Here is a 144179-nt window from a genome sequence, read left to right as displayed (position 1 = left end):
TCAATAATTTGTTATTCATTTATTCATACACATTTTTTCAGTTATAACAATGATAGCTAGGGCCCTCACTAGAAGAAGCAAATGTTTGTCTCATGAGGGTCCCAACAATACATATGTATAATACATGAAAGGAAATGCAAAACAACTTTGCACTATCAATTTTACGCCAAATACTGTGTGCTTTTATCTTGTTATGATTCAAGGCCCAGTGGAAAGCAGTGGTTTTACTTATCTTGTCCCTAATGGACCACCCTCATAAAATATTGTTGAAATAAATAAAAAAATTAATCTGGGATTCCCTCTTTAAGATAAAATGATAAATGTTTTCAAATTTGTTTTCTAGCATAAACAATTGTTGTGGAAAGTTCTGGGCTTGTTTGCGATGGTTTGATAATTGGAAGCGTGGCGGCCTGTACATTGTTCTCTCTATTGTTATATGGATACATCCTGGAACTAATTACATTTGTGGTAAGATTTTGATTTTAATTTGTAAAGATGAATTCCTTAGATACAATTATTAAAAAATGAAATGGAAATTTAGTAATAATAATAATAATGCATTCAACAGTATTAGACATGGCATTTCTGTATCAAATCAGTTTTTAGATAATATCTCTTTTAAATATAATTATATTATTGAAATTAATTTTTTTACTATGTCTTTTAATTACTGTACACATTTTGTAATTTGATGTTTTGTAAAAAAATATATTATTTTTGTGTCATAATTGATTGTAAAAACAAGTAAACTTCTGACTGTAAGTAATACAATAAAATAAATGCAATCTACAATTAAAACAATAATTTTTTACATTTTATTTTTTTCTTTAAGTTTTACGAATTTTTTGAAAAACTTCCTCCCTATAGCAAACCTAATTTGATATATTATTTTGCTTTGTTTTGCTTCAAAAGGATCTTTAGTTTTATCCCTGGGAATCTTGTACAGCGTTCACACACTGTACGAAAGCACAGTGAAGGAAATAGAATCACAACGAGAGGAATACCAATCACTTGAAAACATTTGACCTGCATTTTTCCTAATATTTCTTCCACAAAAAATCTAGACATTTTTAAATTAATTTTTTTCTCTTTTCTTAATCTGCACTTTCTTACTTCAATATAAAGTTTTTTTATTTAATAGTTTTTTAGTAATTGATATTTCTATGTTACAATTTGTTTACAAAATATTTCATATTGTCCGACTAATTTATACGAAATTTATTAATTAAAATTAACAAAGAAGATTCTGTATTATCATATATGCTAATTTAAACCAAGGATTATTGTTTAGTTATGAGCGAGTGCCAATTAAGTAAAAAATGCCTAGGCTCATAGAATATCCTAAGCCTGATCTGTTGGCCGGTGGGAAGGGGTGTGGAGGCTTTATTGTGGGACTGAGATAGTTTAACATACAAGCCTATCACATTCAGTACATTTTAAATACAGTATGCTTCCTAAAATAACCATGCCTGACCTGGTCCCATTATGATGGGCTGAGGTAGTGTACAGTATGCACCCTATACTGTAGGTAGTCAGTCATTCAAATAGTATTTTATTGGATGGCTGCTAAGGTAGCATTTTTATTCACAAAGAGTGAGTTAGTCTATATATATTTGAATGAAATAAAAAGCTCTCTCTTAAACACAGTAAATCTTGTGAATCTAAATACTAGAAATCTGTATACAAATCCTGTATGTTCTAATTTGCTTATTCGATGCAGTTATATCAAAGTTTAAATAACAAACCATCTGCTTACAATTTTCAACAATGGTAATCAATATCCTATTGTTATTCAACTAGTTTCACTATTTGATGTACAACAATCATTATCTAATAATGCAGTTTTAATAAATGCCACTTTTTTATATTTTTATTCATTTTTATAGTACTTATTTAAAAACAAAAATCTTTTACATGATCATGTTTTTATATTTTTTAGTGATAGAAAAAAATACTATTATAATAATTAATTATTATTAATTATATACAGTATATGCCTACGGTATGCATTTGTAATTAAAAGAAATTATTGACTGCAATATACAGTAATTAAAATGTATTAATAATGAAATATTATTTATTTTTATTTAAATAAAAATTGTAATTCCATGTTAAAAAGCTTGATCTATCAGTACTGTACTTGCTGTACAGAATGTTAATTAGTTTAGTTTTGTTTCACATAATGTTTTCAACTAAACTACTCCTGGTTATTTTTAAACCATTTCCTGTAGCAACAGAAACAAGCATTAAAAAAAAAAAATAATACTTGAAAATAGTTTGATTATTTTTTATTATAAAAGTTAAAAAACAGATTGAATTTTGATCATCTTGCTTGTGCTTAAATTATTTTATAAATCGTGACTGACAGTAATACTTTCTAATTTAATAGCAATCTCCTTAAGCAACTTTTTTACTGATTACTACACAAGAAAATGATTTTCTTATAGATTTTTTCTTGAGTGAAAAAATGTTTTTTTACATTTAATTTATGCATTGGCTATAAAAACACTGCATGGTTGGTATTGTGATACAAAATACCAACAGCTCTGTCTGTACTATCAAACTAGTTTGAAAAAAAAAGTGTGATGTGCACAAATATGGTAATGATATGCTTAAATATGGTAGTGATATGTGACATCATCATGTCCATATATGGGCACATCACACTTTTTTGTCACATAAAGTTTGATAGTTTAGACAGAGCTTTAATCTTTAAAATATCTGACAAATGTTCATTAATCAATCTGTTTATAATGGTGCATAGTAGCCACTGCATTTAACTTTCATCATTTTCATAATGCATGTTATTTTTTCTTCTCTCTTTCATATTTCATTGCATGGCTTCTTTCTACATTTTATTGGTGATGGGTTTGTTTCCCTACAATTTTAATCTGACCTGCTACAAAATGGAATACTCTTGCTGTTCTGTTCAAATAATAGGTATGTCAATTTGTTTATGTGTACATATATCTTAAACTCTACACTATCAAACTAGTTTGATAAAAACAAAGTGTGATGTGCCCAAATATAGTAGTAGTGATATATCCAAATATGGTAGTGATATGACATCATCATGTCTATATATGGGCCCATCACATTTTTTGTCACATAAAGTTTGATAGTGTAGACTGAGCATATTGGAATGAAAAATAAAAGTAAAATATATTGTCTATTTAAAAGTTGAACTTGATAATAAAAAATTTAGTAAATATTGTACTGTACTTTTACAGGCAATATTTTCATAAATTAAAATATAGCTGCAAATTATTACTATTCTATTATGCAATATCTAATCAACCTTGCCCTAACTATCGGGCATCTGGGGCTAATTTCTGACACTGATTTGGTATTCTGTTTAGTACTCTTAATATTTAATTTTCTACCTTTTTAAAATTAACAAACATTCTTCAGTCCATATGTATATCACTTCATTTGGATTCTTGAAATCTATATTATTTTATTCTTGCATTCTGTAAATAGATGATTAATGATAAAACTAAAAACTTGAAAGATAAGACCTACAATACTATATGTTTGTTACCAATTATTATTAGTACAGTAGAAAGTAGGTTATCTTTATTTAAAGAATTTATTAAGTTTTGCAATATCTTTTTTATTTTGAAAAAGTGTAAACATTTTATATAGTATAGTGTAAATGATATAAGATATTGCTATTTTATTTTGACAACAGCTATTATGATCGATATTCTGGGCGTGATGTATATCGCACGGACATTAAAGGGTCGAGATCCCAAACCAAAAGCCGAAAAGAATAAAGAAGAGTTCCATGATGTGACAGCAGTTGAGGAAAAGCCAGCCAAGAGCGCACGTGGAACCGGTTCCTACGACGATGACACTGACCCCTCTGGTGATGCTGGGGTATCGCGATATCCGTAAGATTTGCGTGTCCCCTTAAAATTAGGGTGTCCTCTGAATCAATTTGAAGATTGTGTACCGCAGGCAACTTTCCAAACATATATTCCATTTCAACAAGTATTTACATTGTTCATAAGTTTTTATAGGTCATTTATAAATTCTCTAATTTTCATAGTGTTTAAAATTCAGGAACCCGAATCTAATGGGCCATCGACTATGAAAATTTGTGAAAATATGAACAAAAATAAAAATAATTTTAAAAGTATAAACATTTCCAAGCATATTATATTCCATCTGAACAAATATTTAAACTTTAATTTTAATAAAATAATGATAAATAAATTTGATGAATATATAATCAAACCTCAAATTTTTATACTGTATTGAAAACGGCAACATAAAGATTTAAGAGGCCCAAAACTAGTTGGTGAATTGAATAATTTACTTTTTCTAAACATTTAATAAATCAGTTTAAAGTGGTGCACTAATAATTTTACCAAAGCAAATAAACAATAATTAGGAAATGTTGTTTTTCCTATTCACCTTGAAATTATATAAAAAAAATATATTGAAATAGAAAAAACAAAACTTTTGGAACTTTAACAAAAAAGTAGGTATTATAATATAATACCTACTATTCAACTGCATCCCAACATACAGGGTAAAGAAAAAAAAAAATCATTTTTATCAATTAAAATATAAAAAAAAATATATATTTTTAGTAATAGACAAAAAAGTCTTTAATGTTGTCCATTTGAGTAAAAGATTAAATTGCAGAAACCTACATTAATTGATTTAAAAATTCAACTAAAAAGATATCTTTGAAGCCGATCATATAAATGTTTGAATTGATAATTTGTTTACCCGAATAAACTGAGGATAACCTGAATTAAATAATAATAAAAGTGATGAATTTTAATTAGTTTAATTAGTACATTTGAATCTTTTATTGCTAAGGTGCAATATCAATTTCTTCCAACATTAATATTTATTTTATTTTTAGTTTTAAATGCATTTCTATACTTTGTTCCCTTGCTTAACTTTGTTTCTTAACTTAACTTTGTTTCCTTGCTTAACTTTGTTCCCTTGCTTAACTTTGTTTCCTAACTTAACTTTGTTTCCTTGCATAACTTTGTTCCCTTGCTTAACTTTGTTTCTTAACTTAACTTTGTTCCTTGCTTAACTTTGTTTCCTTGCATAACTTTGTTCCTTGCTTAACTTTGTTTCTTAACTTAACTTTGTTCCCTTGCTTAACTTTGTTTCTTAACTTAACTTTGTTCCCTTGCTTAACTTTGTTTCCTAACTTAACTTTGTTTCCTTGCATAACTTTTTTCCCTTGCTTAACTTTGTTTCCTAACTTAACTTTGTTTCCTTACTTAACTTTGTTTCCTAACTTAACTTTGTTTCCTAAAGCCTGGTTTCCATAAAATCGCTACATGACAGAGCGTAGTGATTCTATGGAAACGCTAGAATTTATCGGGGATCTAGTACGCGAGCGCTAAATATTCTTTGGTACGCGTATACGATTCATCGCCGACAAAATCGGCAAAGTTGAACATGGTTGAACTTTGCCGATTTGACTGCGATGAATCGGGGAGCCTTCCCGATTGCGTCGGCGACATCTGCGCGTGTAGCGATTTTAATGGAAACTCTGTAGCGATTTTAATGGAAACCAGGCTTAACTTAAGTTTTTTTTAATAACTTAACTTCATTTCCTAACTTAACTTTGTTTTTATAACTTAACTTTGTTTCCTTGCTTAACTTTGTTTCCTAACTTAACTTTGTTTTTATAACTTAACTTTGTTTCCTTGCTTAACTTTGTTTCCTAACTTAACTTTGTTTCCTTACTTGTTTACCTATAAAAAGAAGTGTATAAAAATGTAAATACATATATATGTTGGTTATTCTTTAGCCGTGTTTCTTGTCATACAACTATTTATCTTTTTGATAGCAACATGTTTTTGCTTCACTTTTAAGCACTTTAGCATTTACCACATTTCTACAATAATATACCTCAATTTATACACTGTTTATTATATTTGTGTATTGTGCTATAATATTAAAGTGTTATTTTTATTCATTATTATTAATATTCCATAGTAGATTGAGCTTTATATTTATCTATAAAATATGTATTAGTATTTTCTCCTTTCTTTTTTATATTTAGTGTACGTAAGAGGTATACTGATTTAGTTTCATTATAAGCAAATGAATGCACAAGGCACATTTTAATTGAATGGATTGTATAATGGAAAGTACAATAATTTATAGCTAAAGCACAGTTTATACTTATAGTTAAATATTACACTTGTATACGTTGTACAGTATTAATGTTTGCATTCATTTTTTTAAACATTATTTATTGTATATAATATTCAGCATATGCTATTGCAAATTATTCTGTATTAATGGGAATTTTCCATTTTGCTCTATAACATATTGATTGAAGTTTTATAAATGAAAATAGTTATGAGAGATAACATAAAATGCTTGATCATGAGTGTATGCATGCAGTAAACCTGAAACTGTGTATATACAGTGACCCATATTAATAACAAGTTCACATTGTAGGAAATAACAAGTTGAAAGCCTTTTCAGACGTGTGTAATATTATGATCAGTTGTAGCAATTGCGACACCAAATTGCCCCTTGATCACAATCAACATGGGTGTTCTTTATTATATACACAACCATTCCACTGGCACCGATTGGGTGAGAGGCTGATATGTTTTCTAAAAATATAGCTATCTATAATTGCTATCTGGGAGTAAACTTTCTTGACTAAATCACAACTGATCACAGTATGGTGAATGTCTGGAATTTAAAAGTAACAATTATGTATTTATTATATCTTTATAAAATTCTAAATCAAGGCACAGTGTGACTAAATATTAACGATTTCATAGGATGCCATTTTGTTATATTGTAAATTGATATTCTAAAATTGTATAGTAGTAATAATAACATTCCACTCAGAGTGTAGAATAATGTTTGTTATATAACACCTAAATAAATTCCTGTCATTTGATTGGATGATTGTAGGTCACATGGCGTGCAATAGTACGCACTATATTAATATAATATTTCAAAAAAGACTATCAAGGTTGGTTTTTCTAAAGCGAATGTCATACATAGAGCATAATGGCTTATAAAACTTATTAGACTAAATGAAATTTAGATACAAAGACTTATTGAGTTATTTTTGGTATTCTTTATAGAGGCTTTTTTTACAACATTGTATTTTAATTTTATTGTAATAATAAACGTTTTCTTGTGTAGTATAACAATGTCAGAATGTTTCTATTTAAATGTGCCTAACACTTAACTGAGAGAGGAGATACAGTAGGCACTGCTGGGAGATATGGCATATGCCTGTGTATCCTAATGCAACTACTGTATCTCATCTGGTACGCCTCTATGATCATTTAGGTCATGGGACAACTAAAACTAGAAAACTTCTGAGAGAGGAGATACAATAGGCACCACTGGGAGATATGGCATATGCCTGTGTATCATAATAAGTACAACTATTGTATCTCATCTGGTACGCCTCTATGATCATCTAGGTCATGGGACAACTAGAACTAGAAAACTTCCGAGAGATGTGCCAAAATATGGTAGTGATATGACATCATCATGTCATATATGAGAACATCACATTTTTTTGTCACATAAAGTTTGATAGTGTAGACAGAGCTTTAGTCACCATGATCATCACACTATCACTCCAGTCATTGATTAAGCCCGGTGCACACTAGAGCTTTCTTTTCACAGTGTGCGCCGGGGAATGTGTTAGGAATCGGCCACGCTGAGGAAAATATCTATCGTGTTTAATATTTGAGTCTGCGCCGAACGTGAGCAGATAGTTCACTAAAAAATTCCCCTTCGCATGACATGTTCATATTTTTTACATGTCAGCGCTTGCCGTATAGTGTAGTAAGTAATTATCCAATCAGAAAATCGCGTACTGAAGCGTTTAGTGTGCGTCCGATAGAACGCGATCACAGTTTGCGACAAATTTTTTTAGTGAGCCAAGTGTTACTCGTGCCAATTGGCTCAGCCGAAAGCTTTAGTGTGCGCCGGGCTTTACTCAATCATCCTCCAAAACGGAAAGCAAAATAATCAGTGTTTATTTTCACATTATCTTTATTTTCAACATGTTACAATTGCCTTGTTTAATGTACAAAGAATGGATGAGGAGACCGAAGCAGCTAACCACAACAGAAGCAGCCTAATGGCAGCTAACCTTATTCTTGAAACTAAAACAAAAAAGTACATCAACTTAAACATCCCTTTCACTACAGTAGTAGGTGCTTTTAAAAATGGTCCAAATACATCTTTATCGTCGCCAAAGTTTCAATCTATCAAAATGATGTTTCTACAAAAGATCTTACTGAATATTATTATGATTATGTTGTTGGTAATCAAATTGAACGATGTGTTTATAATATTAATATAACAAAAATAATAGATTTGAAACAACTAAAATACATCCCAATTCTTGACTGTATCTCCACCTAGGCAAATATCATAGGCAAATTTTGTATCACATATATATCACATGTGGTGCATGTACTATGCTAAGGTAGGCTTATACATGATACACGATACACGAGTCACATGTGATACATATGTGACATTGTATCACTGAGCTTGCCTATGATACTGGAGAAATTATAGATAACGTACCAAGAATTGGCTAAAAATACAATTAAAAACAAATGTATACATTTTAATACAATGTCGACCTTCATAATAGGTATTGTATAAAAAAAAAAAATTTACAATTGAAAATATATTTTTTTCTTATTGGGTTTTCTGTATTGCATCAAAATGGGATTTAAATTTACACATCGAATTATTAAAATATCCACATAAAATGTGCTTTGATAATTTTACATTCAGAATACAATTGATTATGTTTTATTATTGAGTGAACATTCAGCTGCTCAAAACATAATTTTTTTTAAAGACCATGAATTATACACCATTGTGTTGAAATATTTCTTAAATTTGTTTTACTGATAAATGGCTAATATAAAAAAAAGTTTTCCTGTGTCACAGACGTGATCATTATGTGACTACAGCCAACTCTCCACAAAAAAATTTAGCTTGCAGATTGCATTTTTACATTACCTCCAATGGAACATTTGTTTACATCACCAATCCCCCCTACCCCTTCAGAATTATTTATACTACAAAAAAATAAGATTTGGGACCTTTAAAACCCAATTGGGTTTTGGAAAGTTTCCGGTTTTCAGAGAGATCTGTTCTGGAAAGTTGGCTGCAAGCAAACATTGTTATTATTAAAACAAACCCAATGGAAAAAAAATTATCAGTGATTGAAGAATATACATTTTTCCTAGAATAATTCATACATAATAAGATTTTATAATTATCCATGAAGTATAAGAGATTATAAAAAGATAATTGTTAAAAAAAACCAATGTTCACTGATTGCCTACCATCACATGAGATACATCATGTTAATATATAAAATAGTGTAACAGCATGGATAATTGACTTGACTTAAATGTTTATATACTTATCAGGAAACCGAAAAGAAATCATACTTTTATGTATACATTCACCAAATATATATTTCCATTATGAAATTGTCTCGGCCTTCAAAGTTATTAAAAAAAAAACAATGGACTACAATTGAAAATTTAAAAAAATTAACACTTGTTCTAAAATACTTTCTAAGTCTCAACCAAAGAGTTGAAATATTTCAAATATAGGAATGTACAGATCAATATAGATGTGACAATTGCATTTACCAATACCACCTGAGAAGTGACATAATTCACTGATATTTCGTTAAATTCATTATAAAATTTTGATTCTAAAAATGTTACAATTGCAAGATGCGGGCCTAATAAAAGGAAACGCCCAACAAAAGATATAACATTAACAAGATTTAGATCTATGATCCGCAATTTATGTTTCAAAATCATATTTATGTTTTTTAGAAAATATATTCTCAGTCAAATGTTCATTTTTTCTATAAGACTTGATGTTTTTGTAATTTTTTTTATGTAAACTTATTTTCAGGGTTGTTCAAATTTAGTACTGTTTCAAAAGATGATGACAGTGTCTTCTTCAAAAGCTGTTCACTCCAGCATCTTTGGTATCAAGTGTCAAAGGTTAAAGGTCAATTATTTGCGATGAACCCTAGATTTGTACAATTCAGAAATCTACATTATTCTTGTCTTTACACCTTTGGTGTCACAAAATTGGAATGAAAACAACACTAAGCAATCTAACCTTATAATTTGTTATTTTAACAATGATGATGTCATGGTTGAATTGAACTATGACATGACCTTTACACAAATATTCACAAGATACCCTCCTCCATATAAAAATAGGTAGTAGTCCGTCTAGAAATAAACATTCATTGAATTTAAATCAAATCATTAAAACGGAGTAAACCTCCCAATTGCCAATCACATTCTTCACATTTAAAACTTGTTTATTTCTAGGTAAGACTAATTGCACATTTTAACGATTATTCTCTTTTCATCTAAAGCTTTGTTCCCACTGGCACGCAAAGCACGTTGCGAGTACATCGTTGCGTGCAAGTGGAAACCAGGCTTAAAGATGTTGACACCAACACTGCCACCAGGAAGAACACCCAACATTTGAAGACCTCACCTATAAGTGTCATTGCCCATTGCAAATATCATGGTCATATGGCACCTACAGATGTCACTTTCAAATGAAGATGTCATGGTAATCTGAATGTCACAAACTTTTTAATTCTAAGATGTCACTTATATGTAGTATAAAATATAGTCCTAATTAGATACAATTAATGAAACCAAATGAACAATAAACCATATACGTCATTCAAGTAGAGCTCTTGACATATAAAACAATGACAGAAAGTGTATAGCATTTTGACACTAATGCTTTACACTTTAAGATTCTATTTGGACCATTTCTTAAATTGCACATTCTAACACCTTCAGCACCAATTTATTCATTTAATCTACATAATTGATGGGCTTACAGACTGATTTTAATTCTGTTACCGTCAATGTAAATTTCATTTTATGTTTTATAAAAAAAGGTTTTATAAGAAATACAATGAATTAAAATTTGTACACTTGAAATCCTGGAAAAGCCAGCGTCAAGTAAGGAAAAATACAAAATTGATCAAATACAACAATCTACTAAAATGTGGTGCTTGCAAATCGACCTCTGACCCCATCTACGAACGTTAAAAATTAACTTAACTACATGGCTAGACCAGAATTATCATTACATGAACAATTGAAAAAATAAGCTGTACAGACACAAACAAAAACCTATGGTTGCGTAATTTAGATTAAACTGACAGGATCTTGAATTTTAAAATACCTTCCAGGAAAATGAATTTAATTGCATTGATTTTAACAAAATTATACTTCATCAAAATTTGTTTCGTAAACATTACATTTTCACATGACATTATTTAATATTCATGATATCACATTGGTATCAAATGGAGATTTGAAATTATTGCAGCATTGTGGAATGACAGAATTATTAGCAAACATCGGGGCAGCAGGCACAGCCTAGGCCGACACCCGTTTTGCCAATAACCCTATCATGATTGCTGTTGGTCATTTTTCAGGTAATTGTTCTTAACAGTCATGTCCAAAAATAAATGGTATTGCAACAAGCAAACAAACTCTACCTAGATCAAACAAATGACTACACTTTTACCAAAACATGACCCAATAAAAATGTACACAACAATTGGGCCAAATATGCTGCAAAAACCTGTCAACCAAAAGTGCAAAAAGTGTAAGGTATAAGAAAATTATATTAGACTGAATTCTGTCAAAACTAGCCACAATTGTATATTCTCTTTTTTTTATAAAATATTTATACTTTTATGACTGGCAGAAACCAACCTAGTATGAAAAATAGAAATGTTGATTCAATCCGGTGTGATTTTAATCTATGATAAACAGACATCAAACATACAATTAATTTACTCAAAAGCAAACGGATATTAAAAAGGTGCATATATATGTACATATGGTACATATACTGTATATGTACATATGTATGTGTATGATTGGACACATAAACCATTTTTATGAAATATGTACATATATGTACACCTATCTATACAACCACTTACAAACATGTAAATAATCATATGCAAACATATTTTTATGTAAAAATATGTACATATATGTACATTTATATCATTGCTTCATAAAACAAGTAAATGCACATGTAATATCAAAAATTTGTACATATATGTGCATCCATACAACACACACATATATACATACAGTATATGTAAATACATATAGTATACAATATGTATAAAATTGATATACACAAAGTACTCATTATGTAAAACCATACGTACATAGTATTATGCATATGTACATATTGACATATCAAATAGCAAGGATCAACAGTATTATGGTGTTAAATTGGGTTGAAATCTAAATTTGATTTTCACATTACTGTTTTTTCCAGACACATCTTAATCAAATTAAAATATTAACGCAACCGTTACATTGATCAATTACAGAAACACTAAATAAAACAGTCGATAAAATAGACACAAAATATGTGTTGCCAGAATTCTGACAAATATCTAAATTGGACACATTGGTCGCTTCAAAAACTAGATGAATATCATTTCAGTTTGAACGATGAAATAGTAACTGCACATATTTTGGTCCTAGTTCGATATGTTTACTGACCTGCTGTTAAAATACTCACTATGGTTTTTACTTTGAATTCTTGTTACAACTTAACGCATTTGCAAACAATAAACCCCCTCGTATATTAAATACAACAAAAAACTGTGGTGTGTAAAATTGATGATAGGAAATAATTATTAATATTATAAAGGTCAAATTATACGGATAAATTCTCTGGTTGAATCAGTTAGTATTCATGAAATAATTAAAAATATCCCTTTTAATCATTGATTACATCATAATGACATCATCTACAATTTATGACATCATCAAAATCACAAACCATTTATGATATCAAAATCACACACCATTTATGACATCATCAAAATCACAAACCATTTATGACATCATTACAATGAAATAATTTAAATGTTGGGGAGGATCCTTTTCCATTTTATAAATACATGATTAGTATTAAGTAGAAGAAATGAAAATTTGGGGTTTTTTTTTCAACAAATTCAATTTAAATTGTATATCAAATGAAAAATAAAATAAAAATCTTAAAATAAGTTTTAAAATGGAACACTTGGCTTAACAACTGTATGCAATTTTCATTAATAACTAATTAGGCTAGTAATAATGAGTAAAGGGTCAGGATGGCTTAGGTCATAGGTCAGGAGTGCATTTTTACAATTTATCAAACATCAGTTACAAAGCCACCAAAGCAGTTACTGCAAAATCGTTTGGGAACATCTATCAGATTACGTCATTTTAAATTTAGTCATTTCTATTAAATTTTGAGACATAAAAATAACTCATATACACAACTGTACAGATTATCATTGAATTTAAATGGCGCCACCAAGGCTGTTACCGCCTCGAGAGCACGATGTGACTGTTGCCGCCACCCGTAACGCTGTTGCTAAAATTCAACGGCATCTCAAACTCGACCAACAGCGAGAAGTGATCTGACATCACATTTGGATTCGGGCAGCCTACAACTTTTTGACTCTCAAACCAGTCACAGTTCATTGGTCCAAGGACCCCGAGTGGCGACATAAAGTCACTTGAATAAAATACATAATCAATAACACCCTTGAAATCGAACGTATGATTCGTAAAATCCATGTGCGTGTTTTCATAAGCGCTATGTAGGCGGAAGGAATGGCTAATGTGACCGTTTTGCTCGGGACTGCTGCTAAAGTTAAATAGCTTCTTGTAATCCATCTCTTTGAAATCAGAATGATTTAGTGAGATTTTTCCTTTTGCCAAATATTCAATCACACCTGAAACAAAACATAATTTAAACCATTATAATATAATTATAAAAAAACTAATTAAATTCAAAGCTTGGAGAAATAAGGCATTTGTAAATACACACCACAGGAAACAACATTACAAAATTAACAATGGTTTTGGCACAGTAGTCATACCAGACTAGTTCATTATTGCAGAGGGGTGTTCAAGGAACTTTTAAAGGTGCCTATTAGGTAAAGCCTACCTGATTCAGGCAATGAGTTAAAATCACCAGCTAACAAGAGTGGAATTGCTGGTTGGTCATTCTGTGACCCTGATGACCCAGGCCTAAAGCTGTGCGACTCTTCTTCCTGAAACTTCTTCAGCTCCTTCATAAGCATCATGATCTGGATAAGCTTAACATCACAGAATTCTGGATCCCAATGGATGTGGGCATTAGCAACCATTAATAGCTGTCTTGGAGTCGACTCGGAATTAAATGCTATGGAATAACAAATAAAGCAAGCATTAGTAGTTTATAGAAAATAGTACAGATTCTGTAGATAAAGATATATCTAGAAAGTCTGGGCAATCTCTTATTGTGATACTGGCACCCAAGGATTGAGTTAATAATATAATAATTACTATTAGAGTAGGCCATAGGTACACATTTATCTTGTTATAAGACCTTATAACCTTCTTATTACCAGAGCTAGAAGGAAGAAATTTAGGTTGGGTAACCTAAATTTACGCTGGGTAACCTAAATTTACGCTGGGTAACCTAAATTTACGCTGCACCCTGAGTGGTATCTATATAAATCCATATTATTATTATTAACCCGTTCACGACTGGTTATGTGTAGCTACATCTACACATCAATGACATAATATCTCAATTTATATCTAAAGTGAATTTATGGTGTGGTAGCATGTAGCAGCATGTTCAATACAACATTCTTCATTGCGGGTGAGGAACTCTGTTATCAGATGGGAAAATGGATAAGAAAGACTATACATACATGGATCAATACATCCTTCTCGCATTTCCAGTAAGGCAATAACGCCAATGTTATCCTTGGTCATTACACGATTTAACATGTCCTCACAACCCTCTGCATTTGCCATCGCAACCTGATTAAACTCCACAAGATGTTCTTTGACAAGGCTAAATCTAGATTCAAATACAATTAATTAGTTACATGGTTTGCTTAAAATACACAGGTGATTGTGATTGTCTAATTTTATATAACTATATTCTGTACCTATTTCATCCTTAAGGGTCGCAATGGAAATAAATTACAATTGGTTACTTTTTTGTGCTACCCTGAATTTATTCCACTGTTTTTTTAAAACATTATATTGTTTTGAATTTGAATAAAGAAATAAAAAAATGAAAAAAATCTTTCTTTTCTTTCTTTTTCATACGCATATAACAGCAAGTAACTCGCCAAGGATGGATAAACTATTTTATAATTTATCGTGCTTATAAACTAAGTCTTATTTGAGGCTTAAAGAGTGGAGTTGAAAGAGTCGTGAGTTACACCTCTGCCACTAGAATTGAACCCTAGACATTGGGATCGTTAACCACCAATCTACAGCTCCATGATTCGGCAGTTGATTAATTCCTATTTTATGTATGTTCTGTCTCTTTGTATGTATGCATAATCGAGTGGCTAATAATAAATTGATATCTCCCGGTAAATTGTATGTTTTCACACACTAGTTTATTCTAGTTGCGATACACTCATTAGAAAGATATGGCCATATGTAGAGATACCGCTGTCTGAGGTCTGTATACCGACTTGTTCCAGGATTTCACATCGCTTTCATATGTTCGTGCCAATATTCAGTAACAATTTGTTTCATTTTTCAGATTTTTTTTACATGTGAAGAATGTAATCACCGGTAAATCTTCCCTTCAACTTACTTGCTTGTCCTGAAGAAGATGGCACATCCATCCACATGTTTTCTTTCATGTTCTCCCATGGTTTTTGCTCTTGATTTGGGGCTGAAGACACCATCGTACCCTTGTTGCTTCAACTGCAGTAAAAAGAAGTTGAAGTACTGTTCTGTCTCTACTTCCTGCAAAATCAATTTGTTATTATTAAATTAGATTGTATCAATTAGGCCTAATAATTAACAGGTCACGAGTTTGCTGACATTTACCAAGTGCAAATTGGTATGTAGAGGGTACTGTAAAATAATGTATGGTTGCCTTAACTAACTTATTTTGCTAAGCATGAAGACTCTTTTCTAATAATTGAATATCCAACCATCCACCATTTACTATTTTCCACACACATATTCCCATTTTAAAATAACATCCAAGCAGCTACAACTTCAAGTCAAACCAATTTTATATTTAATGTTTAATGTTAATTATTATTTTTAAATTTCAAAGCATTTAACAAATTTATAAAATGTATTTCTGTCACAATGTTATATTATTACATCGTAAAAAAGATGATTTTAAGCAATTTTCCAATCTATTAAAAGACAATATGAATAAAGTATAATTTTGAAAAAAGATCAATTTTCTTAGGCATGTTCAGTTCATTAATAAATGATTACGATCTTTGTTAAATATGAATTGAAAACATATTCAATTAATAAAAAATATATTTTAATGAAGAATAGTTAGAGTAGAGTATGTGAATATGCCAGTGTACATAGAAAATATCCTACACAACAGTATTTAATACAAACACAGCTTTTAATCAATACGGTCCACTGTACTGTATACATATCAAAATTAACTTTAAAATGTGTTTTTTACTGTGAACAAGTGGATTGAATTACAATGGAAAACCAAAGGTTAAAGTTCAGATAAATGAAATTAATAAGAATTGCAGATAGAGAGTATTACGAAGGAGTTACCTGAAGACATATGATATCAGCACTGTTGTTTATAATTTCATCCATGATGCCCTTTCTTCTGTACTCCCAGTCCAATGCCCACGATGGACAATAGCCGTATAATTGACGAGTAGCGTACTTATCACAAAGCACGTTGTAACACATCAATGAGAAAATGGCTGAAATAAAACAAACCATTGTTTAAACTACTGTATTTTTATTCGGGATACCTGAGTCTAGGACTCTCTTATCTTCTCCTCCATCTGACACTATTGAGTAAAAAGTGCGATTTATAAAGTACTACTCCTCCCTTATTCGTTGTAGTATTGAACTGGGATTTGGCATGAATATACTACAGGGACATGCCCTTTAATTTCAAACCGGATGCAGCCATATGACGTCTCAAAGGTGGTACCATATAGCCGTATTTGGCAGCGAGGTTATTGATGTGTATGTGACGTTACATCCAGTCTTATGACGTCATTCCAGCTTCTTTTGCTGCTGTACCCCGAGTATCGCACATTCGTGCTTGTTACATAACTAAAGCTTGGTTCTCAAAAGTGAGTTGACCAATCACAAGGAGTATTCGTTTCCAAATATGGACATGGGCTTGTCAGCTGCACTGTAGTCATTATTTCAATTTTAAAATATAGTGTTATACCATGTACACTAATTTGTAAAGGTCACTCTATACAGTACACATGAGAAAATATATACAAGAAGTGTAACTGTGATTAAATATAACCTTTGCACAAACAGGTTAGCAAACACTAACATTAGAATGTAGACACCCATGGGCACATGAAAGTGATTTGGGCAGTTTTCCAATAAAGAGACATGGAATCTAATCTTTGATTTAATGCTATTTGTACACTATCAAACTATGATGACAAAAAAGTGTGATGTGCCCAAATATGGTAGTGATATGCCCAAATATGGTAGTGATATGACATCATCATGTCCATATATGGGCACATCACATTTTTTGTCGCATAAAATTTGATAGTGTAGACGGAGCATAAGATTATTATTAAACATTATGACATTTATCCTCACTGTATCACTGACATTTATACACATTTTGCTAAACATTTAATATTTTAAAAAGTTCATTCACTCAATTCATATAAGTATAATATGTGTCGGAATATGCATTCTGTTCTATTACATGCGTATTGTATGATTATACCACTGAGCTTTCATAGTATGTTCAACTCATTTCATTTTGAATGTTATATGGAATCACCGGTTGTAAATTTATGAATGTACAACAAAATGTAAATAATTTACCTCCAGGTTTTGATCGTTCTGGGTGAGCTAGATGAAGCCAAGGCCTTACAGGGGGCATGACAGTAGGAGCTACAAACAAAAAACAAGCAAAGAATAAAATTAGGTTAATTTTACAGTAGGGGAAAATACAATTCTGTAATACTTGTGTTTTTAAAAACAAAGCAGAACAGTTTGCAGGAAAGGTCAATTTTTTTTAACAAAGTGAAGTTGTTGAACTTTGACTTTCAAAGGTCAAGAATCACATGTAGCACATGGTCTAAGCTTTATACCTAAAACAGCAGCCAACTGAAAGAATACTCTGGCTGTTTTTTTTTTTATTGTCATATCACATACAGATTGTTTAATTTGCTGATACTAGCTAGTACAATGTGTCTTATGTATTGTCTTTCTTGCAGACCTTTATTTACTTAATTCACCAATATTTTATGAGGGTGGCATTCACAAACAACAATTACACCTTTACCAAAACAATCGAGGTATTATGAATAAGTGAACCACTATGGTAAAATGTGTTGAATTTTGGTTATATAAACTCAACCAATACTCATAGGTAACTGAAAGGCATGAGCCGATATTCCTCAAGGTCTGAATTTACAGAAGAAACCAGAGAGCCAATTGCATTGCATTTAGAGTTTGATAACATTATTATAAATTCAATGTAAGAATTCCTGCACTTACATCCAGCATGTAAATTATCTAACAATTGTGTTAGAAGTCGCTGTGTACCGTTTCCATCTTCATAAATGCTTAATAAGTCACTCGGTAGAGGATTGCCCTTCAAACCTAGCATGATTAATTGAAATAAACGGCCTAGTTCCAACGGCAATGCTCGCAAATGGTTATAATTCAACAACAGTTCCCTGCAAAATAAAATATGTTCTCTTATATATTACCGTATTGCAAAAGAATCGGATACTGGTAAATAATAAAATGTCTTGCCAAAAAAAGTAAAAAACTAATACACTGTATATCATGTATATTTGTTATTTGTTGAATTTTTTCTTTATAGGATCCATCCATCAAGATGACATTTTCATTGGTGATATACAGTAGCTACGTCATTAGCAAGAAATATGGTAATTGTTGTTCTCTTACAAGGGATCCACCAAAATGACATTTCTCTTGTGATGTAGCAAAACCTATGGTAATTGGAATTTCGAAAAAAATGCTTTACAATTACATCCGATGCATTACTTTCTTATTTACTTCATTTAGAGATATTGGTTTTAAAGCAAAACATGATTAAAACTTTGCATTTGTCAAGATTGTTACTTTTAAAAAGAACGCAACATTCAATCTGGTAAAAGCATAAGAAGTCATTTACATTGAAAACTGTAAACTAAAGTATGACATTAATGGTTCAATCCATGATAATTGTATCATTACAAAAAGCACTACTGTAAATTCAACTTTGCCTCACTGCCCATTAGTTAGTAACCAGAGTGGTAACCTACAACAAAACATTATTTTCCCTAACCACTACAGTAAAGTTTAGTAAACATAGGGGTATTGCTAAACACCGCAAACCTCCAAAAAAACATAAACATAGTAATCTAGTAAGACATTAATACAGTAATGATCAGACAGATATAAACAACCACAAACCCAAAGCAATACAGACCCACTCATGACTGAGGTCACTCACGATTGAGGTCACCATATCCTTGACATTAATAAAATGTTTTTGTGAAATACAACAAAGAGATCACAGGTTGTTCAATTCTTTTCTTAACACTCTCATTCAGTGAAGCTTGTCTATAGCTTGTTTACAATACAAAAACTTACACTATAGTAATAATGTAAACACAATTTGTTTTGGAACAATCAGATTATCATTTGGTTTGGTATACATGAAAGGAAGATAATTTCTCTATTCTCTGTATTGTGCTGGATGGCAACATCTACCCAGCCTAAAGCTCATTTTTAAGGTCTTCCACCAAGCCTAATTTTAGCAGAGCGCTGGGAACCTGAACCATTTTAGTATTCTTCCTCCCCCACCCCCCCAACCTTTAAATTTGCAACGCCTAACCTGTACCTGTCCCTATATTATCATATTATATCAAATGTAAGAATCTAAACAAATTTATAAAATAAGACTCTCACCTCAAAGAAACCATATCACCTAGCTCTGCAGGGAGACTCCTAAGCTTATTTGCTGATAAGTCCAGGTAGAGTAAATTTGTAAGACGACAAATTTCTGCAGGTACCCGCTGGAGGCAGTTGTCGTTGAGGTATAACGCCGTCAAATGGTTTAAATTCCATAGTCTTGGACTAACGTTGCGTATGGTACCCGTTATTTCTAGCGCCTCCCATTTTGTTTTCTTCCCTGCTGCTACCTCCTCAGGGGTGAGTATGCGATGCTGTCTTCTGTCTTTGCTACTACTTTCGTACTTCTCCTTAGGCATTCCTTTTTTAATTTCTACAAAAATAAAAAAAAAAGGTTTGAATGCTCTGTACTTTAGAGAGCTCACTCAGCTTAACATCTTGCACGGGCCTAGAGAAGTAAATTGTATACAGCTACTGTACATGTGTTACTTTTTGGGCCTTTCACCTACTGTACTGTATACAGTTGTACTGTATATTAGCAATCGCGCTTATACTTTCAAGTCTCTTTTCCCCTTTCCCCCAACAACTACTCTACTGGTAAGTTGGTTAATTTGAGTGTGATGAGGGCTCTAAGCACCATGTATCCTACAGCATGCGCTGCATTCTTCATTTTCTATAAAATGACAGTAAACAAATTACAATCTAGTAGTAGCCTATCCTCAGCTTGCCTGTTTCAATATCAATTATAAATATAATAGTAAGTACAGTGTATAAAAGTAGTAATGTAAGCATATCTGTACAGTAATTTAACTGTCATTCTTAATTCAGTAAAGATGGTGTCAGTGGTATAGCAGACAGAACTAATCTAGCAATACATTGAATAAATGACTAGTACCATAAAAACAAAAATCAGCCTGAAAACTGAAAAGTTTTTAAAGAGCAAGACGATATTGGCCATAAACCGGTTACAATGCTAAACGAATAATGCAGTCTACAATTGTGTATTTCATAAATTAAGCATTTTGCATAGGTTATTCACTTCCAACCGAGTCAAATTTAATGAAATTATCTATGTTTAATGCTGTGCAAGGAGCTTACAAGGATTACACTCAGCTTGTAAGCTTATGATCGTGAGCCTACTGCAGGCTGGTGGCTAAACATAATCACTTCTCTTAACTCTGATTCACTGAGCAATGACGGCAATGTCATAGTTGACTTGAAAAACAAAATGATTTCTAGATACCCAAGGTTAAAATTAATCAAACCCATTTAATGTGTGAATAAGTTTAAACATTTATTGTTTACAATATAGGAAAACTTTCAATTGTCTGCAGAGACAAAACTGGTGAAATGCATTTCTCAAATACAGTATTTTGCACGAATGTTCAATATCCACAGAATACAATACTAAGTCTATATAACAAAAAAATAATTGCCTTTACACTGTACAGACGGCTGATTCTCGGTACTGTATCTATTTCCGAAGTATCATAGGAATATTTGGTAATACTGTACAACATGTGTTTCACATGTACTGTATCTAGTGTACAGTACTGTAGTATCCAGTAACCTTACCCTTACCATACTGTACATGATACAGGCAAGACATGTGATATAAATGAGATGCTGTATTACCAAACATTCCTATGATACTTTGGAAATATGTGGAGATACAGCACTGGGAATCCAGTGATATAGATTAAGTGTATATTTATCCAATATATCAAGAGGTTCTACTACTACTAAGGAGTTGGATAGCTGAGTGGTTAGGACACTTGACTGTCATACAGATAGACCCGGGTTCAATTCCTGAAAACTCCCAGGCCACTCAGCTGTAAATGAGTACCTGGTTGAAAATACTAGGGAGAAAAAAAGCAGCGGCATGGAAAGGAACTACCCACCCTACCACATAATGCCGAGGCTTAGTACAATGAGCTCCTAACAGCTCATTCCCCTACGTTCAGAGAACACAGGACTCACCTTTACCTTTACTATAATAGTGTGTCATGTTTGTTATATTCACAACATACAGAAGTAAATAATTTCAGTCTACTTTATCACATTCTTTAAGTTTTAAAAACCATTTGGTCTATGATCAATTTGGAATGAATGAGGTACTATCCTATATTCAAAATATCTATTAATTAAATCTTACACAATCAATAAGATAATCACTAACATAGAGATGGTTAACTTATACAGTATACAAAAAACATGTTGATTTTCATTGATTTCCTTTCCTAATTATTACAGTAACCTTAAGGTCAATGAACTACTGTATTTGAGTAAATTGAAACAGTAAAACCCCTATTAACTTTCTTGTATATTAAAGTTCAATTTTAACTGTTTGTATTGTATGAAGTGAGTGCAGAATCTAATTTGGCTTAGCCTATCAGCACTCCTCATTATTTTTTCATCAGTGACCGAATAAATATTATTATTAAGGAGAAATGCAATTCTTGAATCTGAATTTGGTAAATAATTTCTTTATTTCCATGACATTGACAATAATAATTCTTCTTCTACTATCTGTACACTGTAAACTACTCTTATTGCTGCGACCTACTGTAAGTACAGTATACAGTATCAAGCATAAATTTGCAATAATTTAATTTCAATAAAATTGTATTTACAGTAGTTCTGTATGTATGGCCCTTTAAAAATGTTGTTACTTAGTTATTGTAGTTTATGGCACAATAATGTACAGTAAAGCAAATATTGCATAGCATAAACTATTTAGAACATTTTTAAAATGAGAAATTACGCAAACTCTTAAACTCATAAAATACAGGTTAAGGGGCTTTGGGAATTGCAAAGGCATTGTGAGCTTTTATATATATTATACATCACACATTCTAACTGTCTAAACTCATGTTGTCATGTCTGCTGTTCTTAATTATTTTAAAAATTATAAATAGATTATTGTATTGGTTAAGAACAGTAATATTTAGTACTGGAACTTGGAAGCTCGTTGACTTAGTATAAAATGGAACAATATAATCAAAATGGGAATACTGTAAAGATGAGACGAGAGGAGAAAAAAATAGAATTAAAGTTAAACCAACAAACCCTAGCTTAATAATTGGTAATTTCTTAATGGGTCATTATAGGTCACGACACAGATTTGGCTGACATTTTTTAGGGTACCATATAACACATGCATTTTCGCACTTAAAAACAAGTCGTTTTGAATATAAGGTCTATTGAAGGGGTACTATGATCGTCAGGATTCACATAATTTGAGTAATTGAATATTTCGCGTTATGAAATTTAATGTGATTTATGACACTTTAAAAAAATATAAAGCTGAAAATTATTATATATTATCTAGGGTTAATTCCTACCATATATGATTGATTAATATAATGCAAATCTGGACTTAAATATAAGTAGTATCTCATAATATACTTTTCTATCTATTGCTACTGAAAACCCCAATTGATTGTACCGGTCAAATCCTGGGACGAATTCATTTTCAAACCCTTTTTAATGGTTAAAAACAATTATAATTAGAAAAGTGGATCTAAAAAAGTAAATTGATTGCAAGAAAAATGGCTAGAATACAGGTAGGCTTAAAACATCCTTTCTTTGACCGGATCTAGCCTACCAAAATAAACCTAGGCCTCTACCTAGGGCCTACACTGCACTGGTAATTTCAGAGTTCATCTGACCTGATTCCCTGTACACCGTACCACAGCAGCAGCAGAGAAAAACAGCAAGTGTGGTTCCGTACGCGTTTTTTAGTATTCACTAAAAACTGCACTATCAGCACAATTACACTCGACAGTAGTATTTAGCTTAAGCATTAGAAAATTAAGTAAATAAATATTCATTAGTTTAGCATTGAAATATACCACCCAAAAATCAATGAAAAGCCAGCTTGTTTTGGTTGTATGATGGACAAAACAACAAAGCGGTATGATCGCCACTCTTCTTTTCTCGCTCCCCGGATCGTCCGCGCGTCCCTCTATAAATACCTCAACTGTTGTAACATAATTTGAACATTAAAACACATCAATTATTTCCCACAAGTACTTATAGATACCTTCATCGATATTACACGATTAAAACTCCTGAATTGCTCGGGAATGCCCCGTGAAAACGATCAGAGCACTTGATATTTATCCACAGGAAAAAACCAAGATGGCAGTCTAATCCAATCCTTTCTCTATCTCCCTGGCTCGTTCAGTAAAATTGTATTGTATGTCAATTCATTACTTATGCTAATAAACTGCTCGTAACCCATGTAGTATTTCCCTGGGCCAATCCATTAAAAAATGGGGAATTCAATCAAACAAATTTACAAAATAAACACATTCAACATTACAATTAATTAATATAATTGTAAGTTAGAAAACCAGCTCAATCTGTAAATTATATCTATATTAAGCAAAAGTAAACAAGCTTGTGTAGGTATTAATTTTGTTGTAATGATTATTGGAAAATCTACCTAAAAATGTAATCAGGACCAACGACCCACTATTATTTGGGTCATACCAATGATGGTATTATTAAATAATACGGAACTAAGTATGGTTTCAAAACAAATCTTCAAAAAAGCATTTGTTGTTGTATGCAAGTAGTAAACTAAGAATTTAATTGTTTCCTTTTGGGTAGGGTGCTTTGGGTTACTTTTGTTGGGAATTGGGCGCGTTGAGTGGTGGTGAACAATAGGCCCATTTAGTCAGCATACAAAATATTATTATACAAAAAAACTTACAAAAATAAAGTTTTACTCAGTATTGCGATTTATTTGTACCGTTTTTCTTCGAATAATAAACGCCTCGCTTTTTAAATAAATTTCCACTTCGTATAAACGCCTCTTCCCCATAAAACATCGTTTGGAAAACACCACCTCAAATAAAACTCCCTACTGGGGGCCTTATCTATTGACTAATGATAGATTTTTAATTAGGCCTACTATATTTGATATAAATTGTGTTTTTCATATTAGGGATGGAATGAATTTATCTGATTATACATTACGATATTACACACACACACAACTTTAAACACCACCCCCGGATAAAGCCTCCCTCGAATAAACTATTCCTGAAACACCTCGAACACATATTTTTTAATAAATAGGGTTGTTTTTTTTTGTATTAAAAAACAAAACCAAAACCTTTCACTTGCGGATTTGATGAGGAGTACCCAAATATCTGGTAGGTCATTGAAGAATTGTTTAAAAGTCGCTGTTAGTGTTTCTATTGAGTTAAAAGCTAATCTTTGAAAATAAAAAAGGATATTATTATTAAAATCAAAACAATGGAAGGCTCTCTTTGATTTCTTGACACGGTTTGTTTGTTTGTTTGTTTCATTTATTTATTTTCCACACATTGAACAAAAGGAACAGATATATGAACTATAAGAAAAGAAAAAAGAAGACAATGTGTGAAAGGAGATTAAAATAAGTAAAAATTACTTTAAGCATTGACCACCTGAACAGTTGTCGACATGACAAGAAAACTAATAATTAATATAAAATATTGACGACAAAAAACAATATAATAAGGAAAAAAATATTTAAAAAACCATTGAATACGATAGGCCTACCTTCTAAAAAGTAACCGGTGAGTGATTTTTATTGGAATACACAACATATAAAGTTAACAAGTGAAAAATCGTGGCAAAGATTTTTTGACGGGAAGCGGGAATTATTGAAGTTTGAGGGGAGGAGGGGTCTTAAAAAGATGATATCATCACAATATAATTGAGCCAAATGAGATAGGCATTAGAGACCTATTTTTACCCTTAATTGATGTCAATAATTACTTACACCTTTATGATTAAACCAACAAATTATAATGAAACTATTATTTAAACAGAAGCTTATAAAACTGATTGTATCCACTAAAAACGGAGAAAATAGCGCGCCTGTATTTATTATTGAAACAAAAAAGTAGAGTTGCTTTTTGTTGATAATATGTATACCGCCCTCTATAAAATAAGAATAAGACAACTTTAAAGTAACACTCGAGAACGATTAGGATTCTTTTACGACATTTATTTGCATTTGCCATAATACATTGCATTACAAGTTGCTTGGTAATTTTGAAATTACGTAGCTTACACTATTTATATACTTTTTACTAGCACATGGAAGACAAGCTGCAAACAAACAAAATTAGCCTTTTTCTTACATTAAAATATACGATTTTATTGAAATATAGGCCTATATGTATTATTGGGATATATCATGGATGTATAATCTAATTTAATAGGTCCATGGCTAATTTTTTAATAAAGAATAAATAAATGTATAGGCCATCAGGGCTACAATATATTTTCCAAAAAAGTGATCAGTTTTGGAGCAGAATTTTACAGACAGGTTAGGTAACCTTTTCATTTGTAGTCTGTGATGATGTCATCACCATAGAGTGATAATTCATTCACATGACCATGCCAGTATTGAATTGAAACTGTACCAATACTTGTGGTCATTAATTGGAGCTGAGAGGAAATTCACTGTATTGGAGGAAGCACATAATTACTTCTGGTGTATTATTGTGTATATCATAGATAAATTATACACAGTTATCAATACCAGCAACTTTATATGATAAGCCTACACAACAGATTATATTAAAATAGCTATAATATTATTTTGATAGCGTAGTGTACATCCTTTACATGATGTAATTTATTATGTTCCTCAAAGTAAATCACTACTTTAGTCTATTCAAGTGTCATGTTCAACAAGGTTACAACTTAACAAGTAAAACACTTTGTGTCATCTTATTCTTACTTGATCTCAACACAACAAGCACTTACATCAGGCTCAAGAGGAAAAATATGTCACAGTATTACATAAACAGATATATAATTATATATATATAAATCCAAAGGGAAATTACTTAAATAATTACAATACTATGGGTATCAGTGGCTGGATCTCAACGGAGATACAAAAAAATGAAACAATATATTTCAAATTCTTAATTTAAACATCAACATTCATAGTACAGTCAACTCTCTCAATACTGGATACCTTTGGGCTGGCCAAATATGTCTGGTTTTCCAGAAAGTTTGGTATTCGGAATGTGTTTGGGACTCACTGTTTGGACCTCAAGAAAAGTCTGGGAGAGTTTCCGGTTTTCAGAAAGTCTGGCGGTATTGGGAAAGTTTACAGTTTGTATTGTCTTTAATTTGGAGTTAATACGTTGTTTTATTTCATCTCACGTTGTTCAGTGGATACTCTGGTATGAAGACAAATTGAAAGAAATGCCTAAATATATACTGTAGTAGATCATCTGCATATCAAGCACAAGATTCCAAGTTCAAATCTTGGACAATTCCTTTCACCCACTGTTTCTTTCACAAATGTTCTATCTTTATCTTATACACATTTATTTATTTCACAAATTATATACTAATAATAATTTGTATTAATTTGTTTGGTCTTACTTGACTTTCCCTTAATAGGTTTAAAATGTATTTATACAATGACCACATAATAGAGTCTACTGAAACATTTATTTCATAATTAAAATGGATTTATAATAAAATATGTGATTCTCTTGGCACAAACAATTTCATTTCAGATTATTTAAGAAGATTATAATAAACATATTTTCATGATTCATAATTTATACATATTAAAATGTATTGATACTAAAAATATCTGATGCTCTTGCCACATCAAACGATTTCAATTCAGATTATTTCAGAAAATTATAAAAAACATATTTATGTTACATCTAAAAAATGTGACATTTACATTTGTTTTTATTTATAGCTTTAAAATCTATGTAAAACAATAAAGCTCTGTCTACACTATCAAACTAGAAAAGTGTGATGTGCCCAAATATGGTAGTGATATGACATCATCACATCCATATATGGGCACATCACATTTTGTTGTCACATAAAGTTTGATAGTCTAGACAGAGCTAAAGAGCATTTTTTTCTGGTAGACCAGGGGACAATATACTGTATAAACATTCTTCCCTGATAAAATAAATAAATAAAGTATATTAACAGATATTCTATTTTGACGTGAATACCATATTTAAAACAGAAAATTTAGAATACAATTTAACAAAATTAACATTTGTGCTCTGTCTACACTATCAAACATTATGTGACAAAAAATGTGGCCATATATGGACATGATGATGTCATATCACTACCATCATAACATTATGATGTGAAGTACCTTTGAGCACGAGTATTCATGAAAAGGGCGCTCTAGAAATCTGGTAAATATATGGGCACATCACACTTGTTTTGTCAAACTATCTTGATAGTGTAGACAGAGCTGAATACTGACAAGTCACTAGTTTCATACATTGAGTTGTTCAGGTTGTGGCTATGAATTATTTGTCTGCAGCCTTTTGTTACAATTAATAGTGATTTTGAATAATTTAAAATATAATTTACATATTTATGAACTAAGTCTGGTTTATTAGAAACAACTTTTATCATAATAATGATTTTGAATAATTTTAAATACAATCTACATATATTTATGATTTAATTATTAAGTTGATAAGAAACACTTAAATCATTTGAGTCATTTCTAAAAAATTAGATGTTTTTTAAGCGTGAAACTTATAAAATAGGCTTAAGCACCTAACTATACTTTTGCTAAAAAAAATATGTACATTTAATAAAAGCACTGGTATTCTGGTCCTCTTGATGGAGCAGTTGCCATGGTCATACAATATTTATCTGGGTTTGTTGTAGTAGCTGTTTGGAGCGGTAGATGATCCTCCACGGAAACCTGTGAGAAAGAAAAGTAACATCTTTATTAGGCCACATCAATCAAATATAAAAACAGGCATGTTTCAGTTGGCGCTTGGGCTGAAACATACTTGACTTATCATATTCATATGTCAAGTTTTAAAAAATGTTTGAACTAAACAATCATGTATTCTATTGTATACAGTTTACATTTTTCATTAAAAAAATTAGTTTTCTCAATGAGAAAGCATATTATTTTTGTAATTGTATCTACTGTGGAGTAGCTTTGCGTCAGGGAGTTGAGTAATTGGTCAGATGTTTTGCCTACTCTGACGTAATTTGTACTCATACTATTTTTGGTAGGTTCTTACCCGAAGGTCCAAACTTTTTAGCATAACAAGGTTGATGGCAATATGGATCTCCATTATGCTAAAAAAGAAACAAAGATATTGTCATTGTTTGTTATTGATATTAATCCATTTAATCAGGATACAACAGGATTCTAATTATTATTATAGTTCTAGACCATAATTAGTAAAATTTGATATTTTGGCACATATGGCATTTCATACGCATAATACTTGAGCTCACTATTACGTAGTATTGAGACAAAAATCGAAACGCTGATTTGGTGGACAACCATAAAAATGTTATTTCTACTAAGAAAATCTGTATGTATATTGATTTGATTTTGATTTGAATTTATTAGGAAAATCATCATAAAAAATACCCAAGGAGACCAGTCTTTTTGACTGATTGGGCCACCCACCCTGGTTAAATATTGTGAATAAATAAATAAATAAAAATACAAAATGATAACATAAATTACTGACATTACAAATAATACATTTATAACAGATTTTTCAGGATAGAAAAGCTTATTAGCTTATTTCCGTTGGGATCCTTTTATAATCTAAAATATAAACATTACAAAGTATTGCATTAAACACGTAAATATAACAAAAATAATAACATATAAAACAAGTTAAATAAAACAATAATAAACAAGTTAATAGTGGTCTGAATACAAATAGGGATTTTTAAATAATACTGTTTCAAATAATTTAAAAGTTGAGCACACTGTAAGTAATTAGTGCAGAGAGATTAGATATGAATGTTAGTAGTATTAGTAGACCAGTCTAGACCCCTGACTACTCCTTATCCTGAGAGAGAGGAAATCTGATTAAAACTATCATCATTTGATTATGTAATCTAATCATCATAACTTTCTACAAATCAGATGAAAAATAACAGAAACACACCATATATTAGGCCTAGTGTTCCAAAGCTCTGTCTACACTATCAAACTTTATGTAACAAAAAAATGTGATGTGCCCATATATGGACATGATGTCATATCACTACCATTAATATCACTACCATATTTGGGCACATCACATTGTTTTTGCACATAAAGTTTGATAGTGTAGACGGAGATTTAAGCTGTTTTGAATGTAGTGGAGTGCAATATACAGGTGGAAAGCCCCTGTTTAAGGGCACATTTATCTGTGTTTCTGAAATGTTTATACACAGTATGCCATGATGTATGTTATATGCCATTTTTGATGACCATTTATAAACATTCTAATAAAATTAACACAATCAGTAGATTTAATTACTAAATGTAAGCTTTTTGTTGGCATGCGTTTTTGTTTAAAAAGAATGTCTAATATTTGTATTTAGCCTTTTATACTGTTTCTATGTTTCTGTTAAAAGCTACATTTTCAACATGATTTTATATAATATTTTTATGTTTTAGAAATTTACTAATGCATCAATAATCTCTTATTTATGTAATGATGACAACAACAGATTGTGAACTTTCACCATTATTATTACTAGATTTCATGCGTTTACAGCACAACAATCATTAACAGCACAGCTTATGAAATTTACCCAAGCATCAACCAGGACCTGATGACTCACTCGCAGCGACTCAGTAATTATAATTTTAGGCTCAGACGCTCAATCAAAATATGCATAATTGATGCAAATCTAAAGTGCTGCTATAAATTGTGACAAGTTTGCAAAACTGAAACGTTGTGATGTATAATTGATTATGTAAGAGATTCACTGAAGAGAAAATGTACAATTGAAAGCCGTGTTTAAAAATATATAATGTATTATCTTGGGAATAAATTACTTAAATACAACAAAACAGATATCTGACTGCATCTTGTTTTTACAGAACATTCATAATTGACACTTTAAAAAAAAAAAAAAAAATCAGTGGCGTGCTCTATCTAAAGGATTTCTAAAAAACTCGTCAATTTATGATGATATTATATATGTAGTTGGTTTATTAGAATTTAAAAAAAAAATTCTACTAATTTGAAATATTTCTCTCAACAAAATCTAATAACATCATTAATGTAAATACCATATTCAAACGTTCATATGTTTGACTATTTTTTTCTATTTATATTTGAAATCAGCATCCGTTTTATTTTTTTACATAATTTAAATAATTTTATATTGTATATAGTTATTCCTTTGAATATTTTTAGTGTACTTAAATTTGATTACCTCAGGGTCTTCTAGCAGTCCCTATATATTACCTCTATTACCAATTGTTGTAATTAATTACTTATATGAGAATGTACTAAATTTACTACCTGCCTATGTTATGAATTCTTTCAGCGGTGATCCTTGTCACTGACGATACACTTGTCAACAGAACAATATTTGTTACAAATCTTCACTGGTATTACTTAGCAAGAACACCAGAGATAGTACTTCCACCTAATCTACTACCAATGTTTACCACTGGTTTTACTTAGCAAGAACACCAGAGATAGTACTTCCACCTAATCTACTACCAATGTTTACCACTGGTTTTACTTAGCAAGAACACCAGAGATAGTACTTCCACCTAATCTACTACCAATGTTTACCACTGGTTTTACTTAGCAAGAACACCAGAGATAGTACTTCCACCTAATCTACTACCAATGTTTACCACTGGTTTTACTTAGCAAGAACACCAGAGATAGTACTTCCACCTAATCTACTACCAATGTTTACCACTGGTTTTACTTAGCAAGAACACCAGAGATAGTACTTCCACCTAATCTACTACCAATGTTTACCACTGGTTTTACTTAGCAAGAACACCAGAGATAGTACTTCCACCTAATCTACTACCAATGTTTACCACTGGTTTTACTTAGCAAGAACACCAGAACTACCAATTCTCATCACTGGTGTTACATACCTGAGCGTGACCACAAGAGATCTACAACTAATTCTTACCACTGGTGTTACTTAGCAAGAACACCAGAGACAGTACTTCACATAATCTACTACCAATCTTACCACTGGTGTTTACGTACCTGAGCATGACCACCAGAGCTTAGCAGCTTATTACACTCCCTGCACTTGAGACATAACTTATGCCAATCTTTGCCAAGTGATGATACTTTCTCAGCTAAAAGAACAAATGAACAAAATAATAATTATAAAATATAAACTCTAAATCAATGAGCAAGTAAGTTGTAACCAGGTTTGGTCTTATTACACGTTTTCACACATGCATACGCGAACCTAGTGAAATCTCGTAGACAGAGCTTTAGAATAACTAAAGGGGGAAGGGATAGGGGATAATGTGAAGGAGGTTGTGCCCTCTTTTGACAACAAAAATTAAATTAAACTACATTTTGTATTGATTTTTGACAGTCTACTAATGAATCCTCATGATCTGTAAGAAAAATTGATTTTATGCATTCTCAAAAGAGAGTGTATATAACATAAAATCTTCTTCCTCTCATTGAATATAAAGTTCAAGATAAAGTAGGCCTGTACATTTATTCTATTACGTATCATGATTCAAGTACAATACACTTATGGGATTGCCTTTCATTGTCATTTATTGTCATAGTAAACAATTTGTTAACCTTATATCTCCCACCACTTCCTTTCAATTCAATTGGGATTTACTAAAAGACTATAATTTAAATCTTCAAATCAGTGACGCTGCTCGTATTGTGGTTTTAACCAATCAGATTGTATTATTTTATGGTTTGAACTAAGTATTTCATGGTCTGTAGTTTAACATGGGATAATTTTAAGTACTGTTTAGTAAATAATAAAACAAAAATCAAAACCACTAAAAAACCAAAAGTGATAATACATTCAATCAATCATCAATTAAATATGTTATTCAAAAACTTGAGTTTTACATAACCACAGTGACTATGACATTTTCTATATAATATACAACAATATAAAAAGTACTTTTAATAATTCTTTTCAACATATTTAATTTTAAATGATATAGATAAAAACTAACCCTAAATAAAAATTAATGTTAACTAAACAAGCAGTGTGATTTAGGTCTACCCAAATAATTTTGTTTGAATAAATGGAAAATTTAAAAGAATTACTTTAAAAAAACCTTTTTTTACTCATTTTATGTCCTATTTTATGTCCTATATTATTTGTGTGATATTTTCAACTTTTCAATATAACGATATCACCTTGATACATTTGATTGATATGACACAAAATGTATGTTTAAAACATTTGACCAATGGTATTTGATTCCTTCATAAATTTACAGAAACTGGTTTTTCCATCATCTTCCACCAGTTCTGTGTGAGTGTCATCTTACCGTTTCCCTCTTACACTTCCTAAGTTTCAATTCCCTATGATCCGCATTTTGCTGTATTTTTTAGTCTTTACTCACCAAAATAGACTTCTTTATTGCATGTTGGACACTTAGGCATCTTGTTTTTGTTTTAACTACCTAAAGAGGAGCAGAAACACAGTAGGATCACACAGTTACTGATAAAAGACTTCTTGTCCAGAGAACGTACTTAGTAAACTGAGACAGTCACTGGTCAACCCACCACTTGAACTTCATGCTTGAATGAAGAGATAGATCTGATATTATTGGTGGCGCTGTCGAAATTCTCATGCTCTGAAAAGAATTATACAACAAATAATTATTGTACATTTATACATTTCACATTTTAATAGGATGGCATTAAGGGCAAATAACTTTATTCGGTCTATTTGGTTGAATAATAGCTATAAGAGCTGTGCTTCAAAATGTTTCCGATCTTTTTCTGCTCATGTAGAAGTTGACGATGAAATTTCATGTCTTACGGAGGACCAAAAACAGGTAGGCATATATATAGGCCTAGCTAGGTAGATGGCTATGTCCAGGTGGTAGAGGTGGGACCGAGCGGGGATGGAATGAGTGAGGAAGGTCGTACTCGTATTGTGTCATAGGCCTAGAAATATTATAGTGAACTATAATGATATTTGTATGTTTGTGGCAGTCCTGCCTGCTATTGAGAGCTTGAGAGTGTGGTTTTTAGAATCTAGGTTTTAATAATGAATAGTAGTGCTTGACTATATTAATACACAACACCATGAATATTTATTATAATAATATTGCAAAAAAGCAGAGCAGTACCCTATATATAAATAAATAGTAAATAAAAAGCATTCTAGTAATAACTTGAACGTTTTAATGCATTTTTTTTAAAGTTATAATAGTGTCTTTGTCTATTCTATTTATTTCTACATGATATGTATACTTGCAGTTAGAAAATTAACGGCAGCTGCATATATATTGACGAATTATGATTGCTTCTCACAACAGTCGTAAAAATTGCAAGATAGCTTAATGTATAGATTTATCATTTTAAAATCATAATTTATTAAATTAAATAATAAAAACAATTAAAATGGTGATTATATAATATTTGTGCACTTTCAGCTTCGTCAAACTGCTTTCCGCTTCGCTCAAGAAGAGCTTGCACCATATGCAGATGAGATTGATAGAACAAATGAATTCAAACAAATAAGGGTAGGCATACTACGTTAATATTCATACACTAAAGCTCTGTTTACACTATCAAACTAGTTTGACAAAAAAAGAGTGATACAGTATGCCCAAATATGGTACTGATATGACATCATCAACATTTTTTTGTCACATTAAGTTTGATAGTGTAGACAGAGCTTTAAGCTTTGTCATGATGTGATGTGCCCATATGTGGACATCATGATGTCATATCACTACCATATTTAAGCATACCATTATCACTACCATATTTGGGCACTTGTTTTGTCAAACGAGTTTGATATTTTAGACAGAGCTAAACATTATCAAACAGTCATTGTTTACAATTAAATGCACAATTCAGGTTTTAAAATGTTTTCTATGTTATTTACACAATCATAGATGGCTTTTAAACTGTTGGTTTTTGTCCTTCAAACTAGAATTTAATACATTATATTTTTATATTTTAGGAATTTTGGAAAAAGCTAGGTGACATGGGTTTTCACGGAATTGCAGTGCCTGGTAAAGCTAATCATTTTGTAATGATTATTTAAAGATTCTTTTGAATTCATTTTTTTATTCTAAAAGAATATTGTACATATTCATATGAATGATTTAAAAGATGTATAGTATGTATTGTTAGTATAGATGTAAATTTAATCACTTCTGTAGAAAAAACTCCGAAAAAATGTTTTCACTTATTAAAATGACAAAGTAAACAGTTAAATTCAACATAAAACCCATTGGCTGGCAGCCTATTTGACTATTTTTGCTTTAAATTACAGTTTTTTCAGGTAAATATTTTTTTTGGATCCAATATTTGGTAACAGTTAAAATGTGACATTAAAATGGTACAGTATATTAAAAAAAAATTGAAAACAAAAATGTTTGTAGGGGGACAAAAGGAATAAAGGAATATTGTAATATATTGTATTTATATGAATTATTTGATGATTTAAATTATTTTTATTTTTCAGAAAAGTATGGTGGTGTTGGAGGTGGCTACCTTGATCATTGTATCATTCTGGAAGAGATGAGTCGAGCTAGTGCTTCAATTTCACTGAGCTATGGTGCCCATTCAAACCTATGTATTAACCAAATTGTAAAGAATGGAAATGAAGAACAAAAACAAAAATACTTACCTAAGGTATGGACAAAAAATGTGGTGTGCCCATATATGGACATGATGATGTGATATCACTACCATATTTGAGCATATCACTACCATATTTGAGCATATCACTACCATATTTGGGCACAGCACACTAGTTTGATAGTGTAGGCAGAGATTAATGCTGCCAGTGGGGTTGAATGCTGTGTTATTTTTAATTTGGAGTTTTGTATTGATATTTGTTTGCTTTACATTTTAAGCTTATAAGTGGAGAGCATATTGGAGCATTGGCCATGAGTGAAGCAGGGAGTGGGTCTGATGTTGTGTCCATGAAGTTAAAAGCTGAAAAGAAAGGTTAGTTTGTTTTTTTTAAACTTCTGAATTTACTATGGCATCTGTTCTTCATTGTTGGCTATGGTATAAATACTATACTATATTCATATGCAACCCTAATAAGTACACAGCACTTAACAATGTTAATTTATATTATCTATGCACACAATAAAAATAGTTTGATAAAAAAACTGTGTTGTGCCAAAATATAGTACATAGTGATATGATGTCATCGTGTCCATATATGGGCACATCATATTTTCTTGTCACAAAAAGTTTTGATAGTGTAGACAGAGCTTAATACAATATATAAGTTTAATACAAGTACAGAACCAATAAACTTGTGGATTAAAAATAAATAGAAAAGATGAGCCCTTCATCTACATTCATTTTCAGAGAAAAAAATTATTATATACAGAAACAAACATAAGATTTCATATAAGATGTATAATTTATTACAGTATGCTCCTTGAAGAACACCCAGAATCATCAACTAATATAACGAAATACTTACTAAGTTACTTTACTATTATTGTTTAGGTGATCATTACATACTCAACGGTAGTAAGTTTTGGATAACAAATGGTCCTGATGCAGATGTGTTGGTTGTGTATGCCAAGACAGAACCAGACCAAGCCTCACATGGTATTACAACATTTATCATTGAGAAGGTTTGTATACAGTGTATGCCTAGAAGTTGAATAGAACAGTTTGTATATAGTGTATGCCAAGAAGTTGAATAGAACAGTTTATATTCAATGGCATGTACACCTGTAAATGTTATCTCTCTTTTAAAACACCTACTAAAATAAACTATAGGCAATTAATCTAACAATTTAAAAAAAATATAAATTTGGCTGCAGGGTAGATAGACTTAGGCTGTGTTTATACAACACCCTTTTTACTTTACACGCCCGCTATGTATGCATGTTGGCTGCAGGGTAGATAGACTTAGGCTGTGTTTATACAACACCCTTTTTACTTTACACGCCCGCTATGTATGCATGTTTTCACATGCTTGTTTGTTGTTTTGTACAGGGAATGAAAGGTTTCAGCACAGCTCAGAAACTAGACAAGTTAGGAATGAGAGGCTCAAACACATGTGAACTGGTGTTTGAAGACTGTCAAGTTCCAGGTAAAACCATGCTTTTTAATGATTATTTGAATGTTTTAATCAAAATATGGAGGATACAGTGCATGCTCTCCCCAGGACAAGGCCTAAACTTCACGGCCATCTTGGAGGGCTCTTTTCCACTAAAAGACATTTGCCATATACCTTCAATTACCAAATTAAAAGTTCTCTCAAGATCTAGAATGTATGTTTATATCCTAATTTACTTGTGTTTTATTTTTAAAGCTGAAAATATATTAGGAGGTATAAACAAAGGAGTATATGTATTGATGAGTGGTCTGGACATTGAGAGGCTAATTTTAGCTGCTGGACCATTAGGGTGAGTGTAACCAACCTATTATTATAGAGTTTGAATTTTCCCATTTTTTACACCTTTTTAAAAAATAATTATCAAGAAAACAATCAGTTGGATTTTGAAATGTATATTGAATATTTATTTATAACGTTTCAGATTAATGCAGGCTTGTGTGGATATAGCCTTCCCTTATTTACATGAGCGTAAAGCCTTTCAACAACCTATAGGACACTTCCAGGTAAGTTTGTTTGTTTGTTAGTTATTTGGTGTTACATATACAACCAACTAAGCCCGTAGACCTGCTTCCGGTGGGGTTCTTATGGCGGTGAATTGGCAGTACACCGGGAGATGATATCTTAATCTTTACCAAAGTGTACTGCATTCTTTAACGTGTACATGAGACATGTTATGAGAGAAGACAAATTTTTTAACTTAACACTTCCTTGAAACTACCTGTAATCCTTCTTTACCATGTAATGCAATAATCTTTAATATTATCTGAAAATTATTTCTCTGAAATCTACAGTTGATGCAAGGAAAAATGGCGGATATGTACACCAGGTTAAATGCGTGTCGGTCATATGTTTACAATGTGGCGAAGGCAGTAGACAGAGGTCATGTTAACAGCAAAGACTGTGCTGGTGTTATCTTATATGCTGCTGAGAATGCGACGCAAGTAGCCCTGGACGCCATCCAGTGTCTAGGTACTACTATGAACTACTATTACACATTATTATTATTTTCCTAGATTTATGAAATTATGTACCATGGGTGAAGGCACCCTCCGTTATGTTCTTTACTAATAATGCCTCAAACAGAATTGATTCATTGTACATTGTAATGTCAAGAGTGTACTTGTGTTTAATCAATCGTGTGCGAAGGTGTAGAGAAAAGTGCGATTGTTTGGCTTAGAATGAAAACCAGAAAGGAGGATATATTTATTGCGCTTTAAATGTGTCATGTAGTTTGCAAGCCAATTGGTAAACAAAATCATTGATCATTATCATTTATAATATAATAATTCACATCACCTAGCAAAACTCTGTGGTTTACACATACTGGGGGAATACAGTGTGTTGTACTCCATAGTTTGGCAGGTGAAAGGGGTATAAGCTTGGGTCTCATTTGACCAATCACTGATGATGTTCACGGTCGGTTGTCATTGGTCAACTTTCTTGCATTGTGTCTACGTCCTTACATTTGGGAGCCAAAATTAAGAGAGGGAGTTTGTCCTGTTGATTTGCTATTGCATACATATAGGTTTAGGCTGACCTCCCTGGGGCAAGTAGCTGTCATAGTTTTAATATAATTATTCTTCATTTTCAGGTGGTAATGGATATATAAATGATTACCCCACTGGCCGTTTGTTACGTGATGCAAAGCTGTACGAAATTGGCGCTGGTACAAGTGAAATCCGCAGACTTATAATTGGAAGGGCATTCAACGCAGAGTTTAAGCAATAAAATAGATTCATCATAATATTATATTTTTAAAAGTATATTTATATGACAAGGTTGTCGCACAGATTTTAACATGGTGTATTTCCACATAGACGTATTAGGAAATTACTAGATGTCATATAGGCTAGCTACAGCTGTCTGGCAAGGTATTCAGGTGAAATGGACATTGTGGAACAGATCCTATTAGAGCAAGTTGTCTGTGAATGTTCAATTATGTGAAGTAAAATCTCAATAGATTTTTATTAAATGTTTTAGACTTGCACTGATGAAGGGCTAATGTTACCTGAAAGCTCTGCTAACTTTTCTGGCTGATTTACTTTATCGTTTTGATTTAGCTTTTCGCTTATTTTTTTTGTATCTCCATTGAGATCCAGCCACTCATATAAACAGCATTGTCATTTTTTCAGTATTTTGCCTTTGGAGTTAGATTTTTATTAACTTGTACATATATTAATATATAATGACTAAAAATAATAAAATAATGACAGTCAGCCCTAATGATACTGTAAAGGAAAATAAATACAGGCTTCCAAAAAATGTGTTCTAAAACTTTTCCAAACACCAGTGTCTGATTTAACCACTTTATTACACATTAAAACCACAATAAAAGGAAATCAAAAACATTAATTCATTCATTTTATTTTAAATTGTTTTATTGCATAATTGTCATTGATTTTAGTTCTTTTACTTTGCATAGCAACTCTACTTTGTTCTAAACAATATTATACATAGCTTTTACGAAAGTTTTAATATCTTTTAATTTTACGTAATCTTTATTTGCAACCTGGAAAATCATTTTTGACCTCACAGAGCTGCATTAGTGCATTGTGGTATTTTAATAATAAAGCCAATACTGAAAATAAACTTTGTGATAGCTCTAAAGTACACTTGTCGTTAAACTATATCTTTTTTAAAACTAAAAGATATAAAACACAGTACAGTAGGTTGTGGTTAATGCTAGAACATGCAAACATAAACATTTTAAGTGTACTTTTGAACAGCCAAACATGCAATTTCAATACTGCTATTGGTGGGATAGAATTTGAGGGGCATTTTATTAGCATTGTGTTTTGCATAAAGATCCACTGGAGTGTTTTTTCTCAACTATACAGCTCTAGCCTACAAATCAAGCATAATACTTCGATGGCACTTTGATGTTAAATTTAAATTTCATCATTTAAAGTCAAAGTTGCTGATCAGTATTAACCTAAATATTCCTATAAAGCGAACTAACTTATCTAAATATATATATATCTATATTTTTATTTTAAAATTGTCAATGTTTATTGAAATCAGTATCAAATAGTAATTATTCAACAAACAAGAATGGAATGTTCATTTTTTCACCCATTCAAAACAAAAAAATAATCTGAAATACTTAAATATTTGAATTCCATAAATCTAACATTACTACTTGATTATCCTACCATTCTAGAATTGAGTCAAGTTTGATGGGTGAACTACTACTAGACTACAACCCAGAGGGTTAGATGTAGAAAATGAGTGCGCATTATTTGGGATATGGGCTTATACTTTACTACCAGTAAAGTATTGGACTAAGAAAGTAAATGTTTAGCATTACTTTATAATATATTTTTGAACCATATATTTCAAACGATTTCATATAGAAAAGGTATATATTTAATAAATACAGTACCAGCGTAAGATGAATTGGGAAGACACGTGTTTCACCCTAATTGAGTATCTCCTTCATTATGCCATCCCTTTATTTATTATATATGTATTATTACATAACCCTCATTTGCCATTTATATAATAGCTATAGGTTACCCTTATATCAAAGTTGTCTTAGGCTTTTAATTTAAGACATCTAGTAGAAATTTCAATATTCCTAAAGCAAAATAGTCATTTCATGGCAGTAAGCTTGGAATAACCTTAACTACATAAATCTTGTTTTAATTGTTTAATATCCCAAAACATTGTTTAAAAATACCGGGTTGGTGTCCGGCAGGGTTTATCCTTTATGTTTATTTTTTCTCTTTTATTCGTTTTGCTAATTTTCAGTACTTATGTTTGGCCTTGATGAAAAACACCCTTGGGTGATTCAACTGTTTCCGTGTGAAAAGAAAGTATATAATATTATTACTGTTACAGTAGCCTTCACCATGAATCTCAATGAAATTTCATTGTATTTCATCTTCGTAATAGTCACAATTTCTTTGCGCTATATCAAAACTCCCAATATTACATTGGGATACTGCCCCTTGGTATCGGTATGTATACATTCTGATTCATACAGACAAAAAACAAACAAAAATCACATGAAATCTTGAACAAAAGTTTAAAAACCAAAACCAAAGTAGTGTAAACTGGTTTTCATTTACCACCATGAATCACTTTCTTCCTCCTCCTGTCCCAGCATTTGATCACATTGAATTGAGTTCTGCTTGTATAGTTTGAAAGACTGGGGTGGTGCGAGAGTATTCCTCTTAACTGCCACGCTAAATTTAGTTGTGGAGCCCATTAGCTCCTCATATTTATAAACTCTATGTCTGAAAAACATCAATTAAAATGAAAAAGTTAAACTATGTTGAAAAGATAGATTGGAAATACCACACATCTGTTTAGTACAATTGTAAACAAACCCCTTCTTCCTTAATTTGAAATAGTAAACACAAATTTGTGAAGTCAGGAAATTCAGGAGAAACCGTGGAGATTTAGGTCTGTATTGAATGCCATAGTTGCAATGCCAAGCATTAACAAATAGGATACAGCAATAATACATGCATTTAATGCAAATTCTTACCTAAATAGCAAGGGTTCCTGCATCATTTGCATACAGAACTTGGCTGGCAATTCTGCGAATAGTACTGTAGTTATAAAGGTGATACTGCCATCGGCGTCAGCAGAATATTCCATTCCAGTTTTAAGGAATCCTGTGTCAACTTTCAGAGATCCTCGGACTGCCATTGCACCACTGAAAATAAAAAGAGAAAACTCTTTTGTATCCAATTGGGCACTTTTCTAAAACTGACTTCACATAAGGTTTGCTGATGTAAAAGTTTAAAGAATAGATTCCATGAATCTCTCACGGTAGTTTGATGCGATAACTGTGCCGACGATCATAATGCTATATGTTCGAAATATTAATTAATTATTAATTAACACTTTTACATACTTGTTATAAATGGAAGTTGTAGAAGATCTTTCCCACAGACTGAAATCAAGCCCTCCACTAAGTTTAAGAGATACTGTTCCTTGTACTGCAACCTCAACGCCAAATCCAGATTGTAAGCGGATGGTCTGAAACAGGATTTATTGAGATGGTTAAATACACAGTTGTCATCACTATATATTCTAGTTACATCACGTTAATTCAACGTGTGCCAGTGGGGACATGAATATGATTCCTCATGCTATTCTTCCAACACTATTTTGTAGGATTGTAGGTCAGGTGACAACAATTGATATATTGGCATACAGTAGGTTCTGGGTTGTCAAAAATTGAAAGCTTCCTAACTATATATAGAGTATAAGCATGGTTTTACACTATACCTCAAAATGATCCTGAAGTAAGATGATTCCTTGAAGGGCTGTCATACTACTGTCTGAACCCATGCTCCACACAAGACTCATCAGGTCACTCATAGTCATAGAAAAGCTCATAGGTCGAAGTTGAACATCCATCATTTTGACAGACAATCCAGCAGCGGCACCTGCTTCCTCTCCAGTGTCTTCTCCAAGGAAGGTTTCTAAACCTCTTGCCCAGATTCCAACCTAAGGTTACGTGCAGATTTTGGAATTACTTTTTCTGTGTTTATAAATTGTTTATGTTAAATGTTCTGAATATTTTTAACTACTTGTCAAATTTATAACAGTACACATGATGCAATAAAGTGACTACAATTGAATAAAAAAAGAATGTGATTGAGTGCAACCTAAATTATTCTGAAAATAGTAAAGCTCTGTCACACCATCAAACTTTATGTGACAAAAAAATATGATGTGCCTATATATGGACATGATGATGTCATATTACTACCATATTTGGGCACATAGCGTAGACAGAGCTTAAGTCTTACATTAGCAATCTGCAGAGTGTTGTCATCAGCTTCAAGGTTGACAGAAAAGTCACTCTTCCGCAGCACAGCAGTGGATGTAAAAAGAATGTCTTGGTCAAATGTTGACAGTGCATCAGCAGTATCTGAATGAAAGCGAATATTCTTTGAAAATTCTGTGTATTTCTATTTTTATATAAACCTTTTGATCTTCAGCTAAAGCACCTATCTTGTTTATGGATTTTTATGTAAATGTATCTCCGATTTATATAAATGTGGTTATCTGTTTTCTATTTTCATACATTTTTATCAATTTAAAATGTATAACTTGACAATGTGTGTACGCATTTCACTCGTTTAACAAATCACAGAAGAAATGATACAGTAAAATATGAAGACCACTCAGGTTATGACAGAAAAAGGTTCAGTATTTGCATATTTTATGAATACATTTGCCTATTTAAATGCCTACCTGCCATAACATTAGTAAAGGCTGCAGAAAGTCCACTGTGGGCACGTGTGTTATAGTTACTAACTGCTGCAGAAGACAGAGCTTTGCGAACTGTTTTTCTGTCAAAAAAGATGTGTAAATAACAATATTTAATTTATTCTCTAATTGCCACTATACTTTTTGTATGTGTCTCTTGAAAAAAGTTTTTAAGATGTATAACAGAGTATGATTATGGGTTGAAAAAATGATATCATTTTACCAACCCTGCCACAGTATTTAGCGTCATCAAGTTGTCAATCTTTGCTGTCAGAAATGTTACCATCTCCGGTACTTTCTGGCAGTTTAGAGACAGCAGGATATTAATAACATCTTGTTCAGAAGGATTCTTTGTAAGAAGGCTGTTGGCAGCCGTAAGCCGGATTACATATGTGTATTCACGTTGAACTTCATGGTATATTCTGTTGAGTACTGCATTCACCTGTCAAGATGAAAGGCTGTTATGGTAAGTTTATTAGACATTCATGATATACTGTTTATATGGTGGTTAGATTATCAAAATTGGTTTTATAATAAACGAGAGAGCCATAAAAGTATGTCACCATGGTTCAGGACCACAGAATATGGCTGCATCACATTGGCCAATGAGCCATGCCATCTTGAAGTGATGCTCCTTACTCCGCCATGCACCACTGTGCCTACATTACAACATGTCGAGCATACCTTTGGAAATTCACCTGTAAGTAATGTACTGGCATGTCTGTGCACCTTAAATTGCCAGTAAACGGAAGCAGTGATGTGGGTTAGAGTGGTCTTTTTATTCCGTTTTTTTTTTTGCAAAATTGTTTGTTGTTTTTAGTTTCAAGGTTACTAAGTGCTTTTTGTGGATATGTGTGCTTTATAAATCTTATTATCTTTTCTTATATCAACGCAAGAACGCACAAGTGAATAAATTATATGATATTAGAATCTTACTTCTTTTGTAAAGAATTCTTTGTCATAGACGTCCATAACATTGATTACTGTAGTTAAAACGTCTGCATCCACTTCATTGGAAGCAATATCGACAAAGGTTTGAAAGAGAGATGGCATCTCTGCATTGCCCAGAGCACGAAGTCCTTGACATTTGGTTGCTACATCATCAGACTTCACCATTTCTAATAGATACTCCTTGATGTCAATAGCAACCTTTAAAAATAATCATAATCTTGTGATGTACATGGCATAGATGAGAATCTCTGGCTAATTAAAATAGTTCAACCGTTATAGTTAGCCAATAAATGCCTCCAACCAATGATTCTGAAAGTTGTAATCTTCTGTTTAACACTACAGTCAAGGCATTAAATAAATGCAATCCTCATTATACTTGAAACTGAAGAAAACAGATTAGGCCCTCTACGGACCACCGCAGCCAGCAGTGTATCTAATCTTTTCTTTAACAAGAACTGTATGTACACAGGACCAACGGCTTTACTCCTCATCTGAAGAACTCAATATTATAGTGTAATGTGTAACATACCTTTGTTTTACATCTGGACTCAGTACCACAGTATATGCCTAGTAGATTTCCAAGTGTTAGCGCCAGCGTCTCTTTAACTTCATCATTTGGTACACCATTATTTTTTAGCATATCCTAATCATTGAATGAGAATAATATTAAAACAAAATTATTAAATATGAAATATTCCACAAAAATCCCACTTTAAGAGAAATTCATTTATGTATACATATAGAGCTTAAACTTTTGTTCATATAAACAGGATCAAATGCTTAAAGTAATTTTAACTTATTTTGATCTCCTTTCACACATTGTCTTGTTTTAAATGTATAAATGTCTGTTCTTTTTTGTTCAATGTGTGGAAAATAAATAATTGAAACAAACAAACAAACAAAAATATATTTATATGTCACTAAAATAATAGTATCAGTAAAAACGAATTAAAAAAATAAATAAATTAACATATTATTTGAAAAATGTATTTTAACAATTTTGTTAAATTTTCTACATTTAGGATATTCTAAAAAGCAAATGTATACTTACTAAATATTTTTCTAGAAGAAATTCACTAGGGTGGTTATTATAACCAGTTACAAAGAATATCCGCTCAATACCTTCTGCATTTTCTTCATCTTTGAAGTTTACCACTTCTAAGAGGACCTTCTCTGACGCCAATGTCTGTGTTGCTGCAAGGATATCCATCAATTGAGGTCTAGAAAAAGAATCGCACAGCGTGATTATGTGTCTAATGGAAATATAGTAATACAAAAACTTAGGTAGACCTTTAATTAGTATTACGATATTATAAAGATCATTTTTGTTTTGTTGATAAGATTAAACTGATTTGGCCTTGCATAAAACAAAGATGAAAGGGTGAAGAAATGTAGAACTCAAGTTTAGACTACATCTATGAATGAATGAATGAATATAATCCTTCAAAAGCATAGTACTGCACATCAATCTTCATTTATGTATTATTTCATGTCTATCATTGATAAATACAGTTTACATGACAGAGAGGGAAATTATTTTAATATTCCACTACACACTAGAATCTCAAAACTCCAGAAGGCTTTAGAGTGTCTTAACCTTTTGTATTACCCTAATGTATTTATAGGAAAGTCGTCATTTAAGGTGTAAAGAAAAATAAATTTAAAACTTACAGAATATCTTTATTTTTAGGATCACGAAGAACTGCTAGAAGAGTATCTTTACCAGCGTTGCGAAATGCAAGAACAGCGTCAATCGACGCAATAGCTGATTCTGTTTTGGACATGTGTTCACCTTTTAAATTTGACCTTAAACGTTCCATAACTTTGGAAGGCTGTAATGAATATAAATATGGATCAAAGTAATAGATACATTTGAAATACAGAAGTAAAATAAACATCTGAGGATATGTTGACTAAAAGCAGGGATAAAGATTTACAATGAAATTTAAAAGATAAATACAAATTAATAAAATAAACACTGTGACATATATATCAAATATCTCAAATTGAAATTGTAAAATCTTACAATTTCACAGCCACTGGTACATTGTTGTTGAGTTGGTTCTGAGATCATTGAGATAGCTACCAAGTCAGTATTACTGGCCAATGCATCCTCTATAGTTGACCCTGACAACGTCTTAGCACCTCCTTCTGTTGAGACATATGTTAAGTCTTGTCTGCAAATAGCAAAATATTATTTTTTGAAATAATAAATGAAATAATGGAGTGTTTTAAAGCATGTTGTTGTTCTGCAAATATTGATACATTTTTTCTGTTTGTAACCAATGAATTTGGATGAGAAATAATTTGTTTTATTCATCCTTATTATAATTGATATGAATCCATTTTCAACACTTTTTTCGAACCTGTTAAAATATGAAACATATCATTAAAATCAAGTAACTGTCATCCACGTGGCAAGGGTTGTATACTTTGATAACCTTGTAAAAATATAACATATTGACAAAGTCAAACTAGTCATATCTTTGTGTTCATTGTGATTATTAAAATATTTGATGAGATTAGAGCACGACCTATTATAGCAAAGGTCTTTCCCCTTTGTTCATATTACAGTACAGACTGTGACAAATATGTTTGTTTTGTCAAGTACAAACAGAAGATCAATGTGATGAAAGAATTTAGTTTTGTGCAAGTTTAATTTATGTGTGATTTTGAAATCTATTATTGCTGTATGGAGCTTTACAACATTATACAGTAACTTTTGTTTTTTTTTGTAAAAAAATTACAAATTTATTACGCAGTAGATTCCCTCTTTTTGGGACACCCTCAATCAGGGTACATCTATTATGGGAACGGTTTCCCTGGAAATGAACAAGGGGCAATATATGTTTTTCAATATTCTGGCCAATTAGGGAAGATCCTATTAATGGGACACTTTGTTGAGTCCTCAAGGTATCCTCTTAAAGGGTTGGAGTTTGAGAATGACTTACGTTGAGACAACAGAAGAAGCCAGAGATTTTCTAACGTTGATTCCAGTGAAATGACTTTCAAAGCTGCTTGCTGATTGGATAATAGAACCATCATCAGACAACTTGTAGTCTGCTTTCACATCTGACCTCACATCAATGTCCATGATCTGTTGCGGGTGGTAGTAATTGAAGTCTACAGGAGCAGAACAGGTTTTTGAATCTTTAACCTTTTTAATGGTTCTCTCCTTAGCAGTGTATGTTACCCGACATTCACCAGATGCATCAGTCTAATGCAATCAAGAGTGTATGAAATGATTAAAAGATTAATAAATAAAAGGATGATTATTAACAAAATTAATGAATATATTATAAATCAATAAATTGAAAAAAAAATAAAATTCTCTCCTTTTTTTCTTATGCATCCAACCGTGAGTAACTAGCCAATTACAGAATGGATAAACTATTTTATAATTAATAATAAGTCTAATTTGAGGCTTAGGGAGTGTAGTTTAGAGGGTTGTGGGTTACAACCCTAAGTCAGGATTGAACTCTGGACCTTGGAATTGGAAGGAAAGCACCAAGCTAAGCTCATTAATTGAATTGATAATCCCTATTAAAGTATTTACAACAATTTTTGTTTATAAAAAAATGCACACAGCTTTTTTTGTTACCTCAGTGACTTTTCCGTTGGCCAATTGTATCTGAAGCAGGCTAATCAGGCCACGCTTCATGTTAAGAGATCCAGAAACATCCCTCTCATTAGCATAGATTGACCCAACTCTGCCATCATTCCATTGGAAGAATACCGAATAAGGTGAAACTATTTGTTTAGAAAGGGGTGCATTTGCAAATGTGTTCCTATCCTCTGGCCGCTCTGACACATTGGAAACTTTTGCATCTTGCACCTGCAAAAAGAGGAATTATTTGAAGAAATGTGCACAAAAGCATGTGTAACTGAAATCCTGTCCCAGTTTTGATTTTTTTTATAGTTAAAAAGGCTCCATATTTGGAAAAATTCTGAACCAATCTCTCACATAAATTTGTTTTTGATTGATGCTGTTTGGGCAGTATTTGATAATTAAAATTGGCCTTGTGAGTCAAAGTCGAATATGCCTACTAATTTACTTACAGTTAATTCAATTAACTGATCCTGTTTATTAGCACTATTTTGCCATGCTACCACTAAGTTGACATTTGAGGACAGTTTAAACCCGGCGTCAGAATGTCCAATAGTATCTTTGTCCAGAGAAGGGTCATCCACTTTTAATTCAGTTTCGTAACTGTACTTGTACATTTTCCCAAGTTCGTAGTTCAAGGCAGTGCCTGAAATTAAATTGAATTCAATCATGGTCACATTTTCATAATAAAAAATAGCAAAATTATTTGATCTTTCAGTGCAACCAGTTAATAATATAGTAAAATAGTAATACCAGCGCTCTTAACCTTAACCTGTAGTTCAGATGTGAACGTTACACTTTGTTAAAATAGGAAGTTGATGGTACACTAAAAGCTAGTGTTACAAAAGCGGTTGATTTCCTGGTTGGACATTTATAATGTCTAGAATATGTCTGAGCAAATCTAGACATGTATGTATTCAATTATTAATTGACTAGACTTAATGAGTATGATTTATGCATATCTATAGTTTAAAACAAAAAGAACCAAATAGAGTTTTGATTTTTTTGTGTAATTTTGTTACAATTCAAAATTTTGTTAATTGCAGTTGGTGGAAATTTGGAATTCTAGGCTAGTTACTTTTGTGAGTTATCTTGTAAAAAAAATTTTAAAAAATAGAAAATTTTAAAAAATGGATTACACCCATGCTTCTCCTACTTTTTCATACTACTGATATTACATTGTTGTCGGAAACAAATATTAAATTACTTACATGTTGAAAGAATAAAACAAAAAGCCAATAAAGTTAGTTGCATCTTCATTTTGTATTCAGCAGACTTTAAATTCTTATAAAACTCCTGTTCAAGATGGTTACTTTCTTCTGAAACTTTTATTCAGCTTCTAGTCACATCTAAAAGTCGACGTGGCCAACTGTGAAATCACCGGCAACTATGTAAAATAAATTGCACAACAAATAATGTAACAATAGTCCCAGATTACAACGACCTTTGGAAACAAAAAACTATAGTTCGTTTCTCTATCAAATTATGATAAGACAGAGGAACCGGGAGCTGTTAGTGTTAGTGATAGGTTGTAAAGTCTTACTCCTCTACCCACGTTCAGATAATAATATTATCAATAATTCATGCCAAGTTTATGATTAAAACTTATAATTACAAGCCTTACCGTTTTGGGGAGTTGTTTCTTGTCTTTCGTAAGTAAACAAGTGTGCAACAATGAAATAAGATTTCGAAATCTGTGCAACAGTGAGGTCTAATCAGCTGTTTATCTATTGTATGTAAATAATTTCCCAGGGCTGTAGGTTAAAGGTCATATTTTGACCGGGGACGACGACCTATAAAAAATACCAAATGTTATAGAGGGCGGAATTTAATTCAGCGCGCGATGCTTAAAATCTGCACACCACCACCATCAGCAGACCGCCAGGCCTAGCAGCAAACAGAAACATAAATAGCCTATATAACAAAGTTGAATGCCTAGTTTTGTTTATAAAAAACGTAACCTATTTGTGTTTCATTCTGTGTTTCATACGAACTCAGAACTTAGATATTAATAAAACATTATCGTTGACAACAACAACAACAGAACAGATTGTGTTTCAGAATCAGCATCCTGCTGAATTTCAGAAGACCGAGACCGAGGAGACTAGATGGGTCTCACTGAGTGTGTGAGACTGAGTGAGTGTGTTACTATTAGCCTAGCTAGGCCCTAATTCTAGCTGCTAAGTAATCAAGGCAGGCCTAATCATACCTAGAATGTAGGTCAGCGGTGTAGGCCTAGTGATTAAGAATACATTAGTTACTATTAGGGGCCTAGCCCTAGAGAGTATGCGGTGTCGTATGTATAATAGATGATAATTGATATGTGCGTGACGAGTTGAATGATTTGCGCAAAAAATCCTGCACAATTTCAAAATGCGCAAGGAAATCCCATCGTAATGATCACTCCTCTGAAAATTAGAATTGATTATTTGATATTTTTAAAATTGTGTGCGTTGCTGATAATAATATTGCGAATCACGAATTTAACCTTTTTTTTTGTTTTTACACAGCATGAAGCATTTTATTTGAATCTTCTCATCAGAACTCTTTAAAGATGTCATCAAGTACTGTTTTCATTGTACGTGTCTTTTTCTGTTATATATTTCCATTATAGTTTACTTATTGTTTGAACCCATTTTAAACCAAGAGTACCATTTGTAAAGTGATGATTTTGCAGTTCACCTTTTCACTGAAACTGAAACAATTATTAGTGGAGTTGTGGCTTGGTGGTTATGATGTAAATGAATTCGCCTATGTTATCATTGGCAATTTGCCTAAATATATAAAGAAAATTAGAGTTACAGAATGTTTGTCTACATAAAATGCGCCTTGAGCACTCTTGAGTGGTATGTGCGCTATAAAAATCCTGTTATTATTATTATTATTATTATTATAAAATCAGATACATTTTTAATTTTAAGGTGCTTTATACTCATCAAAAAACAAAGAAAAGTAAAACTTGGCATGATGGCAGACTAAAGGTACACCAAGACAACACAGCACATCTGTATGATGACCACAATGGTCACATTGATACACTATACATTAAGCCAGCTCAAGTAAGTGCCAAAGTTAGAGTTTTGTTTACTACATAGTGAATAACATAACAAAAGAATACTACAATCTTTGAATCAATAATTCATTTCTATTGTGGAAGGTGTCAAAGATGCAGATATGTTTTGGTCTTATGTACATTGCAACCTACCTTCTGAAAATCAAGCCAATGAGACTTTGCCATCCTCCTAGTTTATTGACCTTGGACATTTTTGATCAATTTTTATTCTTGCCAAAACAAAAAAAATGTTTTTTATATCAAAATAAAAAATATTGATTTAAAATGCGAGGGATTTCCTTGTGTTTAAAGGTTTATTTAGGTGCTGATCTTGAGAGTGCGAAATACTTGATAACAGTTGATGATAATGGCAATGGTGAATTGAGCAAACCACTTGCACCCAGTGCAGCAGCAGGAGTTATAAAAGCACAATGTGTACAACATAAACCTGCTAAAACATTTACAAGAACAAGAATGGTAAAGTATATTTCAAATCCTAGAACTTGTCTGTGAATAATAATTTACTAAAGTTCTGTCTACACTATCAAAGTTTATTTGACAAAAACATGTGATGTGCCCATACAGCATATGGACTCGATGATGTTATATCATAATATTTGGGAATACCATTACCATATGTGGGCACATCATACTTTTTTTTGTCAAACTAGTTTGAAAGTGGAAGCAGAACTTAACTCTGATATAAACATATTTCTAGTCTTTCTGATAATTTCTTTGCAAGCCTATCTTTACTGTAGTCTTTGAGTGATTTCCATGCAAAGCATCTATGTGGTTATAAGGACATCCACTATGTTTTGGTCTTTGAAAATTTATCTTGTTTCCAGATTCAATACACTTTGAATTTAAGAAAGGATTTTGTATCCTGTAAGCCACCCCACAATAATAAAACATCATGATCTATTACATTATGTATACTTGTTTACTGCTTAAAATATCAATTGTATATAAAGTACATGTACCAAATGTCTTTAATTTCATTATTTAAGGGATTTACTGTTCCACGGCAAGTGAATACAAAACTGGAGAATGGTCTCAAAGAATCTCCTGTGGAACAATCAAAGTTCTCTCCATCAATCACAAACAATTCATCAAGGCAGCAACATTGCAGGGAGAATAGAGGTGTAATTACACCTTGTAATAAACAATTCACTGGTTCTAAGAACTCCAACCAGCAGAATAAAACGTCAGGAATATTGAATAGTTACAGCAGTGAAGACGTTTGTGATGATAGAAATGGTGTAGAATCAAATTCTACTGCCAAAAGTAATATATGTCAACCATCATTAAATCAAACAAATACTGGAGAGTGCCAAACAAATAGTATTCATGCAGGCATGAAAAGGAATAGAATCCAGATTTTAGAACTTCTTGGAAACAAAAGAAAGAGATTCCAAGTACCAGTGAAACAGTCCAATGAAGTCTGTTCAGAAATGCAGACAAATCCTGGTAAGGTTGTTTATATTGAGGATAGAGTTAATGTTAAAATAGATAATTGTTGTAAAGAGACTGTACTAAAATTATCTGACCAACAGAGAACTAGAAATGCAGTAAAATCTGAAGAAAATAATTCTGAGGAAACTGAATTTGTAAAAGAAAGGAATGACTTAGAAATGTGTCTGGAAACATCCGATACTAAAAATATAATGCCAGATACAAATGTTTTAGTTAGCGATCCAGTTTTTATAAACACTTGTTTAGAAGGTTGTGAGGAGAGTAGTAGTGACAATAGATTAGAAAGCACTAATGAGGACAAGATGGATTTAGTATTTAGTAAGGATTTTTTTAGTCAGACAGTGCAAGTGGATGTAGATATAGTCAACTCAGACAAACTAGGAGAGAGCATCATAGAAAGCCATGTAGATGATAGCAATGAAATGTTCTTAGTTGAGGATAGTATTGTAATAAATTATGAAGAACCAATAGTTGAATTAGAAGAAATTCTTGTAGAAGATTACAAAAAACAGATCGTAGAAAATTGTGATATTGGCAACTTATCTTCTAGTAGTGAAGTATCAAAAGCTGAAAACACCGAGATACCAGATAATAGTGTTTATTTAAACAAATCCGAAGAAAATACTAAATTTCTCTTAATGAGTTATTTTGTACCAACAAAAGAGAATAACATAATCAAACAAAAGTTAGAAGACAATAATTTAGGGAAGGACATTTTAGTAATACCAGAAAATATAGTAGATGATGTTGAAGTCTTTGGAGAGAAAAACTTAACTGAAGATTATGAAGTATGTGTTGAAGATTGCTGTTCACCTTTATCTGAAAAGACGAAAAAATATTATGTTATGCCAGAAGAGAGTAAAATAATTACACTTGACCAGACTGTTCCATTTGATGTTTCTGTGACAGGTGAAGACAAAATGATGACCAAAAGCAATGAACAATCGGGAAACAGTGAAAACCTTGTTACAGGTACGCTAGATAAAAACATTAAAATGTTGTATGAAGAAAAAGATAATTTGCAATTGGTTAAACATTTGACAAGTGTTAGTAAAGAGTGGAAGAATAACTTTCTTATACCAGAAGAAGAAAATACCAAATCAGTAACTAATGAAAAGAATGAGATATGTGTTGCATCAGAGGAAATTATTCATATATCTGATGAAGAGGGTACCTTATCTGATTGCTGTTTGAACTCGCAAAATCTTACAGAGTTTGATGATAGTATTTGTGAAGTGGATGAAACATTGTTAATAAACTACAAGTTAAAAGAGGCTGAAATAATTAGCCGTGATAAAGATAACATAATGCACCAAAGTTGTGAAGAAATTTTGCAGGATATACAAAATGAAATGCCAATAATAGTGGATGAATGTGAATCTGATGGTTCTCAGTTGCTTTATTCAAAGAAAGGCTGCGACCTTCTAACACAAGACTGCAATATTGAAATAATTAGTGATGATAAAGATAACATAGTGCATCAAAGTTGTGACGAAATTATTAAGCAGAATTTTCAAAATGACATGCCTATAATTGTAGATAACAGTGAACCTGAGGGTACTAGTGATGGCTCTCAGTTGTTCAGTTCCCAACAAGTATTGCCAATGTCAGTGTCCAGTAGTCAAGAAACTTCAACATCTGCAGATACTTTTGATTTTGTCCCAATCGCTAGCCCAGTTTCAAAGAAGGTATTATCAAACATGAAATCATCAGATGATATTATGAATGATTATCATTCCCAAACTGAATATTATACAAAATCTTCTAATCATAAGAGGTGTAAATTGGATGAGTCTCCTTCAATAATTAATTTAAGTTCTCAGTCAATTTCGCATTCTTTGAATTACTTTCAAAATCGGGAGACTCCAGATGAGGAGAAGGTACATTGTAGAGAACAGACACTTGTTGAAGACTTCAATGAATTAAGATATGAACATGCTAAATTTTCCACTAATGATAGATGTTGTGAATTATGGAGTTCTAAGCCTTTGAAACAAAGTCATGTAAACGGTAAGAATAATTGTTTTAATCAGATACAGTAATAGGTGTATACATTAATACATTGTCACACTATACTTTAATAATTGAATCTTGAAAAACATCTTTAATCTTAAATTCTTTCTCTTTAGACTTCACTTTATCTCCCTACAAGGAGAATACCACTTTTCGCAAGAACACATATGACTGCACAGAGGTAACTCGCAACTTAATTGATGAGATACTTTCAACACAAAGTGTTAATAATGCTGTTTCTGCTAGAACTACTAAAAACAGAAAAAACTTTGATCGGAAATTAAATGTAAGTTTTCTCACTAGTTAATAGAATATTGTGCATTGTGAAGTGTTTGTATGTTGAATAGTCTGTTTCAAATTCCTTCTGAAAGTAATCGTTTCCATTTTACATAGGTTTCTAATAAGGTTGAAGAGTATGTATGGAGAGGTACCAAATGCAGTGAAACTGCAAAGAGGTCATCAAGTCGTAGTCATTTGAGACCAATTCACAGAAGTGACCATCATAATGATTTGTATGAGCTAGAAAAACCCAACTTACCAGATGCATTTTCCATCAGTGACCAAGAACGTCAACAGACTTCTTTAAGCCGAGATATGTTTTCAAAAAGGAAAGGAGGTATTTTTAGTTTTGCAGAAGAGCCATATAAATGGAGTACATATACAAAAGAAGGCAAACATCTACTATCACCGCAACGTTACCAAGAAAATGTATATAATGGATCACAAATGAATAGAGATGAGAAATTCAATGAGGTTACTGCCAATTCCATAAGTTTTGAATCATTTATGCCAGACTCATCTTTATCGTATAATTTGATTGAGGCTGATGAAAATTTATTCTATGAGGATGTGAAACAGGATTCAAGGCTAGGAAATTTAAAAACAAGTGCTGAATATTACCAAAGAGTTCCAGAGGAATGTACAAAGGCTCAATCATTTGAGGAAGTTTCAGAAGGAAATGTACAAATATCAGAAGATTATCAGGAAGTTCCTGAAAAGATTAGAAGTACAACCATGTATCAGGAAATATCTGGTACTCAATTGATGATAGAAGACAACTTTCAGTCATTTAAAGTAGCAGAAAATATCCATGAATATTCTCAGGAAGGACAGGAAGATGTTATGTGTCAGCATAATATGTATCCAGAAGTTCTAGAGGAAACTGGAGATGATCAACTGTACCAAAAGATGGCAGATAATGGTACATTTAGATCACAACAGCCATTAAGCGCATTTTGTCAAGAGGTTTCGGGTTTTAAAGATTTAAGAAGTTATGAAAAAACCAACCGAGCTCATACATTTGAGTCCACAGAAAGACCATTGTCATCACAAACTCCTGCAACAGATAGTAAATGCATCTCACAATATTTTGTATCAAATAAACATGTTTATGACAATTATCTTGACTCATCTCCAAATAATGATCATAATAATAGGAATTTAGATTTTAGCATTAGACAAAGGAAAACAATTATATCTCAGCCACCAGATGTAGAATTAGAGAGTAATAATGGGAAGTCACAATCTCATGAATGTTTGACCACATCCAGAATTACCTGCAAAGGAAGCAAAATGAATTCAATATCAATGAACAAGAAAAAACGTACAGATATTAATCTTATCCAGGGAAGAGAAGGTATATTGGAATTAGGTATGCTTTTATGATGTGACATGCGTGAGAGAAACCATAATCTTTAAGTATAAAGTCATAGTGGTGCTAGTGTTCAGATGATCTTAAAAAGCATTAACCAAAAATCCTTGGTTGTCGCAAATTCAAAATCTCTCTATTCTTGTTTCTAGATACTGTTCCTGTAATCGAGTCCAATGCTAATTCTTTCAATATGAATCTAACTTTGAATAAGTCATTAAGTAAGTTATTTTATTTTCTTATTAATTCATTTTTTCATTAGTAAAAAATTGTATTTATTTATTTAAATAAGTTATTAATTTTAAATAAGCAATTCATTTTTTTTTTTCAAATTATTGTATTATTTTCAGTAAGTTATTTTATTTTTGTCATTAAGTAAGTAGGTTATTGATTTTTCTTTATTAAGTTATTTCTTTTTTTTTATGCAAGTTATAATTTTCAATAATGTAGTTCATTTTTTAATTACAGTACTAGTTTATAATATTTCATTCTTTTAATTAAGTTATTTCATTTTCTAATTACAGTAAGTAGAAGTGTAAGCGGAAAAACTGTACTCAACAGTAAATTGCCATACAATACAACAAATAATAATTACTGTAGCATTTTTTATCTTTGATAAGTGTACTACTTACATTGTAATAAATTTGTTTAGTGTTTATAGTAAGAGATCATCTGAATATGTGAAACTTTCTATGTACATAGTTTGTCTTGTATTTTCAGCTGATGAACTCAAGGATTTTTTTGGAGATGATGTTGAAGAAGTGTTTAATGCCATCGGTGACAATGTCAGTGGACCAGATTCTATGCAGGAAACAACTTTACAGGTCTCTCCACACCAGAATAAGCAAACTGAAACCCTTCATCAAATTCATTTTGAAAATAAAAACACCTGTTCTGGAAATAGAAACAAAGATGTAGTTTGTCGTAATAAATCAACATCTTTAGAATTGTTAAAGTCTAGAAACTTTCAAAAGCCTGGGTTATCAGACATGAAATCTTGTCTAGAAACAAACAATGTCATTCGTACACATGACAGAAACAAGAGTTTTCAAGTGTTTAGTGAAGATCAGTGTTTACCCTATGTCAATAGTGTATTACCAGTGCCTGTCAACAATTTGGGCAGCTCCTTACATAATACTCAGGTAGATATTCACAATGTATAGTAAGTATAGGTTTTTATAAAAAAATCATATTTCAGTTATTCAAGTTATACCTGTAATTAAAAAAGCCTAGCTTGTTTCTAACATAAATATCTTTCAAAATGATATTACTTTTTACATTTGTAAACTTGACAGTAAAATTCCTTTAATTCATGTTAAATGAACACTTTCTTTCGCCCTATTAAGGGAAGACTTTGTTGCTTTCCACAGTTGTCCTCTTCTAATGCTCTGTCTACACTATCAAACTAGTCTGATGTGCCCATATATGGACATGATGATGTCATATCACTACCATATTTAGGCATATCAACACCATTTTTGGGCATATGACACTAGTTTGTAGGCATAGCTTAATGGTCCTACTGTAATTATGTCTTTGTATTATTATTTAGATGTCAATAGGAAGTAAGCTGAGGTTTTCATCAAAGGATGAGGTAGATAGTGCAGCCACACCAACCAGGCAAACTGTCATACCAATACTGTTTGAAGGAATTCAAGTTTATAAAACTATATTAGCTTCAGCAATTAAAGGTAATTAGTCAATACCTATCACCTATATCTTGCATTGTTAAACATTTTTGGCTATAGACATGGGTCTGATGGTCAATTTTTTATTTTAAAATTAAAACATTAGTACAGGTACCAGATGGCATTTACCATGATATCTTGAAGTGGTTTCATAGCCAGTTAAATGTGTTCAGAAGAACATTATCTTCATATAATATTCTATTTAAAACAATTATGTCAAAATTATTTCTTATTTAATAATTAACAAAGATTACATTTAAATTACCTTTACAGAACATCTAAATATACTTATGTTCAGTTTAAGTCAACAGTACCACCAGGCACTAAGTAAGATTGATATTAGTAACTTAACAGCTAACTGTGATAGGCAGACTGATGCCACTGCACCTACATGTCAGCACAACATAGCGGCAAAGATTGTATGCGTAAAAAAAGATGGAGCAAATAAAGGTAGATTCTTTTATACATGCAGCCAGCCAAGGAGCTCTCAATGTAAGGTACGATTATCAAAAAATTGTCATCGTTTTCTTCGTTTCTTTCATCAGAATTGAAAACCAAAGTGAAACATCAGCGTCATTTATATTACTGTATAATACCACTACTTGATTGATTTGTATTTTGTAACATTAACTCCTCCTTAACCATAGGGCTGACTTTCTTGCTTAGACACTTACTAATCCTAAGTGTTTAGTCTGTGTTAGAAGGTGATTTCATAAATGTTTTTTAGATTAATTTCTTTACTACATCTGAACACCTCAACACGTTCTTTGCCATCTTCACAACTACAGTAGTTTACATTAAAAGGCAGTTATGCTTTAAATTTCTTAGTGGTTTACCTATATCCTCCGTTCTCTCCACCTCTCAAACCTCTATAACTGCTATATATTAACAAACATTTGTTCAATGAATTTTAGTTCTTCTTGTGGGCAGATCAATACAAACCCAACAAAGTAGACAAAGACAAAATTAATTCATTTATACCAAAGATGAGTTCACTGATGGAAATGAGGAATTTTATGAAGAGTGTTGGGCTTTCCTTACATTGTGGAGCCAAATTAATTAGGAAGGCAAGAGGTGGTTTCAGTCAACCCAATCTACCTGTAAGAATCTTTTTATCACATTGTCATTACATTGTTTTAAACATACTGTCATTATGGCATGTTGTTTTTACATTGTCACCAACATTGTAAATATTATCACATAGTAAGCATTGTAAATTAATCATATTTGCATTATTTTTTGCAAAGCCTTGGATAAAGAAATATAGAAGAGACATGGAAGATGGTGTTAAAAAGAAACTGTTCTTGAAGCTCCTACATAAAGATGTATCGTCTGCTTATGCCAAAGGTCAGATATTTAATTGCGGTTTAGGAGAAAATAGAGGAACACATACGATTGATTGAATAAAGTTCACAAGAAGAACACAAAAAAAAAATGGTGACTTGTTGAATGTTGAGTGCTATTATAATATAAATATTTATTATGTTTTATATGGGAATAGTAATTTAAATATTATTTTAAATAAAAATATTTGTATTGTTGTGTTTAGATGATATATGGGTTATTAGTGGTAGTTTACAGTTTGAGCCATCCTCTAGTTTCATAGCTAAAAGTGTCTATCATGGCCCATCATCCAACATGGAGTTAGAGATTGAACCAGTGACTGGATATTCACCTTCTAACTGGCCCTCAGGTAATTAAATGTTTCATTTTTATTCTTTTCTAGTATTACTAGGAATACCGTCTTTTAATACAACCATTAAAACACATCTTTTTAATTCAGAGTTTGATTAAAACGTTTGATTGATTTTATAATTGTTCGAAAATTGTTAACACAAATTTTTACCTTTTTAAAATCTTTTTTTTTTTAAACAGTTTTAATTACTGTAGCATCACTAGTTTAAATTGTCGTAGACCTTTATGGTATTTGAACTTGTTTTTTTAAGTTCTTTTAATTCTTATAATGGTTTTATACATGTATGTACTGCGCCTATGTACAATCATTGATTGGATATATGGTGCATTATAAATATATATAATTTCTATTGCGATCATCATTGTTGTATTGAATGTATGTCTCATTCATTTATTAAGACGTAGACTTAAATGACCAACTTGGTTCATAACTGTCATTGATTCTGAGTATAGATACTTCAGTGCATGGCCTGTTACTATTGAATGCAAGCAGTGAACTGGCTCAGCTGTACAATATTGATGAACACATTTCTCTGAATTCAGTTCCTGTGCTTCCATACCTTATGGACAGGTAAGGTCATCGTCAGGTCATTGTCATTTAAGTACAGTGGTTTGATTTTCTTTATTTGTTTCAATCTCAAGAGTTTTTAGTATGTTTTTTTTGTACAATGATTACGAAATAAAGAATGAATGAATTTCTTTTTTATTTATTTTTTAGTTCATACCACCCAGACAATATGAAGCAAGCTTCTGGTAGTAAGGCCTTTAAAAGTCCACTTTGCAGAACACCTCTGCAACATAAAATTCCTTGTACCTCACAGGAAATTGTAAGTAAATCTGTTAAATAAATCTTGCTTTACTTGGGTGAACAGTAATTGTAATGTTTTGTTTACCTAACTCTGAAGTACATACATTGTTTTTACCCCACAGGATATTGTAAGTTAATCTGTTTTATTTTACGCTACACTGCTTTTTATTTTCTTGAAAAAATCATTGCCCAAACACAGAATTGATGATGACCTATGGTTGAACCTGATGACAACTTATAAGAAGTGCCAGTATTGATAAATGTCAGTAGTCAATCTTAGATGAGCTGATGATCCTAAATTGTCTCTTACATATGTATGAATCCAGTTAAAGCCACGATACCAGACAACCATCATGAGAACTGCACACTGTCTGGCGATCATGTAGTAGTAGTAGTCAATCAATAAGCTGATGATCCTAAATCGTCTCTTTTCTTTGTGTAATTACAGGTGCATCTTGCTAATGAGTTCATATATAATTACCATCTGAATGATGACCAAGCAGAAGCATTGCTACAAGTTGCTTCAATGTTTGAAACAACTGACAACAGTTGCAGACAAACACCACCTATTACTCTAATACATGGTAAAACATATACTTGGGTCTTAAGCCTTGTCTACACTATCAAACTTGATGTATTAAAAACATGTGATGTGCCCATATATGGACACGATGATGGCATGTCACTATCATATTTGGGCACACCACACTTTTTTTGTTAAACTAGTTTAATAGTGTAGACAGAGCTTTACACCAAATAAAAACACTTTTCACTAGGTCTCTAATTTTATCTATCTGTACATTTATAGATGCGGATGGTGATCCCTTGGAGACTAGGCGACTGTCTATAAATGTTATTATTATTAAGTTATTTAACTGTGTATGCACCATACACTCTTCTTCCACTTCTTCTTCCAATTTAGTGCAAACTTCAGACTTGAAGACTAAAGCACTTTGGTGGGATGTGGTGCGAGTGAGTTAGTTTTCGTAAAGAACCCCCTTAAATGATTTAAGTATGCATATAAATGCTAAAAGCTAAAGCCAGTAGGCTTCAACAATGAAGAATCTCTAATTTTTGACTATTAAGATGATAATATGATCAATTCCATTGATGTGATATTCACCAACCTATATTGTTCTTTACTTTATTTACAGGTGTGTTTGGTGCTGGCAAAAGTTTTCTGTTGTCTGTAGTTGTGTTGTTTCTTGTCAAATTGTTTGCAATGAAACCTGACCAAGTGGACTCATGTAAAGATAGTCATTGGAGACTTCTTATCTCGTCTACTACTAACGTTGCTGTTGACAGGATTCTGTTAGGGTGTGTTTTATTGAACATTATTAATTTGCTTGTATGTCTTGGTCACCATGTGTCAACTATTTATGACTTTTTTACACTCCATTGATTTCATTACTTTTACTATTACAGTGTACTATTTTGCTTTCCGCAACCGTTTATTTCCATTAATTAATATGTCACTATTTTTCAATTCAAACTGTTTTTTTTCTTTCTTTCTTTCATTTATTTGGCATCTCAATACATAACATTAAAAATACATCAATAATATATATTAATTAATATGTCACTATTTTTCAATTCAAACTGTTTGAATCACAGACTTCTAACATTTATACAAATTCAGTTCAAACTGTATGAATCCAAGACTTCTAACTTTTATACAAATATACAATTTTTTTACTTAACATTGCTTTTATTTCTTTTTAGATTATTAGAACTTGGGTTTGAAGATTTTATCCGTGTAGGAAGTCTTAGAAAAATCAGTAAGCCAATCCTGCCCTACAGGTAATGATCAATATTTGTAAGCTATTATTTTCACTGTAAACACAGAGAGGTCACCAGTAAGCTTAGTTTTGTAGAGCTATTTATAATAATGATTTTGTATAATGCACATACCAGTGATACTAAAGATGCATAATCAGCCATGGTCAGCTCACTCCAGGACAAATGCCTTAGCTTACTCCTTCCTGATGTCTCAAGCCCTCGCTCTCTGATAACCATTTGGTGTATCCCAAATATTGTTGAATTTCTTTTCCTTCTATTGGTGTGCAATATTGATGTCAGTATTGTCTTCATTTCCAATCTGATACAATCTTCCTAAACACTATCTGCTATTTTTACAATATTATATGTATTCATCTTTTCCATTGATTGTAGACCTGTAATGAAACTTTGTATTTAATATATATTTCAATATTTTTTTTTTTCTTTTTTTATTTATCATTACTGTTAATAATCAATGTATATATTTTATAATTTTTTTTGTAAAAATCACTGCACTACACGTTATTATGATTTAATTATGAATTCACAATACGATTGATTGAATTAAGTTCACAAGAAACACAAGTTCATGTCCAGAATTTGACTATTTCCATTTTCCAAAGATGTAATACAAAACACGGTAACACCAATATTTAAAATATTTGTTTATAGTGTTCATGCGTCTGATAAGCAGAATGATGATATCAAAGAACTGCAAGAGATGCTCAAGTCAGACCTCACATCGTCAGAGAAACAGTTGATTAAGAAAAGCCTTGAACGACAACGTCTTGGTCATAACAAAGCATTGTTAGCTCAAGTTAAAGTCGTGGCTGTCACATGTGCTGCCTCTGTTTTTCCATGCATTGATAAACAAAAATTTCCTGTAAGTCAATTGTCGTATTCGTTGAGTACTTGTTTAACAGAGTATTTTGAGCGTTGAAATTGTTCTCAATGAAAAAGCTTAAGTTGGTTAATGTTTTAAATTCAAAGGATTTTCTGTAGAGCACAATTCGTTTACAATTTACCATTCAAATACAAAATGTACTCAACAAATCTTTGACTGCAAAAGTTCCCAATCGAATAAGAAACTAAAATTAGTGTCCTATCTTTTGCATTACAATTTGCAAAATTTTGAAGGGGTGGGGGACCCATGCTGACTGAATCCACCTATGATAAGCTATGGCAACTTTATGTTTTCTCATTTACTGTTAAAGGTTGTATTGTTGGATGAGTGTAGTCAAATGACAGAGCCAGCCTCCTTATTACCTGTAGCAAAGTTTCATTGTGAAGAGATTGTTCTAGTTGGTGATCCTAAACAGCTGCCCCCAACCATACAGAAGTCTGAGTCTTCAACAAACTACGGCCTGGAGCAAACGCTGTTTGACCGGCTTGTTGCCATGGTAAGGTGATACATTCATGGTACAGTAAAATTGATGAGTACAATTCAACATGCCTTTTTCTTTATGGATTCTGAAATGTTTCTTGCCGTATACAAAACTTTGGTTTGTCCTATTTTGGAGTTTTCTGTTCAATCATGGTCATTGATTAATGGCAATACTATTGAATATATGTTTTAATTTCCATAACTTACCTTAAAAAAGTTACTACAGGGCCCTAGTTCGAATCCAATGGTTGCTCTCCATGTATTCCAAATAGTGAATCGGAACACATGACAATGGAGCGTAATTTTTTAGATGAGGCCTTAAACTGTTTAGTCGACCATTTACTGTTGTACTGTAAATCGCCACCAGGACCCCACCCCATAAATCTGAAGCTCTTCATGGCCTCCTTGAAGTGTAGAAGCAAAGAAATTCTACATGCCAACATTTATAGCAATTGTATTTCATCTGTCAGGGGATTGAGGCTATTATGCTGCGTACCCAGTACAGATGCCATCCGCATATCAGTGCTCTGTCTAATCACCTATTCTATGAAAATCAACTTGTTGATGGAGTTGGTACTGAACAACGACAACCACTTATGGTACGTGTGTTTGATTGATTGAGTCTGGTTTGCAAATACTTTCTTGTATATCCAGTACATCCTTTGTTGTAACAAAACGTACTAGTGCATACAACAACTGTTGTAAATAGAGATAGAGCACAGATTGTACACAAATGCTGTTTGAAATTTGTCTAATTTGCTTAATAACACAAAAAGTTCAAAGCTGTAAAGACAGTTGTGCATCACAAGTAGGGACCAATGCAATAAGCGATAGTTCTTGAAATTTCAAGTTAATTTTATGAAACCCAAGTTTTGAACATTACCATATTATAACACACCTGATTGTATTCATGCAATTTGATTGGTTAATTATGTCAACTAGCATTCAATTTTTCAACTCGTGAAATATTCTCACCATTCAACTCATAACCATGAATTATTTGTGTACTATTATGCATATCCAATCTGTATAATAAGCATTTTTGTAAACAGGATTTGCCAACACTCTGCTTCTACAATGTACATGATGGCCAAGAACATTGTGAAGCAAATGGTAGTTATTATAACCTTCAAGAAGTAACCTTTGTGGCAGCACTTTTACAAGTAATACTGCAACATGGGGTAGATGCTGTAGAGATAGGCGTTATTACACTGTACAGAGCACAGGCCTTTAAGATTTCAGAGTTTCTAAAGACCCAAACGTATGTATACTTCTATGTAGAATACATTTTATTTAAGATAATATTGCCCCCCCTGAAAAAAATAATTAACAATTTTTTTTTTCTGAATAGGCCATTTTAATGTACCCTAATAGTTTTTCATTCATTTTAGCCAAAAATTGGATCAATATAAAAATTATTAATTTTTTTCTGTAAACCAAATTCACTTTCATTTATACTTTTTGTAACTAGAATATTTCTGGGTTTTATCGCCTGTATTTTGTTTTGAAATTTAGTTGGTTTCCAAATATGGGCCCAAAATATGTGCCCAAAATATGATTACAACAGCTATTTTTTTTTTTTTTTTTTCATCAGTACTATGAAACCACAGGATGTTCAACGCATTCAGATTTCAACTGTTGATGCTTTTCAAGGAGGCGAGAAGAATGTGATTTTATTATCCTGTGTTCGAACTGATTATGTTGGGTTCATAGATTCTTATAAGTAAGAAGGAAATTTACAAGGAAACATTATTAGTTAAAAATATAGACATGAATGGCTACTGTTCTGATAAACTTTTGTTGATTGTTTTATAGGAGAACCAATGTGGCATTAACCAGAAGTAAATATCATCTGTTTATTATTGGACATCTTAGAATTCTATCACAAAACGAGCTATGGGGGCAGGTCATTGAACTCTGTAAAGGTAATTTTATTGATAGCCCATTAAATAACAATAATCTTCATTTCCTTTAGGCATTCTACATTATTAATTAAACAAATAGTTGACATGATTCTCCTAGTTGACCATGTGATGAAATCCCTGCTTCAAAAAGTGGAATAGACCAATACATTTTGTCAACAAATGAAAATATTCTCTCCACCCTATTAAAAAAATATATATATTATTTGTCTTACAAAATAACTCTCTCCTTAAAAGTTTTATTCAATAATAATTATGGCGTTTCCATCTCAAAAAAATGTTGAAGGTACCCACAATCATTAAGCTCTGTCTGCACTATCAGATTAGTTTGACAAAAAAGTGTAATGTGCCCATAGAGATATTATAGTTCACTATAATATCTCTATGATGTGCCCAAATATAGTATTAGTAGTGATATGACATCATCATGTCCATATATAGTTAGTTTGATGGTTTGATAGTGTAGACAAGACTTTAGAAAGGAAATATTTCACAGCGATAATAATTTACAAATTCTGGTAAAATATTGAAAACTTGATTGTTTCTCAATTGTTTCTAGTTCATTTTTCTATGTTTAATTGAATACATTTTCTAGAGCGGCCTAATGGTATACAGTCTGCCAAAAGCTTTATAAAAGAATGGAAGGACAAAAATATTGACACTTCAAGACCAAGATCTAAAAAAACGGTACTTGAAAAAAAGAAAGCAGACGAAGCACTGATTGAGGTTGTTGACCTTACAGGTAGGTCAAATAACCAAGGAGAATATGAAAGTATTTTCATCAAATTGCTTGTTGAGTTAGGTAGTCTATGCATAGTTTTATAAGATAAAATATAGGATATACGATATTTAATTAAGGATATAAGATATTTATTAAAACAACAATACACATATTTTTAAGTTACTGTATTCTATTTTTTATTTTATTTACAGAACTAAACGATAGTTGTCAAAAGAATGTTGTTGATGATCAGCCTACTACAATACCTATAGGTAACTCAGAGATTCCAGTAGATTCTCAAGAAAGCTTGCCATATTCACCTATGGATGTACCATCTACAGATGATATAAACAGTTCAAGAGTAACCACTCCAAATAAAGCATTTAACATGGCTTCAAGTTGTCCATCCCAGGAAACTTCAGGTTTTTTTGTGTCTTTTGTGGATTTCCCACTTTTATTTCATCATCATTAACATTGTTTTGTTCATATTATGATTTTTACATTTATACATTATCTAATTCATCATAATGACATACGGTAGTTACTATTTGATTTGCTAAATGTTAAAAAGGTATAACCAAACTACTTTCAGTATAGAAATGTAGAAAAATTGTATTAACATAAGTAATAATAATAACATACATCTATACATGCACACACCTTATACTTTTTCATTATAACATATTTGTAATCTTTTCTTTGTTTAACTTATTCATCAAATTATTTATTTTTGTTTTATTTTTTAATTTATACATTTATTGATCACCAAGATTTTAGTTCAAATTGAGATTAATGTATTTGTTTGCCAATCTACATTTATTAACACATCTCATGATTCATATTTTAAACAATTTATATTTTATTTAACATATGCATATATATATATATATATGTAAAAGTATTGCAATACATGTTTTTCTAACACATCACTGTAAGCACACATGTCAATAATTTGTAGTAAATCACCTATACGTTATATATTGCATTAAATCATCAGGTTTAAACCAGGACAGTGTAAAAGAACATACAAGCCCATTTAATTCAACTATTGAAGAGATACAGATAATTGGTAGTACATCATCATCATCATCCTTTAAACCTATTAAAGAGACTGTTTTAGTAGATGATTTACAAAGACGGGAACCAGGTACTAAAGCAGCTGATGTAACTACATGTCAGGAGAGAGAGATACAAGGAACTGCTGTCGGTGAGGTTTTTCATAACATAGACAAAGAAAATGCAATTAAATCTAGTGTAACTCATGCAAAATTAGCAGGAATTTCACTAAGCCAAGAACAAAATAATTTATCTGATATAGATGGATATACAAGCCCATCTTATTCACCTCTGGAGGAGTTTGAAGAATCTTTTAGTAGTAACAACAGTTTTGCAGGCTTAGAACAAATTATGACCACTATGACTTGAAATACTGTTCTAGCTGTCTCAATTATTCACCATTTGAAGAGTTCAAGTTCACAGTAGTAACAATGTAAAACTCTGTCAAACTGACAAAATAATGTGATGTGCCCATATATGGACATGATGATGTCATATCACTACCATATTAGGGAACATCACATTTGTGGTGTCCCATAATGTTTGATAATGTAGACAGAGCTTCAGAGCATCAACATACTCTTCTTTACAAGTTTCAAATACTGAATAATTGTAAACTACAAAAACATTAAAAAAAAGTATTTTTCAAATATTTAATGATTTTTAGAATGTAAAAATGTTCAATACTTAATCTATATATCTTAATCTATCTATACATAATATATCGGATTTTAAATTGTGTTAATTAGTTGATAGAAATGTATTAAAGTGAGAATGGACAATGTCACTCACTTTAAAAAGTTAACATTGTTTTTTTATAACGAATGTTCACGTTTTAATGTGCTTTGTTTGATTTCTTTATAATATAAATTATTGTTTTCTTAGCTTTTTAGAGATTTAATAATAAAATATCCCATTGTTAGGTTATTGAATATTTGTATTTTAAGATAATATATATACCGTATTTATTCAAATAATAATCTAATATTAATAAATGCCCCACTTTGAATAAACAGAAAAAAAACCAAAATAAATTATTATTATTATTTTAACCTTTGACTTTAAGGACAAACTGTTGCGATGTGATTGGGTCTCTGGTTGTTTGGTAATGACTGTGTCATGCGCACTTTAGTGGTTAAAACATTATCAGATATAACATTTTGTTTTGGCTGCGGAAACATGGCCTCTCGTAGACTAGATCTAGTCTACGAGAGAATTTTCGACGCTAACTACTTCGGTAGTGCACTGTTTTTCTCTCTTTATCACAATTAACTATTAAAACGCGCATTTAAGACAATACATGACCTGTTTTAAATTATATATATATGCATGATTTTTAAATTATATATATATGCATGATTTTTACAAAACGTCTCTAAAGTGTTATTAATTTCCAATACAAATTTGAAAAAAAAAACCCATCGGATTTCGATAAAAGTACAATAAACTACATGCTTAAAAAGTAATAATACAATGATTAAACTCGATAATAGTAGCAATCACCAGTCAAGGCTTTTTAACAAAATTGTCAAGCGAAAAAGGTAAATGCATGGTAGCCTATTTAAATTGATATATTTCTATTTTAATCATTTTGTTGTCACGCACGATTCATTATTTTGTTGTCAATAATGATATTTTGTGATGATTTGGTAAAAGCGAAACGTACACCGAATGTCACGTTACATGTATAATGATTCTGAAACACTTTTGTATTAAAGTTCTTTGTATTTGCCTACTAGCATATTCTGGTGTATTGTTCTGGTTTAGTAAAAAATTAAAGTAACATTTATCACCATTTATGCATAGCTGCAGTCGCGTTTACCGACCGACCAATCGACCGACATAGTAAGCTGTAGAGTCGCGGTACACGCGACTAAAAATGCCAATCTGCAAGCACTAGGGTAATGAGATAATAATAATACTTAATAAAGTCATGGAGAACTATAGGTGTGGTTTAGTAGAAAGAAAGAAAGTAGAGGAGAATCACTACTACTTGTTCTCAAGGCTAAAGTACAGTAGGCCTATAGTTACTAATGAGAGATAATTTTTAAAAGTGAACAATATTTATAAATAAACTGGACTTATTGGTAACGTTTCTCGTCCTGGACGCATTATCTGACCGACTGGTGTTGCCATGAATAAGTAAAGTCCAGTTGATTTTGTTTTAACATACCTACTTATATATGTTTTTTATTTTTTGTTTTGGTCAAAATTATCAGTAGTATTTAGGTTTAAGGTTAGATTGTTTCATGGTTTTCACAAGCGTCTTGAGCACTTTTGCGGATACGTGCGCTGTACAATTATTATTATTATTATTTACCTATGTATGATAACTAATTTTAATGATTTATAGTATATTTATCATTATGTATCTTAAAATGTAATAATTTGATAATTGTAACATTTCTGATGAATGCTGACGTCATCTGTGTTCTCATTTTGCATCAGTTGGCATTGATACTGCATGGTATCCGTCTTGATTATGTTGAATGAGGTACATTGATGATTCCTCCAACAAGCGTGAGCACATCTAATATTAGAACGTGTCCATACAGACCCGATCACATCACCAGCCAAACAACCGTTGGTAATCTTATACATATTGATCACATCTAAAACAAAACGCAAACATAGGTAATATGGTGACATTTCGATCGTTTTATCCCGTATATTTAAGGCCAAATCAGACATCGTCTCGTCGGGGGAGGTTTTAAGTTCTCCCGACGACCTAAAAACTACGCCCGACGATGTCTCAAGACGACTCGTCTCGTTTGGATTCAACTCAGACAGCACCGACGTGTCAAGACGTTTCGTCGAGCCTCGTCGTACGATGCTGTCTGAGTTGGCATTAAGCGTAACCAATAGTCACAAATAGCTACTTTCTCAACGGAATTTGTGTCCTCGATTCATATTGAACAAAATAATTGTACTTCAGCCTGAGTTTAAAACTCTGTGTACACGCTTCTGATAGAATACTTTAAAACAAAGATAATTATTTAAGTTTTGCCTTACCCTTTTCACAAATTGGAAATGTAGATCGTTTGCTATTGCACCTTACATCATACCACCAACCAGAAGCAGTTTTACTCATTGCGCATCGTTCATTGGTTAATGCACCCTGTGGCTCACCGCGTCCCCATTCTGATACAGAAAGTGAGAAAAACGATTATATTATTATCAATTCACATTGTGGCACATTTTCTAGACTGGTGCATTGTTTTGCCTTACCAGAGGCGAAACAAACAGTGATAAACCTAACCTACCAATATACAGTATTATTGTTTTAAATTCATTAGTTGGCCTACTGTGATATCGGTATATTAATTATTGTTAACATACTTGACCAAGTGAGCTCTCTTCCATCAAGACAAACGTAGTTGTCACTATCGCCGAATCTATAAATTCCCATCCAGAACTCAGGAAAATCGTTCGAATACGGCTTAACTAACTCCAAGATCATTGCATTCTCTTCAACTGTGTCGATGACGACAAAATCCGAGTCATTTTCGAGGCAGTGGCTTCTTGCTTCATCAAATGTAGTTTTGACCGGTTCAGCGAGCGGAATATAACATTTACGATTCCAGTGCACCCAGTCGGTTGTCTTACACGGTTGGTGATACGGCGCTACAAGAAATAAATAGTTGTTACTGCGATATGTGCATTTAGAAATCGCAAAATGTTTAGCAATATTGACAAAATGTTTTGATCTTATTCTTACGTAATATAAATAGGGCGCAGTTGAAATGCATTCTACATCATTTTACCAAAGAAGACAATTATTTATCGGATTTTTACCTTCTTCTTTCGCAAACCTGTAAGACCAAGACAGCATATACCAATTCTGATCATCCACCTCCCACCCTATTTCCGTTTATGTGACCAAATCGATAATATGAATGGCAGAGACGAATCTTTTCAACACAAACGCAGTGGTGCCGCCGGAGACGTAGTTGTACAAGGGAGCACAATAGGAGGACACATAAAGACACATGGATAGTGATGTATTTGTATAGCCATTGTGTCGAATTTCTAATAAAACAATACATTATTATTTTTCCTCACCTGTTTCACACAAAGCATGTCTACTGCTGCTGCAGTCAACACCAACCAATCCAGTTTGATTATTATTAAGAGTAACACATCTCTCCAACACTGTACTTGTATTATTATCCAAAACTGTGTAAAAGGCATATATCGTTAGTTTTATTTTAAAGGAATTACCAATTAGGAAAATAATGTTATACGTAGTTCTGGGTGTTCATGCTGAATTCATACTGGAACTTAAACAATGTACTTAAGGATTTAATAATCCCAAATCAATATGGTTTTCGTAATAAATAAGGACCAAAGGAAATAGGCTAATGTTAAAAAAAGAGGGAATATATTTTGTTCTAAAAAAATACCCAAATATCTAACCATATAGATACCTCCATGATCTAACCAACAAGTTGCAACGACTTTAAAAAAGCAGTCTCCAATGCATCTAATTCTGCAGAAGACCTTACTCTCTTCGACCTATTGAGAGGCAACTAAGCGAGATGGGGTATCAATAAACGATCTAACAGAAGTAGGCCTACCAATACATTAGATCTATATAAGTAACATAACTCAAGATGGGTATGCAGAAGATAATTTAATGCGGAGACGAAGACATCTTATTTCTTTAATGCAAATATTTAATTCCCAGAAATATCAGCCGAAGATACGGCTGTGTTATAGTTTCAGTGGATGTGGCAAACCTATTGATGGTCTACACAAGCAAGAGGGATGAAGAGAGGAACATTGAGTGATGATGACATCAAGTGGAATGCTATACATTGTCTTACACTGAACAAACGCAGATCTAATTGAACCATGGTGGCCAACCATCGTAGCATCAAGTCGTACATGATGCCAGATATATGTCAACGATTTGTTGATTGAACTATGGTGGCCAACCTTCGTAGCATCAAGTCGGTACATGATGCAGATATATATCAACGATTTGATTGAATTATGGTGGCCAACCTTCGTAGCATCAAGTCGTACAGGTAGAACAAATTAGGTAACAGCCTATATTAATTACCTATATAATTTGAGAATTCTCCAGAACCAATCCAGTGATATCTGTTTAAGTAATTTACATTATTTAGACCGATAAATACATCATCATATAGTCCCGATTCCAGAAGTTTGGTGTGTATTAAATCATGTTCTTCACTCGAACTTATGACAGCAAGATCACCACCACGTTGTTTGCAGGCTTCTCTTGAATCAAACCAATCCACTGGGTTGGTAATATACAAATAACATCTTCCATTCCATATTTGCCAAGGAGAAGGTGGGCATTGATTTACACCTTATTAGAAAGTAGAAGAGAAAGGTTAAGTCCCTGAATTGGAAGTATTGAAATCTGTCCAAGGTAGCGGAGATGATTTTTATGAAAGCTTTTGTTTTGTTTCCTTTCATTATTTTGCCCAATTGTTTTATTTTGGTTGCACCACTAACGACAGTGTGTGCCACTGATAAAAGTGATGACTAATAAATAAATAAAATGAAATAAACAGATTTTGAAAACCATAATAAAGGTAGTAAGCCAACTTACCTCTGACATATACAATGATTGGAAACAGAAAGCATAGAATCTTAACAAACACAGACATCGAATCTATAGTGTGTTTTCCGTCATGAAAAACAAAATACATTCCTTTTCATTCAGTTATTCAATGCAAAATAACTGTAAAAAACAATACAAAAGTACTCGTTGTTCTTTAGAATGTATTCATAAAGTTATATAACACAATAAGTGATCTACAATGTTTCATAAATAAATTCAATTATATATTTGTAGGTAATGATCAATATCATAACAATAATATATTTAACTATAAGTCATAAATACACGTCTCACATAGGCCTAATGTTTATAGTTATTCTTTATTAATTTTATATCATTGTACAAACCGAAATCAATACAAAGGTAGTTATTTTAAAAATTAATATCCATTCGTTATTATTCCTTACAAATGATCAATAATGTGTCAAGACTGGAAAAAATATAGCTCTTTCTGACAGACATTAAAATCACCCATGGCAACAACAATTTTGATATTTATAAACTCCCACTTTTATTGGTGATTGGTATTGTCCCCCTGTGTTACTTTTACCTTGTGTATGGCTGGGAGTCTTAGATCCTCTCTAAGGCGATGGAAAGTGAAATCAATGCATTTGGCACTTCGTGCTATAGAATCATGCTAAATATCAAGAGAACAGATAGAGTGCCAAATGCTTCTATCTATGACCTAACCAAGACCAGACCGCTAGTGGAAAACGTTAGATCCCGCCAATTGAAGTTCCTGGGCCACGCGCTTCGAATGCCTGATGACGAACCATCCAACGAGTACGATCTGTATGTTCCTCAACATGGGGAAAAAAAACCAGGAAGGCAGAGAACCAACTTTCTGAGATACATCCAACAGCTTTTGGGGGATGAAGAAGGCATAATTACCTCTGATAAGCTGTCAGAGTTAGCCAAGGACCGTTGTGGCTGGAGAAAGCTTGTAGTCACCTGCTCAGCAGACGACTGATGATGATGATGATTGTCCCCCAAAAAATAAAGATTTAAAAAAATCCAACTTTGAATAGTCCTGTAGTTTTAATCATTTTTCACTTTTGTCAAAATGGTACGGTACAAAAATAATGATTTCATGCAATAAAAATACAAAATACAGTTAAATTTAACGAAAAACCCAATGGGTTATTTCTAAACAATGGACTATTTTTTTCTTTAAATTACGTTTTTTTTCCAACCAATTTTTGGAAAAAGTGAATAACTGTTACATTATGGCCTTCAACAACAACAACAATAAATTCTGGGCAAAATATATCTTTAATGATTTATTTATTTTAACAAACAACACTGATAATAGTGAACTAGGTATACCAATACGTTTTGCGTAAAATATGTAAAAATGAACGATAACACAAACATGGGAATATTTGAATAGAAACATAAAATTTAAATGCACAATGTAGGCCCTAATAAAAATTCAAAAAGACAGACATAAAAAACACATGTCATTATTTATTACCTGTATTTTCTTTTGCATGTCATACATTTTACTACAAATAAATAGCGTTACAGTAGACTTTAACGATTCATCAAAATGTGTAAAAAAATTATTTCTATACAATTATAAGATAGGTTAAAGTGATATGTATTAAGCAGTAAAAAATAATAATAAAGTATATATACAAAACCAAATATTGATTAGAAATAACATATTTCATGAAATATCCACCGGTCTGAAGTTGGGGGATAAATGGTCGGCTAAAGGTTCGTTCCCACTAGAACGTAACGCAAGGACGTAAACGCAACGCAAGCGTTTTAACCAATGACAAGCGAAGTTATAGACAGTTAGCAATCACAAGCGAATAAGCCATCGCTTGTGATTGGTCTATTCACTTGCGTTGCGTTACGTCCTTGTGTTGTGTCGCTAGTAGGAACCACGCTTTAAGGTACCATAATTTTGAGTAAGAAATGGTCTCTAACTCTACTCCTATTTTTCGATTAAAAAAAACGAAAAGTTTGTCCGAAAAATTGTTTAGAAATGAAAACTATAAATGTTGATGAATTAATTAAATCGGTCTTCTTCCTGTCCGGCCGTCACCTGAACTAATTGAGTGTCTTTACTCAATGTGAAATAAACATACTAAAAAATGGTCATTTACTTACAGAGGTAAAATAATATTTAAACTTCTCCTGTCGTCGTCTACAATAGGTGTTTGGTGAAGACGATGCAGTTGCAGATTAGATGGAAACTGACTACAACGCGACAACGGTAAACAAAAGAAAGTGTGGAACCACACTGAGCATGTGCAGCCAAACAACATTACTTAAGAAAAAATGAAAATCATATACAAATCATTATTATTACAATAATAATATTATTTCAATATTAAAATGTTAATGGAACTGAAAAGACCAATGGACGCACTTATGTTGATTGTGCTGCTCTTTCCATGGTGGCTTGATTTTTGATCTGGAATATTCATAATTCATTCATCTGTTTTTTTGGTTTTGATTATCATATTAATGTACAGAGGCTGGTTGCTGACTGAAGGAGGAGGGTGGGGGAGATTTCAATTCAGAACTAAATAATACATTAAAAGGAGATGAGAAATGTATCTGGTCATTTTCCGGTAATAATAAAAGTAGAAACGGTATAGAACAATTTTTACCTCGGAATAAGGCGTACAATTGACGGTAAATTTTGGAATACTACACTTATTTAATGTAAGGTTATATACTGTGTGTTTACAGACAGTTACGGAGTAGGTAGGTGGATGATGTACTATTCACCATCCATTGACAGTGTACCTTTACGGAGTAGGTGGATGTGGATGATGTACTATTCACCATCCATTGACAGTGTACCTTTACGGAGTAGGTGGATGATGTACTACTCGCCATCCATTGACATGTCAATTTGACAGTGAACCTTTACGGAGTAGGTGGATGATGTACTATTCACCATCCATTGACAGTGTACCTTTACGGAGTAGGTGGATGATGTACTACTCGCCATCCATTGACAGTGTATCTTTACGGAGTAGGTGGATGATGTACTACTCGCCATCCATTGACAGTGTGAGAATAAATGTGAAAGGATGATATTTTACCACGATATTTAAAAATCAAAGAGAATGCCCTTGTTGGACAAATTTAGATGAATCTCCCCCATCACACATGCGTCTTCGTAAGTTACAGCTCTCTGTTCAATACAAGGACGTACACTTTCATTTGTATACTGAAATTAAAGATAAAACTTTATTGTCATGACCACAACATGGCGAACATGAAATTTGTTTTCCTTGATGCTTAATTACACACACTATACAGAAAATTTACAAAATGTAATAAAAATCTTATACAATATATAAAGACTAATATTAGAAAAATGACATTGTTGTAAGAAGGCTGAAATAAATAACTATCTTTGAAATGTTGAGTTGTAGATATGTATTGAGTTGTGGACAAATGATTTCCTACATCGAGTAGTATTGCATTTTAAAGGGCGGATTCTAGCTGAATTATTAGCTACATATTTATCATTTAATGGGTGAGCTATCCTACAGTAATCTATACTGATACGGAGTACTAGTACTATATTATAAGTGGTAGTAAATGTTTCATTTATAAATGTACAACGTAGGACAATATAATAGTATACAAATAAATAACACTAACAATCATCATCATATGCTGTAACTCAATAACCTGTTTAGGTATCTACCGGAAATTTATTTAAAATTACTTAAAATGCGATCAAGGCAATTTGATATTGCCTTGGTTGTGTGCCAGTAATAAGATGAACTTTAATATACATTCTTATAGTATAATGAATGAATAATAGAACTAACCAAGGCAGTTGCCTTAGTCTAAGAATATCATAATGTAATTCACCTCAGCACTCATCTAAATTTTTTATAATAATCATAATTAATTTTATTTATATGTTTGTCATCTGGAAATGCGTTTTCATTATGATTTTTTTTTTAACTCAATGTAATCTTGCTTCCTTTATAATTCATAGCGCAAGATTACGCATGCCCATGCCATCAACAACATGGTGGTACTTTTGAGGTGGCCGCGTGTCTATCTTCACCCCCCATGTAATCTTGCTTCCTTTCTAATTCATAGCGCAAGATTACGCATGCCCATGCCATCAACAACATGGCAGTACTGTTGAGGTGGCCGCGTGTCTATCTTCACTCCACGTAATCGTGCTTCCTTTATAAATTCATAGCGCAAGATTAAGATGCATACGCATGCCCATGCTATCAACAACATGGCGGTACTGTTGAGGTGGCCGTGTGTCTATCTTCACTCCACGTACACGTAATCGTGCAAGACTTGCCTCATTAATTGCCTTACAGTCATTTACATGCAGTTCTTTTAGACTTGGACAATTTGTACCAAGACTTCTGTAATGAAAACAAACTATTAATACCACAATCAAAAATATCATATTCAACTATTATATATACACAGTAGTATATATGATATAAGATAACATGTTTCCTTAATGTTTAATGGGTTAATTTTGTGTGGTGGGATTATATCTGAGGACCTTTCTCTGTATCAATCAAGTACTGTACTAATATAAAAGACAACAAAACAGTTTAGCTACAGTAGTATGAACAAATGCACTTTACTTGTAGATTTCCAAATTAAGAGAAAGTAAAAGTGTGTTGTATTTTTGTGGCAACAATGTATAAAAAGAATGACACCTAAATGATTTTGCATTAGATAAATAGAAAAACGAGTTATAAATTGATTTAGTGTAGAAATCATTGGTATACCTTATAAATGGATTTGTAATTCTCCAACATCCTTCAACGTCCAAATACTCTATTTTGTTCCTTTCACTTATGATGATTTCAATTGATCTGTTTGTTATACCATAGATTTTTGCTACTGACAACCATTTCAGGTCCTGTTGCGTAGTACATATGACGTACACAGTATCATCCGTCAGCTCCCAACAAGCAGTGAGATCAAGGTGCGTCAATCTATTACACTCGACCAACAGTATCTACAAGTATAATGATAGCAAATAAACGGTTTCATGGTTTTGGTGTCAAAACATGCTTGGACTTTGAAATCCTGGGTTCTATTTTGGTTTTGGCTCAATTGCGAAGATCTTAATCCGACTGAAAAGTCTCAAATGATCAATAATAGTTAGCAGTAATTACAGTATACTTAATTATGTACAGTGGTCAGATGTAGAGGGGTTGATAAATTTTGTGGTGGTAGGCAACAAGGATTGTAACAAGGTTGTAAGAGGGTAGTAAGTTTGCCTGTATATATATCCTAAGTTTAGAATATTAAATCAATCAAAATCAATTTATTCCATAAAAATAAGGATATGTAAAAATATGTCATCAAAAAGATATGGAAAACTCAAAATAAGCAAAGCTTTTAAGCCGAGACTCTTAAAAAAGTGAATTACCTCCAATAGTGAAGACTGGATCCAATGACAGTTCTTAATAAAAAGCTTCTGCAGAAACTTGCAATTCACAGCAATTGTTTGAATTGTGATTCCAGTCAAACTCAGTCCATCTGTCAGATCCAATGTCTGTAAAACTTTATTATTCTTAATAACCTGTACAACGTTATCATCTTTCATCCATTTTAAACCAGCGAATTTTAATCTCCGAAAGCATCTTGATTGCGTAACAGCCTGGAAGGTCTCAGGTGATAGTATATTCTTTATGTCAGATAAATCAAGGAACTGAAGCTGTTGAAGGTAGATGTCAACAATTGTTTGGAAGTCTTTGCAGATTTGTCGAAGGCGAAAGACTTCTTTTAATGAAAAATATGACAAGATTTTTGGAATTATAATGTCTTCCCATGGAAGAACTTTAATCAATGACCTGAAAAAAAAAACCAAACATATTTGTAAGTGCCTATTTTAGTTAATTTCTCAGAAATTTGAAGTTGTTGAAAAACAGGTCAGATGATAAAATTTTGGCAAGACTAAAATTTTAGTAGTGAATGAATTTATTTTATCGGCACAGTGTGTTTAATTTAAAGTTTCTTATTGCCATGGTTACCTATGTGTTTAATGCCTTGCCTTAATGCCTAATGAAAATGTACAGTATATTTAACACTAACAGGAACTGGATGCATGGTAGAGATAGTGCTGATTTACATACATGGTTGAAAGTTCTGATAGCTACTTCCTATAGCACATACATGGATTTTATTGAATTTCCTTTGAACTTTAAAAACATTTTTCTTGACAGATCTGTAAAAGGAAGAATAAGTTTAAAAATGTACAGTACAGTACTATTATTAGTAATTACTCAGTCAATTCAGTTACGTGCTCAACTCAAACATATTATTATTTTTTTATTATATAGTTTTTTAGATTCAATTGTTGAATTTCTTTTATTTAGTTAGTTTTATTAATATTATTTTGCACATGAGGCCTACTACTACTTCTGCTGGGCCTCTAGAGCCTAACTATACTTTCTTAGGCCTAGCTCTAGGAGGCTAACTAAACTCTAGCTAAGGGGTCACGGGAGGGGGGGGGGGGGGGAGGGGTGGTGAGTCTAGCTAGCTACTAATCCCTCCTAGCTAGATTAGAGTAGCCCTGATTAAGCATCTAGTCTAAGGCTAGGCCTAGCCTAGGCTAGATCCAGCAGGGGATCTAGGCCTAGCTAGGGCCAGGCCTAGCCTAGTACTAGTAGGCTAGGCCTACTACTAGCCTAGCCTAGCTAGCCGGCCCCTATAGGCCTTATTAGCCTAGCTAGGCTTAGTTTTAGTATTTATTGTAAGTAGACCTAGTCCGTACACTAGCCTAGCTTCGGATTCAGCACTAAGCCACTAGGCCTAGTACTAGGGTCTCAATATTTACTTTAGTTCGGAATATTCGGGAATAATCTAGGCCTACCCCAGCATTCTTAGGCCGGCTAAGCCATACAGCACAGGATCGGAGGGCATAAAAGGCCTAGATTGCTTTTCCTGGATGACAAAACTGAAAGTGCGCCACCACATTTACTTTCGTCCTAAGATCTTTGCTTTCGTCGTATATATTTTTGTATGTGTCACATGTCTTTTGTTGATGTTTTGGCCTCGGCCGGCCCGGAAGATAATTAGAAGTCATTTATAATCTAATTAATAAGTAAGTAAAGTATACCGTGTATTTCATAATATCAATAATGGTGCCCCAGCAAAAGCTAGCCACCCCTTTCCCGGCCCTAGCCTCGAGTATCTACGCCTCTTCCTAGCCGCCTAGCTAGGCCTCTACCATCCATGGAGTAACTCCATGCCTCTACTAACTAGTAATACAAAAAAGGCCTAGCCTATCTAACTATGCCAGTTGGGCAAATCAGGGGATGTTTCGACCCAGAGACGGTTTGGCTCGAGACGTTTCGGGCCAATCCTACCAAATTATTCGTATACATTTTTTGTGGTACTGTATCAAGTTTTAAAATATATTTATATGTTAATTATAGGCCTATCTTGGATAAAACTAAACATTCAATATTTATGTATTTCAATTAGGTTATGCAATTGAATATATAAAAATAAGTTATAATAACCTTATTTTATTGATTTTGTCAGAATCTTTATTTATTCTTTTCTTAGCAATATTTTTCCATCAATTATCTAGAGATCAATTTCATCTAGGTACATTAATTTTTCATAGTATATTCCTTATGGCCAGGAATTTTTATAGTTTGCCATCGCCGGACTGAACCATGCCGGAAAAGGTGTGAAAGACCCTTTTTAGTCCAGGACTAGTTACTGTAGTCCGGGTTTCAAGAATACCAGAGATAAAGACCAGAGATAAAGTCCAGGACTAAAGTTAGTCTCTTTTCATAAATACGCGTCTGAATGTTTATGAGTACAGCTAAAACTATTTTCACTATCGAAAATATTTGCATGAATATAAAAACATTCATAATTTGTTTTATAAAACATCTAAAGTAGATAATTATATAGATATCAACAAGAATGCACTACATATGTAATGAAACATTCCCTCTTTATGCCGCATGGGTTGGGTTAAAAAAATCTATTTAAAAATGTCATGTCTCCTACAATCCTCTGACCAGATAAGAGTTAAATCCACTCTTTCCTGCTCCAACCAAATGACAAGGATCTAATTTACAAGTTATAAATAACAGTAGGATTAATAGTGTATTATTATAGGCCTTTGCTTTCATCGATTTGAATCCAAGCAACACTGAATCTATTTCAACAAAGCTTTTGATGAATGATGATAATGTTTTATTTTAACATATTATTTATTAACATAATTCCAGTACAATTGTGTTGTTATTGAATGTTTTTTGTTTGCATTCTATGATAATATGTTTCTGATTTTATTTTATAAACAAAATTGTTTAAAAGCATTGAAAAACAACTGCCTCCACAGTACCTGGAACCATGTTATCCAGGGTCAATCAGTAGCTGAATTGCTACATAATCTTTCACAGGGTTAATATCAATCATGAGCTGTATGTAGTTTTAATCGGCAACAATGTGGACAAAGCAAACATTGAATGAGTCACGCAATGTTAAATGTTGTTGATAAAATTAAATAAATTTATGTGTTACTAATGAGTTGTTTATCAAATACATGTGTTTAGCTCTAGATTTAATCAATGTGTTTATCTTCCACTTGCCAAGATATACTCAGAATGAATATGACAACTATGATGCAATGATGGTAATAATGTGTCTAATATTGATTACAAAAGAGACTTGTATTAAGACGATCTAAAAAACTATAATACATAATACGAGTTTGAAAAATGATGCTTTTATAAATTAAAAAAATAGAAAATACACATTATTTCAAAATTCACAAATTATTTCAAATTAACAGAACCAAAGCAAAAAGTAAAAATGTCATTCAGAGTTGGAAGAAACAAATCTAAATATAATAACAGCTGAATGGAAATAATAATAAACGTTGATTGGACCTGGATATTGATAACCTAAAATATAGGAGATCTGTCAGCAACGCAGATTCATATACAATGTGTACAGCACCACCATTTCGTCATTGGCGTGTTGTCTTTATTTCTTTACCACAATGTAGTTGAAATTTGATATTTAAACAACATTTTTGAAAGTGATGACTGGGAATATGTGAAAAGAAATACAATATTTCTTCATGGTTCTTTTTTAATTACGGTAATTGTAAAACTTGAATCAATACTAGCGTATCAATTTTGAGCAGCACCCAGAGGAAAATAGAGGGCCACTTAGGGTCCTTAAACCAGGGGCCACCAGCCACTGGATTGAACACTACTACGGTACTAATGAAAACGTATAACACTATGTAATTTGTAAATTTAAAGTATCTTATCTTCTTCAGCTTTGTACATGAAATTATAAAGTACCTGCTTTGAGCTTATCATCATGGACTCTGAATTCAGTGAGGTAAGGCATATTAGTTTAGTATTTATTATAATATTGTAATCTACAGTATAATAAAAGTCTAAATAAAAAACTAAAATACAAATTCTACTAAATATACAATACATGTTGTAAATGAGGTTTGTACAGGTATAGCAATAACCTTTGTACAATTTTTTAATCAAATACAAATTATTCTATATTTATTTCAGATTGTACTTGAGCCATATAAGTATTGCCTTAGAGTTCCTGGTAAACAGATTAGAATAAAACTGATTAAGGTAACATTGTTAACTTTGTTTATATATATTGGTATTTATTCAAATTCAACATATTATTAAAAAGCAGCAAAAATGCTGAATTGAGTTCTAATTTATGAGGTAAAAAAAGTACAGCAAATATATAAAAAAAAAAATCATTCATAATATATAGAAGATATACAAAAAGGCATCCAACCATCATATAGATACTATAGTATATAAAACAATTTTATTTAGGCTACTATTGTACTTCTGAAAATGTTAACATAGTAGATTTGTTGGGCCAGGAACTACAGTACCAACAAAATTCACAAAGAATCAAACAGGGAAACATGTCTATACAGTCTGACTCCCAAATTGAATTTCTGAAATAACAGTGCTAGGCAGCTACAATACTTTCTCATTTTTTTTCACCACAAATGTCGAGGTTTCAACTATGAACAGTAGTCCCGCTCCCTGGCCATCTCTCACTAGGATCTGTGCCAGTTCTCATAAAACTCTCAATTTACCTTGCATAGATGGTTTACAAAATATTTATTATTTATTGAGTAAAATATGTTTTATTTGAAGGCATTTAACCATTGGCTTAATGTACCAGAGGATAAGTTAGAACTTATTGCTGATGGGACACAAATGCTACACAATGCAAGTTTATTGTAAGTCGCAGTCTTTTTTTACTTTATTTTTAATCTTTATCCCAAAAAGAATATCATTGAAACACTGCCACCAGGTTTGATAAACCTTAACATTAAATATAATATATTACAATAAATCAGAAGAGTGAAATTAATTTCACTCTTCTCTGAACAAACTTAAAAAATCAGCAGAAGATTTAATAAATCTTTAAGTTATGTATCAAGTTCATTTTTATGTAAATTGTAATAAAATTGTATCCTGTACTTAATGATTAAGCACTGCTTTTAAGTAAATGCTTATAGAATAAGTTGTTTTATTAGTATAAAACATAACATTGGAAGTATTATTGTAAGTGTAAGCAATTAAATACCAAATAACAAATTTGCACAAACAAGCAGACCTTGTTGACAGAACAGAAAGAAAAGTTTTCTTTTTCCCTTGGGGGATTACAAAACATTGTCATTTAAAACACTTTTATTTCTTTTCAGTAGTAGCTTTTCACAGTCCATATGAAATGCACCCACGAAACGCCTATTTAGAACCCTTGTGCATTTGTCCTCTATAATATTACATATATAACTGATTTGTCATGTATTTTTTTATAGAATTGATGACATAGAAGACAATTCTAGTTTAAGGCGTGGCCAACCTGTAGCTCACCATTTGTATGGAATTCCACAGACAATCAATACTGGCAATTATGTCTACTTTGTAGCTCTACAAAAAATTCTCTCTTTAAATCACCCAAAGTGTGCTCATATATTTGCAGGTTTGTTGTTTCAGTCTTAGGCCTTGTCTACACTGTTATACTTTAGGTGATGTTCTCATATATGGACATGATGATGATATCATATCATTACCATATTTAAGCATATCACTGCCATATTTGGGCACATCACCCTTTTGTTTGTCAACTAGTTTGATAGTGTAGACAGAGGTTCAGTATTTTTATTAAAACTTATCCACCAATGACCTTGCAATACCCTTTGACACTCCTGTTTATGCTTGAGTGATTTTAAAAATCTTTTGATTGGTTGTTATGGCCGTGCAGTTTTCAAATAGTTAACTGCATTATTGAAATCAACATGAATTTCCTTTTGGACAAATAAATGAACTATGAACCATAAAACTAGGCTGGAAACTCAAATCAGACTTTTCTCCCTTATAGATCGTATGTGTGAACTTCATGAAGGACAAGGGATGGATATCTGGTGGCGGGATACCCATACATGTCCAACAGAAGATGCTTATAAAAAAATGGTGATAAAAAGTAAGATTAATAAATGATATTTGTTTTTAAAATACATTTGTCGTATTCGATTGGGATTTTTTCATTGAGTACTAAACAGAGTATTTATTTAACAGAGTATTTTGAGCGTTGAGATTGTTTGTAACGAGAAAGCTCACATTGTTAATGTTTAATATTTAAATGATTTTCTGTTGAGCACAATCCGTTTACAATTTACCATTCGAATACAAAAAATAATCAATTGAATATGACAATTCTTTTTGTCTAATTGTGAACTAATATAAGTAATAACTTATTATTTTGCTCTGGTTCACACCCTGTTATTTTTTTTTTCTACTTTTCATAAATCTTTTATTGTAGTGTTTTAAACTTTCTATCTTCAGAAACTGGTGGGCTATTTAATTTATCAATAGACCTTATGCAGTTATTTAGCCAAGTTAAAAGGTTTGTTTTTTACTTTTTAATATTTGTATCCATAGAAAGTGTTTCTGGTTTTTTTTTCACGTTTTTTCATTTCTTATAGGTTTATTTGCTATTTGCTATCTCTAAATACAATAATATGCAAATTTTACACATTTATGTTTTTTAAAATTTATGACAATGTTCTTTAAATCAATTTTTTAATTGGTTTCTGTGCTGTAAACTTTGATTATTAAGATTTAGGCTCTGTCTACACTATCAAACTAATATGGCAGTGATATGCTCAAATATGGTAATGATATGACAACATCATGTCCATATATAGGCACATCACATTTTTTTGTCACATAAAGTTTGATAGTGTAAACAGAGCCTAATAGTTATGTTCTTGTGTTTGTTTATAGTGATTTTCAACCCGTATCAGAAGCTATTGGCCTATTTTTTCAAATCCGGGATGATTATGCCAATTTGTGCTCTTTAGAATATTCAAACGCTAAGACATTTTGCGAAGATCTGTCTGAGGGGAAATTTTCATTCCCGCTAATCCATGGAATTGAAAAAGAATCAAATGGCACCGCCATCATTACTAACATACTTCGACAACGAACCGAAGATGTGGAAGTTAAGAAATTGTGTGTCAAACAACTACAAGAGGTCAGTATAGAGGTTAATCATAATCATCTTTCTTCCAATCAATATATAAAAAAAAAATATAGGATTGAATATTTACAATTCAATTTTAAAAATAAACAAAATATATAAATGAAATAATAAATGAGATAATAGTATTCAGTGGTCACTGCTATTAAAGGGACACTTGCCTCTGAGACAAACAAGGTACAATATGTTTTAACACAACAGTGAACATGCCCCCTTAATGCAAAAAGGTCATATGTGGCAATTGTTAGTTTTTATTTTTTTTTACAGTTGGGATCACTGGACTATACAAGAAAGGTGTTGAATGATTTAGAAGAAAGGTAACTTTAATATTACAGCTACTTTTAATTTTTTTCATTTTAATGTCACATAATAGTTATCCAAAAACTGGATCAGAAAAAAAATCATTTACCTGAAAAAAATGTAATTTAAACGCAAAAATATTTTAATTTATTTTTTAAATCTGATTTTTCATGTTTTCGGGGGACAATACATCTTTAACATAGCATGACTGTATACCCGAATGTATTGGTTATTGTTTTGATGCATGCAATAGCAAAAATGTGTATATTTGACAAATGTACAAAGTCTCTATATCTCTGTCAATGAAATTATCTGGGGTATACATATTATATATTTGTATTTTTTCTGTAGGGTTCTTATTGAAATCGAAACATTAGGAGGAAATGCTGATCTGATAAACTTAATCAAGGAACTCTCCGTTGTTTATAAGGAATTTTGATGGTAAATAGTATATTTAGACAATTGTATTTATTTTAATAAATTCCTGGACATTGATTATTATTGATGTTTGATGCTACAATGGGAATATTTACTAAGGAGGAATATCTATATATTAATTATTCTGAGTTAGTCAGACACAATGAAACAAAGGTTTTGTACATAACGTCTCTCACCCTATAATTAATACAATAGCACACTATATAATATTGTTCCATATGTCTCTTGGAACAATTAAATGACACTTTTCCAGTTCATTTGAAGAATGAAACAAAGTTTCCTTCATGGGCCAGATAATGCTTTTATGTTTGGTATTGTTGAAATTAGTATTTTATAACAGTTCTTCTTAACGTTTTCCGTCTTCTGACATTAATTACGCTTTCCACAATTTGTTTCCATGTTTGTCTGTTTATGGCAGGATGGTTTGTTGTGTTAGTGTACAATTTTATAACAGTAAGGATATAATATTATGTTTGATGTGTGTGTACATTTTAAAAACTGTGCAATTATGGTATGTTGTTGGTGAAAACTAATCAAAATTAACCTACTATTGATGAACAGTTATTGAACATCGGGTCACTTTTTTCACTCTTACAAAATATTTACTGTTTTCACTATAATTATTGTTTAAATTTTAAGTTTCTCTGTAATAAATTATATACATTAATTAAAACGATCTTTTCAAAGCAATATTATCTTCAATTGTTTTGAAGAATTATTAATTCACAAAAGTACTTTGATAAAAGTACTATGGCAATATATGCCTTTTGAAGCAATATTAACCACAAGAAAATTTGTCTTTAGTGTTGCTATTTTATTTAACTAAAATATTATACATAATAATTAAACAAAAATTAAACAAAGTTGTTCTACTGTGTATCATGACAGCCAATAATTTAAAGTGGACCAATGAAGAATTAAAATTTATTTTAAAATAATTAATATTTCCAAGTTACTTCTCACATCAATTTTGTATTTGTAGTACTTGATGGTGCTTACAATCAGTAAATAAAAATGTAGATGTTAACGAGTTTTAGCAGGAACATAACTTGATAGTTCTTTAAGCTCTGTCTTCACTATCAAACTTTATGTGACAAAAAAATGTGCCCATATATGGAAATGATGATGTCATATCACTACCATATTTGGGTATATCACTACCTTATTTAGGCATATCACTACCATATTGGGCACAAACTAGTTTGACAGAGCTTTAAAACAATTTTCTAAACATAAATTATAGGACATATACTGTTATCCACTGTATGTGCCTACGTTCTTTTATTGTTTATTTAGATTCCTAGATTTATAGACATGGAATTGACACATTTAATTTACATACTTAATATTAATTTTAATATAATTATTTTGGAGCAATTATTCTTAAGTGTGTTTTTATGTTTGTTTTAAATTAAATGTAATACTTTATTAATACCTTTTTTCCAAAGATACAATTTTACTTAAGATGTGAATTATATGGTGCTTTTATTGTAAACAAGGAAATTAAAATATTATATAAAGATAAACTTGTTTTCTTCTATTTTTTGTAGCTTCTTGGTACTGTATCTATAATTTATCATAGTATCATAGGCACATTCTGTAATACAGTGCCACGTGTATCACATGTGATTTCTGTAATTTAACTGTAACATTCAGTAATACAGGCACCACATGTCATTTTAGGTATTATAGCATAGATATTTTCGCTCTGGTCTTTTTGGAAGGGTGCCTTATAAATACCATATTATTAACTATGGTTACGGCGACTTTTTACATTACCTGCTTGGTCATACACCCCCTTTTCCAAAGTAGTGGGTTATGGTTGTGCATGGATAACTCGCAAATGACACAAATAACACTACAAGAACACAAACTTCATTACTGTATTTTATTATCATCTCCTTATAACATTATTATGAAAAATGAAAACAAAAACAGTGATAAGGAGTATGCTAGAATAAAACCAATTTGCTTAAAAAAATTATTTTATTGAGTGGCCCGAGATTACTATTCTTTGGTGGTTGGAAGTAAAAAAAAAAACCAATGTGATCAAAGTTCATCAATAGTCATTTAAAATGACCTTCAGACCAATATCCATTATTAAAATATAACTTTAAATAATCATTAAAAAATAAAGAAAATTGGGACAAGTTTTAAATATAATATGTCCTATAATTGTACTGGTACATTCTATAAAAATACAGTACACAACTTTATTAGGGAGCTTTTGGTTTGCGATGACCTATGACCTACCAATTGAACCACGTTGAGGAGTAGAGAGTGAGTAGAGAGTGAGGAAGCATGTCCTTACTTCCCTGCATGCGCACAATGAATTAACATGATGTAAATTGTTCCTAGGTCATCGCAAATCTCTGTCAACACTATCAAACTTTATGCGACAAAAAAATGTGATGTGCATAAAACTACCATATTTGGGCACTAGTTTGATAGTGTAGACAGAGCTTTAAGCTTCCTACAATTAAACTTGTATACCTGATATCAACACACGGATCGACTTTTTTAATAACAAATTAACTGATTATACCCATCACATGTGTTTACTTATCAAAAACATGTACTTATTATTTATCACCTTGAAAGCACATTGAATGGTTTAATGGTATTATATATCAAGATTTTGTAGACAATTAAATAATTGAGAACTAAGTACACAATGTTTATACATTTTAAAACAAATGATTAGAGAAGAGAGCTCCAGATCATTCCAAAACACAAAAATATACTTTCTTTTTCAGCACTCTTCTCCAGGATAGTACATTCCTACATTTAACCAAACAGGAATTCCATATCGTTTCCAACCAAAACTATACCTTTTTTAGGACACTGTGATCCTATAATTACTAAGCCTACATTCAAAATAAATGAAATTCCTAAATGTTCCCCAGGATATGTCAAACCTATGTACAGTAACATTGTCTTTAATATTGCATGCATATAGTACCAAACAAATAAAAATAGCACAAACATAAAACAATTTTAAAATCAACTAAAAGGAAAGTAAATCATTGACTAGTTATTTATTTATCTGCATCATCCTCACTTCAAATGTTATCGGTTGATTTTAACCCTCACCACAAAAATGAACAAAGTTGACAAACAAATTCAAACAATAATAGAAATTCAAGTGCATTGATTCAGAGTACTATTGTTAATGAATAAGTTGTGCTTGTGTTATATAACATGGTATACCATATTCTATCAGCAGTGGCGTAATGCAGAGACCTGTGAACCCTCCAATGCTGGAGCCTTTTTTCAACATATTTAATGCCTGTTTTTCCTCTGGACACTGCTCTGGGGCCCCCATAAGCTCCGGGGCCAATGGGTTTAGCCAGTCAGCGTTCATAGCCCATATGCCAATGTCTATCAGTTGATTCAACCCACCACAACAAGAAACACTGACTAGTATTTACTGTATCTGACAGTTGTTACAAACTAGTGCACATTGTGTTTGGCTTACCTCTTTACAGTAATATAGATCAACATCACATAACGCAATTCTTTCTCTAAACTGTCACTATCTTTACCGGTAATGTGTTTGGTTGAAGACACTCGGTATTTATGATATTTACTACAGGCAAGATAATGAGAAACAACCACACAGTATTTCTCATATATAGCGTAATATCAACTTGTCACAGTACTAGACCTACTAAAGTACAGTACATGTATGTTCTCATTCTACAATTATGCATATAATATTAAGTGTACAAATATTTTAATGCCATATGAGTTTAAATATTTGTCTAAATTCCCTTATGATAAATACAAGTATATTCAAACTATATATCTTTTTTTTTCATTATTACAAAGCAATTAAATTTTATTGCTCACTACTTGTATCAACATTTTATAATAAAGACTTTATTATTACTGCTAATTTATAGCTTACACAATCACCAACCTCTATACACATAAAATAAAATGTTCAGTTTTAGACACACAAGGGTATGGTACAGCAAGTATGGAACGCCATTAGGCCAATTTGAACACAGGAAAATTCTATGCAATATCTAAATGAATTATCAATAATTAGGATCCATCAAGAGGAAAGGAATCAATTTTTTTTTATACAAATGCATATTATTGTATGGGCGTCCATTTTAATGTTTTACATGGCTGCTGGTGCCTGTGGTAATCTACGTACTTTTTTCGCATTCTTACGTAAAATTGCTGGGTCATTCGTTGACTCGGTAAATGCTTTTACAGGTGGTTTGAAAGGTGCTGCACCAAACGGATCAAAATGTGGACCTTGTGGGATTTTGGCACCAGAAGGTGTGACATTAGACGCTGCACGAGGATCAAAGTCATTATCAAACTCATTTGGTATGACAATACCACTATCTACAAGAATGTTAACAGTGTCGTCGCTGTGGGAGCGTTCCCGTGTCTGTTCAGATGAGTGAGGATTGAACGGCCTGGAACCAAACGCATCTAGGCTATCGGCAGAGTTGCGGCGTCTAGGTTGAGTGTTCGGGCTTGATTTAAGAGAATTTGAACTTGATGAGCTTTTCCGTGATGAACGCGAGCTGTTGCTTCCACTACGCCTACGTCTACTTCCCGATGGAGTGCCTCTTGACTTCCTTACAGCACCAGATGAATTATCAACATGCTGTTTCTTGGTGCAACCTGAAAAATATCAAAACAACACTTTGTGTGAGGACATTCTTACACACATACACAGAAGTCATAACTTTCAGAAATTTGAAAAAATTAATTTAATTTTCAAAGAACATGACAAGAGTCACCTGAACCAGTCACCTCAACAAACAAAAGACAAAATCTCAATTATATTACAATGTAAACTAGTAATACAAGTTTAGGAATTTACCTTGAGTCTGTTGTACTTTGTGTTTGCCATGGTGTCTTGGACCGGAGTCAGTGAGGACAGTGGCTACAGCATCAAATGGTACAGCACCAAAGAGGTCTTCAGATGTTCCTGTATCATCAGAGGCAAAAGGTTGAGCACCAAAAGCATCCATTTTTACTGGCGATGTTGGTGGTGTTGGATTCGATGTTTGTGGCTCTATCTTCTTTGCTGGGAATGGTGCTTTACTAAAGATGTCTGAGCCATTGGAACTATTACTGTCCTGACGTCTATGATGAGGTTGCTGAAGGAACTTGCTGTCAAACGGAGATTCACGAAAGAAGTCTGTCTCTTCTGCATTTGGTGGTGACAATGGCGGAGTCAATGTACAGCTACTACTTGCAGTGTTTCTGCTGGTAGCTGTTCTCTGTGACACAAATAAAGTCTGTGCAATATCGGCTCCTGGACGTCTTGATGAGTTGTCTTGCAAGTTTAAACCGGATAGTTCTGAATCACTTAAGTTTTCATCAATGTTAATTAGAGGTTTACTTGCTACAGCATCTTCCTCATGACCATCAGAATCTGAATCTGTATTATCATCATCCTCATCTGATGACACGCCCTCAAAGATCCCACGATGCTTATGTTTTTCTGCTTTCTTTTTCATCTCCAGTTGATAAGAATGACTGTCTTCAAAGGTATCATAGCCGAAGCTTTGAACATCACTTTTATTTAAGTCTGCATCACTTAAAGAGTCATTCTTGGCAACAAAGGGATGTGATCCAAAAGCATCAACACTTCTACCAGCTATTCTTCCTTGAGTAAAATTATCAGCAAAACCATCGTCATTCACAATTTTCACAGAGGTTTGTGCAAAATCATCCGCAAACCCAGTTTTTTTCTCTGAGAAATTATCTTCAAATCTCTCCTGTGTTGGTGGTGGTGATGCAATGTCTTTAAATACTGTACTGCCAAACATATCCACAGCGGGTTTGGTCTCTGGTTCTTGGAATGGGCTTTGAGACTTGGATGGTAAGGCAACATCAATTGCATCCGAGGACTTTACGAATGGAGTCGCTCCAAAGACATCCACAGATGTAGCATCTGGTGGTGGTTCAGGAATGTCCATATTTTGTGTTTTGTTTATCCCTACTGACACATCTGAAAACCACAAAATGATGTCATTGTCATTAATAAAAAAAATACTTGAGAACTTTTTAACAATTTCTCTTTTAATGTAATTTTATAATTTTAATAAAGGGCGTGATGGATTTATCAAATTCTTTATTTAAAGTAATTATGTGATAATACTTGCATACCATTTATTAAATGAAGTATTTTTTGAATATTACTATATTTACCTGTTTGTGCTTTCCTCAAGTCATCAAATTCTTGATCAAGCATTGTGTCTTCAGATATCAGACAGAAGTCATCTGTAAATGGATTCATACCCTTTAAAGAGCCATCAGGAGCTGGGAAAGGGTTCTGTGCAGGTGGAGAGTCCGGTGTTGCTGTCACCACAAGTTGCGCTGTAGCTATCTGCTGCTGTTGCTGGTAAAATTGTTGTTGAGTTGCTGTTGGGAATTGCCCTTGGGGAAATGATGCAGGCTGTTGTGGAGGGAATTGGGGATATTGCTGTGCTTGTGTTGCTGGAAACTGTTGATTCTGTTGGCCAGGGTAGAAGCTTGGTTGTTGCTGTGTATTATATTGCTGGGGAATCACGTTTTGGAACTGCTGCATCACCTGAGCCTGTTGCATTTGTTGTTGCTGCTGTATCTGTTGCTGTTGCTGGATTTGTTGCTGCTGTTGCATTTGTTGCTGTTGTTGCTGCTGCTGTAATTGCTGCTGCATCTGTAATTGCTGCTGTCTTTGTAGCTGCTGTTGTCTTTGCAATTGCTGCTGATGTTGTTGCTGTTGCAACTGTTGTTGTTGCTTCATCTGTAGGTATTGTTGCTGTTGAGCATACTGTTGTTGTTGGTTCCATTGTAGTTGCTTTTGTTGTTGTAGCAGCTGTTGCTGCTGTTGTTGTTGCTGCTGCTGTTGTTGCTGCTGCTGTTGCTGCTGTTGTTGCTGCTGCTGCTGTTGTTGCTGCTGCTGCTGTTGCTGCTGCTGCTGTATAGCAATCTGTTGTTGCTGATTAGGTTGAGTTGCTAGAATAAATAAAATAATAAGCTTGAGCATTTGACTTTTGCATTGCAATACCCGATTAACAATCCCAATAATAAGTCAATAGACATAAAGTAGATGAACTTTTTTTAAATATAATTTTATGGAGATCATATATTTGAAAACAACACACTTACGCGTGGCATTTTGCCTGTTCCGTACCGGTGTAGGAAGATGAAGGCCTGCAGGCTTTCTAAAGCTCTGGCTCCCCTTAGGTCTCTGTCGTGGGGTTACTGAGGTGCTAATCTCTGGCTGAGCAGCATTAGCTCTATAGTGTAAAGTAATTGACATGGATTAACAACTTTCATATTTTATCACGATAGCCTGTCATACAATATTACATTCCTTTATGTGGGTTCAATAGCATGCTTGTAGATGATGCGCACAAAAGAACAAAATAGCTGTGTCCTTAAAATGTACTAACTGCTACTATGAAAAAGATAAACCAGTAAAAGACCTTCTGACTTACCTGGTGACAGCAGCTGCCTTTTGATTTCTACCCTGCTGGGCCTTGTACTCACTCTCAGTTAGCGGAAGTGTCAAGTCGTTTGCATCTGGAGGGGTAGTTCCCTAAAGACAATGAGATACGAGATTGATTATATGAACAAAGAGTAACAATCAACTCCCTCATTTGAGACACCCTTATTAAGGGGACACTTGGTCTCAAAAGTGTCACTTTGCTGGGTTTTGAAAGTGTTGAATTTGTTGGGTCTTAAACATTTCGTTTTTTTGGGTTCTAAAAGTTTTCCTCTTTTAGGTGCCAAAAGTATCACTTCCTTGGTCCCAAAAGTGTCTCTTTGCTTGGTCCCGAAAGTGTCACTTTGCTGGGTCCCGAAACTGTCTCTTTGTTGGGTCCTGAAAGTGTCACTTTGTTGGGTCCCGAAAGTGTCACTTTGCTGGGTCCTGAAAGTGTCACTTTGCTGGGTCCTGAAAGTGTCACTTTGCTGGGTCCTGAAAGTGTCTCTTTGTTGGGTCCTGAAAGTGTCACTTTGTTGGGTCCCGAAAGTGTCACTTTGCTGGGTCCTGAAAGTGTCTCTTTGTTGGGTCCTGAAAGTGTCACTTTGTTGGGTCCCGAAAGTGTCACTTTGCTGGGTCCTGAAAGTGTCACTTTGCTGGGTCCTGAAAGTGTCTCTTTGTTGGGTCCTGAAAGTGTCTCTTTGTTGGGTCCTGAAAGTGTCTCTTTGTTGGGTCCCGAAAGTGTCTCTTTGTTGGGTCCTGAAACTGTCTCTTTGTTGGGTCCCGAAAGTGTCTCTTTGTTGGGTCCTGAAAGTGTCACTTTGTTGGGTCCCGAAAGTGTCTCTTTGTTGGGTCCTGAAAGTGTCACTTTGTTGGGTCCTGAAAGTGTCACTTTGTTGGGTCCCGAAAGTGTCTCTTTGTTGGGTCCTGAAAGTGTCTCTTTGTTGGGTCCTGAAAGTGTCACTTTGTTAGGTCCTGAAAGTGTCACTTTGTTGGGTCCTGAAACTGTCACTTTGTTGGTCCTGAAACTGTCTCTTTGTTGGGTCCCGAAAGTGTCTCTTTGTTGGGTCCTGAAAGTGTCACTTTGTTGGGTCCCGAAAGTGTCTCTTTGTTGGGTCCCGAAAGTGTCTCTTTGTTGGGTCCTGAAAGTGTCTCTTTGTTGGGTCCTGAAACTGTCTCTTTGTTGGGTCCTGAAAGTGTCTCTTTGTTGGGTCCTGAAAGTGTCTCTTTGTTGGGTCCTGAAACTGTCTCTTTGTTGGGTCCTGAAACTGTCTCTTTGTTGGGTCCTGAAAGTGTCTCTTTGTTGGGTCCTGAAAGTGTCTCTTTGTTGGGTCCTGAAACTGTCTCTTTGTTGGGTCCTGAAACTGTCTCTTTGTTGGGTCCTGAAACTGTCTCTTTGTTGGGTCCTGAAAGTGTCACTTTGTTAGGTCCTGAAAGTGTCACTTTGTTGGGTCCCGAAAGTGTCTCTTTGTTGGGTCCTGAAAGTGTCTCTTTGTTGGGTCCTGAAAGTGTCTCTTTGTTGGGTCCTGAAAGTGTCTCTTTGTTGGGTCCTGAAAGTGTCTCTTTGTTGGGTCCTGAAAGTGTCTCTTTGTTGGGTCCTGAAACTGTCTCTTTGTTGGGTCCTGAAACTGTCTCTTTGTTGGGTCCTGAAACTGTCTCTTTGCTGGGTCCTGAAAGTGTCTCTTTGTTGGGTCCTGAAAGTGTCTCTTTGTTGGGTCCTGAAACTGTCTCTTTGTTGGGTCCTGAAACTGTCTCTTTGTTGGGTCCTGAAACTGTCTCTTTGTTGGGTCCTGAAACTGTCACTTTGTTGGGTCCTGAAACTGTCTCTTTGTTGGGTGCCGAAACTGTCTCTTTGTTGGGTGCCGAAACTGTCTCTTTGTTGGGTCCTGAAAGTGTCTCTTTGCTTGGTCCCGAAACCGTCTCTTTGTTGGGTCCTGAAAGTGTCACTTTGTTGAGTGCCAAAAGTTTTACTTTGTTAGGTGCCAAAAGTGGTAATAAGTAATAAATAACTACTTACATGCAAGTTCTGTACAGGTGTGGGCATGCCTCTCAGTTTGAATGCTAAGTAGGAAACCTGGTAGATATCTGGCCTCTTAATGGGATCCACTGCTAGCATATAATCTACAAGAGAGAAATGTTATCATTTTTCATAGAAAACATATAAAAGAAGTGTCAAGTCACCAGTTAAGGTCAATTTACACAGACGAGCAGTAACGGTAAGCGGAAAACCAAAACCTATAGAACCTATGTTTTTTTATGACAATTTTAATACACAAAACATGGAATGGATGGTTAATTGAGCGAAAAACTCTCTCATGATAGATACCGATTCACATGGACAAGTTACACAGTTTTCCGCTTACTGTTACCACTTTTCTGTGTAAATTGACCTTTACAGGATAAGACCCATTTCCATGCTTTCTAAACCTTGTCACTGAGGCTACTTTTAGTGAATCTGTTTAACAATAAAAATCATTATATTAAGCCTAATGTCTTTTGTAGACAAAAACTAAGGGTTTTGAAGCCATAACTGGACCTAAGACAAACATCCCCTCCACATGACCAGAATAAATCTACATATCTATTATATAACAATCTGCCTTACTCATCAGATAGTGCATGTCTTGTGAATACTTTGAATCATCCGGAATGGTGAAGTGGCCATTTTGAATTGCTAAGCTGCTCTCCCCAAATGGAAGCGTAAAATAGCAGAGTTTATATAGTAAGCAACCCAAAGCCTGCAGGAGAAACAAACATAGTTAACACATACACAATTAATACTTTAATGATTTTAATAATAATTATTATGACACATGATTCAGCAGTCTGTAGTTGTTATATCTGGAGGTGATTAGCAGTCATCAAATACTGTGTAACTCCAATCATATAGTAGGTATTATTTAAAAACAATTTAGCCACAGCCTGTTGCAATACAATCGATAGCTATTTAAATAATTCAATGTGAATGGATGCAATGTGATAAAATAAATGAAAGGCAGTATAAATAAATATCTTTACCCAGATGTCTGCCTTAGTTGTTATAGGTGTCTCAGAGTACAAGTCAATCATTTCTGGCGACCTATAGCTTATTGTTGTGTATCTGGAAAAAAAAAGGAACAGGCAAGTTAATAATAATAATATTGATTCCCTAATGCTGTATTCAATTTATCTATTCATTGTATTGAGAGTTATAGTATAATGGTAATGGATGTTCGACAAGAATGTGTGGCCTATTTATCAACGTACTCTCATTGCTTCATCTCTCGGATGGGACGTAAAGCTGTTGGTCTGATGTAGTGTGCTCATCATAGAACTGCTTTACACCTACACTGCTTTATGATTGATCTGATATTTGTACGACTAGTGTGATTATTATTACTAGTATGATTTGTCAACACTTTAATATGGGTAATTCATACAGTATCCCTGAATCCATATTATTCAATCTTACACAGTGTGCCGTATATAACCCACTATCACTGTCACATAGGCCTAGTCAATCTAATTATTAAAATCTGTTTCTCGTAGAGAGGATTATTTCAATATTACAGAATTAAACTCATTATAACTTAATTTATGTATTATTATTATCATGCATTTGGAATTAGCTTTACATCATTTAGAATTCCTGGCTCAGAGCCAGAAATGGTCTGTCAGAATATGAACATGAAATACACTGTGTACCTTTCTATCTCATCTTTAATATTTTGAACTCCTTGTTTTTTGGGGTCTAGTACTTTACCAGTAGCACTGCCAAAATCACAAAGCATGTAATTTCCAGTATGATGAATTAGGACATTTTCAACCTAAAAAACATAAAAGCAAAATCCATTTGATTACGATTCATTATTTATGTAATGATTTTACATACTTTGTATTAATGCGAAAAAGAGTTTACAATACAAATTGTGTTGGATAGATTGACAGGCCTACAATGAGTGCTATCTTAAGCCCTGTCCACACTATCAAACTTTATGTGACAAAAAAATGTGATATGCCCATATATGGACATGATGATGTCATATCACTCACTACCATATTTAAGCATCACTACCATATTTGGGAACATCACACTTTTTAAGTTAGTTAGTTTAAAATCATAGAGCTAGAAGATGTTCTTACCTTTAAATCTCTGTGTATGATTGGTGTCTGACAGTGATGTAAACGAGACACTGCTTCGGTGACATCACAAAATATCTTCAAAACCTCCTGTTCCGTAAAACCAACGTTTAATCTTTCATTCATTAGGTGAACAACATGGCCATCTACATACAACAAAAATAGTGAGATAATATGTTAAGCTCTGTCTACATTATCAAACTAGTGTGATTTACCCAAATATGGTAGTGATATATCCAAATATGGTAGTGATGTGCCCAAATATGGTAGTGATATGACATCATCATGTCTATTTATGGGCACATCACACTTTTATTGTCACATAAAGTTTGATAGTGTAGACAGAGCTTTACATTGTAGTACAAACAAGCAGTTTGGTTAATACTAGGCATGGCTGATGGAGATTAAGGTGTAAAAGTTAGGGGTGGGGGGACCAAAATAAGACAGTTACTTCAATTTCAGGTACCAAGAGGTCTTTTGAGTAGGTGTTGTGTTGAAATTAGGCTGTGTGGAAGGCTTACTAATATTCCAACTTGTATGCAAACAATCTATCTGAAACTGAAAATCTCAGCTTGAGAAGGGTCACATTTTACAATTATTAAGTGACAATAAAGTATATATATCTCTATGTACAGTATAAAGAATGACATGATTTACCTTTACAATATTCCATGAGAATTAGCACTTCATAGATGCCATTACTTGTCTTTGTTATTGAAGAGTCAACATAGGGGATAATGTTCTTGTGTCCAGTCAGTGTGGACTGGAAGAAACATATGTTAATGTTATGGTTTTGTTAACTTTACTATAAAAAAGCAAAATAATTTAAATACACACCAATACATTATCAATACTTAGACAAAAACAATCGTACTGTACCATCGAATAACAAACTCAAATAGAAAAAAAAAATACAGAAATAGGTATGATGAGCATTACATGTTTTGAATGTGACTCTGTATAAGTAATTAATAAACATGCATGTAGTATTTTATTTATAACTCAATGATTACTATACAACTAATTATAATTCAAGATTTTATTTAATTACAATACACTTTAATATGAACTTATAACTTGAGGCTATAAAATATGTAAGTGTTTGTATTATATGTTCCCATGAAAAAACATCAAGAGTGGGTGGCAACATTATTAGTAGGTTTTATAATATAAAACATCAAGAGTGGGTGGCAACATTATTAGTAGGTTTTATAATATAAAAGTGTAGGCTGGATGGGCACTGGAATAAAACCGTAGGTGTGACAGTAAGTGTAGGCTGGATAGGCATTGGAATAACCTTAGGTAGCCAAGCGTTTAATCATTTTCACCTACAATAATGAAATGTTTTTTAAAAGGCAGGCGACAGCTTAAATGAATAATTTAATTCTACATTCATTAAGTTTAATCAATTAATAATTAAGGAAAGATCTGATGATTTCAGAGTTTCAAATATTTTTCAAAAATTTTACTGTGCAATTTATAGAGTGAATGGACTTATTAGGAAATGTCATGGATAAGTACAACATGACTATATTTGGCATTATGACTGAAATTCCTCAGTAATTAAGTCTAAACAAAGACAGTGGTATGGCATGACATGACAAACTAGTTTTACATATGAAATAATATGAGATAGTACGAGATAGTAGCAAAGATTTTAATAAACAAACCATCTTATAAAACACAGATGGAATAAGTCTGTTATATCTGTTATAATATAAATCTGTTTTAGTTTATACTTTATAGCCATGTTAAAGCTCACTTCATGCAAACATGCCAGCCACAGTTTAACTCAATTTCCAAGGTTAATAACCTGTTAGATTGGTAGCAATAATGTTTAACAGATTCAGTTTTGTTGGTGTAATTTGCATGTTATTACAAGGATTACAAAGCTCTTGGTCAAGACAGAATGATGTCATCAAATTAGATTTCATGCTGCTCATAGTTGTATAAAATATGTTTTGTGTTTGGTACATCTGTGATCATTTCTAGAGGTTACAATACAAGGCTGAAGGTCAAGTCTTGAGTAGCAACTTGTACATTAGCTAGAAGGGACTCTAAGGTCAAGGTCAACAGGGTTTTTTTATCTGTTTTTTTTATAGTTTTTTTTTGTGGATACAGTCCCTAAAAAAGATTTAGATTTTTCTTACCATTATCTTGATTTCTCTTTTGCACACATTTAAGTCATGTTCGTTATTCACATACATCCGTTTAAGGGCATAGTGCTTGCCCGATCGTCCTTTCACAAGAAACACAATAGCAAAGCCTCCTATTGACAAATTAAAAATCATATAAACAAATTTAATTTAATACAAAAACCAAGTTAAACAAGCCTTTAAAAGGTAGTTTCCAATCCATCCATGTATGGAATCACTATTTATGTATTTTAAAATAAAGCATGCCCATTAATTTGCTACCTCAATGACATTAATGTCATTTGTTTTTTAGGCATACAGTAGATCAAACCCAGTTTGGAGAGAATTTTTTATTTATTAAAAATTGAAAAATTGAAATTAAATATCTCAAATTGAAGTTAACTAAACTTGAATCACATTTCAATACCATAGCTGTATAACATTTAAAGCTTTACAATTTTTAACAGCCCTAGCTGATCCATGCTTGATTAATGTTATTAATGTTCTTCTTTTTCGTAATGTTTACCTCTCGTCGGAGAGAGAGGCTTATGTTGGTTTATCCAGGTAAGCTAGGCACGATATTTTAGACTATAAATGTATTCCTTTATTGACAAGGTCCCTCCCTCAGAATGGACACAAATTAATGACTTAAGTTTGGCAAAATAAAGAGGGCTGAAAATTTACTTTTTACAGTCAATTTCCACTAGAAAATCAGCGCAATGTGTACAAAATTAAAGTAATTTTTGTTGAATTAACATATCAAACCACCAAGTCTCTTTAAAGACTAAAAAGTTACTACTTTTACAACTGGCAAATCATTTAGTTTTGAAATTGTTAATGCAGCGATTAAGCGATATGAGAAATGTTCTATGAAAGACAGTACAGAATGCAGTAAATCACTCGTAGACCTTGCATTTTTGAAATGTCACCCAACATTTCTGATACCATCTATCCTAGTAACCACGTGGACAAAGAAATCTAAAATTAACACCTTTGCATGCAAGCTATCAGAAAAACAGGAAGACTTTCGAGCTGATAATAGGTTAGGTCTTGGTCTACAGGAAACACTTGGCTGGGCTATTCCGTGCGAACTGTGGTTTTTGATATCCAGACACCGTAAATTTAGCCATTATCAAGGATCAATATGGTCACGCCTAAGCAGTTCTAGTCATTCTGTCTTTTTTGACCTAAATATTAATTATGTTTTTCCTTTATGACAGAATATTTGATAGTGTCCAGGGATCTATTGTTGAGGAAATGATACTTCATAAACACATGATGACAAGTAAAATATTATTACACAAAATCTACTTTACTTTAAGTATTTTAAAAAGTTTAATTTACAAATTGTTCAATTGTTTCAAATTTACTAAAACATTTTTAAAAGCGTACAGGAAACTAATGTTATACTAATCATACAGTAATTCATTATTTAACCATTTGATGTTCATAAACATTTTTCAAGACTATATCACTAAAAAGTAAGAGTTCATCTGGACATACAGTGATAGTACAGGACATTTAATTATTTTTTCATGGTTGACTGTGCCTCTATCAACAATTGTGCTGGTCAACTGTGCCTATAGAAAATACTATATTTACACGGTGGATGGACTAGTACGTAGTGCTTTTATACTTATTTATCAGCAGTTATCTGCACATCTGGCAGTGTAATAAAAATCTACTTCACAATTTGCATAATTAAATGTGATTTTTCCAAATCTAATATTGTTACTAGGCCTAGTTTTATTTGTAGCTGCTGTGCGATCTAACTGTTTTTAATTAAAAAGGTTTTTTATTTAAACAAATTGCATAAACACAAAAGCCCAATCATGGAGTACTAATATACCGAGACTGTATTTAATGATTAGTCGATTTAACATTCAGTAGTCTACAGGCCCTGAAACAAAAGTTTGCTATACTCAGTACAATCATTGCAAAGACAATCATATTATAATTGTTTATTAGTAGTTTCTACAGTAGTCTAGTAGTAGTTTGCACATTTATAGTTATATATATAATTACGGAGCAATTATTGCTGCATGATATAATAAAGTAGTGTGTGTGGGCGCAGGCAATAATTGTGAAGCATGATGATCATTAATCAAAAACAAAACAATCTTGATGACAAATAAATATTATTAATTTAATTATGCTGAAAATAAAACTGATTAGGGGCCTGCTCTAGTTTCTAGGTTTGTATATTTATAGCTAGGCCTATATAAAATAATCAGTAATAGAATAAAGACATTGTAATTGTTTAAGAGGCTATATTATGGTCTAAGCCTACCCACCTTCTGCAATAACATCCTCAACGGTAACCTGATCCCTGCCGAAAGTGAAGACCTTCCCGATTTCTTTGGAAAATTGTTTCTTCATCGCGCTTAACGAGAGTTGCACTTTAGTTCTCTATATCTCACAATTATTTAGTGCCAAACTCATAGTAGATAATTTACCAACAATAATTGATGCGTTGGTTATTTTTACGAACGTCTGTAGTATAATTATTCTTGAATTCTCAGCTGAGCTCTGTCAAAAAATTGGTTTGATGATCTTTTTTCGACCGATGTGAGAAGAAGAATCAAGGTGGTGTTTCCCAACCATTACCCACAATTCACCAAAATGAGTCATCTTAAATTTCATTTTCAAAAGAAAAATAAAAAAATAATACCTGATTTCTATACAATCAATATTTAATTATAATCTCAATATTAAACAATATAATTTCAGAGTTCTAAAATAATGTTTTCAAACAGTTAGCAATGAAGATATTATATTATCGACATTGTTTGAACTTTGAACTTTATTGTGAAAACACACGCTTTAAATTTTTGGCGAATCATGGCTACCGAATTATCAGAAAAAAGGTACTTAGTCTGTCTTAATAATAACAATAATTATATGTTCAATTGAGGTATTATTAATAATGTATTTTACGATGCAGTGTACTTAAAGTACATATTTTTTTTCTTTGTTACATGTTATATTTTGGTTAAGTCTATACTAGCTAGGCCTAAAAAGTGAGGGGACGCTGGTGTACCGTTTTGGGACGACTGGGGAAAAACGTCTTGTTCTTACGTCGTGTGATTCGGTTGGATATTTCGTCCCACATGAACCCTGGATCTGGATGAATACTGACGAACGAAGGACCACATGGCATGGGTATAATATGCGCCAGGGGTGCGTCTCTCGGTGTGCAAACATCATACTTAACTGAATTTGTTTTATAAATTTTTTTTAATTTATTAATTTCACAACTTCACAATACTGACCAAACAATGAAATGACGAAAAAACAAACATGAATAATAATAATAATTTATAGGCCTAGGTTTAGGCCCTATCTATATAGGTGGCTAGCCTATACTAGGCCTATATACAGTATATATTTTTTTTTTTAGTCTTAAAGCTATTTGAGCTTATTTTAGTTTTTCCAGATACAAGGCTTTAACTAATAATTTGATTCATATTTTGTCAACATACTTTGAATTTTGCTTTGTGTAAATAAAATGAATGAATGAATATGATTTTGCTAAATTAAAGGGTCTTGCACACCTGTTCCGATACGGTTCCGGTCCGCGTGTTTTTTTTTTCCAGGACGAACGTGGGCAGAAATCATGAATAATTCATTACCTTACTTATTTTCTATTATAAAGAATTGAAAGATAGCTGATCTACTTCCTAAATATACTAAACCTAACCCTCTAAATAATCTCTCTCAACTATTAAAAAAAACATGTTCATGAAAGACCTCGAACCGAGGGCTTCAGCGTAATAGGTTAAAGCCTTTACCACTAGACCAAACATTTCGGTTGGCAAACGTTGTTTACACTAATTATTTAATCTCTCTGCATTCTTATATAGCGCCCTCTATAATGTTCCCTATTATGTCATAATTAATCATGAATTATTCATGATTCTGCCCACGTTCGTCCTGGAAAAAAAAATTACGCTTCCGGTCCGGTGCTGGCAAATCCAATCGAACGTCAATGTTTTGTGTTGACATAGCCGCGTGGAGCGTTTAAATGGAGGTATAAAACTCCATGGTTCAGCATCATGTATTGTGTTAAATTGTTGACAAAGATATAAAAAGAAGTGAGTTTGATTTGCTTAAGCACTATTTAAACTAACAATAACATGACTTAAGCAAAAATATTGAAAAATACCAGCCATATCTGCTGATTTTCCAATTTGCAATTATCTTCATGTTGAACAATTAAGAAGATGTATTTAAGATTTTAATGAATTCCAATCTTTTTCCGACACTATTGAGTAAAAATTGCGATTTATAAAGTACTACTCCTCCCTTATTCGTTGTAGTATTGAGCTGGGATTTGGCATGACTATACTACAGGGACATGTCCTCAAAGCTATAAAGCCGGATTTTTTTATTTCAAACCGGATGCAGCCATATGACGTCTCGAAGATGGTCCCGTATAGCCGTATTTGGTACCGAGGTTAATGATGTGTATGTGACGTCACATCCCGTCTTATGACGTCATTACAGCTTCTTTTGCGGTACCCCGAGTATCGCACATCGCTTGTTAAACCTATGAATGATCCTTTGGAGGGATATTGCTATTAAATTACTAAAACAAATCTTGTACAAACCCCTACAAAACTTGCACAGAAGGTGGAAGGTAATTCATCCAAATCACTTAATATTGATTACATTACAACTGTACTGTACTGTATAGAACTATAAAACAGACAATTTATTCGAAAACAATTTACTTGTACTGTACACTGTCAATTTGGCTTTGAGTTGAAAAACATACATTTTTTTAAACAATAAACAAACCCCTGTGCAAGACTCATCCAAACCACTTTTTTTAATATTGATTTTTTTACAAGTTGGACCATAATTATGAGAAAAACAATTAGTTTGGCATTTATTGAGATAAACATCCATTTTTTTAAGTCAAGCTGTGAAGTGATAACTTTCCTGTGAACTTGACAGACAGTAGCAGGCCCGTATGCAGCATTTATAATGGGGGGGTGCGAGCAAAAATGGCTGGGGGCCAGAGGGCCGCCAAGGGCCCCCGGAAAATTTGCGTTTTTTGACGTTCTAAAGACTGATTTAAGACTCTCTGTTGTGGCTTGGGCTAGTTGAACGATGAACACCAGAACTTAACGCTTTCATGATGAGGCCAACTCACTAGCAGGGGTGGCGCCAGGATCTTCCCGACGCGGGGGCTACATTCCCCGACGAGGGGGCTATGCGAGCATCACTAGGCTGAGGGCCAGGGGGCCGCGCCGCCGCCAAGGGCCCCCGGTCCCCGGAAGCAACGCGTTCTAGCGTCATTTGAGGTCTTTTTAATCAGATTTAGGGTAGCCATTTTTTCCATTTTTTATAATGCATAAATAAAATACTGCGTGCAAAAAAACGATGCGCGATGACTGTTTCAATCCATATTTTTCAATTTAAAAAATAAAAGTTCAAAGAAAATTTAGAAAAATAGAGTTGGAGGTCCCGGAAATTGGACTTATATTATACTTCAAAACATGAAAAAAAATATATAAGTCCCTATCATGGGTTGTGACTGAGCTAAGAAATGTTTGAAAAATAGAGATGTTAGGTCCCGGAAAATGTACTTCTTGTTCTTCGAAATATGACCAGCTTTATTGTTGGGGCTGAGCTAAGAAAATGTTTAAAACTAGAGCTGCAGGTCTTCAAAAAATTGCATTTTATACTTTGGAAACATCAGGCCTAGAGGCTTAAAAAACGCAAGTGTAGACCTTTTTCAGTCGGGGAAATAAGTTTATTCCTCCCAGGTGTATGCATGCGTACCATCTGGACTTCCGAGTGGTGAGAAATTCATGACATACAGGATATTGAAAATGTAATAACTATAGCTATAATGTTGGCTAAGCGAAAATGGCATGTTTTTTTTTTTAGTAATGGATGAAAAATTTATTTTAGGTGCCCCACGGTACAGAAGGTTACTTGTAAATTAAAAAATTGGTGAACAAACGAATAATTCGTTTTTGCTGTAGTGTAGCGTACGTCGACGCAGTACACGACGTAACCGTCGGTAAACTTCGCCTGGAAAATAACACATTACACATTTTGGTCCCTGGATGAAACTTGATATCACGCGTCCGACCCAACGTTGAACAATTCGTACAAAGGGATACCGCCAGACAAGTGCGTACCTAGCTATTGTTTAGTAGTAAGTTAGATCGCTGGCAATAATGAATGCATATAAAGTGCATAATATCACTCTGACGTACTCTCACGGTCAATGAAACGTCGCGGTTTTCTAGGCGCTGAAGCTAGCTACGAAGTGAACGCGAACGCTTTTTACTGTATATTATATTCCCCGACAAAAAGTACACGTGTTCCCTTGGGTAACCGTCGGTAAACTTCGCCTGGAAAATAACTACATTACACATTTTGGTCCCCGGTTAAGTTGTCTGTATTTTTCCAGCAAACACTTTACCGCGTACCGCGTACATGAAGCGCTAAGCTATTGCTTGTCGTCACATGATCGACTGCGCATGTTTTAATTTAATTACCGGTATTTTTTCATTTTATATTAGCATATTTTTGTTTGTATACCATTGATAATGTAAATTTTGTATATATATAATGATATTGTCTTTAGTTAAACAAGACAAGAAAAAATACCAACCGAGGAAATAGTGGACCTTTTGGGACTTGGGGGGGGGGTGCGTCTGCACCCAACGCACCCCCCCTGGATACGGGCCTGAGTAGTGCTCTAAATATCATATTGGCTATACAAATTAGAAGTACAATGTGAAATGGCGGTTGTTATCAGAATTTACATTGCAAAAGATAGGACATTAGGTTAAAGTTTCATCACTTGGTTCCATAATTTTAAGCCGTGTTTCAAAATCCTGGATCAATCGCTACTGCAAAAGTAATGTAGTTTTAGTAGGAACTTACCCTCGGTTGAGCTAGGCAGGTGCCATATCTGCAAAATATCCGCTTTTTTGAACTCATTTTCGTAGCCAGGCAAGATAACATGTTTTTGTTTCGACACATGGCTTCCCATCTTAACTAGTTGATGGTGATTCAACACAAACCCTAATGAATGAATCATGGGGTTGAAGTTCTGTTATTTTGAGATACGCTGAGGATAGCAGCTTGTTATTTGGCGATACGCTGAGGATAGCAGCTTGATTTCAATTCTAAAATTCTAACCTAATGGGTGTGTTTTCAAATCAAAAAGGAAATTTTTGCTTATTTCAATGAATCATGCCAAGGTTAAAAAAAGGTAAAAACGATGATTACATAAGAAAATAATAAGCTACAATATTCAATTTAAATTTACACTTAATTCTCTTATTGCACTAATAGTAAATTAAAAGAGGACAAAAGATTGAGAAGGATTTCATAGAAAGAGAAAGCTACTGTACTTAAGTATTAATAAAATCATAATTTGTAAAGGTAGAAAAAGAATTAAGAATTAATACAATGTATACCCAAATTTAACTCTTCCCTGGTATACCGTATACTCCCAATTAAAAAATATGGATTGTTTTGTATGTATGTTTATTTATTCACAATATTAAGCCCATCCGTTGCTATGGTGAGAACAAAATAAATTATAGCATATAATAAATTATAATATTAATTTAAAGCTTTTCTTTAAAAAAATAGTTTAGTTTTCATATTGATTATGAATATAATTTTAACACTAGTTTTGAATAATTTATTTTTTTTTTTCATTAATTTTCATTCATTTATTCAAGATAAATATCCATAGAGAGAACATACTGTAACCAAAATGAATAAATATATGGTACATAAATTAAAAATCTAATTATTGAGTATATTAATAACTTCATCATTATACTGTATAACCTTTTCCTAATGCCTAATTAAAATAAAATGAATGTTGTCCAAAAACACTGTCTAATTTATCTTAATTTGAGTTTAAATCTTGAGTATTGCCACTTTCGATTTTATTCATATGCCAATTGACATTTACTTTTTTTCTGTACTGACAGTAATAAATCACATTATGTTATTTTGGTTTGTTTTTTTGTTTGTTTGTACTCGTGTTTGATCTTTTTTGTTAGGGTTACATTTTTTTTGGTCACATTCCATTATCATATTTATATTTGTATTGTATTTGTATATGTTTTTATTGATTATAGAATAAAAATGTTGATGATTAAGTGAATACTTGCACAATATAAAATGTATATGTATGTTCTGAAACATTGTAAATTTTTTCTTAATTTGAAAAATATATTTATGTAATAATACTGTACGACTATGATCTCAATTAATAACCTATTCTTATATACTGTAGATAAACATAGTGTCTGTACTGACAGTAATACACTATTTGCACAGTATAAAATGTATGTTCTGAAACATTGTTAATTTTTTCTTAGTTTGAGTTCAATATATTTTTGTGACTATGATTTCAATTAATTACCTATTCTTATATAGGTAACCATAGTATAGCTGTTTACAGTACTGTTTGTTTGGAGTTCAAATCTTTAGTAAACTCTCTATTTTTAGAATGATTAATATCCTACAGCGTAGATTATCTGTTAGCAAAACTTGTTTCTGTTTTGACAGATTTGTTGTTTAAAGATTAAAAATACATCAAGAAGCAGAAAGGTGTATAAATTGTGGAAATCTGAGAACTAAAACAAGCTTGTAAATTGCGTCCCTTGGTGATTATAATTCACCGCACTGCGTCAACGATGTGACTGTCAGAGATGTGACCGAGAAGTCAATGCACAAACATATATTTGTCTTATTGAACTTCACTTTACTGTAGATCTTTTCATATCTCGCAAATATAATTGTACCTTTATAAAACTTAAGTTTAGAGTTTACGATTTGTTTTTTTCTGTTTATACATGTTTATTAATATGGATGATATTTCCGAAATAAAAAGAAATTGAATTGAAAAAAAGATACATGAAAATAATAAATTTGAATTTAAGAGAAAACAAAATAAACTTATTTTTAAGTTTTTTAAATTATTTTATGTAGATGTAATAAGCCTTCTTTCTATCTTGTTGAATATTGCATGCACAGATGTTAAAATTACTAACTAATGAACCAATGAGTTTGGTTACAGAGCTACGTAAAGGAATGTGAAAAAATTATGGTTTTTAATTGTGTTATTGGGTGTTTGTATATGGTGCCTGTATATTAATGGTATTAAAGCATTTTTGTTTTTTTTTTAGTTCTGTTAATATAGAAACTGAATCAGAAGTCCCAATGGAAACGGATAAAACAGAAGAAGATAGTAACGTGATCGTAGAAAGTGATCAAAAGGATTCCGAGGTTAAAGAACCAAATGCCAAGGAGCTACCATCTGAAGCTCAAGCTCCTACAGAAACTGGTTCTAAAGAAACAATCCCACCAGAAACTACAGCTAAGGAACCTGATGATGCTAAATCAGTTGTCAAGGAGATAGATGCCAGTGATGCATCACTCCCTGAAGCTACCGTGAAAGAAGTTGATACAGAGAAAGTTGATGAGGCTGTAGTTGAAAAAATGGAAGTAGATGAAAAAGACAATGATAAAAAGATGGACGAGAAAGAAGAAGACCCTGTTACAGAATCATCAACCTCAGTAGCCATTTCAGAGGAAGTCTCTGTCGATACTCAAGACACTAGTGAAGCCATTGTCACTGTAGAAGTGCCAGAGGTTGCTTCACAGGAATCTGAGATCAAGGAAACCGAGAGTAAAGAACAAACTGTAAAAGAAGTAGAAGAGAATGAATGTAAAGATGTCGAAATGAAAGAAGTAGAATCTAAGGTAATAGATTCTGTGGATACAGCTTCTGAGACCACGGACAGTATCAGCACTGCCAATGATGATGAAAAGGAGAACGTCTCACAAGAAAGTGAAAATGGAGATGAAAAGATGAAAGAAGAAGAGTGTTATTGGTAATCATTATTTTTGTGCTTTGAAGTTCACATACCCTAAAGCTCTGTCTACACTATCAAAACTTATGTGACAACAAATGTGATGTGCCCATATATGGACATGATGATGTCATATTACTACCACATTTTGGGCACATCACACTTTTTTGTCAAACTAGTTTGATAGTGTAGAAAGAGTTTAACCAGCATGACAGTTACTGTAAATACAACATTCTTGATGTTTTTCTTACAATTTTAGTGGTAAAGAGAGAACTTTGGAAGGTGTAGAGCTTCAATGTAGTGGATGTCTCAAATGGTTTCATGCTGGCTGTGTTTCAATTAATATTGGGTATAACAATTGTTATTAAAATTAAGTTTAGTATTTTAGTAAGTATAACCTCACCAAAACCCCATTTAAACTGCTCTTAATTTGTTTAGAACCATCTAAAACTTATATCACCTCTTGAAGTTGTAATAAACTGGTTTAGGCCAGTCTGTAGTAAAACTTTCCATTGAATATGGCCAGTCTAGCCAGTGAAGCGTGTAATTCTTTACATTTATTCTTATGCAAGAAAACGTGTAATATTGTATTTTATATTCTTGTTTGTATCTTAGTAACATTTGTAGGCCTATACTTTATTTTACTTCTATTTTACACAAATTATTATTTAGCTTAGACTACAATATTCTATTACTTATTTTAACTGTTCTCTTCTCTAAATTCAACTGTTTCTTTTTAGTTACTGTATGTCTTTCATGACAGCATATTCGTTCACCTGTCGGTTATGCCATCCATCCAGTATAGAGCAGTTTACCAAGAAGACTTGTAGTAAGTTTATATTATATCAAATATCAAACATTCCACATTGATACATTGTTGTATGTTCTGTCTTGTGCATTTCTCATGTTATGACATCACAATTAATATACAGTCAACTCTCCCACCTTTGGGCTGGCCTAGTCAGATATTCTGAATGTGTTTTTAATGTTAAAAATATATATGACCCCTTTGGGCCTCAAGAAAAGTCTTTCCGGTTTTCAGAGAGTCTGTTGTTGGGAGATTTTACTATATTTTGGTTTTTTTTTATATTAGATTTCAGTCAGCTGTGTGTTGCTGCTCTTGCTAATCTAACACATCAACAGAAGAAGGCTGATAAAGCAAAGCGAATGTTCTCCAAAGACAAGGAGCTTGTGCCTTATATCAACAGACATTGGGAGTATCTGAGTGCCATGCCACGCAGGACTACTACCACATGGCATAACTCAATTGTTAAAGCTATGGTAGGCTAAATATACCATATTTATAAAGTTATAATCCTGCTCTATTTATTTTCACCCTATAATAAAAACATATTATATATTTAGTATTTCTATACCATTATAGCTAAGCTACAGTACTCCGCCATCACTTTTAAAACATTGGATAACCTGTAACCTTAGAACACAAATAGAATTCCTCATTTATCAAGTTTTTAAGTTCAGAACAAATACTAAATGTGCCATATTATGTTTACTAATACTTTGTTACAGAGCAACCCAGACCTTTTCATTTGGAAAGAGAAACCAACAGATGAAGATGAAAATGAAGAAGACTTTCCTTTGTTTGGCCTTGCAGATGATGTAAGATCTAGATTTGACTTTTATTAATTGTATCTACTTTTAACTCTCAATTTAAATATTTGTAAAAATTATTTTATCTTTGTATTTTTAAATGTATATTTTATTATCAACCCGTCATCAGTGTTTTGCATTTTTGGTTGTGAGAATAAGGAATAAATATGTGCAAATAAACTTAGTATTGAAAATAAACTTTTAATTTAACTCACTGACTTTTAATTAAATAAAAAAAAGCAAAATCATACTTTGAACTAGATGAATATACAGATCATATTTTACACATATTTTTGTGTACTTTTTAAATTTGAAGGATTTGTCAAAAGTTGGCCCTAGTTATGAAAAACAAACATTGCAAGGTAAAAATGATTTAGGACAGAAAGTGAGTTCATTGCTAACAAGTTCCTTCAACTCAAGTTTAAATTCGTCTTCTGGCAAAGGTCGTAGTAGTAAGAGGAAAGGTGGTCTAGATAGCAGTCAGAATCTTTTGTCAAGCAAAAAAGCTAGAAGGTAAGAACTGCAGCTGTAGCGTGGTGGTTAACCTTCCAATCCCAAGGTCCAGGGTTCAATCCTGACCTAGGTAGTGCCAGGGTTATATTAGTCATGAGTTTTTAACTCTGCTTCCTAAACCTCAAATGAGACTTAGTTATAGAAAACTGTAATGACCTATATCGTACCTTATTTCATGATTTTCATGCTGAGAAAAAATAAAATGCTACCAAGCCATGCGTGTAATTTAAGTTAGTATATAATTTTACATTAATGCCTTTATTTCCATGTAAGTATATCTGATTGTTAATGTTCTAATCAGACTCAAGAAATCAATTCAGAGATGACCAACTTTAAAATTAATTTTTTAAACTTGTAGTGATTTCTCGGCATCTCAGAAACTTCCTCCTCACGGATATCCTCTGGAACATCCTTACAATAAAGATGGTTATCGCTATATCCTGACGGAAGAGGATCCTCATTCACCCGCTAAAACATTTGACCATGATCAGTTTGTAGGCAAACCCATTCCAGCTCATTTGTACAGAGCAGCTCTAGGTACAGAAGTTCTTTTAGCTCTACATGATAGAGGTTAGTGGCAAAACATATGTATTCGTGTTGGACCTCTAGTTAACTGAGCATGTTAGTGATCTTAATGAGAGAGTATGTTACTGGTCTTCATGAGTCCTAGGCTTGAATTGAGTGATCTTTTTGGCAAGGATTAGTGAGGATGGCACAATGTTGGTTGTAGTGCTTATATTGAGCCTTTAGTGAGATTAGTGGCATGTTGGCCCTGTGAATTAGTAATGGCATGTTGGCCCTGTGAATTAGTAATGGCATGTTGGCCCTGTGAATTAGTAATGGCATGTTGGCCCTGTGAATTAGTAATGGCATGTTGGCCCTGTGAATTAGTAATGGCATGTTGGCCCTGTGAATTAGTAATGGCATGTTGGCCCTGTGAATTAGTAATGGCATGTTGGCCCTGTGAATTAGTAATGGCATGTTGGCCCTGTGAATTAGTAATGGCATGTTGGCCCTGTGAATTAGTAATGGCATGTTGGCCCTGTGAATTAGTAATGGCATGTTGGCCCTGTGAATTAGTAATGGCATGTTGGCCCTGTGAATTAGTAATGGCATGTTGGCCCTGTGAATTAGTAATGGCATGTTGGCCCTGTGAATTAGTAATGGCATGTTGGCCCTGTGAATTAGTAATGGCATGTTGGCCCTGTGAATTAGTAATGGCATGTTGGCCCTGTGAATTAGTAATGGCATGTTGGCCCTGTGATTTAGTAATGGCATGTTGGCCCTGTGAATTAGTAATGGCATGTTGGCCCTGTGATTTAGTAATGGCATGTTGGCCCTGTGAATTAGTAATGGCATGTTGGCCCTGTGAATTAGTAATGGCATGTTGGCCCTGTGAATTAGTAATGGCATGTTGGCCCTGTGAATTAGTAATGGCATGTTGGCCCTGTGAATTAGTAATGGCATGTTGGCCCTGTGAATTAGTAATGGCATGTTGGCCCTGTGAATTAGTAATGGCATGTTGGCCCTGTGAATTAGTAATGGCATGTTGGCCCTGTGAATTAGTAATGGCATGTTGGCCCTGTGAATTAGTAATGGCATGTTAGCCCTGTGAATTAGTAATGGCATGTTGGCCCTGTGAATTAGTAATGGCATGTTGGCCCTGTGAATTAGTAATGGCATGTTCAGTTTGTTATGGTTAAAAATCCATTATAAATAAATGAATGAATACACTGCATATACAGCATTTATTTATCCAATATAAATATACAATAATATTATAAATTTGTTTTATGTACCCTACAGCAATTAAATTATCTATAAAAATATATAAACATAAAAAACGTAGGTAAAATATAACAAATAAACAAAAGAATTAAAATTCCAGATTGCAAAAACATTTAAAATACATTAACATTATTTTCATTATAATTTATTATTTGTCGCTCTTTTTACAGCTCCACAGTTGAAGATTTCTGATGACAGATTAACAGTGACTGGTGAGAAAGGCTACAGTATGGTGAGGGCGACACATGGGGTGAATCGTGGTAACTGGTATTTTGAAGTTACTATTGATGACATGCCCCCAGAAACCTGTACCAGAATAGGATGGTCTCTCTCATTAGGTAAACAAAACTATCAGCAAGGGCAGACCCCCCCCCCCCCCTCCTACATTTTACAGGTACCCTTTTTTACACAATGGAAAAAAAGATAGAACTTTCCCACTCAGCAAATGCCATGTGGCTCCAATATTCAGTCCTCCTCTAAAAAATGTCTAGATCCGCCCATGCATTTCTGTATGTTATTCAATTCAAAATAACATTTATTTACTTCCTTTATTTACTTTATGATTGAAATAATAATTGAATAAATAAAAATAACATATACTGTACAAATAAAAAGAAATCTGGGGGGAATAGAAGAAGGCAGGATCCCAGAAAGATACAGGATCTTGAGTCGGATCTGCCTAGGATACAAAACGAAGGGACAAAGACAAGTGGGACACAGAGACAAATTAACATAAAACAACCAGGACATTATTTTGTTTACTGTCTTTCAAAGAAACATTTTATAATGCAATGAATAATTACTTGTTCTGATTTTTGTAATATCAGAATGTTGTATAATTGTAGGTAATCTGCAAGCTCCACTTGGTTATGACAAATTCAGTTACTCTTGGAGGAGTAAGAAAGGAACCAAGTTTCATATGAGTAGGGGCAAGCATTACGGAGATGACTACACTAGTGGTGATGTCCTTGGATTCTTTATTAAATTACCTAATAGTTTACCCCCAGAAAAGCTGTTACCACCTACCTGCAAAGATAAGGTGAGTGTTTTCTAGTATTTACTGTTATTATAGCAACTAACATTTGCATACGCTCCATAGAGGTATTCAACTAGAGAGTGAACTCTATCACAATCACAGGTAAATAATGTGACCCGCTATGGTAAGAGACCAGTTTGAAGTCATGACAACCTATCGGGTCATGCACCACTGTTCATACAATGTCTGTATGTTCAACATATCAACCATACCATATTTTATAAACGATTCTAATTTTCACTGCCATCGCTATATAATAATTTATAAAAACTTTACAGTATGAAAAAAAATATTTCTTGATTTTTGTGGTTCTTCAGAATATGTTAAAAATGTCTATATAATGTTCATGTATACAATGCCATGTGTGCATAACTTTACTGTAGCCTACAGTATCTCTATCATATACCTCATTGATACCTCTTCAATCTATGTATACATTTAGTGTGGTTATCACTAGCGACGCAATGCAACCTACGCAATGTAAGAAAGTGCCCTTCCAATAATTGTGTTTGCCCTGCCTGCGTGAAGTCAATGTTAGTACTTGACTAAGCGCTGTACTATGTTTCGCATGTGTTCTTGCATTGTTGCGTAAAAATAAACTGATTTGATTTCCCGTATCGATGTTTGCAGACCTTTTGCATCATCGATTCCCACTTGTGATTACGCAATACGGTACTTCGATGATACATCATTGTGTTGCATTGTGATATAATGGCCACACGCTTTAGAGAGAAAAGATAATTTAAATATTAACTTTTTTGTTTTTTAGGCCTTGATCAAATTCAAAAGTCATTTCTACTTTGAGGAAAAGGATGCAATCCAGGAAGCTGAGCAGCGTCTTCAAAAATCTGAAGGGAGTCAGGTAGTCACCATGCATTAGTGGTTTTTATATAACACCTAAATAAATTCCTTTAATTTGATTGGACGATTGTGGGTCACATGGCGTGCAATAGTACGCACTATTAAACGCTCGTTTAATAGTACTTTTTTAAACATTTTGTGTACAAAAAAAAAACGTTTCGTGGATGAAAAAAAATTTAGAATACAAAAATTACTGTGAAATACAACAGCGCCACCTGTCGTCCTGCCTCTGTTGTTTGTAAACACCACCGCAAGATATGCAACAGCAGCAGATTTTTGTGTACGATTTGGAGATATATATGTACTAATTTCATTCAAAAAGGCATTTAAATTAGCTTTAGATTGTGTTTAGGATTTTGATTAATTAATGGGGACATCCCTACATGACGTGGAAGACCATAATTAGCCAAGATAAGTTCCAATTGTCTGTCAAAGTTTTGCCTTTCAGCCAATCTAGTACTAGGCCTACTACTAGGTAGGTCTAGCCTAGCTAGTCCTGTTAGTATTAGGCTAGGCCTAGCCTAGGCGTTTTAGCCTTGCTAGGCCTAGGATTGTTTGGTCGTTTGTTGACATAAAAAACAAATAATGAATGTTTTATATTCGTGTAATGGTACAAATAATGGCATTTGGTGAATGATGAAAGGTTATATTAACTCGGCGGTGCCTCGTTGATATAACCTTTCATCATTCACCTCATGCCATTATTTGTACCATTACACTCATAAACATTCATTATTTGTATAACAATATACGCAAGTAGGAGTACTAGTGCACAGACAGCCACTGTCGCACACAGCCACTCATCATAACTGGGCCCTCTTTGACTGAAGGGACTACCCAGTATAAAGAAATAATAAATACTAAAATAATTAGTTATACTATATTGTTTGAAGGTTGCATGGCGAAATCAAATGTTGATATAAGTTTGCGGTACACCACGTATGTTAGTTCTGAAAAGAAGTGTTGAGTTACTCGACGTTTCGAAAGCATATTGATCGAAACGACGAGAAACTCAACACTTCTTTTCAGAACTAACATACGTGGTGTACCGCGAACTTATATCAAAATTAGTTATACGGCTATACAATGTTTAAATTAAAAATCTATATTTTTCTCAGGTAATTTTCTATAAAAATGGCGTATGTCAAGGAGTTGCATATGAAGATGTATATGAAGGGACGTATTACCCATCTATTTCACTTTATAAGAATGCTGTTGTAAGTATACAAAGTTATCAGAGATGGTTGCCTCTAGTGTTCAATCAATGACTACATTTAGTTATCAGAGATGGTCGCCTCTAGTGTTCAATCAATGACTACATTTAGTTATCAGAGATGGTCGCCTCTAGTGTTCAATCAATCACTACATTTATTTATCAAAGATGGTCGCCTCTAGTGTTCAATCAATGACTACATTTAATTATCAGAGATGGTCGCCTCTAGTGTTCAATCAATGACTACATTTAGTTATCAGAGATGGTCGCCTCTAGTGTTCAATCAATCACTACATTTAATTATCAGAGATGGTCGCCTCTAGTGTTCAATCAATCACTACATTTAATTATCAGAGATGGTCGCCTCTATTGTTCAATCAATCACTACATTTAGTTATCAGAGATGGTTGCCTCTAGTGTTCAATCAATGACTACATTTAGTTATCAGAGATGGTCGCCTCTAGTGTTCAATCCATGACTACATTTAGTTATCAGAGATGGTCGCCTCTAGTGTTCAATCAATCACTACATTTAGTTATGGGTCATTCCATACCAAATCACCCAAAAAAAATGACATTTTAAACCCTACTTTCTTCAAATTTGCTCAAATTTGGTTTTTGGGTTATTTTTAGCCAAAAAACCTGAAATTTTTAATTTGAGCGCCATACGACCAACGGTTCGCGCGCTACGCGCCGTCGTTTCTTTGCGATTTTGCGCAAAATCGACGCGGCGGGCTATACTTAAATGACCGTATCTTCGTAACGTGTGGACCGATTTTGTTTTGACAGGTATCTTTGAAAAGCTAATTGTTAAAGCTATCCAAATCTTCTATTTACTTTTGAGATAGAACTATTTAAAAGATGTATAACTTATTCTATTCCATTTGACCTAGGATTTGACCTTGTGGGACAAATTTTTTTTAGATGAAATTTTGTGAAAATTATCTCCTACATGATATTTACATAATATAAAAAAATTGGAGATATATTATTTTTTGTTTGCTTTCTAGCTCATTTCAAAGTTGGCTTACTTCAACAATTCTGGTATTTCTATACAGTGTAGATGTATTGTCGACATTATATCACTACCAAATTTACCTCTTAATACTATGGGTTTCACTGTCAGATTATTTAAGACTATAACAATGCTTTAATTATATTTTCATGCTCCATACAAAATAATTATTACTTAGGTAAACATCTGTACACCATTTGACTACCCCATTTGGTTAGCCAAGGATGTACCATCAGTTTATGGCACTCTTTTCACACTTTCAAGCAAATTGAATCTTTAATTTTTGTTGTTTGATGATATAAACTTTGAAACATTGATTGTTCTTTGCTGTTAATCATTATTTTACATTTTTGTTCATTGTATTTTGTTCACTTATTTCTTCACTCATAATTAGGCTATAATTACGTTATAAACGGCATGGACCGGGGTGACGTTACGTGGGTTGGGACAAGTAGGGTCCAGTCATTTCAAGTAAAAATTGCCCCGGTCCATGCCGTCTAGCTGCCATTTTATGCAATTTTAAAACATTACTACAATTTTAACATTTTTATAAAAAATGCAATATAAATGCATGAATTTATAGGGCTATAATTACGTTATAAAACGGCATGGACCGGGGAGACGATACATGGGTTGGGGCGACGATACATGGGTTGGGGCAAGTAGGGTCCAGTTATTGCATAAAAATACCACTTGCCCTGGTCCATGCCGTCTAGCTTCCATTTTATGCAATTTTAAAACGTTACTACAATTTAAATTTTTTTTATAAAAAATGCAATATAAATGCATGATATATAGGGCTATAATTACATTATAAACGGCATGGACCGGGGTGATGATACATGGGTTAGGGCAAGTAGGGTAAACTCATTTCAGAAAAATACCACTTGCCCAGGTCCATGCCGTCTAGCTGCCATTTTATGCAATTTTAAAACATAACTACAATTTTAACATTTTTATAAAAAAATGCAATATAACCACATAAATTTATAGGGCTATAATTACGTTATAAAACGGCATGGACCGGGGTGACGATACATGGGTTGGGGCAAGTGGTAATTTTATGCATTGACTACTACTACTTGCCCTAACCAATGTATCGTCACCCCGGTCCATGCCGTTTATAACGTAATTATAGCCTTATAAATCATGTGGTTATATTGCATTTTTTATAAAAATGTTAAAATTGTAGTAATGTTTTAAAATTGCATAAAATGGCAGCTAGACGGCATGGACCGGGGCAAGTGGTATTTTTACTTGAAATGACTGGACCCTACTTGCCCCAACCCACGTATCGTCACCCCGGTCCATGCCGTTTATATTGTAATTATAGCCTAATTATGAGTGAAGAAATACAAAACAAAATACAATGAACAAAAATGTAAAATAATGATTAACAGCAAAGAACAATCAATGTTTCAAAGTTTATATCATCAAACAAAAAAAATTCAAGATTCAATTTGCTTAAAAGTGTGAAAAGAGTGCCATAAACTGATGGTACATCCTTGGCTAACCAAATGGGGTAGTCAAATGGTGTACAGATGTTTACCTAAGTAATAATTATTTTGTATGGAGCATGAAAATATAATTAAAGCATTGTTATAGTCTTAAATAATCTGACAGTGAAACCCATAGTATTATTAAGAGGTAAATTTGGTAGTGATATAATGTCGACAATACATCTACACTGTATAGAAATACCAGAATTGTTGAAGTAAGCCAACTTTGAAATGAGCTAGAAAGCAAACAAAAAATAATATTTCTCCAATTTTTTTATATTATGTAAATATCATGTAGGAGATAATTTTCACAAAATTTCATCTAAAAAAAATTTGTCCCACAAGGTCAAATCCTAGGTCAAATGGAATAGAATAAGTTATACATCTTTTAAATAGTTCTATCTCAAAAGTAAATAGAAGATTTGGATAGCTTTAACAATTAGCTTTCCAAAGATACCTGTCAAAACAAAATCGGTCCACACGTTATGAAGATACGGTCATTTAAGTATAGCCCGCCGCGTCGATTTTGCGCAAAATCGCAAAGAAACGACGGCGCGTAGCGCGCGAACCGTTGGTCGTATGGCGCTCAAATTAAAAATTTCAGGTTTTTTAGCTAAAAATAACCCAAAAACCAAATTTGAGCAAATTTGAAGAAAGAAGGGTTTAACCCATTGGGTGATTTGACATGGAATGACCCGTATCAGAGATGGTCGCCTCTAGTGTTCAATCAATCACTACATTTAGTTATCAGAGATGGTCGCCTCTAGTGTTCAATCAATCACTACATTTAGTTATCAGAGATGGTCGCCTCTAGTGTTCAATCAATCACTACATTTAGTTATCAGAGATGGTTGCCTCTAGTGTTCAATCAATCACTACATTTAGTTATCAGAGATGGTCGCCTCTAGTGTTCAATCAATCACTACATTTAGTTATCAGAGATGGTCGCCTCTAGTGTTCAATCAATCACTACATTTAGTTATCAGAGATGGTTGCCTCTAGTGTTCAATCAATCACTACATTTAGTTATCAGAGATGGTCGCCTCTAGTGTTCAATCAATCACTACATTTAGTTATCAGAGATGGTTGCCTCTAGTGTTCAATCAATCACTACATTTAGTTATCAGAGATGGTCGCCTCTAGTGTTCAATCAATCACTACATTTAGTTATCAGAGATGGTTGCCTCTAGTGTTCAATCAATCACTACATTTAGTTATCAGAGATGGTCGCCTCTAGTGTTCAATCAATCACTACATTTAGTTATCAGAGATGGTTGCCTCTAGTGTTCAATCAATCACTACATTTAGTTATCAGAGATGGTCGCCTCTAGTGTTCAATCAATCACTACATTTAGTTATCAGAGATGGTCGCCTCTATTGTTCAATCAATCACTACATTTAGTTATCAGAGATGGTCGCCTCTAGTGTTCAATCAATCACTACATTTAGTTATCAGAGATGGTCGCCTCTAGTGTTCAATCAATCACTACATTTAGTTATCAGAGATGGTCGCCTCTAGTGTTCAATCAATCACTACATTTAGTTATCAGAGATGGTCGCCTCTAGTGTTCAATCAATCACTACATTTAGTTCTTTTATTTATTTTATACAGTAGAATAAAAAAATGAAAAGAGAGAGAAGAGAGTTAAGAGAGAAGAGAGTTAAGAGAGAAGAGAGAAGAGAGAGTTAAGAGTTAAGAGTTAAGAGTTAAGAGAGTTAAGAGAGAAGAGAGTTAATAGAGAAGAGAGTTAAGAGAGTTAAGAGAGAAGAGAGTTAAGAGAGTTAAGAGAGAAGAGAGAAGAGAGTTATTAAGAGAGAAGAGAGTTAAGAGAAAAGAGAGTTAAGAGAGAAGAGAGTTAAGAGAAAAGAGAGTTATTAAGAGAAAAGAGAGTTAAGAAAGGCTAAACCCAAAAATTAAACAACTTGTGAAGGGTCACCTATACAAGAGACACCAAAAAAATGCAACACAAATAGAAACACAATTTACATTATATTAATATGTTTCTATCTATTAAGTGGGTTACATCCCACAAAGGTTAAAGGTTAAAGCCTTGGTGGAAGTCAGTTAAAGGTCATAGTACTTACTTTGGATTTTAACAATAAAACCCATTTAGTCATACTGTAAAAGCTGTTTACAAAATTAATGTATTTTAAGCCAACTAATTACTGTATATTTGTTTAGGTGCGGGCAAATTTTGGACCAAATTTCAAGCACCCTCTTCCAACTGATGTTTGTGAGTATGAACCAATCCAAAATGCAGCGAACCAATCAGCAGTTGAGAACACTCTAGTAGATATCCTGTATCATGTACAAAATGAAGATGTCTATATTGAAGCCAAAAACCTAGTGGCAGCATATTCATAGACAAGTGACTATTTGGGCATGGAAAGACATTAGAGAGGTTTCGCAAATTTATAAATAAGATAACGAAAACAGATACGTCGCGCACATGTATTTGTTTTTGTAAGCCAGTAAAAATCTGTTTCTCATGGCAACGAAATATTGAGGCCGTCGTCCAAAATATGACTGCGGTAAATTTGAGCGAAGCGCAGGTGGTACGTGTTGGTGCTTGGCTGCCTAGGCTAGCTTAAAATCAAAGTTAGTGAGGACTTTAAAAACTGCTATTTATCAAAATTGACCTAGCATTTTAGTAAATTACTTTAGTAAATTACTTTCAATAAATCTATAATTATATTATAATCATGAATCATTCCTGATTCAAATGCAAAATGTGCAAAATAGATCAAAAACTATACTCGTTTTGTAGGAATATGACTGGTGATATTCGTCAACATGATAAAGGGTACAATGTCTCTTTCCGTCATCTCATGGAATTCCCAAATAAAGTTTCTTAGCTGTGCCGTTATGCTGTCTATGGTCTGGGTTAACTTTTAAAAAGAGCATGACACTGAGACTAGTCGACTATGGACATATTACTTGACTGGTCAGTCCGAGAGCAGAAATTGTGATTGGATGATTGACTGAAGAAGTAGATGACCTAAGCAGTAGCAAATCATCGCTGACCAAACTACAGCCTAACCATATATTAAAAACACAATGTATTGCATTGCACACCAAATCAATTTTTCTATTATTTGAATTGATTTAACTTTGAATTAACTTCCATTAGCAGTGGATAATGTAATGTAATTATTGTACAGTGTAGTGTAGTGTAGTGTACTTTTTTAAACATTAAGCTAATGTTTTTGTATAAATTAATAAATGTTTTTGAATAGTAAATAATTGAGTATACAGTTTATTTCACAATCAATAACAAAATAGTATTACTATTTACATTTCTAATTCTTAAAACGAACTTCTATTAAAATTACAATTCAACCAAGCTTCTAATATGTTTTGAAGTATAAATGCGTGTTATAAGGAATCAGTGCAAGGTCTGTTTAAAAAAAAAGAAGCTTCGCCTCATTGAAATATAACGTTTCATCATTCACCTCAAGCCATTTGTACCATTACACTCATAAACAGTCATTATTTGTATAATATAAAATGGTATTTATATGAGAATCGAATAAAAAGCAAAAAGTCATATAAAAATTATAAATGACTATATAATTGTCATTGATTTTGTTGTTGGATATTATAACGAATATTTCTGCTTTACTCATTGTATACATAATTGATTGCGATTGAAAAAGGAAAGTACTGTGTTTGTAGTGTAGGCTAATTGGTTGGCATGTGCCATGTCCTTTCTAGATAGGGTAGCACTATTTGAATGTGATACACTTAATGCATTAGACAACAAACAAGGGGTTATAAGCATGTTCCTCCATGGTATAATTTCAACGTTTGAGATCGGCAGACTCGGCACACTCTACAGCTCACTATATCGGTCGGTTGGCCGGTAAACACTAGCTTGAGCACGCGACTGCAGCCATGTATATGGCCTTGTTAAGAAAAATATTCGAATTCCGTTACAGAGGAAATAGTCCTACACAATAATATTTATTTTTATTGTAAATGAAAACTCTGCTTGTCTTTTGTTCATTTATTGATAACTGTAGTTGATTCGTGTACGTTGTTATTTCCCAATTATAACATTAATGCCAAATCAATACACCACACGTGATGCAATTCTTGATGTTCAATATAACTTGTTCTTTACTTCGATTTCCATTCACTAATCAACAATGTTTTTTTCAATGATCCAGTACCTATGTTTCTTCTCTGTACAATTTATCATTGGATTTAGTAAGTAGGCCTAATAATAACTGTATTTCTATAAATTTTAAAACAATTAATAATATTAAAACGTTAGAATGTATGTTAGGCTTTTATAACAAACAATTTCAAATTAAGGCATCTTGATAGATTGAACCAGTTACTTCCAACATTGTTAAAGTGAATCACTTTAACATATGTTACTTTGCAGTATTTGAAATTTATAATTGAAGACGAAAGAAGCTTTAAAACTATTATTACTTTTATTTTATATAAATTTAATTATCAAACTTGATAGGGTAAATCTCAACCAGGAGTTTATGAATATTTTATATTACAAATATTATCATCATTGCTATGAAAGTAACTGCTAATACAGCAAGAATGATAGCGTTGATTTTGGTTGATTGTCTTCTAAAGGCGATGCTGAATTACAGTACAAGTGGTCCCGGTACACCGTGAAGATGTTGGAGTACAAACCAGAAATGACCTGGTCTGACGCAAAAGCTGACTGTAAGTCTTCTGGTGGATATCTTGTCAGTCTTCTTACCAGTGGTGAAGTTACTGCAGTACTCGAGTATGTTAACGAGTTTTACGGAAAAGGGGTATACGTCATCGGATTATCACGTCAGGCGGGATTAGATAAAGACGTAGATGCAAACTGGAAATGGGAAATAGGACAAACGTTTGGTTCTAATATTGGGTGGTACCATGATGAGCCTAATAGTAACAAAAGTGACATAGCTGGCGTGGCAATTCGTACGTCTGATGTTAAGTTGAAAGACTATAATGCAGAGGATAAATTAAGGTCACACATAGATGGTTATATATGTGAAAAGAGTAAGTTTATTGAGTAATCATTACTCGTCTACCAAAAAAGTAGATCATGGAGGTATTACTTGAACGTAAACATTTATTTTCTTTCTTTCATCTTTCATAAACAATTACAAAATATAAATTAATAAGGTACTACTGTTCTTCAACAAGGTAGGTAATATTGAATTTGAAATATATAATATAAAAAAATTACAATTACATAATTCCTCCATGATTTAATCTATAATAACCTTCACAATAAATGTAATTGTTTATATATTGCCAGAACATTAACTACAGCGTTAATGCTATCTTGTTTTATGTTTTTTTCTCCAAAGGTAATTTAAATTACAAATGGTCCCGGTACACTGTGAAGATGTTACATGATCAACGAGCAATGACGTGGTTTGACGCAAAGACTGACTGTGTGCATTCTGATGGCTATCTTCTTAGTTTTCTTACCGATGATGAATTGACAACAGTCCTCGACTACGTTAACACCGTTTACGGAAAAGGTGTATACGCTATCGGATTATCACGTCAGGCGGGATTAGATAACGACGTAGATACAAACTGGAAATGGGAAACAGGACAGGATTTTGATTCTTCTATTATTCCATGGAGTCCTCTAGATCCTTACAATAGCGTAACGAGTAAAACAGGCGTCAGAATTGATACTACGGATATTGCTTTGAAGGAAATTGATGCAGAGACTACTTTGAACTCAAACTCAGATGGGTATATATGTGAATATAGTAAGTTTTCTTTCAATATAGAAAATCACAAACATTATAACATTATAAACATTATATCTCTATTTGTTGATATTACGGTATTATTTAAACTTAAATTAAATGCCAGTCCAAATCCGTTAGAGGGCAAAGTAGAAAAATGTAATGTAAGTATTTTGATTTTGTTTATTAGTAACGATAATGGAAATTGAAGTCACTTGTATCATGAGATTATAGTAAAAATCTCGTCTTTGCTGTTATGCGTTCAAGATAGGCTTATTGAAAGTGGCAGACAGTTTGTTGTCTTAGTTATTTAATAGTAATATTGAATTACCAAAGACAAGTTGCAAACTTAACAAGTTTTACTATTAGGTTTGTATGTTAGGTTCGAGTTCCACCATCGTAGGTAGGGCTTTTACATACACCACAGTGACAATCCTGTTTCATGATAGTAGTTTCTTCAAATGTTTCTATTTTCATTGTCTTCCAAAGGAGATGGTGAATTAGACTACAGATGGTCACGGTACATTGTGACGAAGTCAGCAACAACCTGGTCTGACGCAAAGGCTGGTTGCGAGTCTTCTGGTGGTTATCTTGTTAGTTTTCTCACCAATGATGAACTGAATTTAGTGCTTGACTACGTTAACGTTTTTTGCGGAGCAGGTGTATACGTCATCGGATTATCACGTGAGGCGGGATTAGATGGAAGCGTAGATAAAAAATGGAAGTGGGAAATAGGACAAGAGTTTGGTTCTAATATTGCGTGGAATCGCAACTATCCCGACACTAATGTAACGAGTAAAGCTGGCGTGAGAATTCATACTACTAATTCTGTATTGATGGACACTGATACAGAGGCTAGTTTGAACTCAGACGGTTATATATGCGAACTGAGTAAGTGAATTAAAGTTATTATTACGCCATCAAAAACTCTAAAGTCTGAAAGCCACACAACATTTTGCATTTTAGGCCCCAATTTTAAATAATGTTTTGTTTATGAGATAAAATCGTATTTCTGCATATATTTGACCAATTCTAAATACTATTTTACTTTTAACACTTTTTAGTAGTACCGATAATGGCAAAAGAAACGTTTGGTTTTGAGTTTAAAGTGACCATATCATTCTTTTAAAAAATGACATAGCGAAATACAGTAGTATTTTTAAAACTGCTTGTTATCACAGTGCCTTTATCAATTTATTATACATTGACAGCTACCTCAATCTTCAGACTAAAAAGGCAATATACAGAATTCTAATTTATTATTAATTGTTTATACATTTACATATTTACCGTACTTATTTAGATAGCGAATTAACATACAGATGGTCACGGTACACTGTAAAGATGTTAAATAATCAACTAGAAATGACCTGGTCTGATGCAAAAGCTAACTGTGAGTCTTCTGGAGGCTACCTCGTCAGTCTTCTTACCAGTGATGAACTGAATGCAGTACTCGAGTATGTTCATATCGTTTATGGAGCAGGCAGTTACGTCATCGGATTATCACGTCAGGCGGGATTAGGTAACAAAGGTACAAACTGGAAATGGGAAATAGAACAAGAGTTTGGTTCTAATATTGAGTGGTATCCCGGTGAGCCTAGTGTTGACATCGACGAAACAGCTGGCGTTAGGATTCTTACTGAGGATGCTGTGTTCTTGAGAGACAGGAATGCAGAGTATACTTTAAACGTAGATGGATACATATGTGAACAGAGTACGTTTATATGGCTACGAAATAAACATCTTTATTAATAAAACATTATAAAATTACACAATTAAATTAAAGGTATAAACATCGTACAAAACAAAAACAGCTCTAGGTTACAGTTTAAATGTTAATTTATAGCCTACAAGAGGTGGGTAAGGTAACAATTTAAATAAGACACACAGAAATGGAAACAATTTCAAACGTACGAGACCTCCCAGGTCATACTATATTTTGCGTTATTATTATGTAACTGTATATTAGGACTGTTATTTTTTGGATTTATTGATTTTAAATTATTGATTACTTTCAGTGTAGCTGTATGATTATATGGTATATTAATGTCGTTATAGGTTTGTGATAACTTCGTAAAGACTTTTTTGTTTTAAAAACAGTTTCAGTTGAATATTGACAGAATTGTCATTAAGAGGTAACAATGTTTTTTTGATATGTATTTTAGGTGATCCAGGATTATATTACAGTTTGTCATGGTACACTGTAACAATGTTAGACGATCAAAAGGAAACGACCTGGTCTGATGCAAAAGCTGACTGTGAGTCTTCTGGTGGCTATCTTGTTACCCTTCTTAATGATCACGAAGTTACAGCAGTCCTCGACTACGTTAATACCGTCTACGGAGCAAGTGGATACGCCATCGGATTATCTCGTCAGGCGGGATTAGAAATAAAAAATGACAAAAACTGGAAATGGGAAACAGACCAACACTTCAATTCCTCTATTATTCCATGGGTTCCTAGTGATCCCAATAGCATCAAGACCAAAAGAGCTGGTGTTGCCCTTTTTACCAATAGTGTTAAATTGGTGGACGTTGATGCAGACGAGGATTTGAACAGGTACTTCAAGGGCTTCATTTGCGAAGAAAGTAAGTAATTATGAGAACCATTTTTATTCACAATGTGTTTTAAAATATTACAGTAGAGCTTTATTTGTAGTAATTAATCAATGATTATTAATTGATCTTACAATATGAACCTTAATTTCCAAAGGTTATGCTGAATTTCTGCACAAGCGTTCACGGTACATTTTAACGACATTACATTCTGGAACAACAATGACCTGGTCTGATGCAAAGGCTGACTGTGCGTCTTCTGGTGGATATCTTGCTAGTCTTCTTACCAATGATGAAGTTACTGCAGTACTCGAGCATGTTAATTCTGTTCACAAAGGCATCTACGCCATCGGATTATCACGTCAGGTGGGATTAGGTAACGAAGATACAAACTGGAAATGGGAAACAGGACAAGATTTTGATTCTTCGATTGCGTGGAATCCGGAAGATCCGGGCACTAGCAGAGAAGTTATAGCTGGCACTAGAATTGATACTAAAGGTATGATGCTCCTAGACGTTGATGCGACCGCTGATTTGAACTCAAACTCTGACGGATATATCTGTGAGCAGGGTAAGTGAATCTCCATTATTTTGAGAAATTAAAACAATGTGAAAATGATTGTGTTTTCTCTCTTGAAAACAAACACAGTATTTATTTCGGTTTGTTAACTTTCAAATTCAGAAAAAATGCAAACCTATTTAAAATAAAGTTTGCCTTCATTTAGTACAAACCCTTCACAGATTACAATTGCGAATTAATCTGATAATTTCTAAATTCAAATTTTAAATACTTCATCTTTTACAATAGATTGAAAATGAATGTGCTTTCTATCTTGATGAACGTTCAAATTGACAATAATTTTAACGTACCTATGCACGTTACGCTTTAAATTAGACGGCATTTGTATTTTCAGATATGAGTGTTTATTTCCAATCTGCCGAGCCTCGTGGAGTGAACTCTGGAGTGTCTGAGTTTGGAGTTAAAATGACAGTTGAGTACATGAGATGTGCTTTACAATGTTTAAGAAAAGATAACTGTCAAGGATTTCACATTGATACATCTGCAGGATGTCAGATTGAAGAGGGTGTAAATAAGTACAATGAGCGGCGTTATTTGAAACAGTTTGTTTTTAGAAACAAAAGGGTCGGTTTGTTATACAACAAACCAGCTATTTTCCCGTTTGTACTGTGACCACAGAGAAAACACGTCTCAATAAACAGACATTTTTACCAGAATTTACGCTTATAAAAGTTTATAACTATATAGACTAATTGTTAAATGATGTATATTATAGTGTAATATGTATTTATTCTGACATCATAAATGCAATATATTTTTAAACAGACTATAAAACATCGCATTTAGGTGTATTATGCTCTTAAGGTACATTGGTAGACTTGCACCAAGTCTGTATTTATTGTCGTTTTTATTTATTTTTCTAGTATACGTATGAAACGCCATATGTGCCAACATATTTATCTTTTTACTAATATTAAGTCAAAACTCCGTCTAGAACTCCTACTAGTACATTGGTTGTAATTGTATATACTTACTTATAGATCATTGTTTTGTGATGGTCAATAGAAAACATAACATTATTAGTAACATTAAGGCTGCATAAATACAAATAAAAGCAATACCTATAAGAGACACGAGTACGAAGATCAAAATGATCAAAACTACAATTAAACACATGACTCATAATTGTTACTAAGAACTGGAAATAAGTTTATTATTTAAAACATTGTTGGTTATCCCGGTTCAATTAGTTTTACTGCTCCATTTTTATGTGTTATTTTAATCATGTTTTGAACAGAATAATTCAAAATCCAATCATAATGTTCCCACTAAAAAGAAAGTATTTTCGCTTTATGCGCATAGAATAATAGCATTATTTTATAGTATGTTTGAATAATTGTTTCAGTATAGGCCCTATCATATATCTATTAATTTCTATCAATGGTCAACAATACAAAAAAATAATGAAACAATACAACAATACCATTAATATATTTTCCATTTGGTTTTTATGCACCATTTGTACACTTTTATGGGTAACACCCCAATTAAAATAAGATATAATGCTATAGCTGGTATGTTATCATAAACTACTGCAAATATATATATTTTCAAAGCAAAATTTACCTTTGATATTATAAAATTTCAAACCTTTAAATGCATTGATATCAACTCTCAGACGTTAAAAGTAAAATCACCTTAGATAAACAAAACGGATTGTTTGAAATGCTCTATTTTACTTTCCTTGTCTGCAGATAAATATTTCAAAAAATAATATATTTGTAATCGTTTATTTAAACATTTTTGATGTTGTTATTCTTTAGGTTATGCACTCTGGTAGTTTGTCTCTGTTGTTTTATGTTTGTCCTTTTTATTGACTCACTTACCTACATTTATACAGTTGTTTAACGTCAGTTTAGAAATTGATATCAATCATTGGGTTTGTTTACGGATTTAAAGTTGTTGATCTATTTTACTATCGTATTTTAATACCGTATTCGCCAATTAAACTGTAATAAATGCAAGCAAAAGCACTTATACCATTTGTTCTTTCTTTCTTACAAAGCGATAAGATGGCACAAGGTTTAAAACGGAGAAACATTTAGTGGGAGATAATTAAAATTTTCGATGACTAACTTGAAAAGTATTGAACAAAAAAGTATAACCAAGGCAACAGAATGGATCAAAGGGTTTATCTGTGGCCGCGACACGATCAGTTCCACGTCCCTTAATAAACACCGCGTGTAATATGTACATTACAGTACTGTTGGTATTTGTCGCAGCCCGACCTAAGATCAAAGGACTGTTACAAGTTCCCATCTTGACAAAGCAAGTGTACTGTATAACACTACTGTCATGAATGAATTGAAACAATTATTTTATTAAATAACAACAACAATGATTCTACCATAACATACCATAAATAAATAAAATCGACGCTTTGTTGGCGGTTGGATTGAATGAGCGAGTGGAGAAAGTTAAAATAAAAAAATTAAAAAAAAATACTTATAAAAGAGTAAAGGTGGACTTAAGAAAAAATTTTCATTAAAAAAAGACTTGCGTATGAGCTGGCATTAATTAATGGAAAATCGAATGAAACTTAATTAAAAAGCAAAACGTATACTTGTTTAAAAAGTAAAAATAGCAATACAATTCTAGATAAATTAAATGTTGAATAATGTTACTATTACAACGACGATTTCTACCTTACATTGTGTATTTAATTGTAGATATTGTAATAATCTCAGACTGGATATTAATAAAACAATAACAAAAAAGGAAGAAATATAAAGTAAAGTATAATTGGTTGCAGATCTACAGCACGTTGCGTGGAGATAAGTGTCGATTATTATATATCAAAGATATTATTATATTGTGTGCTGACTGTGAGTCTTGTGCACAATATATATTTTATTGGTAATGAAAATCCTACTTTCGTTTCTACAGTTTATTGATAGACTAATTGATTCGTGTTGCTTGTTATCATTTCGAAAATGAAATATTAATTTTGAATCAATAAACCACGGAGGAAGCTATTGTAGTAAAATAACAAGTTATAAGTAATATGTACAGGAACGTTTAAAGTAATAAGATCCACAGGGTAGGCTGGAGTAACAACTTGGTTTGCATTCTTGTCATATATATATGTAGCTATTATATCAATAATAGTAAAGCAGGAGTGTGTATGTTATTATTTAAAGCACGCTTTTTGGGTCTGTCAACAATGTTTTATTCAAAGATCCAGTACCTATGTTTCTTCTCTGTGCAGTTTATCATTGGATTCAGTAAGTAATAACTTTTCAATTAAAGAAACTTGGTTATAGACTTAAAAATCGCAAAATGTATTCCCATTGTCTTCCAACAAATCGTGGTGTTCAGATTGTTGGAAAGACAATTCTCTTTTCTCAAATATTATAGAAGAATTGTCCCAAAACAAATGTTCATTGTTCTCCAAAGGTGATGCTGAATTAGAATACAAGTGGTCCCGGTACACTGTGACGAAGTTGAATAACCAACAACCAATGACGTGGTCTGACGCAAAAGCTGACTGTGAGTCTTCTGGTGGCTATCTTGTTAGTATTCTTACAAATGATGAATTGAAAACAGTCTTCGACTACGTTAATACCGTTTATGGAAAAGGTACGTACGCCATCGGATTATCACGTCAGGCGGGATTATATAGAGAGGTAGATACAAACTGGAAGTGGGAAATAGGACAAGAGTTTGGTTCTAATATTGAGTGGAATCCTCATGATCCTGATACTGATGTCGCTATTACAGCTGGCATGAGAATTCGTACTACTGATATGGTTTTGATGGACACACCAGCAGATGGTAGTATAAACTCAAATTCAGATGGGTATATATGTGAACAGAGTAAGTAAGATTATTACTACTACTATTACTTGTTGCCGTTTATATTTATCTATAAATTGTATCATTTAGGGTATCCGGGATTTTAATGACAAATCCTGTAAATTTTAAAATTATCGATAATGGGACTAGAAAGCTGAGAGAACCATAATCTTGCAATGGAGCATTCTTTGTTTGTGCATTGCAAATTAATCTATTCAAAATATACAACGATACATTAAAAAACTTATTTAGAGATATTTATTCTAATCCAAATATTAGAAATATGATTAGACTACCCTGGGTTAGCTTACAAACTTAACAATTGAATATGAACCATATTATGATTGTTACCTCAATCCTCATTTGTTCAGAATAATAGAAAATATTGAAAGAAAAATCCAAATATTAGCAATGATTAAACACCCTGGGTTACCTTACAAACTTAACAATTGAATATAAACCATTTTATATGATTACCTCAATCCTCATTTGTTCAGAATCCAAGTATGTGTATTTTCATTGTTTACCAAAGGTGATTCTGAATTGAAATACAAGTGGTCACGGTACACTGTAAAGATGTTAAAGGATCAACTAGAAATGACGTGGTCTGATGCAAAAGCTGACTGTGAGTCTTCTGGTGGATATCTTGTCAGTCTTCTTACCAATGATGAACTGACTGCAGTCCTCGACTACGTTAATACCGTTTACGGAGAAGGTCGATACGCTATCGGATTATCACGTCAGGTGGGATTAGATAAATACGTAGATACAAACTGGAAATGGGAAATAGGACAAACGTTTGGTTCTTCTGTTACGTGGCATGCTGATGATCCTAATAGCGACAACAATATAGCAGCTGGTGTGAGAATCCATACTACTGGAATCTATTTGATAGATACTGACGCTGAGGATATTTTGAACACATACTCAGAGGGGTATATATGTGAAGAAAGTAAGTTTGTTGAGATAAATTATTCCTCCTCCTAAAATATAAATGCCTAGAAGAAATGGCAATCTTAAGGACACTGCACTCTCTTTTGTTTATGTATTTTAAGTAATAACAACCTGCATATTGTGTTAAAGATCACAATATTTTCCTCTCCATTAATACTGTTTGAAGATATTGTTATTTTTAAGTTCTTATGCTTAAAAAAATCCACACGTTTGATCAAATCAAACCAAGAAAAGCAATGCTTCAAATGTTGATGTGTGATTTAACTTTTGTTATTTTAAAGGCGATGCTGCTTTACAGTATAGTCTGTCACGGTACATTGTGACGATGTTTAACGAACAACACGTAACGACATGGCCTGACGCAAAGGTTACATGTGAGTCTTCTGGTGGCTATCTTGTTACCCTTCTTAACAATGATGAAGTTACAGCAGTACTTGACTACGTTAATACCGTCTACGGAGCAAGTGGATACGCCATCGGATTATCACGTCAGGCGGGATTAGAAATAAACAAGGACAACAACTGGAAATGGGAAACAGACCAAGAATTCGATTCCTCTATTATTCCATGGCTTCCTGGTGATCCCAATAGTATCAATAGCAAAAGAGCTGGTGTTGCCATTTTTACCAATAATGTCGAATTGGTGGACGTTAATGAAGACGAGAATTTGAACATGTACTTCAAGGGCTCCATTTGCGAAGAAAGTAAGTAATTTATGTCTAAGTGTTTGCAGATGCGCATGATAGATAATGGTGTGGCAATAGTCACGTACTCGCCTCAACTTCACAAACACTCCAAGACTGACTCAAAACAGATGATCCAAAAACACTAAGACGAAAACTATCTTGTTAATAATATGCTATTTTCTACTTTAGAAATGTGTGATTTATTCATTTGATTTAAAAAGATATCTAAACAAAAAATTGATTTATGAGATTTTCTGAGTAAAATATTAAGATTGTTACTGAATATTAATCGACTTATCAGCGTAAATTAAAACGGTCTATAGCATTTTTATCAAAGTCATGTTGTGGTCTCTGAGTACATTGTGTAATTCATATAATGGAGAGAGCCTTTGTTTTCACAGACGAAATGTTTACAAAGATCACAGAATAAATATTACAAATGACGTTTTTCTATTTAGGTGACATGAGTTTTTATGCACTTTCTTGTATTTCTCAAAAGATTATGCTGAATTATTATACAAGTGGTCACGTTACGTTATAACGACGTTACGTTATGAAACAATAATGACGTGGTCTGATGCAAGAGCTACATGTGAGTCTTCTGGTGGATATCTTGCTAGTCTTCTTACCAGTGGTGAAGTTACTGCAGTACTCGACTACGTTAATACCGTTTACAAAGAAGGTATATACGCCATCGGATTATCACGTCAGGCGGGATTAGATAACGAAGATACAAACTGGAAATGGGAAACAGGACAAGATTTTGATTCTTCGATTGCGTGGAATCTGGAAGATCCGAGCACTAGCAGAGAAGTTATAGCTGGCACCAGAATTGATACTAAAGGTATGATGCTCCTAGACATTGATGCGACCGCTGATTTGAACTCAAACTCTGACGGATATATCTGTGAGCAGGGTAAGTGATTAGTTTGAGGTGTAAATACCAAGTAAAAAAAAACGATTTATAATTTATAATCCGATAATTTCTATATTGTCAATAATAAGGCAAAATAAAATTGAACACGTTTCATGCGTCTGCGTATATATTTTTAAATGAAATTTCTGCGCGTTTTAACATTATTTTGGGATTTCTATAAGCAAACCGGCCACAACCTACACATCACGCCTAAAGTAAAATCAACTCCAACATATATCATTTTCCGAGTCCGTATTTGTCTTTCAGATACCAGTGTTTATTTCCAATTTGTCGAGCCTCATGGAGTAAACTCTGGAGTGTCTGAGTTTGGAGTTGAATACATGAGATGTGCTTTACAATGTTTAAGAAAAGATAACTGTCAAGGGTTTCATATTGATACATCTGCAGGATGTCAGATTGAAGAGGATGTAAATAAGTACAATGAGTGGCATTATTTGAAACAGTTTGTTTTTAGAAACAAGAAAGTCGGACTTTTATATGAATAACATTAGAATTAATATAGTTTCATGAAATAGAAGTTTGGAAAAGGTATCTAGTGAACATTTGTCATCATAGGTACCCCTTGAAACGGCATTTTCCCTTCATGTGAACTGCCTGAACTTCGATACAATAATATTTTTCCATACTATTTACATTGTATTCGCATAATTAAATCATGCATAAGTATATTTATCTATGCTTTTTTATAAACTAAAATTGAAATATTGATTTATCCTAATGTTACCTCTATGGCGACATTAACTTAAAGCAATTACGGTAGTAATTGGAGGGATAAAGAAAGAGAGTATAACACAGTATTTTATTAGATGATCTTTAGATTGAAAAACCTTAACTCATTTGTTAGATTATGATAAGGGGTTTATTGTAATTATATTAGATATATTTGTGACCTTTGAATAATGTTTTTTGTATTCATTATACTTAATATTGCACTTGTTATGTATTTAACCATTTTAGAATTAAGTCCCACTAAATACAAATAAACAAAAATGTCTATACTCTAGCATGATCAGCCTGGACTTCTTAGCATGGCTAACGCAAGGAACAGGCACAAAACGGGTCACATTTCTTCATTCCAAAAATGTCTTTTTAAAACTTTAGATACTCGATTGCATTTTTGTATATGTATTGTCCTAGAGATAATATCGCATGGTGTGTTAACAAGTATTTAATATTTTCACTGCGATTGTATGATATTTTTAATTTAGATTATTTAAACCACGCCCTTTTGGTATAACAAAGGTTTCTTTTTGTAAAAACATTGTAAGCGAACTTACAGAACGTTTTGAAACCTAAAAGGTTTCATTCTCAACCACTGGCGCGCGTTTCATCATCTAGCGTTGTTTTTCCTTTTGTATTATTATATTATATTTTTATTGATATTTTAGTATCATGTTTGCGTTATTATTCTCTTAAAAGTAAAGTTTTAGTATGTAATATATAGGCCTTTTCTAATTAAAAACTTACACGAATTATTTAAAACACGTTTTCTGTGCATAGAATAACTACATCATTGGAAATTTAGCATCTTTTTTGAATAGTTAAAATTGATAACTATAGCATTATTAAAATTGTTTGCGTTATTATTCTCTTAAAAGTAAAGTTTTATTATGTAATATATAGGCCTTTTTAAATTTGAAATTTAAAAAACATACATGAATTATTTAAAACACGTTTTCTGTGCATAGAATAATAACATTATTGGAAATTTAGCATTTTGTTTGAATAGTTAAAGTTGATAACCATGGTATGACATTAATTACTTTTCCATATGTTGGCTTTACATCTTTCACACGACACACTACATTATAAAACCAACCGTTAATTCAAAATATGCCTATATAACTGGCGTATTATATATTTTACTACATAGCGAATAATGAATTACCGTTTGCAGCGTCAATTACGGTACTTAATATGGCAGTGATAACGTGTGGGAATTGATATACAACGTCTTGTTATAACCGTTATTGTTATACTAAAGTTGGATTGCTTCGATCACAATGGTTGGCTGGAAATTCTTCGTCTTTTTTCCTTGGATTCTGGACCTGATAAGTAGAGGTTTATTTTATTATTTTTATCTATAGTATTTAGTATAATTGAGTATTTTGCGAGCGAAGCGAGGAACAATGGGCTGGGGCCAAGGGCCCGGTTTGGCGTTCAGGGCAATCTAGATCATTTTGAATCAAACGCGCAAATATGAAAAATGTTACAAATTGATCAAGAACTCTATTAAATATCAAGGAGCTAAATTATGGAATTCAATCCATGTAGATATTAAAAATGCATCTACAACTTCTAAATTTAAATTAGTATATACAGGAACTATTTACTTTCAAGATATGATGAACGTTAAATATATATATATTTTATAAGACCTGTTAAGATCGGATAATATGGTTTAATAGAAATTGTAGCTTTGTTTTCTTTTATTTATTATTAGTTTATGTCTATTTTTTTTCTTTTTCATATTCGTATTTAATTTTATATCTTGGGGTGGGTCAAACTTAAAGTCTTTCTGACTTATATGACTCTCCCCCTCCCCCCACATTATTACTTCATTGCATTTATTATCCTGTATGTATGTTATTATATTGTGGAAATAAATTAAATTGAAACACTAATACACTTCAACAAAAAGCAACTCTCATTTTTATTACAGAACTTTTTATATTCCAGCCTTGAGCACTCTTGAGTGGTATGTGCGCTATAAAAATCCTGTTATTATTATTATTAAACATACAACCACAATTATTTATTTTTGGGCTTGTTTGAGGGGGTTGTAAACCCAAAATCAGTTTCCAGCCATAAACTTGATCTGATTCACCCCCCCCCCGCATACCCCCAACCCGCGATGTTCCATGTTTTTCCAGTGTTCTCTTGCCTTGTGCTTGTATATCAAAAGCGTGGTTTTCCCACTAGCGACGCAACCTACGCGCGCAACGTAAACGTTACGCAAAGACGTACACCATTGTGTTTGATTGTCTTAATTATACACAGAGAACAGACACGTTTGTGGTCTGGTGCAAGAACCTAATCAATATCGTGATTAATTATCTTGTTAAGAATAATTATCTTATCAACACTTTTTTTTTTAACGTGCGAAAATAGTAAGACGCAAAATAGTGCTTGAAAGCATTTTTAAAACAATTATTAAAAAGGGTTACCTACTGTTATGTATTAAACTAAACGTTTCAATAAATAATCAAGAACGATAACTTTGATGTATGTAATTGTCTTCCAAAAGGCAATGCTGAATTTGAATACAAATGGTCCCGGTACACTGTGACGAAGTTGAATAACCAACAACCAATGACGTGGTCTGACGCAAAAGCTGACTGTGAGTCTTCTGGTGGCTATCTTGTTAGTATTCTTACAAATGATGAATTGAAAACAGTCTTCGACTACGTTAATACCGTTTATGGAAAAGGTACGTACGCCATCGGATTATCACGTCAGGCGGGATTATATAGAGAGGTAGATACAAACTGGAAGTGGGAAATAGGACAAGAGTTTGGTTCTAATATTGAGTGGAATCCTCATGATCCTGATACTGATGTCGCTATTACAGCTGGCATGAGAATTCGTACTACTGATATGGTTTTGATGGACACACCAGCAGATGGTAGTATAAACTCAAATTCAGATGGGTATATATGTGAACAGAGTAAGTAAGATTATTACTACTACTATTACTTGTTGCCGTTTATATTTATCTATAAATTGTATCATTTAGGGTATCCGGGATTTTAATGACAAATCCTGTAAATTTTAAAATTATCGATAATGGGACTGGAAAGCTGAGAGAACCATAATCTTGCAATGGAGCATTCTTTGTTTGTGCATTGCAAATTAATCTATTCAAAATATACAACGATACATTAAAAAACTTATTTAGAGATATTTATTCTAATCCAAATATTAGAAATATGATTAGACTACCCTGGGTTAGCTTACAAACTTAACAATTGAATATGAACCATATTATGATTGTTACCTCAATCCTCATTTGTTCAGAATAATAGAAAATATTGAAAGAAAAATCCAAATATTAGCAATGATTAAACACCCTGGGTTACCTTACAAACTTAACAATTGAATATAAACCATTTTATATGATTACCTCAATCCTCATTTGTTCAGAATCCAAGTATGTGTATTTTCATTGTTTACCAAAGGTGATTCTGAATTGAAATACAAGTGGTCACGGTACACTGTAAAGATGTTAAAGGATCAACTAGAAATGACGTGGTCTGATGCAAAAGCTGACTGTGAGTCTTCTGGTGGATATCTTGTCAGTCTTCTTACCAATGATGAACTGACTGCAGTCCTCGACTACGTTAATACCGTTTACGGAGAAGGTCGATACGCTATCGGATTATCACGTCAGGTGGGATTAGATAAATAAGTAGATACAAACTGGAAATGGGAAATAGGACAAACGTTTGGTTCTTCTGTTACGTGGCATGCTGATGATCCTAATAGCGACAACAATATAGCAGCTGGTGTGAGAATCCATACTACTGGAATCTATTTGATAGATACTGACGCTGAGGATATTTTGAACACATACTCAGAGGGGTATATATGTGAAGAAAGTAAGTTTGTTGAGATAAATTATTCCTCCTCCTAAAATATAAATGCCTAGAAGAAATGGCAATCTTAAGGACACTGCACTCTCTTTTGTTTATGTATTTTAAGTAATAACAACCTGCATATTGTGTTAAAGATCACAATATTTTCCTCTCCATTAATACTGTTTGAAGATATTGTTATTTTTAAGTTCTTATGCTTAAAAAAATCCACACGTTTGATCAAATCAAACCAAGAAAAGCAATGCTTCAAATGTTGATGTGTGATTTAACTTTTGTTATTTTAAAGGCGATGCTGCTTTACTGTATAAGTGTCACGGTACATTGTGACGATGTTTAACGAACAACACGTAACGACATGGCCTGACGCAAAGGTTACATGTGAGTCTTCTGGTGGCTATCTTGTTACCCTTCTTAACAATGATGAAGTTACAGCAGTACTTGACTACGTTAATACCGTCTACGGAGCAAGTGGATACGCCATCGGATTATCACGTCAGGCGGGATTAGAAATAAACAAGGACAACAACTGGAAATGGGAAACAGACCAAGAATTCGATTCCTCTATTATTCCATGGCTTCCTGGTGATCCCAATAGTATCAATAGCAAAAGAGCTGGTGTTGCCATTTTTACCAATAATGTCGAATTGGTGGACGTTAATGAAGACGAGAATTTGAACATGTACTTCAAGGGCTTTATTTGCGAAGAAAGTAAGTAATTTATGTCTAAGTGTTTGCAGGTGCGCATGATAGATAATGGTGTGACAATAGTCACCTACTCGCCTTAACGTCAAACATTCTAGGACTGACTCAAAACAGATTACCCCAAAACACTAAGACAAAAACTATCTTGTTAATAATATGCAATTTTCTATTTTAGAAATGTGAATTATTTTTTTGATTTAAAAAGATATCTAAACAAAAAATGGATTTATGAGATTTTCTGAGTAAAATATTAAGATTGTTACTGAATATTAATCGACTTATCAGCGTAAATTAAAACGGTCTATAGCATTTTTATCAAAGTCATGCTGTGGTCTCTGAGTACATTGTGTAATTCATATAATGGAGAGAGCCTTTGTTTTCACAGACGAAATTTTTACAAAGATCACAGAATAAATATTACAAATGACGTTTTTCTATTTAGGTGACATGAGTTTTATGCACTTTCTTGTATTTCTCAAAAGATTATGCTGAATTATTATACAAGTGGTCACGTTACGTTATAACGACGTTACGTTATGAAACAATAATGACGTGGTCTGATGCAAAGGCTACATGTGAGTCTTCTGGTGGATATCTTGCTAGTCTTCTTACCAGTGGTGAAGTTACTGCAGTACTCGACTACGTTAATACCGTTTTCAAAGAAGGTATATACGCCATCGGATTATCACGTCAGGCGGGATTAGGTAACGAAGATACAAACTGGAAATGGGAAACAGGACAAGATTTTGATTCTTCGATTGCGTGGAATCCGGAAGATCCGGGCACTAGCAGAGAAGTTATAGCTGGCACCAGAATTGATACTAAAGGTATGATGCTCCTAGACATTGATGTGACCGCTGATTTGAACTCAAACTCTGACGGATATATCTGTGAGCAGGGTAAGTGATTAGTTTGAGGTGTAAATACCAAGTAAAAAAAAACGATTTATAATTTATAATCCGATAATTTCTATATTGTCAATAATAAGGCAAAATAAAATTGAACACGTTTCATGCGTCTGCGTATATATTTTTAAATGAAATTTCTGCGCGTTTTAACATTATTTTGGGATTTCTATAAGCAAACCGGCCACAACCTACACATCACGCCTAAAGTAAAATCAACTCCAACATATATCATTTTCCGAGTCCGTATTTGTCTTTCAGATACCAGTGTTTATTTCCAATTTGTCGAGCCTCGTGGAGTGAACTCAGGGGTGTCTGAGTTTGGAGTTAAAATGACAGTTAAGTACATGAGATGTGCTTTACAGTGTTTAAGAAAAGATAACTGTCAAGGATTTCACATTGATACATCTGCAGGATGTCAGATTGAAGAGGATGTAAATAAGTACAACGAGCGGCATTATTTGAAACAGTTTGTTTTTAGAAACAAGAAAGTAAATTTCTAAGAATAACTCTTTTACTTAATCACGAATAATACAATCCTATGTTAGATAGGGACACATATTTTCTTTAAAAGTAATAGTTAAGTAGTACTTGAATGTAATTTATGGTAATTTCATATTTGTAGTATAAAAACCGTAAAGAAATAAACGACTAAATGTTTTTATTATTATCATTAGAATTATAATAAATATAACATTATTATACAGTATAATAAAATAATTTGTATTCTTAGGCCATGATATTTAAGTATTCTCTACACTACATTACATCTTTAATAATAATAATGTAAATATATAAAAGAAATATAGTTAATATTGTTTAATGAATCAATTAGTTTGGGAAACAAATGTTTATAAACAATTAATGGATCCCTTTTCAGTCAAAAGTACAAGAAGTGATAGTACAGTAGAACCTTTATGAAAGGAGAACATTTTATGACACAACAAAGTTCCCCATTTAATAGGGTACCCCTACGTAGGAGTTGGCTGTAAGGTTGAAACGTATATTAACCCTTGTTCGTTCGAGTAACGGTGTTCCTGTTTTAGGGGCCTTTAGGCCTACTGTAGTCACCAGCCTGCTTTCTCTTACTAAAGAAAGCCAAATTTGCTAAATACTAATAGGCCGCCAAAACTTGGTATGCTTGTTGTTGTTTTTTTGCATGATAGCATCGCCACATTAATTGAAGTTATTTGCGGGTGTTACTAGGTATACAGACCATGCGTCAGGAAAATCGATATATTGGTGACGTCACAAATACTTACTAAAACCTCGAGTTTTCTTTATCTTTAATATGGGACGAAATAATAAATAGCACGCCCTCTGTTGCTGTTTATTTTGCTAAGTAAGGTTTTTCGCTATGTTTCTGCCCGTAATTTGCCTGTAATTAAAAAAAAATTGTAATCAATTTTAACTACTTTTAGCCATATTTGTTTAATGGTTTTGTATTTGATCTGTATTTAAGCTGAGTTTCAATTTCAAATATTATTGTTATTGGCAATATTAAATGAGATAAACTCATTAAAAAGTTTAACGTATATTTTTTCATATAGGCCTACTACCTATTTTACAAAATGTCACCGAAAAATGAAGACAGAATTCACAAATAAGACGAATTGACCAATCATCAGAAATGATATTACTAGGGGAATAGTTTTTTTAAGCCTGGAAATAATAATAACACACTTCTCCATCTATAAAATGCCAAATTCCATTCGTTCAATGACATTCCGTATTGTTCTTATTCATTGCTCACACACACTGATTGAACATATCCTGTTTTATCTTTTTTGTCAATGTAACATTAACATAATATTAAATTTTGACACAGAATCTTCTGACATTTCAGAATAACAAAATTCCATTTTAATAAATAATATTTGATTTTTCTCCAATTTGTTATATATTCCAAAGCATTTTTTTTTCTAGAATTCTTAATATATATAGTGCTGTTTCGCGAGAATGTTAAAGAGTCGCTATCCAATGGGGTTGAACAAGTGGTCTAATGGTTAGGACATCTGCATGAAGCAGCCGGGTTCGAATCTTGGTTCGGGCGGTTTAGAATTTGTTCTGTACCTATGGTATGTATAATATAAACATCACAGGCACATATTACATTCTAAGCCGCCCGGTGGTATACTGAAATGTAATTATTTGAATATATACCGCCCTCTGGTTATTGTAAAAACAAGTAGTAGACTTATGATGATACAGACGTTTGCCGCCTCGATCATCCACCAAACCCCATGTGAGGAGGAGGAATATTGGTCACAGTGCATTTCGGCCGATGGAACGACCAAATTCATGAAATAAAAGGACAAAATATGGCATGATCATTTCGGCCGCCAGGTATGGCGCGCCAGATTAAAATAGCCATAAATAACTGTACAGAATTACAGTGAAAAAAAAAAGTCTATGGAACGCCACAGAGCATTATGGTCATTTAAACTAGAGATCAGTTGTGCAATGGGCTAAAAACTTCAGCATCAACTCCTTCTTATTAAAAAAATATCATTAATATTCACTGTAGTGATGGCAATGTGCACGCTATAAATATCGCTTGCTGTTTCTGGAATTGAAGACCGCCGATTCGGCTTAATAATACACTATTTAGTAAAATATTAACATTTTAACACACATGGCGTGTCATACACATTCAAGAATAATTACAATTCTGGCGGCCGAAATTAACAATACATATTTTGTCCTTTTTGGCGTTTCATGAATTTGGCAATTCCATAACCGGCGGCCGAAATGACTGGCGGCCGAAATGATCAGACACCGGAATATTCAGAACTTACAATGTTATATCTCATTCGTATGTTAATACACTGTGCTCAAGTGGACCCAATTTGGCACAAGGGGAGCACAGTCAGTCCCAGTGATAAAATATAAATAAAATCACTACATACAATGTTATATCTCATTCGTATGTTTATACACTGTGCTCAAGTGGACCCAATTTGGCACAAGCGGAGCACAGGGTTATAAAATAGAAATAAAATCACTACATGTTATATCTCATTCGTATGTTTATCACTGTGCTCAAGTAGACTCAATTTGCCGCCAGTGGAGCACAGCGATATAACAGAAATTTAAAGTCACTAAATGTTAATATCTTTTTGTATGTTAATAAACTGTGCTCAAGTGGACCTAATTTGGCACCAGTGGAGCACAGTGATATAAAATAGAAATAAGTTTGCTGAACTTTAATATCTTTTCGTATGTACTGTGCTCAAGTGTATCCAATTTGGCGCCAGTGGAGCACAGTGATATAAAATAGAATTAGCCCCAAGTCACTGAACTTTAATATCTGTTTGTATGTTCTATACACTGTGCTCAAGTGAACCCAATTAGTTGCTAGTGGAGCACAGTAATATAAAATAAAAATAAGTGTTTTCGTATGTTAATACAGGACGATCAAAGCATATTGATCGAAACGTCGAGAAACTCAACAGTTCTTTTCAGAACTAATATACAAAACTCAACGCAAACTTTATATCAATATTTGATTTCGCCATGCAATCCTTCAACAATATGGTTTCCTTTTAACAGAGTCAATGTTTAAAATGGTGATGTTGTCAATCTTTACATTAGAAGATTGTTCAAATCATGTAAATAAAACATTTTCTGGGCGGGAATCTAGCAGTTCTTCTCTTTTAGTTTGCAAAAGTAATCTCGAAAAGA

At 32.8% G+C, this 144179-nt stretch overlaps 13 protein-coding genes across 18 annotated transcripts in view; 8 read left to right on the top strand and 5 right to left on the bottom strand.

The window, feature by feature from the left end:
• LOC140052120 (uncharacterized) overlaps positions 1-7147 on the top strand; it is an 8234-nt gene extending 1087 nt beyond the window's left edge. The window contains exons 4-5 of one of the 2 annotated variants that reach the window (XM_072097540.1): positions 344-468; positions 3692-7147. In XM_072097540.1, coding sequence (XP_071953641.1) covers positions 344-468; positions 3692-3897 — 331 coding nt within the window. In that variant the 3' untranslated portion in view covers positions 3898-7147. Of the gene's footprint in view, positions 1-343; positions 469-912; positions 1779-3691 lie in introns of those variants that run through there. The other variant, XM_072097541.1, reaches the window with a different exon arrangement.
• Positions 7148-12267: 5120 nt separating this feature from the next.
• LOC140050946 (CCR4-NOT transcription complex subunit 6-like) lies at positions 12268-24160 on the bottom strand. Its single transcript, XM_072095959.1, has 9 exons — positions 24007-24160; positions 20019-20334; positions 18594-18775; positions 17916-17984; positions 16647-16804; positions 15697-15851; positions 14789-14940; positions 14035-14271; positions 12268-13819 (listed from the first exon to the last, which is right to left on the bottom strand). Exons 2-9 carry the CDS (start codon positions 20318-20320, stop codon positions 13404-13406), a joined length of 1671 nt encoding a protein of 556 aa, XP_071952060.1. The 5' UTR covers positions 20321-20334; positions 24007-24160; the 3' UTR covers positions 12268-13403.
• Positions 24161-26577: 2417 nt separating this feature from the next.
• On the bottom strand, positions 26578-33488 carry LOC140051830 (cysteine-rich protein 1-like). The gene is made up of 4 exons (XM_072097152.1): positions 33331-33488; positions 31979-32073; positions 29018-29075; positions 26578-28686 (listed from the first exon to the last, which is right to left on the bottom strand). Exons 1-4 carry the CDS (start codon positions 33368-33370, stop codon positions 28631-28633), a joined length of 249 nt encoding a protein of 82 aa, XP_071953253.1. The 5' UTR covers positions 33371-33488; the 3' UTR covers positions 26578-28630.
• Positions 33489-33575: 87 nt separating this feature from the next.
• LOC140051030 (isovaleryl-CoA dehydrogenase, mitochondrial-like) lies at positions 33576-39398 on the top strand. Its single transcript, XM_072096099.1, has 11 exons — positions 33576-33768; positions 34372-34461; positions 34908-34959; positions 35415-35584; positions 35809-35902; positions 36422-36552; positions 36920-37016; positions 37239-37332; positions 37465-37546; positions 37835-38012; positions 38635-39398. Exons 1-11 carry the CDS (start codon positions 33625-33627, stop codon positions 38769-38771), a joined length of 1269 nt encoding a protein of 422 aa, XP_071952200.1. The 5' UTR covers positions 33576-33624; the 3' UTR covers positions 38772-39398.
• Positions 39399-39592: 194 nt separating this feature from the next.
• Positions 39593-49480, bottom strand: LOC140051029 (microsomal triglyceride transfer protein-like). Its single transcript, XM_072096098.1, has 17 exons — positions 49457-49480; positions 49044-49219; positions 48285-48478; positions 47827-48060; positions 47177-47442; positions 46252-46402; positions 45897-46057; positions 45277-45445; positions 44755-44868; positions 44211-44423; positions 43502-43716; positions 43260-43357; positions 42812-42933; positions 42285-42506; positions 41908-42032; positions 41536-41706; positions 39593-41281 (listed from the first exon to the last, which is right to left on the bottom strand). Exons 2-17 carry the CDS (start codon positions 49090-49092, stop codon positions 41110-41112), a joined length of 2676 nt encoding a protein of 891 aa, XP_071952199.1. The 5' UTR covers positions 49093-49219; positions 49457-49480; the 3' UTR covers positions 39593-41109.
• A 906-nt stretch (positions 49481-50386) lies between these two features.
• On the top strand, positions 50387-68743 carry LOC140051791 (5'-3' DNA helicase ZGRF1-like). The gene is made up of 25 exons (XM_072097106.1): positions 50387-50410; positions 50754-50891; positions 51197-51361; positions 51892-52351; positions 56171-56239; positions 56739-57160; positions 57571-57709; positions 57980-58203; positions 58621-58806; positions 58954-59053; positions 59256-59399; positions 59855-59972; positions 60120-60228; positions 60658-60793; positions 61364-61526; positions 61932-62009; positions 62661-62871; positions 63203-63388; positions 63843-63971; positions 64425-64633; positions 64967-65095; positions 65188-65297; positions 65890-66036; positions 66228-66437; positions 67013-68743. Exons 1-25 carry the CDS (start codon positions 50387-50389, stop codon positions 67438-67440), a joined length of 4434 nt encoding a protein of 1477 aa, XP_071953207.1. The 3' UTR covers positions 67441-68743.
• A 6955-nt stretch (positions 68744-75698) lies between these two features.
• LOC140051330 (uncharacterized) lies at positions 75699-79556 on the bottom strand. Of its 3 annotated transcripts, none has more exons than XM_072096515.1 (5): positions 79476-79556; positions 78772-78863; positions 78066-78489; positions 77416-77648; positions 75699-77037 (listed from the first exon to the last, which is right to left on the bottom strand). In XM_072096515.1, coding segments are annotated over exons 2-5 (843 nt in total). In that variant the 5' UTR covers positions 78774-78863; positions 79476-79556; the 3' UTR covers positions 75699-76853. The 3 variants fall into 3 exon arrangements, with proteins under 3 accessions (XP_071952616.1, XP_071952614.1, XP_071952615.1); XM_072096513.1 differs by having other exon boundaries at positions 78812-78863; positions 79476-79555; XM_072096514.1 differs by having other exon boundaries at positions 79512-79546.
• A 53-nt stretch (positions 79557-79609) lies between these two features.
• Positions 79610-87396, top strand: LOC140051143 (geranylgeranyl pyrophosphate synthase-like). Its single transcript, XM_072096267.1, has 10 exons — positions 79610-79742; positions 81951-82015; positions 82204-82272; positions 82822-82907; positions 83493-83656; positions 84056-84157; positions 84520-84580; positions 84961-85210; positions 85484-85533; positions 85868-87396. The coding sequence occupies exons 2-10, from the start codon at positions 81995-81997 to the stop codon at positions 85953-85955; spliced, it is 891 nt and encodes a 296-aa protein (XP_071952368.1). The 5' UTR covers positions 79610-79742; positions 81951-81994; the 3' UTR covers positions 85956-87396.
• Positions 87397-89530: 2134 nt separating this feature from the next.
• On the bottom strand, positions 89531-102213 carry LOC140051453 (uncharacterized). The gene is made up of 13 exons (XM_072096673.1): positions 101950-102213; positions 99671-99789; positions 98178-98283; positions 97524-97666; positions 97086-97207; positions 96420-96501; positions 96007-96139; positions 95419-95522; positions 93415-93515; positions 93083-93213; positions 92141-92929; positions 90804-91940; positions 89531-90601 (listed from the first exon to the last, which is right to left on the bottom strand). Exons 1-13 carry the CDS (start codon positions 102032-102034, stop codon positions 90084-90086), a joined length of 3570 nt encoding a protein of 1189 aa, XP_071952774.1. The 5' UTR covers positions 102035-102213; the 3' UTR covers positions 89531-90083.
• A 265-nt stretch (positions 102214-102478) lies between these two features.
• LOC140051928 (set1/Ash2 histone methyltransferase complex subunit ASH2-like) lies at positions 102479-122537 on the top strand. Of its 3 annotated transcripts, none has more exons than XR_011845566.1 (14): positions 102479-102522; positions 108835-109542; positions 109781-109870; positions 110262-110350; positions 110615-110802; positions 111052-111141; positions 111449-111645; positions 112004-112215; positions 113604-113771; positions 114279-114472; positions 115239-115331; positions 116449-116547; positions 121239-121655; positions 121825-122537. XR_011845566.1 is itself a non-coding variant. In XM_072097276.1 (14 exons), coding segments are annotated over exons 1-14 (2208 nt in total). In that variant the 5' UTR covers positions 102479-102496; the 3' UTR covers positions 121827-122537. The 3 variants fall into 3 exon arrangements, 2 of the variants coding, with proteins under 2 accessions (XP_071953377.1, XP_071953376.1); XM_072097276.1 differs by having other exon boundaries at positions 121239-121290; XM_072097275.1 differs by having other exon boundaries at positions 121239-122537.
• A 1163-nt stretch (positions 122538-123700) lies between these two features.
• Positions 123701-129884, top strand: LOC140051788 (macrophage mannose receptor 1-like). Its single transcript, XM_072097103.1, has 7 exons — positions 123701-124076; positions 124391-124807; positions 125276-125677; positions 126090-126317; positions 126952-127374; positions 127499-127912; positions 128256-129884. The coding sequence occupies exons 1-7, from the start codon at positions 123701-123703 to the stop codon at positions 128531-128533; spliced, it is 2538 nt and encodes an 845-aa protein (XP_071953204.1). The 3' UTR covers positions 128534-129884.
• Positions 129885-131084: 1200 nt separating this feature from the next.
• On the top strand, positions 131085-135771 carry LOC140051787 (uncharacterized). Its single transcript, XM_072097102.1, has 6 exons — positions 131085-131145; positions 131318-131737; positions 132249-132668; positions 132952-133374; positions 133856-134272; positions 134540-135771. The coding sequence occupies exons 1-6, from the start codon at positions 131085-131087 to the stop codon at positions 134776-134778; spliced, it is 1980 nt and encodes a 659-aa protein (XP_071953203.1). The 3' UTR covers positions 134779-135771.
• A 2771-nt stretch (positions 135772-138542) lies between these two features.
• LOC140051786 (uncharacterized) lies at positions 138543-140998 on the top strand. Its single transcript, XM_072097101.1, has 4 exons — positions 138543-138891; positions 139175-139596; positions 140073-140489; positions 140757-140998. Exons 2-4 carry the CDS (start codon positions 139218-139220, stop codon positions 140996-140998), a joined length of 1038 nt encoding a protein of 345 aa, XP_071953202.1. The 5' UTR covers positions 138543-138891; positions 139175-139217.
• Positions 140999-144179: the final 3181 nt, after the last annotated feature.

Source organism: Antedon mediterranea, chromosome 6, assembly GCF_964355755.1.
Source record: "Antedon mediterranea chromosome 6, ecAntMedi1.1, whole genome shotgun sequence".
Lineage (NCBI taxonomy): Eukaryota > Metazoa > Echinodermata > Crinoidea > Comatulida > Antedonidae > Antedon > Antedon mediterranea.
This window is presented reverse-complemented; position numbering and strand designations above follow the sequence as displayed.

Coding starts and splice junctions, on each gene's coding strand:
- LOC140051787 (XM_072097102.1), top strand. CDS start 131,085: ATGTTTTATTCAAAGATCCAGTACCTATGTTTCTTCTCTGTGCAGTTT. Junction 131,146..131,317: donor GCAGTTTATCATTGGATTCA/GTAAGTAATAAC, acceptor TGTTCTCCAAAG/GTGATGCTGAATTAGAATAC. Junction 133,375..133,855: donor GGGCTCCATTTGCGAAGAAA/GTAAGTAATTTA, acceptor ATTTCTCAAAAG/ATTATGCTGAATTATTATAC.
- LOC140050946 (XM_072095959.1), bottom strand. CDS start 20,320: ATGCCTAAGGAGAAGTACGAAAGTAGTAGCAAAGACAGAAGACAGCAT. Junction 14,941..15,696: donor ATCTTCTTCAGGACAAGCAA/GTAAGTTGAAGG, acceptor ATTTGAATCTAG/ATTTAGCCTTGTCAAAGAAC. Junction 13,820..14,034: donor TAACTCATTGCCTGAATCAG/GTAGGCTTTACC, acceptor GTTTTGTTTCAG/GTGTGATTGAATATTTGGCA.
- LOC140051330 (XM_072096513.1), bottom strand. CDS start 78,849: ATGTTTTTAAAGTTCAAAGGAAATTCAATAAAATCCAT. Junction 78,490..78,811: donor GGAAATTCAATAAAATCCAT/GTATGTGCTATA, acceptor TTTTTTTTTCAG/GTCATTGATTAAAGTTCTTC. Junction 77,649..78,065: donor TCCAGTCTTCACTATTGGAG/GTAATTCACTTT, acceptor TTATACTTGTAG/ATACTGTTGGTCGAGTGTAA.
- LOC140051928 (XM_072097275.1), top strand. CDS start 102,497: ATGGCTACCGAATTATCAGAAAAAAG. Junction 109,543..109,780: donor AAAGAAGAAGAGTGTTATTG/GTAATCATTATT, acceptor TTACAATTTTAG/TGGTAAAGAGAGAACTTTGG. Junction 113,772..114,278: donor AGGATGGTCTCTCTCATTAG/GTAAACAAAACT, acceptor GTATAATTGTAG/GTAATCTGCAAGCTCCACTT.
- LOC140051791 (XM_072097106.1), top strand. CDS start 50,387: ATGTCATCAAGTACTGTTTTCATT. Junction 63,972..64,424: donor AACAACGACAACCACTTATG/GTACGTGTGTTT, acceptor TTTTGTAAACAG/GATTTGCCAACACTCTGCTT. Junction 65,096..65,187: donor GGGTTCATAGATTCTTATAA/GTAAGAAGGAAA, acceptor ATTGTTTTATAG/GAGAACCAATGTGGCATTAA.
- LOC140051830 (XM_072097152.1), bottom strand. CDS start 33,370: ATGCCTAAGTGTCCAACATGCAATAAAGAAGTCTATTTTG. Junction 32,074..33,330: donor CAATAAAGAAGTCTATTTTG/GTGAGTAAAGAC, acceptor TTGTTCTTTTAG/CTGAGAAAGTATCATCACTT. Junction 28,687..29,017: donor TAAAAAGTTTGGACCTTCGG/GTAAGAACCTAC, acceptor TCTTTCTCACAG/GTTTCCGTGGAGGATCATCT.
- LOC140051030 (XM_072096099.1), top strand. CDS start 33,625: ATGGCATTAAGGGCAAATAACTTTATTCGGTCTATTTGGTTGAATAAT. Junction 35,903..36,421: donor GTTAAAAGCTGAAAAGAAAG/GTTAGTTTGTTT, acceptor ATTATTGTTTAG/GTGATCATTACATACTCAAC. Junction 37,547..37,834: donor AACCTATAGGACACTTCCAG/GTAAGTTTGTTT, acceptor TGAAATCTACAG/TTGATGCAAGGAAAAATGGC.
- LOC140051453 (XM_072096673.1), bottom strand. CDS start 102,034: ATGAAGAAACAATTTTCCAAAGAAATCGGGAAGGTCTTCACTTTCGGC. Junction 99,790..101,949: donor TGAGGATGTTATTGCAGAAG/GTGGGTAGGCTT, acceptor ATTTGTCAATAG/GAGGCTTTGCTATTGTGTTT. Junction 96,502..97,085: donor ATTAAAGATGAGATAGAAAG/GTACACAGTGTA, acceptor TTTTTTTTCCAG/ATACACAACAATAAGCTATA.
- LOC140051029 (XM_072096098.1), bottom strand. CDS start 49,092: ATGAAGATGCAACTAACTTTATTGGCTTTTTGTTTTATTCTTTCAACA. Junction 47,443..47,826: donor CCAACGGAAAAGTCACTGAG/GTAACAAAAAAA, acceptor TGATTGCATTAG/ACTGATGCATCTGGTGAATG. Junction 44,424..44,754: donor AGTCCAGATGTAAAACAAAG/GTATGTTACACA, acceptor TTATTTTTAAAG/GTTGCTATTGACATCAAGGA.
- LOC140051788 (XM_072097103.1), top strand. CDS start 123,701: ATGTTGGAGTACAAACCAGAAATGACCTGGTCTGACGCAAAAGCTGAC. Junction 124,077..124,390: donor TGGTTATATATGTGAAAAGA/GTAAGTTTATTG, acceptor TTTTCTCCAAAG/GTAATTTAAATTACAAATGG. Junction 125,678..126,089: donor CGGTTATATATGCGAACTGA/GTAAGTGAATTA, acceptor GTACTTATTTAG/ATAGCGAATTAACATACAGA.
- LOC140051786 (XM_072097101.1), top strand. CDS start 139,218: ATGTTTAACGAACAACACGTAACGACATGGCCTGACGCAAAGGTTACA. Junction 139,597..140,072: donor GGGCTTTATTTGCGAAGAAA/GTAAGTAATTTA, acceptor ATTTCTCAAAAG/ATTATGCTGAATTATTATAC. Junction 140,490..140,756: donor CGGATATATCTGTGAGCAGG/GTAAGTGATTAG, acceptor TTTGTCTTTCAG/ATACCAGTGTTTATTTCCAA.
- LOC140051143 (XM_072096267.1), top strand. CDS start 81,995: ATGGACTCTGAATTCAGTGAG. Junction 84,581..84,960: donor TTATTTAGCCAAGTTAAAAG/GTTTGTTTTTTA, acceptor GTTTGTTTATAG/TGATTTTCAACCCGTATCAG. Junction 85,211..85,483: donor GTGTCAAACAACTACAAGAG/GTCAGTATAGAG, acceptor TTTTTTTTACAG/TTGGGATCACTGGACTATAC.